Here is a 144,179-nt window from a genome sequence, read left to right on the forward strand (position 1 = left end):
TATATAATATATAAAATTAAATAATAGTGTCATAATCCCAACATCTAGCTATCACTTTTAATCTACAGTTTTTTTCTCATGTTAGACTTTTTTTTTTTCCTTTTTGTCTTTTCTAGGACCACACCCATGGCATATGGAGGTTCCCAGGCTAGGGGTCTAATCAGAGCTTTAGCCTTGGGCCTATGCCAGAGCTACAGCAACGCAGGATCCGAGCTGTGTCTGCGACCTACATACACCACAGCTTGTGGCAACACCGCATCCTTAACTCCCTGAGCAAGGCCAGGGATCAAACCCGCATCCCCATGGATGCTAGTTGGGTTCGTTAACTGCTGAGCCAGGACAGGAACTCCTCATCCTAGACTTTGAAAAATATATTCACATACACAAATACCCCGTCACACACTTTCATTTAATCAATTAATTAATTTAGTAAAAATTCAACTTTCCTAAAAGTAAGTATCTTGCCTTTTTGGACATGTCAATATATGTTGATATTGACATATGATATGCTACATACTACCCCATTGCCTACAATTTCATACTTTATTTAATAACTAATGATGAACATTTAAAGTATTTTCAAAATTGTGTCATGATAAATAGTATTAAAACTTCCATGAGTCTATTTTGATGTAAATAACTTTTGAAAAATAAATGAGTGGGAGAGAGAAGACAAATCTCTTGAAAAGTAGAATTCCAAATAATTTATAAGAGGCTCTGCCCTCTGTGAGTTGCACATAGTGACTTCCTACCAAAAAGTAGAGTATAAAAAGAGGAAAACGAGTCACTTTACAGTCAGAAATCAGACCAACACTTCTCATCCAGGTTATCGTGTTTAACATTGATAGTGATAAATTATGCTGATAGTGTGTACCCTTGTAATGACAATGGCACTTTACCTCTGTGGTCTTCCTCTCAAAAACACACAACTGTAGTCTAGTTATGAAAAAAAAATAATCAAATCTTAATTGGCGAGAATTTTACAAGAGAACCTTAACGGTATTCCTCATGACTGCAAAAGCCATCAAAAATAAGGAAATACTGAGAAACTCATAGCCAAGAGATGACTTGGAGGCGAGATGACTTGATGTAAGGTAACTAGAAGGGAATTTTGGAACAGAAAAGAGACATTATGTAAAAAGTAAGGATATCTGAATAAAGTGTGGACTTTAGTTACTCATAGAGTAACAATAATTGGTTCATTAATTGTAATAAATGTACAAGACCAAGGAAGATATTAATAACAGTTGAAATTGGAAATAGGATATATGGGAATTTTGTCTTTGTAACTTTTAAAAAAAAATTAAAATTCTTCTGTTATAAGGTTATTAATGGAGTACCCATTGTGGCTCAGTAGTAATGAACCCATTCATGAGGATGCGGATCAATCCTTGGCCTCACTCAGTGGGTTAAGGAGCTGGCATTGCTATGAGCTGTGGTGTAGCTCTCAGATATGGCTCGGATCTTGTGTTGCTGTGGCTGTGGTCTAAGCCAGCAGCTGCAGCTCTGATTCAGCCCCTAGCATGGGAAATTCCACATGCCTCATGTGCAGCACTAAAAAGCAAAATAAATAAATTGATTACAAAATAAAATAGTAATCTTTCTTATACAAATCATTCCTACTAACAGAAATATTTGACATGAATTTCTACAAATGAAAAGTTTTGGCTGAAAACACATTCACATTTGAAATGCTTTAATATACATTTTCAAATTGTTCCTTATTGGTTTGGTAAATATATATTTGCTAACACCATCCTCTATTCAGAATATCATAATCCTTTTAAATGCTTTCAATATGCTAGATTAAATCTATATCACTCTTTAAATTTGCTTATACATTTAAAAAATGAAGTTGTGTATATTCTAATTGGCCATTCACATAGTTCATTAGGAATGACATGCAAATTAAAATAATATTTTAACATTCAAAATATGTCCACAGTTCAAGATTGTTTTCATTATTGTCTGTGTACCCTTGTTTAAAACTATAACTTTCTGGTGCCTTGAATTATATTTGGGATGAGACAAATTACTGGAGTCAGTGAGAGTGTTCACATACTATTTTTTTTTTTTTTTTTTTTGCTATTTCTTTGGGCCGCTCCCATGGCGTATGGAGGTTCCCAGGCTAGGGGTCTAATCGGAGCTGTAGTCACCGGCCTATGCCAGAGCCACAGCAACGCGGGATCCGAGCCGCATCTGCAACCTACACCACAGCTCATGGCAATGCCGGATCGTTAACCCACTGAGCAAGGGCAGGGACCGAACCCGCAACCTCATGGTTCCTAGTCGGATTCGTTAACCACTGCGCCACGACAGGAACTCCACTATTTTATTTTTCATATAATCTCTAACTCTGAGAAAGACACTTGAAGCTGCCTTCAAGCTCTAATTCTGCTATAAAAAAATAAAGGAAGTTTGTATAATCAGCTAATGACTGCCGTTGATTCATGTTCCATTAATTTTTTTGTTAGTTTGTTTCAAATCTTATTCTAATTCTTTATTATTTTTTATCATTTATTTATATATATATATATTTTTTTTTTCTACTGTACAGCATGGTGACCCAGTTACACATACATGTATACATTCTTTTTTCTCACATTACGTGTTCCATCATAAGTGACTAGACAGAGTTCCCAGTGCTACAGTGGGATTAGCAGGATCCCATTGCTAATCCATCCTGAAGGCAACATTATGCATCTATTTACCCCAAGCTCCCAGTTCCTCCCACTCCCTCCCCTTCCCCCTTGGCAACCACAAGTCTATTCTCCAAGTACATGATTTTCTTTTCTGTGGGACGTTTCCTTTGTACCATATATTAGATTCCAGATATAAGTAATATGGTATTTGTCTTTCTCTTTCTGACTTACTTCACTCAGGATGAGAGTCTCTAGTTCCATCATTTTGCTATGAAATTTAAAACAAATGTTAAATATTTTCCTTTTTATCTGTGTTTTTGGTTTGCAGTGGATAATGCTATGCAAGAGCAAACTAACTGTGGTAACCAATTCAAAATATACCAAAGAATCAAGATACTTGTGAACAGCAAATACTTTTCATAATTAACAGATTTTAAAAATGCAAAATATTTATCATATTACAATTCAGCTGTTACATAAATTGCTTCTTATTATGGTTATCTCTAGACTTTATAGAGTTTTATCAATTGCTGTTATATAAATTGCTTCTTATTCTGGTTATCTCTAGACTTTGTAATAATTTTTCCAGAAACATATTGACTTGAAGTAGAAAATTCTACAACTGTAATAATCCTCATCAAAATGAATATCCTCCTGAAAAATAAAGTCCAGAATAAGTGTGTTATTTATAGAAATCAATTAATCAGTTTTTACTGTAAGATGATACCCCAGGCAGGGCCAGAACTAAAAACATCTGCATAGACCTTAAGCATCTATGCCAAAGAGGAATTGCTGACCAGTATTTTACCATTTTTCTCTTCAGAAGCATCTGAAGATCTGGGAAGCATCTTTTTCCCATATTCCCCTTAGAGTTCATGAAAACCACATCATTACAGAAAAAAATAATTTTATAAATCAGTGTTTTGGACAGATTCCAAATTTCTACTATAGAACTCTCTGCACTGACTGATCCTTCAAAAAAAAGCATCTATACCTAGTATCACTGTGCATATTCCCACAAATTTTTCAATATGCTAAAAAATATGATTAAGAACATTTGCTAATATTTATTGAGTGTGTATTGAGGGCTTTAAATAGTTTTATTTAATCCTCACATAATCTCATAAATCAATATTATTAATCCTCATTTTTATAGATGAGAGAACTAAAACATGGAGCAATTAAGTATCTTACCAAATATCTCAGAGCTAGGAAAGTAGACAAGTCATCTGAAACATGCAGATCTCTTTATAAACCATATCCTTAAGCTTGTTTTGTGTTTCTTAATAGATCATAAATGATATTGAGGCAACATTGGAACAAAAATGCTATTAAAATTAAGTGGAAAAGTGGGAGAATATAGGTAACAAATATATATATAGGTAAGCAAATACAGTGATCTAATTCGGATTGATGATACACAAAATAAACCAAGTCTTGCCTTTAAACATTTATAAACATCTAATATGTATCTTTGAGGTGTTAGATTATCTTTTATGTTAACACAAATAAATAATTACTGTATGGAGCTCACCATCTAATTGAGGACACATTAAAATTATAGTAGTTATAATAAAAAGGAGACAGTTTGAAATTATGGAGGTAATGTTATAATTTGTCTGTTTCTATCCTGTGTGAGTTAAAAGGCTAACCTCAAGGCGGTAACTTGCTTAAGGTGGTATTGTTGCAAGATGGAGCTGGTGCAGTGGCTTCAATAGGAAGATCAAAGTGGAATTTTTAGATTTAAAGAAGCCAATTCAGATGAAATACAGAATGAGAGGTGAAGAATGGTATCAAATTACCTACAGAGAGAGGCATGAGTTGAATCTTGAATACATATTTATATCAAGAACAATGGGCTGTTTTGGAAAATTTTTAGCTCAGGAATAACACAAATATATTTATATTTAAAATATATCACTCTGATGCCCAGATTCAAAATTGTAAGGTGGGAAGAAGGGGAAGATGAAATGGAATCTGTTCTACAAGTCCAGGTGAGATAGATTTCAACCACAATGGTGATATTAGGGATGGAGAGGTTTTTTTTTTAATTTAAAAAAATTTTTTTGCTTTTTAGGGCTGCACCCATGGTATATGGAGGTTCCCAGGCTAGGGGTCTAATCAGAGCTGCAGCTGCCAGCCTACACCACAGCCACACCAACGCCAGATCTGAGCCACATCTGAGACCTACACTACAGCTCACAGCAATGCCAGATTGTTAACCCACTGAGCAAGGCCAGGGATTGAACGCACAACCTCATGGTTCCTAGTCGGATTTGATCCACTATGCCACGACGGGGACTCCATGATATTTGGAAAATATTAATGAAGAACATAGAAATTTATTTGGTATTTATTTGGATGGAGAATAAGGAAGAATTGAAACCTGTGAATTTATAATTTGCTTAACTTAATGGATGTTGGCCCCATTCATTAAAACAGAATGTGAGGAGAGGACATGATATTTAAGGACAAAACTGAGTCTCATTTTGGATATGATGAGATACAGTTGTCTTTGTGACATCCAAATGCAGTTGTCACATAGGAAGAGAATGATAAGAGTCTAGAACTCAGAAGTGAGCTCTGGGATAAAGAGATTAAAATAAGTGAAGCTATAAATGTTAATGTGATTGCCAAGGAAGGAATTATCTAGTGAAAAGATGAGAAATAGGATTGAATCTTGGGGAGTTCCAATATCTAAAATCTAAACAGAGTAGTAGAAACTTGTAAAGACAATTGACGAGACTCAGGTCCCAAAGTCAGTGGTGCTGCAGATTTAAGAAAGAAGAGACAAAGAAATAGAGTGGGGATCAGGAGACTACTGACTTCGGGAGGCAATAGCAGCCCTCCGAGCCAAGTCATGATTTTTATTTGTTATTTTCTACTTCCTTGTACGTACAGAATCACGTGTCATTTACAACGTTACTGATAACAGCTACAGATATACAAGGCACAGACCCTTTGTATTCATAGATGCTGTAAATGATTAACCCTCCAGAGAAAGATTATATTGTTTATTCTTAAGGCTATTATGCCCTTTCCACCAACTCCCTTAGGGTTCTGGTCATGAGAACAAGAATGTCAATGGCTTTCCATCTAGGACATCTGGAATATTTGGCAACTTGCTTTCAGGCAGCCACTTGTATGATGTACATTTCCCATCTCCCTTTCCCCCAGGGGTCTAGGAAAGTCTTATATATTTTTCAAGCCTAGATTAGTGTCATTCTTCAAGTGCCATCTAGTTTCTTTGATTCACTATGGACTGTATACATGCATGGCAAGCCTCCAACATCGACAATAACATAAATTTGCCAGTTATGGGTGTTGTGGTACATCAGAAGAGTATATTGTTTATTTTTATTTTATTATTTTATTTTATTAACTTTTGGTCTTGTTAGGGCCGCAGCCACGGCATATGGAGGTTCCCAGGCTAGGGGTCCAATCAGAGATGTAGCCACCAGCCTATGCCACAGACACAGCAACGCCAGATCCGAGCTGTGTCTGTGACCTACACCACAGCTCATGGCAATGCTGGCTCCTTTACCCACTGAGTGAGGCCAGGGATTGAACCTGCAACCTCATGTTCCTAGTCAGATTTGTTTCTTCTGCATCACCACGGGAACTCCAAGTTTATGAAAGCCAAGGGAAAGAGAAGTTCCAAAGGAAGAGAATGACTAATAATATCTAATCTACTGTGAGTTCAAATAAATAAAAACTTAAAGATATCAATTGAAAATATCAACCTAGAGATAACAAGTAATCTTTTTTTGGATAAGCTGCTGGAATAACTTCATTGGTTTTTTTTAATCCCTTCACTATTTCTTCCTCTTTTTTCCATAAGTTATGTGTTCTCTTTGTTAAGGAAGGTAAAGTGGAGGTAGTGTAGAGAAAGTTATAATCAAGGGTCAAGACTATTTCTAATTGCACAAGGTAGTATCTGTCAGTTTTGTGAGTTGTCTGTATACTCAACATTTATTTGAGTCTTCAGGCCTAGAGAAATATGCTTATTCTCAAATAATCTATGAATGACCTAAAGACAAGACATTTAAAATGTGGTTTTCTCAGTCTGCAAATTTAACCACACTTACTCTTGCAAAGAAAAGCATGCTGCCCATTAGGTTGATGATTGAGTGGCCATCATACTTCTGTACCATCTAGAATGCTGCTCATGGTCAAAAGTTCAGTAGGGATTTAACATGAGAATTTGGGGAACTACTGGGCCCAGAAGGGAAGCTTATTTAGGCAAGAGAATACACTGAGATAAACTGCAGCAACTAAAAATAGAATTGTTATGAAGGGTAGTCTGACTTTTTGTGATGATTTGTAGAAACAGAGGTGTTTGTCTTTAAACCTTACTCTGATTTAGTCTAAAGGACTGGGTTTCCTTTCACTTCCTTATCGCCTCAAATCCTGGTCATGTATATTCTTCTTATTAGACATGATCCTTACTACATGTTACTAGGCATTCTAATTTACTGGGTCTTGGCAGAAAATTTAATAATTATGTCACATAAGTCACAGGCCTCAACGAAAAAGGCTAATGTTAAGGAATGAAATATTCTCATAAACAAAATAAATAGGGAATTTGGGATTAGAATTCAGGGCACTGGCTCAACGATTCTTTTCTCATCACTTTAGCTATAAACTAATGTTACAGCTGTTCATGGCCTTATAAAATAGCAGAGAACATATTGCCAAAGAAGGGTGTTGGGTGTCAGGCACTGTTTCCTGACCAAATTTCAAGCTGGATAATTTATCAACTTCCTAAGCTTTCTTTTCTTTTGCTAGGCCCAATATCCATTCCTTCCTTCCTTATTAATCATACGTTTCAAAGCTGATTCACTGATATTCTAAAATCAAAGAGGAATAACAGTCTCATTTACCCTTCTGAAAAGGAATAAAGCAATCCAACATACATAAATTGAGTAACTTCTTTGAGTAAACACTTTGAATCAATTAGAACATGTGCAAGTTTATTTCAAACAGAGTTTCATATTTAGCCAATGGAGTTTTTAACAGTGCTTTAACTTCAGACCAAATGTTGACACCTATTACTATCATACTGGTTGAGGTATCTGTTATGAAAGGCACTAAAAATATTTAAAGTCATATTTCCAACTTAAACCTTTCTACTTTTTTGCTTTGCTTTTTCGTCTCCCTCCTTCTATATACTTTTAACAGAAGTTAAAGCACTCAAAGCACTTGGATGGAAAAGCTATCTTGACTTCATATAAAGACCAACATCTTAAGTGGTTTCCAAGTTGTTTTGATGGATATTGTTTATCAAGCCATTTCAGTCTCTCTGTTTAAAATACACAAAACCAAATGTACTCCGACAGACAGTAAAGTAAATCAAATAATATATATTCAGTTCTTTCCCAAATGCCTGAAAGAAACAAGTGCAGCACTTACAAAAAATGACAAGTGCTTTGCTGGCTTTATCTTTTTCTTTCTTTATCAGGCTTGAAATCATTTCTGAAAGGAAAAAAGAATCTACTGTGGACATTTCTATTTCAACAAGATAGCTAGCTATTCTGCACTAAGTAGCATCAGCAAGGTAAATACAGAAAATAACTTTAAATGGACACATTAAACTGTAAGAACTTGAATGCAACTGATACACTTCTAAGAGGAAGATTCTGAAGCAGAAAAAAATTATAATTACTCCACTTTTCCCTGGAGTAAAAGGAATGTAAGTGAAAAGAAAGTATTAACTTTTTATATTAAAAAGGATTTAAAATATTTTATTGATTAATTGACAAGATACTCATTTCAAGAATTATTTACTAATTTTAATCTTCTAGTTTGGTAATTATGCAAAAATAATATATATTTAGTTATTAGAATAAAAGCAGCAAAATGCACTACAAAACCAAGATGTTACCTAAACATCTCCACTTGACTAGGATGTCAATGCTGTGCTGGTTTGCTTTCATTTTAAAATATCTAAGTGTGGAATTTCTGATTCAAGTCAGTAGAAATTGATGCAAATATTCAAATAGTCCAAATATGCTCATTTGTAAACCACTGACCACCTGCAAACATCTGGCTCCTTTATTATTCTATGGTCTTCAGCCGGCTTTCCCTTGCTTACCTCCAACATTTATTAAGTTCATCCTCTCTGCTTAAAATGGAACTTTACATGCACTCTTCTTTCTCCTCTTCCTCCACCTCCTACTCTTCTTTCCCCCATTCCAACCTACATATGCTAATAATACCCTCTTTACTTCAACCAGTAAAGTATTTTCAATTCCTCTTTGGAAACTGAAATCTTTCTCTTACTTGGAAAATAAAGCAGGGATGTACATTAAATCCTCTCTAACTGCAATTATAATCACTTAAAATATTTTTGATTGTGTAATGGTTTGGTTGTCTATATCATACCTGGGCCCATCAGTTAATGTGTGCCGATTATACCTTAGATTATAAGATTATAAATCATCCCTGTGCATTAGTGATATTTCCTCACATAATTATTTAAGAAAAATTCTTTCTTGTTCTTAATCCATATTAAATCATAAATACCTGATCTGGCAGATTTTGAAAGTTAAAACTTTTAGCAGTTAAGACGCCTCTTAGATTTGCTATCTTCAATGATAATGAGTAAATAAGGGAGAATAAAATCAGGGTATAGAAAAAGATACCACATCATAGGAGTTAAGAAATACTTTTGTGTGCCTGCTTAGCCCCTTGTTTGGAAAGGATCATTGTTACATGAAATAGAGATTCTGCAGAATTGAGTGAGAAGTTCTATTATTATTTTTTCTAGTCATACATCTAATAGGAACTGACAGAGGAAAAATATACTCAAATGTTAGATTTTTTTTTTTTAAATGACAGCAGCAACTGGGGCACTAGTGTTTTCACAAACCTGGATCTACTTGCCAAGAGAAACATTTGAACAGTTCCCATTCTTTGTGAATAGCTATTGCTGATAAGTCTATAGAAGCAAGGCAAGCAGCTGACATGGTAGCTCGGTATTGATGCTGAGTGGCCTAATTAGAACCTATCTTATATCAATCTGTTTAATAACTAAGGGCTCATAATTCTATTGTGTCCCAGTTTAAGTATCACTGAGTAGTAGATTTGATTTGATACTAAGTAAATAAATTGATGAGATTTTTATTTATTTGTCCATGTGAATTTGTGTACCTATATGTAAACTCAAAGACATATATCCATAACTCTTATTACAGCTAAATATTTAAGCTTTGTGGAGTCATAATCTTATCTGATGGAATACCTTTTCTTTGGCTTAACTCATTTGACACAATCCTAGCACTGTTCAGTCTTTTTCCTGGTCCTGGACATTATAATCTTGCTTTTACTATGTGGCATTTTATTCTGCATCATCTTATTTCCCAGTTAAACATTCACACAGATCTCTGTTAAAAAAAAAAAAAAAAAAAAAAAAAAAAAAAAAAAAAAAAAAAAACCTGCAATGGGTTCTCCTCAAGTTTTAGTTAACATTCCGAATTAAACCTTGTACCATAGAGTAACTGTGCCCAGCTGCTAGTAAGAGAAGTAGAAAATCATAGTAATTCAAACAAAATTGAAATTTACACCACCCTCTTACAAAAGAAGTACAGAATTAAGCACTCCAGAACTGATAACAAAGCTATATTGCCAGCAAAGGTGCAAACACCTTTAATGTTTGACTCCAGCATTCTTAGCTTCCATCTTCTAGTCAAGATCCAAAATAACTATGGCTCTTCATTGCTTCTAAGATCTAGGCAGGAAGAAAGAAATGGAAGAAACTGGTGGCAAAAAAGGCCTATATTAACCCTCTGTCCCACTCTAAAGGAGTTTTCTTACAAGTGCTGTCCATCAGCTTCCACTTATGTCTAAATGACCACCTTTGCCTCCAGGAATCCTGAGAAATAGTGTTGCTTAGTTGGGTACCTAGCCATATGCAACAAAATAGTAGTCCATTCCCAAAGAAAAACAATATACTTGAAGCAAGAAACTAGTATTCTCTTATTAAAGTTTTTTCTTCTCTTGGAAAAAAACTATATATAGTATTGTAATGAAAACTTTAGCTTCCTCTGAATTTTTACATTATCTCTTTATAATTTTAATTAACCAAAACATCACAGTATTAAAATATTTCTACTCTGACTCTTTTAACTTTTACAACATAGGAGGTGTAATTTGAATAGCTCAGGTTTTTAAGAAAGAAATATAATAGCTTTCTTCCTTCTAGAAAATGTGTCCACAAGTTTGGCTGCAGAGACCAGCTCAGAGGTTAGGGCTGATGAAAAGTTAACATAAAACAAGACACAGCGATTTATCTTAATTAAAGGTGGGAACAAGGGTGGGGGGGCCTCAAGGTCTCAGGGACCAAGAACACCACCTCAAGAAACCACACTGCTTTTATTGTGCTCTTTAGTGATGAGAGGGCTATAGGTGCAGGATATAGTTTTTTTATTATTATTTTAAAAGTTCTTTTCTTATTTTAAAAGTCACATAGCTGGTAGATGGTTAAGCTTTTACTCTGACCTTTGGGCACTTAACAATCATTAGCATTTGAGGAAGCTTGGTGTCAGCTATCTATGCATAGCATCTAGAGAATCACCATTGTGCTTTGGCAAATGGCATGCCTACCTGCAGCAATTCAGCCTGCCTAGGTTTGCACCTTGGTTCTCTTTGCTAATGCATATCCTGCTAAGGACCCCTCATAAACCACTTGGGGCCTGAGGTTCCTCTTTCTCTTATTCTTAAGAGGACATACCATGCTGTGCAAACAGCAGCATGCCAATCTGCACAGGTCTGGCCTGCCTCGACCAACACATTATGTCCTCATTCAACTGACCATATGAATAACTTATGCCTTTAGGTCTTTGTTCTTAAGTCATTTGCCAGCACTGTGACTGTTTTTCAAGCAGGAATATGGGGTGAGGTAAAGCAGGACAAGATGGAGTTTTCACCAAAAAGGTTAAGAAAATATTGTAGAAACATGTCTCGTGACATATGGCAGATTGCATTATGATTTCAAATCATTTGCTCTTCTCTTTTGGAAAGTAGAAGAAGTTTACATACCTTGGCTTATTGCTATGTGACTTGCATTAACTCCCCATAGGTAAAATATACTTTCTCCATTGCCAAGTGTGTTACTCCATTTACTTCAACCAATGATATGAACCAGAAGTGGTACAAGCCTATCTTAGAGGAAGCTGTTGTCTGTTCCCATCAACTATCCTGCTATTTTCCCTTTGCCCTAAGAACAGCATGTCCCAAATGGGGCTTTTCCTTTAGCCTGTATTCTGGAAGGTGATGGCATATAGATTAGAGGCAAAGCATGTGACAGCCACAGACATGTAACACAAGCAAGAACTAAACTAATGTTATTATGTGTTACTAAGATGTTAGGGTTACTTATTATCATTGCATAATTAGAGAAAGTTGATTAATAACTCAAGTACTTAAGTGACTTATTCTAATACACAAAAATACAAAAAAAAGTTCTACTTTTTTGTTTGATGATATTAAAATTTCTTTATAAATATCAAGGTCACCTGCAGCTGAAGGGCATCTTTCTTCCTTCTTGTACAGGTAAGTTTTAACCATTACCAGAAACTGTACTTGGTGAGTTTATCTTACAGGGTGCACATCATTATTCTCCCACAGGTGAAGTAACAGAAAATAAAAATAGAATTGTTCCTCTCATTTTCTCTCTTTCTTTTTGAAATGAGAATTGTCTTCCTATTAAAATAAGAACAAAACAGTGAAGGACAGTGGAAATCAAACAGTGGGCATTCAAGCGGGGCTTTCATTCTTTCAAAATAGCTGAACTAAATCCAAGTTGCCTGAGGAAGAATAAAAATGTGATTTTCTCTTATCAAAATCCACTATATTATCTGAACATGCTTCTAAATATCTAAGAAATGGTGCTTCTACTAATTTAAAAAATGAGAAAAAAGTTATTAGATTTTTTGCTTTTGGGGGGTACCAAATGAAATTTTTTTAAGAAAAATTCTGCATTGAGTTGACAGGCTACATTATATCAGAATTAAAACAGCTGCATTTAACATAAAGAAAAGACATGATTTTATGAAAAATATGTTATGCGTACTAGATTTAACTCTTTGAATTGATATATATTACACATATGTTTATATTTTTCCTTCCCCCCACCTCCCCCTTGGTTCAACTTCAGTAATTCAATTCTTGTGTAATTCAAATAGCTTTATTCCTTTTAGAAATAAGTTTAGTCACAACAAAGGTAGAAAAAGAGATCTAGGATTGGGTGATATAATAGACATTCTTTAACAATAGCAGTAATATGCTCTTGAAAATATTTTAGGAGGAATGTATAAAGGGAAGGCAGCACTAGAGCCATCCCTGGAGCCCATGATTTCCATGATGTGACACAATTTTAATTAGGACTAATGACTTGCAGAAACTAAACTTCTTTGAGTGGAACTCATTAAAGAAATTTTATACTTGGAAGTTCCTGTGCGGCATGGTGGGCTACAGATTCGGCATTGCTGCAGCTGTGGTACAGGCTACAACTGCAGTTCAGATTCAGTCCCTGGCCCAGGAACTTCTACATGCTGGGGGTGCGGCCAAAAAAAAAAAAGTGTGTATATATGTTTGTGTATGTGTGTGTATATCCATGTGAGATTTATTTACTAAATTTTACCATATAGCAAGCTGTAGTGGAAACAATGTTATATGCTTACTGTATTTGGCAGATTAATGATTCCTCAAGATATCCATGCCCTAATTCCCTAGACCCATGATTATATTTGTTACTTTACACGGCAAAATGGACCATGTAAATGTGATTAAGTTAAAGATCTTGAGATGAGAAAATTACCTTAAATTATCCAGGTGGGCAAATATAATTACATGGGTCTTACAATAGTTCCTAGCTATAATCAGAAAGGGACAAAGATGCACAGTTGCTGCCTTTGAAGATGGAGGAATGGCCTATTAGCCAAGAAATGTGGTGATTTCTAGGAGCTGGAAAAGACAAGTAAATAGATTTTCCTGTATAAAACAAAGGAACACGTCTCTGCCAACAGCTTGAGTTTAGCTCAGTGAGACCCAGTTCAGACTTCACCTTGAGAACTGTAAAGTAATTAATCTATGTTATTTAAATAACTAAGTTTGTGGTAATTAGTTAACAACAGCCTTTATTTGGTCACAGTTATCCAAACACCATTGTCTTTTCCCACCAGATATATAATTGACCATATTTCCCAATTTCCCTCTAATTTATGGGGCTATTTTCATGGACATGTGGACCCCAAAAAGGGTACAAGACATGTTTTTTTTTTTAATCCTGAGAAGCCTTATTCTTTTTTTGTAGCTATACAGAGAAATGAGAGAAAGCCACAGTGTCAATGTTGACTTATTCAAAGTCAAGCTGGTTTAACACAAAGTTTTCTGTTGCACTCTTCCTTCACTACTGACTGAATCTTAACAGTAGCCTCCAAATGATAAATAAAATTTTATCTTAACATAAATCTTCACAGAAAAACAGCTAAATGAGGAGTATCCATGACAGCTTCTTCTCCAGTGTTTTAAGTGTTTTCCTTGGTGATTATTTTCATCATTGCCTTTGTTCTAGTCTTCTAATCAGGATCACAAAGTTATGCAAAATGGCATCACTGAGAAATAAGATGTCAGGCAGGAAAAAAGCAGGTATATAATTGAAGTTTTGTAGTAGTTGTAGGGCTCAAAAGATATTTTGCTATTATTGGCATGGTTAAGATGGCTTGGATATTTTGGTTCTTGAACAAAATGAAATAAATGTACAATGTGTCAGTAGTTCCAAACAATGACTCTGCTTTTACTTTTCTGCTCCACTGAGATGAGTGACTTTACTGCCAGTGAAACTTATGACAAGGTTGGAAGGGAGATTGATTTTGGGGTAGGAAGGATGATGTTAGAAAACCAACTCACATTCCCAGAACACAAAACTGAGTATGACTACACATTCAAATTACTCTTGTGGTCATAACAAATATCAATTGATTGAGTAATCTATGCCTAGCATTGACTCATTAACAAATAATATGGAGGAGTTCCCGTTGTGGTGCAGTGGTTAACGAATCCGACTAGGAACCATGAGATTGCGGGTTCGGTCCCTGACCTTGCTCAGTGGGTTAGGGATCCGGTGTTGCCGTGAGCTGTGGTGTAGGTTGCAGACTCAGCTCAGATCCCACATTGCTGTTGTTCTGGTGTAGGCCGGCGGCTACAGCTCCAATTCGACCCCTGGCCTGGGAACCTCCATATGCCGCAGGAGCGGCCCTAGAAAAAAAAAAAAAAAAAAAAAAAAAAAATTAAAAAAAAAACAAATAATATGGATAAATCCTTCTCCATAGATAAATAAAAAATATTTCTAATAAGAATTTTAAAATAATTGGAAGAAATTGACTTTACTTATTTTTAACCATAAAAAGCTAGTAGCTAAAAATCACATGAAGCATGAGTTGTAAGATGAAAGAAATCCACGATTCAATTTTTTGTTAGCTTGGCAAATATAATTATGGTTTTAGTTTTCAATTATATTTCTAGAGGAAAAGAAAAGTATTTATTGATTTTTAAATTACTGGTAAAATGTATAACAGTTGTATTTTTATGTTGAGAAGATTTTAATGGTGACATGTTTGAAAACTGCAGACAACACAAATATATATTTCTTCTTTCTCTTGGCACATAAAAATAATAGTAAAACAAAGCAATACATAGTATAACCACAACAATAAAGAATACCAAATGGAGACCATGAAAACATGAGAAATGTTAGTAAATTTCTAGAAAACAGAAAACAATAGACACAATGTTGACTGATGACATTTGAAACCACATTCTAGTTGACAAGTAAAAAGGGTTGTAACTGATGAGTTGGCTAGACTGCCTGCCAGGCTACAGAAGGCAGTAGTGAGAAGTCTAGTTGATTGCAAGGTCACAGGAGTGATTGTCTATGCCTATCCACAAGTCTATCCTGCAGATAGGTAATCTCTTCTCCACGTATAAACGTTTAATTTTGAAAATGTTATATAAATGGAATCATACTGTATATAACTTTTGGGACTTTTTGTTGTTGTTGTTCAGCATAATTCTTTGAAGATTGTTCCAGGTTGCTGTGTGTATCAGTAGTTTATTCTTTTTTATTGCTGAGTAATAGTCTGTTACAGATGTACCACACTTTCCTTAGAAGATATCTAGGCTGGTGTCAGTTTTTTGGCTATTGAAAATAAAGCTGCCAAAAACAACTGTGTAAAAGTCTTTGTGTGAACATAATTTTTATTCTGCTAGGATAAAAGCTTAGAAGTTGAGACAGGTGGTAGCTGCTTATTTACTTTTCAGAAAAAATTGTCATCAAATTATTTTCCAGAATCCCTTGCCTTTTTACATTCCCAACTGCAATGTATGATCTAATTTCTCTATACTGTTATCAACATTTGGTGTTGTCACTTTTTTAAATTTTAGCCATTCTTATAACAATTTAGTGATAGATATTTATAGTTTTTTTGCAGATAGGATGATTGAAAATCAACTTTTATAATTTTAAATAAAATATTTTATATATGACTTGGCAGAAATAATGGACATTAGTGCCCCCATCCTCATTCTTGGGCTTAAGTGTCCTCCAGTAAAATGGCCAATGTGCCAGGAAAATTGGAAACAGAGGGGAAAAAAAAAATGGAACTGGAGTTCCCTTGTGGTACAGCATGTTAAGGGTCAATCATTGCCATTGCAGTGATTTGGATTGCTGCTGTGATGTGGGCTCGATCCCTAGGCCAGGAACTTCCTCATGCCATGGACATGGCCAAAAAATTATAAATTGTACAATGAAACACAAAACTAAAATTCTAATTTAAATCTTCAGACAAATCAAGTATACTTCAATTAAAAAAACTTCAGAGTTTAAAAATTTATAGAATCCATTAAAAAGATACAGCAAAAAATAATTGCAAAATAAGCAGTTTCCTGGAAACTAACACCAAAATTTAATAAGATTAAAAGATAAATTATAAATTTTGCAGTCAGAGTTAACATGTGGTTCTTGGCCTACATTTGTAGGCTCTGGTACTGATGTCATTTTAATTATCAAAGCCGTTGTGGTATTATTTTCATCTGTGTGGTTTAGCTGTTGCTATCATGGCTCCACCTGTCCTCTGCTGGTGCTATCTCAGGGTGCATAAGGGGTTTCCCTAGGCATGGCTGCCAGGTATTTCTCAGTGGGTAAGAGTTAATTGGATTCCCTACCAGTGCCTCTCATTCATGGTGTTTCAGGGTGGGGAGAAGAGTTTTGTGCTTATAGGGATGAAGGTGCTTCTCAGACTGAGCTTCTTATTGTAGGTGAGTCCCTCGCTCCACCTGTTCAAAACAGTGTTACTTGGCAGGGACTAAGGGTATGGATCCCACTAAGACAAAAAACCTTTCTGGACTTACTGTGATTTTGTACCTTATGTGGGTTCTGCCTGTCAACTCTGGTGACTCTGGGCAAGGTAGGAGAGACTTAATCACATAGGGACTGAGAGGCATAATGGGCCATCTGCCATATCTTGTCTCTTCTGCCAGCTCCGCCTGCCCATTTTGGAATCTCTTGAAGAATAAGGAGTATTTCAGGGCTGCAGGTGATGAGGGAGCCTCCCCTGGTTGGTTGGGGATCAAGTGGTTCAGGGTTCCCATTTGATCCCCTTTCTGGTGGTTTCAGGCTCCCTTGGTGTCATCCATCTACTTCTGTTTGCTAATTTAGGATTTGGAAATGCTTGATCTGGGTGGACTTCTTCTGTTTGGTGAGGGACACAAGGCACCGTCACAACTGTGTTTGTTCCTCCAATCCTGGTGTCCTAAACCAGCTGTCCTTCTTACAACATTTCAGAGTTCATTGGTTTTGTCTGTACCCTTTCTGGGACATATAGTTATTCTTAGGGGAGTGATGCAGGGGGAAAGGATTCTACACCTTCATGTCCAGATTAGAAGTCTCCTAACTGACTTTTTAGCATGTATTGAAATTATATAATAATTCAAAAAATGTTTAAACAAGTAGTTGAATTGAGGGAGAAGTAAAATAAAAATAAAAATCTTTGATAAGTTAATCTTACTGATTCTTAGTTTTCTTATCTACATATCAAGCTTAATAATATTTACCTCATCATGTCATTGCAATGATTAGCCAGAAAATATTTCCAAACACCTAGAATGATTCCTGACATATAAGGGAAACTCACTAATGGTACTCACTAATGATACATTGTCATTTTTATTATTGCTTTTTATATAAGTGTGATCATAATAATTATGAAGAGAAGGAGGAAGAGATGAAGGGTTCTGCTTTCCCATTGGTACCATTGCTAAGGCAAAAGAGAAAACAAAATAAAGCACCCTATTTCTGAAATCAGGTTCACTGATAATATGAATTACAGAAGCCTTTTTGTAAAAGTGACAATATTGATGTACCAGTCATGCTGATACAGATATCCTAAAAGTAGACTGTAATATGTTCTGTTCTAATATATAATGAGATATTCCTTAGGATATTTCAACATGAATACCTCAAGGAATGAAAAACACTTTGAAATTAACTTCTTCACAAAGTAAATAATTATTTCCTAAGTGATAAATTCTTAGTGATCTCTTAAATTTTTAATCTTTATATTTATTCATTAAACAAAACATGTACCTGGTATATGCATACATTTTGGATGTGGAACATATATAATGGTGTAAGGTCCTACTACATAAGAAAGCCTAACAATTAGTAAACCAGATATATCACTAACTATAATGTTTAACTATTATATCACTTCCATTCCATTTTCATAAGAGAGGAAGAAACAAATGCTGAACTTGTGCTGGGGACATAGTGATAAAAATGGCTTTCCAGTGGAGTTGATTTCCAAATATGAAAAAAAGGATAAGCAGAGGTTTGATGATGGCAGTGGTAAGAGAGATGTTTCAGATATGTGCAAAAGCACAGGGGTATAAAGTAATTGTGTAAATAACCTAAAAATTGGTCTGGGGTGGTGAGAGCTCAAATTTCATGGGAGTGGAAGATCTTTGATATCTAAAAGAATTATGAAATTCTAGGTTGGAGCCAGTATTTAAAATACTTTGATGCCACTTTTAAAAGTTGAGATTCATTTTGAGGACAAAGAGAAGCCACAAATAGTTTTTGAGAAAGAAACAGCAATTTGATTTTTAGTTTTAGCTTACAACTACATATGAATTGATAGGAGAGGATAGAAATTGAAATACAGAGTCCACTTGGAAGTCTACAGAACAATTCAGAAATAATCCAGAAATGATAAGGACCTGAATTCAAATATTTACTGCAGGAATAAAAAGGAGCGTGTGGCAAATGATACTATTCAGAAAGTAAAAATGTAACTTACAGAATGGGAGTGAGTATTTTCAGATAACATATCTGATAAAGGACTTGTATTAAGAATATATATAAAGAACATAATACAATAATACAAGTTCCCATTGTGGCTCAGTGGTAATGAACCCAAATAGGGTATGTAGGATTGTGGGTTCGATCCCTGGCCTTGTTCAATGGGTTAAGGATCTGGTATTGTCCTGAGCTGCAGTTTCGGTTCTGGATGCAGCTTAGATCCTGTGTTGCTGTGGCTGTGGCATAGGCTGTAAGGGACATGTCCAATTCGACCCCTAGTCTGAGAATTTCCATATGCCATGGTTCTGGCCTTAAAAAGCAAATATATATATTTATATATAAAACCCAATTAAAATATCAGAAAATTATATTTCAAAGGACATATATAAATAACCATTGAACACGTAAAAAGATACTCAACATGATTAGCCATTGCAGAAATGAAAATCAAGACTGCAAGGTGATATCCCTTCATACCTACTAGAATAGTTATGGTAAGACAGATAATGGCAATTATTGCAAAGATGTGAAGAAACTGAAATTATCATACATTGCTAGCAGGCATGTAAAATGTTGAAGCCACTTTGGAGAAGAGTTTGGCAGTTCTTCAAATGTTAATCATATAATTGCCATATGACTTGGCAATTCTAATCCTAGGGAAATGAAAGCATATCTTAGGTATATACTCAGGAAAAACATACATCCCTGAAAACCTTTGTACATGAATAATTCATTGCATCATTCATACTAGCCAAAAATCAAATAATCAAAATAGCCACCAAATGGGTAAACAAATGTTGTATATCTATATAAGAGAATAATATTTGGAGGAAAAAAAAAAAAGGAATGAGTGCTGCTCTGTGTCACAACATGATTAAATATTGAAGCATGTTACATAAAATATGTAAATCAAATAAAGATTTTATATTATATGATTCCACTTATATGATCTGTTCAGAAGAGGAAAATCTGTACGACAAAAAGTAGATTAATGGTTTCCCAAGAGACATATGGTTGAGAGAAGAGTGGAGAATGACTACTAATGAATACCATTTTTTGGTGGAGTGATAAAGTATTTAAAATTGTGATAATGTTTGTAAACTGTAAGAATGCTAAGAACCAATGAATCTTACACTTTAAATGAACAAATGTTGTAATACATGAGTTATATCTCAATATATTTTTTTAAAAGGAGTGGGTGGAATTCGAATTATATTTTAGAGGTAAAACTGGCAGAATTTAGTAATTCAGACTTAGAGTGTTGACAAGTAAGGCTGGCAATAAAATGTCATAATCTGGTCTTCTGCAAGACTATAAGTGTTACCCACTATCTGTAAAAAAAAAAAAAAAAAAAAAAAAAAAAGGAAAAAAGAAAATCAGATAAAATAATATATTTGAGGAGAAAAAAAATTAAATTTCACATTAGGTGTATTGGTTTGAGGTACTGATTTCTTCAGTTTTTCTTGGTCATTCATGACATTGACAATTTTATAGAGGACAAAACCAGTTACCTGTAAAATACTACTCAATTCTGCTCTGGACATTTTGCAGGAATACTACTGAACAGATATTTTGTTCTTGGCGCATTGCATTAAGATGCACATGACAGAGACGTAGGCAAGATGGTGGAAGAGTAGGGGGACACGCTTGCCCTCTCCCACAAACACAACAAAAAAAACCACACCTACTGGTTAAACACTCGCAAAGAACAGCAACCAATCGCTGGCAAAAGAACCTAAACTCCAATAACGGCAAGAATCTTGTGACATAACAGGGTAAAACAAGAGAAAAGAGGAGAGTGAGAGAAGGGGAATCCAAACTGAATGGGTGCTCCCGAAAGGGAACTGTGGAGGAGAAAGTGATCCCACACCCTGGAAAGTCACCTACTCCACGGAAAGATCAACCAAATCTGAGGAATCTCCAGATGCACAGAAGAGTGCAGCAGTAAGTCAGAGTTCTGAAAAGCTGAGCGAGAACCAAACAGATCATCTGAATTACTGGCACAGTCACCAAAAATTGAGATGCTTGGGTGGGGGCTGGGCATCGAGACCTCAGCTCCGGAGGTTAGTCCCCTGGGAACAGGCTGGGGTGGGCAGTGCAGAGACTGCTTGGGGGGGTCTAGGAACCCGTCTGTCAGGTTTGATGGGGCAAAGACTGCCTGAGAGACTAGAAAGCAGAGCGTCATGGGGGAGGGAGCAATATGCTAAGGGTTGGGAAGTGGAAAGCCACATCAGAGGGAACCTGGGAGAAGAGCTGGACAAGGCACCAGTGCTGGGGATGGGAGAGAAGAAGGGGGGTGGGCCCCCATAGAATACTCCCCATGCCGCAGCGAGCTCACTGGCTCACCAGCTATCAGAAAGATGTGCTTCTCAGTGCATCTCCCCTCCACCTACCCCTCACACACATGCTGGACCTGGGGCTGCCTGCCATCCAGGAGGGCTGGCCTCAACAATTGCCTGAAGCCTACCACCTCAGGGGCTTTCCCTGCCCTGGCCTGCTTGCCCTCTGGAGGGGCTACACCCCCGCGGAGCAGCACCAAACACCACCAGCCCCCAAGAAAAGGCATATAGCCTAGAAAAGCTAGAACAAGCTCGGCTGGGCTGTGAAAAATCTGCCTACATTCTCAGGCAGCCCTTCCAAGTCAGGCTGCCTTGAGGAAGAGCCTCTTGGGGTCTCAGTGGCCCAGCTAGCTGCTCCAGCCCTGGGGGGGTGGTGCTGTACTCCAACAGAACGGCTGCCCAGCACCACCAGTACCCTGCAAGAGCCCCACAGCCCAAAAACACCAGAGCAAGCTCTGCCCAGCTGAGCGAAATCTGCTTCCATTGCAGTGTGGACCTCCCAGTCCTGTTTGCCCTCAGGAAGTCCTTCTTTGCTTCAGAGAGACCATCTCAGCCCCCCCACCCTCTGGAAAAGCCACACTACCTCAAAGAAGACTGACCAACAACACCAGCCCTTAGGAAACATTCTACAACAGTGCCAAGGCAAACACTGCCCAGCCATGGAGAGTACAACTCCACCAGGAAAAAGAAAACAACAAGCAAGATGAAGAAGCTGAGAAACCACCCCCAGTTAAACCAACAGGAGAACTCACCTAAAGCAGTCAACAATGAAACAGATCTCTGCAGTCTGACAGACCTGGAGGCCAAAAGAGAAATAGTGAAAATACTGAAGGAATTAAGAGAAGATATGAACAGTAATGCAGACACCCTCAGAAAGGAACTAGAAAAAATAAGGAGGAGCCAAGAAAAACTAGAAAATTCATTTGCAGAGATACAAACAGAACTAAGGGCAGTAAAAACCAGAATGAATAATGCAGAAGAACAAATTGGTGATATGGAAGATAGAATAATGGAAATCACCCAGTCAGGTCAGCAGAAAACCAAATGAAAAAACATGAAAGCAATATAAGAGACCTATGGGATAATATAAAGGAGGCCAACCTACGCATAATAGGAATTCCAGAAGGAGTAGAAAAAGATAAGAGGATGGAAAATATATTTGAAGAAATTATCACTGGAAACTTCCCAAATCTAAGGGATACTGAGTTCAGGATACAGAAAGTACAGAGGGCCCCAAACAAGTTGAACCCTAATAGATCCACACCAAGACACATTATAATAAAAATGGCAAAAGTTAGTGATAAAGAGAGGATCCTAAAGGCAGCAAGAGAAAAGCAGAATGCTACCTATAACGGAACCCTCATAAGATTATCAGCTGATTTATCTACAGAAACTCTACAGGCCAGGAAGGAATGGCAAGAGATATTTAAAGTGATAAAAGGAAAAAAATATGCAACCTAGAATACTCTACCCAGCAAGAATATCATTTAAAATAGAAGGAGAAATAAAAATGTTTTCCAACAAACAAACGCTAAAAGAATACAGCAATACAAAACCCAGGCTAAAAGAAATACTGAAAGGGCTTCTCTAAACCAAAAAGAAAGGAAAAATAAAAAAAAAAAAAAGAGAGAGAGAGAGAGGAAGAACTAGGATTGAGGAAACCACAATCAGAGAGCAGTCACTCAAATAAGCCAGTATACAGATTTAATTATGAACATGTTTCAAACAAAATGAAATTAAAAGAAAAAAAAAGAGTCATCAAAATCATAAAATATGGGCAAGGGATGTTAGGAAATAAATAGACACTTTGTTTGTTTGTTTGTTTGTTTCTCTTCTTAATTTTAATATAGTAATGACGTGTTTGAACCTACAGGACCATCAGGCTAAAACACACAGTTATAGGAAGGGGTTAGCATACTTAAAAAACAGGGTAACCACAAGCCAAAACCAAACATTGCATTCGTAAAAAATGGAAAAAAATAAATAAATAAAATGCTCAAGCAGATAATAACCAGAGACCATCCAACCAAAAAGAGAAAGGAAGAATGGAGAACCATAGAATGAACTGGAACACGAGGTTCAAAATGGCAATAAACAATCATCTATCAATTATCACCTTAAATGTCAATGGACTGAATGCTCCACTCAAAAGACACAGAGTGGCTGAGTGGATGAAAATGCAAAAATCTTCAATATGCTGCCTACAAGAAACTCACCTTAGGACAAAAAACACATATAGACTGAAATTAAAGGGGTGGGAAAAAATATTTCATGCCAATAGACATGACAGGAAAGCAGGAGTTGCAATACTCGTATCAGACAAAATAGACTTTAAAACAAAAGACATAAAGAAAAAGAAGGACACTATTTAATGATTAAGGGATCCATCCAAGGAGAGGCTGTTACTATCGTCAACATATATGCCCCAAATACAGGAGCACACAGATACATACAACAAATATTAACAGAAATAAAGGGAGAAATCCATGGGAATACAATCATAATAGGAGACTTTAATACCCCACTCGCACCAATGGACAGATCCTCTAGACAGAAAACCAATAAAGCAGCAGAGATCCTAAAGGAAACAATAGAAAAGTTAGACTTAATTGATATTTTCAGGACACTACATCCAAAAAAATCATAATACACATTCTTCTCAAATGCACATCGAACATTCTCAAGAATCGACCACATATTGGGACACAAAGCTAACCTCAATAAATTTAGGAGCATAGAAATTATCTCAAGTATCTTCTCTGACCACAATGCCATGAAATTAGAAATCAACCATAGGAAAAGAAATGAGAAAAAACCTACTACATGAACACTAAACAACATGCTACTAAAAAACCAATGGGTCAATGAGGAAATCAAGAAAGAAATTAAAAAATACCTTGAAGCAAATGATAATGAAGACACAACCTCTCAAAATCTATGGATGCTGCAAAAGCAGTGCTCAGAGGGAAATTTATAGCGATACAGGCCTTTCTCAAAAAAGAAGAAAGATCCCAAATTGACAACTTAACCCTCCACCTAAATGAATTAGAAAAAAGAAGAACAAAAAAGACCTAAAGTCAGCAGAAGGAAGGAAATTTTAAAGATCAAAGAAGAAATCAATAAAATAGAGATTCAAAAACAATAGAGAAAATTAATAAAACTAAGAGCTGGTTCTTTGAAAAGGTAAACCAAATTGACAAACCCCTGGCCAGCCTCACTAAAAAGAGGAGAGAAAGAACTCAAATAACCAAAATTATAAATGAAAAAGGAGAAATCACAACGGATACTGCAGAAATACAAAAAACCATAAGAGAATACTATGAAGAACTATATGCCAACAAATTTGACAATCTGGAAGAAATGGACAATTTTCTAGAATCTTACAGCCTGCCAAAACTGAATCAAGAAGAAACAGACCAACTGAACAGACTGATCACTAGAAATGAAATTGAAGAGGTCATAAAAACACTCTCTACTAATAAAAGTCCAGGACCAGATGGCTTCACAGGCGAATTCTATCAAACATATAAAGAGGATCTGGTGCCCATCCTCCTTAAACTTTTTCAAAAGGTTGAAGAAGAAGGAATACTCCCAAAGAGATTCTATGATGCCACCATCACCCTCATTCCAAAACCAGACAAAGATACCACCAAAAAAGAAAACTATCGGCCAATATCTTTGATGAATATGGATGCAAAAATTCTCAACAAAATCTTAGCCAACCGAATCCAGCAACATATCAAAAAAATCATAAACCAAGACCAGGTAGGGTTCATCCCACCTTCACAAGATTGGTTTAACATACGCAAATCAATCAATGTCATACACCACATTAACAAAAAAAAAAAGTCAAAAATCATATGATCATCTCAATAGACACAGAAAAAGCATTTGACAAAGTCCAACATCCATTCATGATCAAGACCCTTGCCAAAGTGGGTATAGAGGGAACACTCCTGAACATAATCAAAGCCATTTATGACAAACCCACAGCAAAAATAATACTCAATGGGGAAAAACTGAAAGCCTTCTCACTCAAATCTGGAACAAGATAGGGATTCCCACCCTCACCACTGCTCTTCAACATAGTTTTGGAAGTCCTAGCCACAGCAATTAGACAAACAAAAGAAATAAAAGGCATCCATATAGGAATAGAAGAGATAAAACCATCACTGTATGCAGATGACCTGATACTATATCTAGAAAAACCTAAGGACTCAACCCCAAAACGACTTGAACTGATTAATAAATTCAGCAAAGTAGCAGGATATAAGATTAACATTCAGAAGTCAGTCGCATTTCTGTATACCAGCAATGAAATAGTAGAAAAAGAATACAAAAATACAATACCTTTTAAAATTGCACCTCACAAAATCAAATACCTCGGAATACACCTGACCAAAGAGGTAATGGACCTATATGCTGAGACCTATGAAACTTTAATCAAAGAAATCAAAGAAGATGTAAAGAAATGGAAAGATATTCCATGTTCCTGGATTGGAAAAATCAATACTGTAAAAATGGCCATACTACCCAAAGCAATCTACAGATTCAGTGCAATCCCTATCAAATTACGCAGGACATTTTTCATAGAACTACAACAAACCATCCAAACAAAAACCCCAGAATTGCCAAAGCAATCCTGAGAAACAAAAACCAAGCAGGGGGCATAACTTTCCCAGACTTCAGGCAGTATTACAAAGCCACAGTCATCAAAACAGTGTGGTACTAGTATCAAAACAGACAGACCAATGGAAAAGAATAGAGAACCCAGAAATAAACCCTGACACCTATGGTCAATTAATCTTTGACAAGGGAGGCAAGAACATCAAATGGGAAAAAGACAGTCTATTCAGCAAGCATTGCTGGGAAACCTGGACAGCTGCATGCAAATCAATGAAACAAGAACACACCCTCACACCATGCACCAAAATAAACTCAAAATGGCTTAAAGACTTAAATAGAAGACAAGACACCATCAAACTCCTGGAAGAGAACGTAGGCAAAACACTCTCTGACAGCAACATCATAAATATTTTCTCAGGTCAGTCTCCCAAAGCATCAGAAATAAGAGCAAAAATAAACCAGTGGGACCTAATCAAACTGACAAGCTTTTGCACATCAAAGAAAACCAAAAGGAAACCAAAAAGACAACCTACAGAATGGGAGAAAATAGTTTCAAATGATGCAACTGACAAGGGCTTAATCTCCAGAATATAAATGCAACTTATACAACTCAACAGCAAAAAAGCCAATCAACCAATGGAAAAATGGGCAAAAGGCCTGAATAGACTGTTCTCCAAGGAAGATATACAGATGGCCGGCAAACACATGAAAAAATACTCAACATCGCTGATTATAAGAGAAATGCAAATCAAAACAACCATGAGATACCACCTCACACCAGTCAGAATGGCCCTCATTAATAAGTCCTCAAATAACAAGTGCTAGAGGGATTGTGGAGAAAAGGGAACCCTCCTGCACTGTTGGTGGGAATGTAAACTGGTACAGCCACTATGGAGAACAGTTTGGAGATACCTTAGAAACCTATACATAGAACTTCCATATGACCCACAATCCCACTCTTGGGCATATATCCGGACAAAACTGTACTGAAAAGATACACATGCCCCTGCATGTTCATTGCAGTACTATTCACAATAGAAGGACATGAAACAACCCAAATGTCCATCAGCAGATGATTGGATTAGGAAGGTATGGTGTATATATACACAATGGAATACTACTCAGCCTTAAAAAAAGAATGAAATAATGCCATATGCAGCAACATGGATGGAACTAGAGACTCTCATACTGAGTGAAATGAGCCAGAAAGACAAAGACAAATACCATATGAGATCACTTATAACTGGAATCTAATATCCAGCACAAGTGAACATCTCCTCAGAAAAGAAAATCATGGACTTGGAAAATAGACTTGTGTCTGCCTGGAGGGAGCAGGAGGGAGTGAGAGGTATTGGGACCTTAGGGTTATTGGATACAACTTAGATTTACAAGGAGATCCTGCTGAGTAGCATTGAGAACTATGTCTAGATACTCATATTGCAACAGAACAAAGGGTGGGGAAAAAAAAATGTATACATGTAAGGATAACTTGATCCCCATGCATTACAGCGGGAAAAAAAAAAAAAAAAAAAAAAAACAGATGCACATGATGTTAATTTGTCCTATTGCTAGTGATGTTAACTTTAATCAATCATTAGGTAAAGGAAGTGTCATTCAGGTTACCCTACTGTTAAGTTTTTATTTTTCCTTAGTCATTAGTAAGTATATTAGTCAGGAGTATTTCTGTTGAAATGGTATGATTTCTAACTTAAAGGCTTGTTGAATTCATCAGTGAAGCCATTTGGCATGGAACTGGTATTATTGTTTTAGAGGAAAGAAGAGGAAAAGGTTTTTAATGATAAATACAATTTATTTAATAGATATGGATAATTAAGTTTATTTCTTCTCGTGTGATTTTGGTAGTTTATGACTTTCATCTAAGTCATCACATTTATTGACAATGTTTTTCATATTACTTTCCTATTGTCTTTTACTATTTATGTAATATGTATTGACATTCCCTGTTTTTTTCTCTGATAATATTAATAATCTATCTTTTTTCCTAATCAATCTAGCTAAAGTCTTATCAATTTTATTGATTTTTTATAGTTTTTTTCCCCCAACTTTCTCTATTGATTTCTCATTTTAAATCTCATTGCTTTTTGTCACTATATTTTTTGTTTTATTCCCTCTGCTTGCTTTGGATTTATTTTGCCCTTCTTTTCCTAATTTCCTAATATAGAAGTTTATATTACTGTTTTAAGATCTTTTTCTTTACGAATACAAGCATTTAGTGCTACAAACTTCCCTTGAAGTACTACTTCAGCTTAGTTCCTCAAATATTGATCCATGTTTTCATTTTTTTAAATTATTTTCTAATTTTGCTTGTGAATTCTTCTTTAATGTATACATTATTTAAAAGTTTTTTTCTTTATTTAAAAAAATTTAATATCAGTGGTTGATTGTCTGATTTATATCTTTTTGAAGTTCTTAATTTTTTTTTATTGCTCTAGAATTCTCCTTATCATGATGAATGTTCTGTATGCACTTGAAGAATGTGTATTCAGTCCTTGAAAGGAAGTGTTCTATAAATGTCAGTTAGATCATATTGGTTGATAATATTCTTCAAGTTGTCCATATTTTTAATTAATTTTCCATATACTTTTAAATAATCGATTACTAAGGGTGGGGTAATGATTTGGCCAATGGTAATTGTTAATTTGTCTGTTTCTTATTTTGCTCCGTCAGTTATTGCTTCCCATATTTTGAAACTCTTTTTAAGTGGATACTCGTTTAGGATCATGAATATTCTTTATAAGTCAAACACTATATTGTGATGTCCTTCTTTATGTTGGATAGTATTTCTTGTTGTAACTCTAACTTGTCCATTATTATTATAACCATGCCAATTTGTGTTTCATTAATGTTTGTGTAGAACATATTTTTCCACTCTTTTATATTTTTTCTTTCATTTTTTAAAAGTTTTTTGGAAGTATAGCTGATTTACAATGTTGTGATAATTTCTGCTGTACAACAAAGTGATTCATTTATACAAATGCACACATCCATTCTCTTTTAGATTCTTTTCCCAAATAGATTATCACAGAATATTGTTCTTTGTGCTGTGCAGCAGGTCCCCATTGGCCAATCATTCTGTATACTATTCACTCTATTATTTTTGGCCAATTTGTATTGACATTTAAATTGTGTTTCATATAGTGTACTTTGGGTCTTGCTCTTTATCCAATCTGAAAATATGTGTCTTTTAATTTAGAGTGTTTAGACATTCACATATAATGTAAATTAAATTACATCTTAATGTAATTTAATGTAATTATAGTTGGACTTAAATTTACCATTTTGTAGGGTGTTTTCTATTTGTCCTATCTGTTCTCTGTTCCTTTTGTTTTCTTTTCCTGACTTCTTTTATATTAATTGGGTATATTTAAATCCACTATTAGTTTATGTCATATTAAAGTTTTTTTTTTAAATAATAATTCTTGAATGGGGTTTGTCAGCTTTAGCACTATGGATGTTTTTGAGTCAGGCACTTCTTACTTAGTTGCAGAGTCACATTCTTTGTATTGTAAGGTATATAACACATCCCTGTACTATACTTAATTGGACTTAATAGCTCATCTCAGTTGTGATGATGAGCAAAAATGTCAATGAGCAAAATGATGAGCAAAAATGTCCTATGTGTGTGTGTATATGTGTGTGTGGGGGGGTGGAAGAGTAATCATACTCAGATGAGAAAAACTGTTCTGAGGTTATTGCCATGCAGTTCTGAATAGCATTGTACCATTCCATCTCTTGTAAGAATCTTAGAGCCACCCGTCTTGGTACTGTTGTTGCCAAGGGTTTTATTTTTACATATTTATAAATCTCATAATATATATTTATAATACTTGTGTGCTCTATCAATTATTCATAGTATAATTTTTAAAATTTATTGACTATAATTACTTTTGTATTTTGCCTTTTTCTAGCCCCATTCATTTCTTGCCTTAAATCTAATTAGCTTTCTTCATAATAATTATATCTGAGACCTCTTGATTATTTTATGTATTTTAGGTTTTTTAATCTTTATTATTTTTAAAAGAGTTATGGGTTCATGCCGAGACCAGCTCAGCAGGATGGGGCTGAAGAACGGGTGCTGTGGAACTTAAGGAAAAAAGTTAACATAAAACAAGACACAGAGACAGTAAAGGTGGGAACCAGGGGACTCAAGGTCTCAGGGACCAAAAGCACTGCCTCAAGAAACCACACTGCTTTTATTGTGCTCTTTAGATGAGATCAAGTGAGGAGTGGCTATGGGTGGATGATATAGGGTTTGTTTACTATTATGTAAGTTCTTTTACTATATTAAAAGCCACTTAGCTGGTAAAAGGTTAAGATTTACTCTGATCTTTAGGCACATTTCTTAAGTCATTTACCAGCACTGTGACTGTTTTTCCAAGCAAGAAGATTGGATAAAGTAAAGAATGGAGATGGGGTAAAGTAAAGAAGGATAAGATGGAGTTTTCAAAGAAACGTCTCCTCACATGCACAGGTTCACAGCAAAAGTAAGGAGAAGGTATAGAGATTTCTCATTCCCCCCTGCCCTCGCATATGCATGGTTTCTCCTTTATTAACACCCCCTACTTGACTGTTAAATTTGTTACAGCTGATGAACATACATTGGCACATCATCAACCAAAGTCATAAATAATAGATTATATTACTGTCCAGTCTTAGAGGTTTTGTATATAATGTGGATTCGGACATGTTTGTGACAACATGTATCCATCATTATGATATCATACAGAGTGTTTTCACTACCTTAAAAATCCTTTGTGCTCTGCCTATTCATCCCACCTCCACCCTCACTGCAACCCCTGGAAACCACTGATATTTTTACTGTCTCTCTAGTTTTGCCTTTTCCAGAATGTCATATAATTGGAATCATATAGTATAGATCCTTTTCAGATTGGCTTTTAGTAATATGCATTAAAGTTTCCTCCATGTCTTCTCACAGCTTGGTAATATATTCTTAGTGTTGCATACTAGTCTATTTTCTGGATGTACTACAATTTATTTATCCATTCCTACTGAAGGACATTTGGTTTCTTCCCAGTTGTGGCAATTATGAATAAAGCTACTATAAACATCTGTGTTTAAGAGAAGGGTTTCCTGCTTTCTTGGCCTAACTTCAGTTTTAGACATGACCTTTGGTCCTAGGTCTTGGGGGTGGTGTTGTATCTATCTGCATCCCTCACTTATTCTTAAATGGCAGCCAAACTCTGCCTTGCGTCTATTTGGATTATTGAGCAAGAGACAGTTTCTTCCTCACCTCCCAGTAATAGACCTCTAAGATTTCCTAAAGCTGAGAAGAAGCCTTATTTAGAAAGGACCTGAGTTATTAAATATATCTCAATTCTCTCTATTTACACAATGTGTACTTAGGTGTTCAATACTGGCCATGTTCTCTCACTTAAGCTGCCCCACCCTACCTAGGCATTTCATTATGGAATGCCAGATACAATTAAATACATACCACTAAGGAATTCCATTAGGTAAGAGTGGCCATATCCAATAAATTCCTATTATTAAAGATATTTATATTGAGAGAGGAAGTCTGGCATAAAAACACTATTAATTTTCCAGGATTAAAAAATAAATAAATTCTAAAGTCTAGCTATATCTAAGTCTCTAATAGTTATTAGATAAATCACTTAACTTCTTGGAACACACTTTCCTCATTTTGAATTACATTTAATTTAAAAATGAGGTACACTTTTGCAAGTATACTGTATTGATCTAAAGAAGGAGAAAATTTAATATTTACCCCAGAGGAATTTGTACTTCAGCTTACATATTATTTGATTAGTATTTAAGATCTTCTTTGCTCAAAAATTTATGACTCTAGATTGTTATTTACAAGAAAAAACTCAGATAAAAACTAAATAAATTCACTTACCACAGTAGATAATATTTGAAGTTAATAATACAATATTGCTTAATTTTGAAGACAAAATTCTATTGATTTTGGTTTATATGATGAATTTGATTTATGCTCATTTTGTATCTTTTTTTTTTTTTAATGGGCTGCACCCATGGTATATGGAAGTTCCCAGGCTAGGGTTCAGATGAGAGCTACAGCATCCGGCCTACACCACAGCCACAGCAACTCAGGATCTGAGCTGAGTCTGTGACTTATACCACAGCTCATGGCAACACTAGATTCTTAACCCACTGAGTGAGGCCAGGGATCGAACCTGCAACCTCATGGTTCCTAGTTGGATTTGTTTCCTCTGTGCCACAACGGGAACTCCTCATTTTGTATCTTCCGATTATTAGAACATCTCAGCTTATCCAAAGATTCAGTCATTCCAAAATCATCCTGAGTACTCTATTTCAAGTAAATTGGAAGTTTTTTTCCATAGAAACTTGGTTTAATAAATAAAACAATCCTTAAAAGTTAGTTTGGAACATATTACCTACAGAATTCAGATAATAATTTTGTTTTAGTGTTATTTAGTATATTCACAGAAATTATCATTATCTCAATTCTCATTTTTAAATTTTTAAAAAATATTTGGAAGTTGGGTTTTAACCCCCTCAGCCTTTCTTTTCTCTTCTTTCTTTATTCAAGTATAATTGATTTATAATATGTCAATTCCCATTTTAGTTGGAAAGGAGATATTGTCATGGGCAGTCACAGCTTACTGATTTCCGGTATCAGTTTGCGTGATTGTTTTCTTAGTATAGTTTGTCCTAAGAAGTACACTTAGAAGATACTAAAATCACTATTCATGATATCTTGAAATGTAATGGTTGACATTAGCTATATAAATTATATATATCAATATAATGACATCCTATTCCATTAAAGAAAATATTTTAATAACTACTATTGACAATAGAAATATCTGTATGCTAGTTTATTCTTAAATTTTTATTGAAGTATAGTTCATTTGTGCTGTACAGCCAGGTGATTCATCATACATACATACATTCCTTTTAAAAATATTATTTTCATTATGGTTTATCATAGGATATAGAATATAATTTCCTGTGCTATACAGTAGAACCTTGTGGTTTATCCCTACTATATTTAATAGCTTACATCTACTAACCTCAACCTCCCACTCTATCCCTCCCCCACCCACTTCCCCCTAGGCAACTACAAGTCTGTGCTCTTACTGAAACCGAAACTGTGCTGTTTCAGTTTCATAGTTAGGTTCATGTGTGTCATATTTTACATTCCACATATAATTGATATCATTTGATATTTATCTTTCTCTGACTTACTTCACTTAGTATGATAATCACTATTTGCATCCCTGTTGCTGCAAATGGCATTATTTCATTCTTTTTTTATGGCTGCATATCTTCTTTATTCATTCATCTGTCAATGGACACTTAGTTTGTCTCTATGTTTTGGCTGTTGTGAATAGTGCTGATGTGAACATAGTGGCACATATACCTTTTCTTTTCTTTCTTTCTTTCTTTCTCTCTCTCTCTTTCTTTCTTTCTTTCTTTCTTTCTTTCTTTCTTTCTTTCTTTCTTTCTTTCTTTCTTTCTTTCTCTCTCTCTCTCTGTCTCTATTTCTTTTATCTTTCTTTCCTTTTAGGGCTTTACCCATGGCATATGAAGGTTCCCAGGGTAGAGGTCAAATCAGAGCTACAGCTGCCAGTCTATACCACAGCCACAGCAGTGAGGGATTCAAGCTGCATCTGCAACCTACACTACAGCTCATAGCAGCGCTAGGTCCTTAACCCACTGAGTGAAACCAGAGATCATCCATACAAGTCAGATTCATTTCCACTGAGCCATGATGGGAACTCTAGGCATTTGTTATTTTTAGACTCTTTGATGATGGCCATTCTGACTGGGGTAAGGTGGTACCTTATTGTAGTTTTGATTTGCAGTTCTCTAGTAATTAGCAATTTTGTGCATCTTTTCATGTGCCTATTGTCCATCTGTATTTCTTCTTTGGGGAAATGTCTGTTTAGGTCTTCCACCAATTTTTTTGTTGGGTTTGTTTGTTTTATTTGTTTTGAGTTGTCCTATCACTCTCATCAATCAAGAAATTCTAAAGGTTTTAGGAGATCTATACCAGGAATCAGAAACAAAGTCCAAATATTCTTCTATGGTACCACACTCTCTATATAAAGTTACAGTGTATATATATTGTTTTTGTAAAACAGCATGAGATAATATGTACAATTTTCTATTTAGTAAAAGTAACTTTTATATAAAATATCTGTACAGTAAAGTATATAATATTTGATTCATGTGATGAATATATCAGAACTAAATTATTTATTGAGAAATGTTTAAAATGTATCAGAAAACCTTTAGAGTTAGTTGAACTAGGTTAACATGGTCACCCATATGGTACAATTTGAAGGCCATAAAACAATCACCTCCTTATTCCCACGATTAACCACCGTTCTTGCTGCAGAAGTCGAATTACCATGTAACCTGCATTTTATTTTGGTGTATTAATGGGACAGTATGCAAAATAAAATCGAGTATTGACAACAAACCCCAGAAATTATTCATTTTTTTAGTTACAAGTTTTTATCTTTTAACAAAATCACCCATTTTCCCCACCTCCTCAGCCCCTGGTAAATACTATTATACTCTGTTTCTTTGAGTTCAGTTTTTCAAATTTACTTATTTATTTATTTATTTATTTATTTATTTTTTCTTATGGCCACACCTGCAGCATATGGAAGTTCTGGGCCAGAGATCAAATCCAAACCACGGCTGCAACCTATACCACAGTTGCAGCAATGCTGGATCCTTAACCCACTGTGCCAGATCAGAAATGGAACACACACAATGCTGGATCCTTAGCCTTCTGCATTACAGCAGGAACTCCAAGTTCAGCTTTTTTGATTCCAAATATTACTGATATTATATAGAATTTGTCTTTCTTTGTAAGACTTATCTCACTTATCATAATGCCTTCCAGGTCCATCCACCTTGCCTTATAATATCTTTTGGCTGTGTTTTTAACTATAGCCACACAGATTCATTGAACATTTGAATTAGAAGTAAGCTGATAGATCATTAAGTATTTTTCAAGGAGTGTTTAATTTTCTCTAGGTTGGCAAACTGTTGTTCAGGGGTCAAATCTGCTGCGCCTACTGCTTTTATAAATAAATTTTATTGGAAGAGAAATTTTTTAAAAAGATAAAAAATTATGAAAAGCAATGAGATTTTTAACTTAAACCCTAAAAATGCCAAAGAAAGATTCCATTCTATTTTTATTATTGTTGTTGTTCTGTTTCTTTAATCTTTCACATTTAATCCCAAGTTAAAATCTCTAAACTTCAGAGTTTGATAACTTTTTTCTAGTAAGCCTCCACTCCAGCTCCCTGTAATTTACTTTTATTTGTTTGTGATAAGGTCTTGCCAGTGAAAATCTAGACAGTTCTGGTCTTTGCTGTTATGACTCTACTGAATCGAGACAACCCAATCAAGAAAATAAAATTTTGGATCTCAAGCAACAAAATATTTTTTCCTGAAGTCATAGAAAGGTATTAAAAGTGTTACAATGATTTTTTTCAATTTCTTTAAAATTATTATTTTAATACCAAAGTTCGGTTCAGAACAACACAAGTTCATGTATTCAATTCAGATTAGAATTTACACTTACCAATCAAATAATAGCTTAATTTTGGAGTTCCCGTCATGATGCAGCGAAAATGAATCCAACTAGGAACCATGAAGTTATGGGTTTGATCCTTGGCCTTGCTCAGTGGGTTAAGGATTCGGCGTTGCTGTGAGCTGTGGTGTGGGTCACAGATGTGGCTTGGATTTGATGTTGCTATGGCTGTGGTGTAGGCCAGCAGCTGTAGTTCTGATTGGACCCCTAACCTGGGAACCTCCATATGCATAGGTGTGGCCCTAAAAAGCAAAAAAAAAAAAACTTAAAGCTTAATTTTTGTGTCAGAAAAATGAATTAGACATAATTTTGCCCTCAAGTAACTCACAATTTAGTAAATGAGAAAACAGTACAAACATAATTTAATACAGAGAGAATAAATATCAGAAACTGATATCATACATCAGTTTCCTAGTTTATGAGATATATTCATGAGATTACTTGGCCTTGTACGAAATAGACCACTTATAGGATCAAGCAAAAGGTAATTTAATTTTGCACTCTGGGAGAGGTTGGGCAAGGATTCAGAGTATAAAACATTCTCTGAGAGGACAAAAAAAAAGAGAAACTGAAAACAGAAGAGGTGCTTTGAACTCTTCTGTGTGGGAACAAGCTCAGTTAATGGAAGGGGGAGAAGAAGAAATATCAGTGAGACTGGCGTAGATAAGGGCCAAAACGGAACAGACCTTGGATTCCAGGATGATGTGCCAAAGATAGAGATCAATTTATTCATGCCCTTAGCTACATCTAGGGTTACTTTGAGATAGTTGAGGACTGGAATAGAATTATTTTAAAAGACTTAGATGTCTGTTCTCACTTCATCACTGGAAATATTAGACCATTATCATCAAAATCACCTGAGTTTATATTTTGCTAACAGTTTAAATACCCATACGCTCATGAAATCATCACCTCAGTCAAGGTAATAAACATATCCATCACCTCCAACAGTTTCCTCATGCACTGTTGTTTGTATGTGTGTAGTAAGAAGACTAAATATAATTTCTACACTTAAAATTTTTATGTATGCAACTGAGTGATGTTAACTATAGGCACTATGCTGTACAACACATTCCTAGAATTTATTCATCTTAAATAGCTGAAATTTTATGCCCATTGAAAAACAAGTCCTTTTTCTTCCTCCTCTAATCCCCAGCAACAACAATTCAACTCTCTGCTTCCATGAGTTTGGTTATGTTAGATACCTCATATAATTGGAATAGTACAGCACTTATCCTTCCTGTGACCAGGGTATTTCACTTAGCATAATGTCCTACAGGTTCATTTATGTTGTATGTGGCAGGATTACCTTCTTTTTTGAAGCCAAATAATATTTATTGAATATTTCTTTTCACACTTTATTCATCTGTCAATGGTATTTTGATTGTTCCACATCTTGGCTATTGTGAATAATTGTGCAGTGAACATGGTAATGCAGATATCTCTTTTAGATCTTTATTTGAATTATTTTGCATAAATACCCAGATATAAGATCGCTGGAGTATAAAATGGTTCAGTTTTAATTTTTTACCTTCATATAGCTTTCCATAGTTGCTGCACCATCTTACTTTCTCACCAACCATGTACAAGGGCTCTAATTTCTCCATATCCTCACCAACAGTTATCTTTTGTTTTGTTTTATTTTGATAACTGCTATCCTAACAATTGTGAGGTGATATTTCAATGTGGATTTTCATTACCCTTGTGATTGGTGATGTAGAACACTTTTTCATATACTCAGAGCTCTCTTTGAGAAGTTAATAAGTTGGTTTAAATGTTTTCAACAATATTCAGAAAAGTGCCATCAAGAAACAAAACAAAACAAAAAACTAAACAAAACAAACCACTTTGCATATACAAATTTCACAAAAAGTGATGCGTTTCAACTGTGCGTTATAAGAAAGTTCACCTAAAAGCTGGGCCAAAATCACTCAGACAACTGAGAAGAAAATTTTAACTCCCAAATCTGGAATAGCCAGCACAGCTGTGAAGCCAATTTATGGGGCTTATTAGGGCAGCAGCTGGGCATGGACTAAACAAAGATAGTAAGTCTAGTGCTTTGGAAGAAAGTGTGTTCTAAAAAGCACAATTTAATCCCTTGGTGAGGCAAAAAAATCATATTTAAGAAAAATCACTAAGTGATAAGCACTTTAAATAACAGCGTCATTTTTAAAACACTATGAGAAGTTCGTTCTTCATCACCCCCATACTCATTTGTCATTCACAGATGGGCAGCCAGTCAAATCTTCTGTCCCTTTTGATTTTTAAACTATGCTTTAGAGTAACGTAAATAATGTTTCAATTTGTTGAGAAAATTGATTTCAAATGGAAAAACCAATAAGATCCAAGTCTAAATAGCATAAGCTTTAGGAAAGAAGGATTAGGGAATCTGGCATTTTTTATGTGTCCTTAACATTAGACTTTAGGACACAGTGCTGAAAACTGACTGAAAGGAGGAAGAAAGTCTGTGGTAGAGATATATTAAAGTTTACCTAGGTTGAATTATTTCTTCAGATGTTTTGCTGCTGTATATTTCAGCCTTAGACTGATTATCAGAGTAGTCTTAAAAAATCTGAAGTATGGCCATGTGATGTTAAAAATAAATCAGGTCATGAATGCATAAATCGAGGGAGTATATGGCTTCAAAGCAGTATGGTTTATTAATCCTGTATAGCAAGTAAACTTCATTATTGTCTCACTCACACCTCCCTTTTCTAAATCCTGTCTGTATTTCCCCAATAACACTCCCTCTTTACCTTCTCTCCAGTTGTGAAGACATATTCTTACTTAAAAGAGTTAATAATCAACATAAAAATCAGAACCTTATTCCTTTAAATAATTAAATTCAAAACAGATTTGTATGGGTAGAAATGGCTTTATCCACTTCATTGAGGTTTATGAAACATCATTATTTTAATGAAAATTTGATGTTTGTGTATATTTTTATGAAAATCTGGTGATCTTATATTGAATCCTACATTAAAGCTTCTGAATATTAGCTGCTAGTTGATGGAAGAAACCTACATCCTAGTACGGATAACAGAAGGGGAGATTCATCTGAGACCCAAGAGGATATCTTACTCTGAATGATTGTACATAGATGCCACTAGGTAAACTACCCTCACAAGTATTACTAAATGTAACGAAAGCATACTTGATTAATATATATTATCATTATATATCTGGTCAGTGGTTACATGCATGAAATAGAACATGTATGCAGTCTATGAAGTTGGTGCAAGTCAATAAAAAGTCCAACACTTGGAATGGGCCAAGAGATACTTTCAGGGGAGTAATAAGTTTTGTCTAGTGGATCTTTGGAGAAATATCTGATTTTATATGGGTGTGTGCATTTTTTAAAATTTTCTGTATCTAGACTATTTCACAACTCTTTAGGGCTAGAGGTTAACTTATGGCAAAACAGTAGAAATACAAATGTCCATTGCCTATAATACATATGAGCTTTAATGTAAATGTATTATTTTCTAGGGCTGTCATAGCAAAGAACCACAGACTGAGTGACTTAAACAACAGAAATTTGTTTTCTCACTGTTCTGAAAGCTAGAATTCTGAAATCAAATTGTTGTCAGCGTGGGTTTCTTCTAAGTGCTCTCGCCTTGGCTTGTAGATGTCTGTCTTCTCCCTATGTCTTCACATGGCCTTCCTTCTGAGATTCCATCCAAACCTGACTGCTATTTATCCATATACTTCATATTAACAATAGATGTTAGGTACAAACATAGGCAATGAGCAAAATATTTTTTTATAATTTCCTCTGCTTGGGAATCTGATGTGTGTTTTGATAACAGACTAGCTCTCTGTACAGTTCCATAATTGTCACTTTATGATAAAATCTAAAATCTTCATATTGTCTAAGATTGCCATTACTGAGTTCCTTTCCTCATGTTTCTCAGATTATTTTATGCCATATTCTTTTTCAATTTCCATGCCCACACCACAGAGCTCTCTTTTAATTTCTAAAACACAGAAAGCATTTTATGAACACTGACTCTGCCACCTGCTGTCCCTCTGTCTGTAAGCTACTCTTCCCGTGGCCAGCCGTTTCTTCATCAGCCCTCACATTCAGTATCATCATGTCAGAAAAGACTTCTCTGGCCATGAGACCAGTGACCTCCAATTATTATCATTTTTTTAAAAAAATTATAGCATTGCATTCATTTTTTTTTTCTGGAGGACATCTCTTACAATAGGCTAAAATACAGTTATTTCTTTGTTTAAAATACATCACTAAAGGTTTTCAACTGTAAACTCAGGGGTCACTTTTCTTTAGCAACTGTGTTCTTATCTCTTTATTTTTTAAATTTTTTTTGTATTTTTATTTTTATGTTTTATTTATTATTTTGTGTTCTTATCTCTTATCATGGAAACTGGCATGTAGTAGGCAGGTGATACATATATCTTTAAGAATGAATGAATGTCCAGTAGGAAATACAGATATCCATGGGCCCCAAAAGTTTCAGCCATTTTCCTTATTTCCATTTAATTTTTAATATTTACCTTATCAGAGATAAAGACAAATCATCCCCCTTCTTTTTTTTTTTTTTTTTTTGTCTTTTTGCCTTTTGTGGGGCCGCTTCCCCCAGCATATGGAGGTTCCCAGGCTAGGGGTCTAATCAGAGCTACAGCTGCTGGTCTATGCCACAGTCACAGCAACGTGGGATCCGAGCAGTGTCTGCAACCTACACTACAGCTCACGGCAGCACCGGATCCTTAACCCACTGAGCAAGGCCAGGGATCGAACCCACAACCTCATGGTTCTTAGTCGGATTCATTAACCACTGAGCCACGATGGGAACTCCATCCCCCTTCTTTGCTGAAAGTTTTTCCTTATTTTGCACCTGCTTCCATTTTTCAACCCTTAAAGGAGACTTACTTTCTACTAAAATTTTTTTTTCCAGACCAAATAGCATAATCGACCTGGAAACGATTCTGCTGAACACTATTTTTTCTATTTACTTATTTTTCCTTATATGTTTATATATTCTGAAAACATGTATTCAGAGATACTTGACAAATGGTTAGTAGTGGCTCCCTGTAGGACTAGTTGAGGTGGCCCACACTAGAACTTTTAAAAATTTTTCCAACAAACATGTTATCACTTTTATAAATTAAAATAAAATGTGTTTGCATGCCTCAGGATTTAATCCTAATACACATCTCCTTCTATTTGTTCTTCTGTAGTCATTATATTCACTTTAAATGTTTTAATTACTTTCTGCATAGTATGATTACAAATCCACATTTCCATTTCGTATGTTTTTCAACTATGTCCATCGCAGTAAATACCCTTTTCAAAATTTTTATTTCTGATATTTTCTCCTCTATCTCTGCCAAAGCATGAAGATGGATTTGGAGCACACATAACATGCACAATCTCCCTGAAATCTTTTTTTTTTTTCCTTTTGGAGATTTAATAACATTTGGAAGGAGGTTTAATAATAACAAAATTGGTGAAATTACTGAAATGAGAACTATAGAAGCTGAAAGTTTGGGGATATGGTGAGATTTTATGTTCAATTTAATACATCTTTTTAAGTTTTATAATTTACCCTTTTTTATTGAAGTATAGTTGATTTACACTGTTGTGTCAGTTTGTGGTATATATATTTTTTTCAGATTCTTTTCCATTATAGTTTATTATAAGATATTGAATATGGTTCCCTTTGCACACAGTAGGGCCTTGTTGTTTATTTTATATACACTATGTGTCTGCTTATCCCAAACTCCTAATTTATTCACTCCTTTCCCCATCTTGGTAACCACAAGTTTGTTTTCTGTGTCTGTGAGTCAGTTTCTGTTTTATAAATAAATTCATTTCTCTGACTTCACTTAGTATGGTAACCTCGAGGTCCATCTATGTTCCTCAAATGACATTATTTCCTTCTTCTTTAATGACTGAGTAGTATTCATTTTTAAATGTCTGATTAGCTCATACACACACACACACACACACACACACATAAAAAACACATCTTCTTTATCCATTCATCTGTCGATGGACATTTAGGTTGCTTCCATAACATGGCTGTTGTAAACGGTGCTGATGTGAATATTGGGGTGCGTACATCTTTTTGAATTAGTTTTCTCTAGATACATGCCCAGAAGGGGGAGTGCTGGATCATACGGTAACTTTATTTTTAGTTTTTTGAGGAACTGCCATACTGTTTTTCATGTAAGTGGCTACACCAATTTGCATTCCCACCAACTATGTAGGGGCTCCTTTTTCTCCAAACTCTATCTAGCATCTGTTATTTGTTTTTTTAATGATGGCTGTTCTGACTAGTGTGAGGTGATGCTTCATTGTAGTTCTGATTTGCATTTCAATGTTGAACATTTTTCATGTGCCTACTGGCCATCTGTATATCTTCTTTGGAGAAATGTGTATTTAGGTCTTTTGCCCAATTTTTTTTTATATGGATGTTTGCTTTTTTGTTGTTGAGCTGCATGAACTGTTTGTATATTTTTGAAATAAGGGCCATGTTGGTTGCCTATAATTTATATCTTTTTTGAAACATCCATTTAAGTTTGGGATGCCAATTATGTCTTAAGTGAAGATTTCCAATAGTTTTATGTAAAAATGTGAAATTGAGAATTATTGATCACAGAGGTAACTTGTAAAATCTTCAGCATATAGATAGTATGCTAATCACATGAGCCATGATAAGATGATTTATTAAATGAAGGCCCACAGAAAAGTAGAAAGGTCTGAGGCCTGAGCTCTGGGACACGCCAGAAATGAGAAATCCTTGAGCTGAAGAAAAACCTGAAAAGGGAATGAGGAGGGTCATGAGGAAAGAGGATAATCCAAAAGAAGTGGTATCTTAGAAGCAAAGTGAAGAAAACTTTTGAATAAAGAAGAGTGAATAACTATATCAGATGTTATCTATAAGTATTGTTAAATGAGGACTTCAAATCCATCACTAGATTTAGCAATAAAAATGTTATTGTCGGAGTTCCCGTCATGGCGCAGTGGATAACGAATCCGACTAGGAACCATGGGGCTGTGGGTTCGGTCCCTGCCCTTGCTCAATGGGGTTAACGATCCGGCATTGCCGTGAGCTGTGGTGTAGGTTGCAGACGCGGCTCGGATCCTGCATTGCTGTGGCTCTGGTGTAGGCCAGTGGCTACAGCTCCAATTCGACCCCTAGCCTGGGAACCTCCATGTGCCGTGGGAGCGGTCCAAAGAAATAGCAAAAAGACAAAAAAAAATAAAAAAAAAAAAAAAAAATAAAAAAAAAAAATGTTACTGTCCACTTATATGATAGTCAACTGGTGGAGCTATAGACAAAACCCCAATTAAAGAGGCTCAAAACAAATGACAGGAAAATAATTGGAGACTGCAAAATAGGCAACTACATCTTTAAAGAGAGGTGGAGAAATGGTAGGGCAGCAGCATGGGGGCCCTGAGATTATGGAAGGGATTTTTTTGTTTTTTTGACATGATAAATGTAACAGCATTTTGTATGGTTTATAGAAAAGATACATTAAGAAAATTGGCCTTCATCATAATTTTACAAATATTATGCTCAGCATTTGTGTTTTGACATTGTTAGTGGGAGCAATTACATTTAAAGGGTAGGATAGGAAGAGGATTTAAACAAACTGAGAATTCATCATCTGATATATAGAGTAAGATGGAAGAAGCTGCAAGAATCAAGCATCAGAATGGAGAATAGCTTTCAAAGTCAAAGTAGAGCCAGGGGATAGAAACTACAAGAGATTTATATGAATTCCAGAGGGATTTCATGAGATTAAATATTTGAAAGAATTCTTCTGTAAATCTTTTCTTCCAGGTTGATAGAGTCTTCATTGCAGGTGCATGTGTGAGAGAGAGAGAATAGAGAGAGGAGAGGAAGAGGGAGAAGGAGATAAATGTATATAAGCAAACTGAAAAGGAAACATTAAGAAACAAAAGAAAGAACTAATGTGGAATTTCCCTCTCAGACTGCAATAGTCTTTCACTGTTCCTAAATCAATCACATGGAAGTCAGAGCCTTTAATACGTTCCAAAGGCCCTAGGTGTTGGAAACATAATATTTAACATTCTAAGAGTGAGCTTTGATGCTCTTAGATCACCTGAGGAAGAGAAGACATCAATACGCTCATCCCTTTCAAGACAGGCATGGTGTATATTTTAAAGTTTTGACATATGAAAATAGTCTTTAATATTACTTTGTTATTGTAGAGTCAACATGTATATTTCTAAAAATAATACAAAACCTAGATTATGGAACTCATAAGCCAGAAATTTGATGAAATTTACACATAAGTTTTAATATAAAATTTAGTCATTAAATGCATACTGTATGTATCATAGCTCAGATCCTTCTTAAACTAAGTAATTGCAACTACTCTTCTATTGCCATCTGCCATGGAGACAGCATTCACTGAAAAAAAACCAGATGTGGTAAACAATTAACACATGTGCCATTGTCAAATGCTGCTGTTCTAAAGCATGTGAGTGATATGGCAATTAATGCCTGTGAACAGCTGTTTTTTAAGAGTAGAGAAAGTGATTACATCGCCCCATAAATGGACAAATCCACAGATGTTTCAGGTTGTGCTCAGTTGTTGGCATTTGTAAGATATATTTTTGAAAACACTATGAATGAAAGCTTGCTGTTTTGTAAAACTTTTCTGGGTGGCATAATAGAAGAATGAAACTTTCTGAAATATTTCAACTGACAACACAGATTTTAGGGTGAATGAGAACTGCAGTATGCATTCCTAATATGGGTTGAAGCAGATTAAAAATTAGGGGAGGGAGAGCCTCCTATTATCTAATGCTTTCTGGATATATTGTGCTATCCACCACAGTCACCTCAATGATCATGTTTTGGAAAAATGTAAAAAAAAATTGCATCACTTGTCAAAACTCTTATTTTTGCAGATCTTCAATGGCAGTGAGGGAAGAATTTAAAATGGGGTAATTAAAATGTGCTCAAGTGTTACCTTTCTTTCTTGATCAAAAATTAAACTTGGCAGACTAATTAATAACCCACTAAGGTTTACATGGTCAGCTTCCTTGGGAAATATCTTTTTCTCACCTTTTGGTGATAGAAACATTTTGAGACAAAGAGAAATGAGTCCTTATCATTCCTGACAAAATTGAAGCTGCAATAGGAGTTAGTCAAGGAAGTTATATGGCAACATCAGGGTTATTTTTGACTGAAAAAAAATATATAACCACCTACCTATTTTATCATTCAATAATCATTTATAAAACAAACTGGAAATATTGTATAATAAAAACAGAGTTGACGTTCTCAAAATAATATAATTTTTGTTCCAATTACTTATAGATATGACAGTTATTTTTCCATATTTGTCTTTAAATGTTTTTTATTGTTTGTCAAAAAAGAATTTAAGCCTTACTATTACCCAGTGTCACAGAGATCCATTTGATTATTGACTCTTTTCCAAATGCATCAGAAAATATATTCAGATTACAAACACTTCTGATTTTAGAAAAAACAATTTCAATCAGCTGCTTCGCATGTCAAGGAATTATTATAATTCTGGTAGTTTAGTAGCATAAATTAACACCTTAATTGAGAATTAGAGATAAGTTTATGGCATTAAAATCAAAGATAAATGTGTGTTGTTTTTTTTTTTTCATTTTTTTTATTACTCAAATGAATTTATCACATCTGTAGTTGTATAATGATCATAACAATCTGATTTCACAGGATTTCCATCCCACAGCCCAAGAACATCCCCCCACCCCCCAAACTGTCTCCTCTGGAGACCATAAGTTTTTCAATGTCTGCGAGTCAGCATCTGTTCTGCAAAGAAGTTCCATCTGTCCTTTTTTCAGATTCCACATGTCAGTGAAAGCATTTGATGTTGGTGTCTCATTGTATGGCTGACTTCACTTAGCATGATAGTTTCTAGGTTCATCCATGTTGCTACAAATGCTGGTATTTCGTTCTTTTTGATGGCTGAGTAATATTCCATTGTGTATATGTAACACATCTTCTGGACCCACTCCTCTGTCGATGGACATTTAGATTGTTTCCATGTCTTGGCTATTGTAAATAGTGCTGCAATGAACATTGGAGTACATGTGTCTTTGCAAGTCATGGTTTTCTCTGGATAGATGCCCAGGAGTGGGATTGCTGGGTCAAATGGTAGTTCTATGTTTAGTTTTCTGAGGCATCTCCATACCGCTTTCCACAGTGGTTGCACCAATTTACGATCCCACCAACAGTGTACTACGGTTCCTTTTTCTCCACACCCTCTCTAGCACTTACTGTTTGTAGACTTTTGGGTGATGGCCATTCTGGCTGGTGTAAGGTGGTCCCTCATTGTGGTTTTGATTTGCATCTCTCTAATAATGAGTGACGCTAAACATCCTTTCATGTGTTTCTCGGCCATTTGTATGTCTTCTTTGGAGAACTGTCTGTTTAGATCTTCTGCCCATTTTTTGGATGGGGTTGTTTGTTTTTTTGGTATGGAGCTGCAAAAGTTGTTTATAAATTTTGGAGATTAATCCCTTGTCCGTCGATTCATTTGCAAAGATTTTCTCCCATTCTGTGGGTTGTCTTTTTGTGTTGTTTAGGGTTTCCTTTGCTGTGCAGAAACTTTGAAGTTTGAGTAGGTCCCATTTGTTCATTTTTCTTTTTATTGTCAATACTCTGATAGGTGGATCTGAGAAGATGTTGCTGTCGTTTATGTCAGAGAGTGTTTGGCCTATGTTTTCCTCTAAGAGTTTGATAGTGTCTGGTCTTATACCTAGGTCTTTAATCCATTTGGAGTTGATTTTTGTGTATGGTGTTAGGGAGTGTTCTAATTTCATTCTTTTCCATGTGGCTGTCCAGTGTTCCCAGCACCATTTATTGAACAAGCTGTCCTTTCTCCATTGTATAGTCTTGCCTCCTTTGTCATAGATGAGTTGGCTGTAGGTGCGTGGGTGTAATTCTGGGCTTTCTATCCTGTTCCACTGATCTATATGTCTGTCTTTGTGCCAGTACCATGCAGTTTTGATGACTGTTGGTTTGTAGTGTAGTCTGAAGTCCTGGAGCCTGATTCCTCCAGCTCCGTTTTTCTTTTTGAGGATGTTTATGGCTATTCTGGGTCTTTTGTACTTCCAAACAAACTTTAAAATATTTTGTTCAAGTTCTGTGAAAAATGTCCTTGGTAATTTGATAGGGATTGCATTGAATCTGTAGATTGCCTTGGGTAGTAGAGTCATTTTGATAATATTAACTCTTCCAATCCACGAGCATGGTATGTCTTTCCATCTATTTGTGTCATCTTTGATTTCTTTCATCAGTGGCTTGTAGTTTTCAGCATACAGGTCTTTTGTTTCTTTAGGTAGGTTTACTCCTAGGTATTTTACTCTTTTTGTTGTGATGGTAAGCGGGATTGCTTCCCTAATTTCCTTTTCTGCTTTTTCATTGTTAGTATATAGAAATGCTATTGATTTTCGTGTATTGATTTTGTATCCTGCGACTTTGCCAAATTCGTGGATAAGCTCTAACAGTTTTCTGGTAGGGTCTTTAGGATTCTCTATGTATGGTATCATGTCATCTGCAAAAGTGATAGTTTTACTTCTTCCTTTCCAATTTGAATTCCTTTTATTTCTTTTACTTCTCTGATTGCCGTGGATAGGACTTCCAGAACTATGTTGAAGAGTAGTGGCAAGAGCGGATATCCTTGTCTTGTTCCTGATCTCAGCGGGAATTCTTTCAGCTTTTCACCATTGAGAATGATGTTCACTGTGGGTTTGTCATATATGGCCTTTATCATGTTGAGGTAGGTTCCCGTTATGCCCACTTTCGAAGGGTTTTTATCAGAAATGGGTGTTGGATTTTGTCAAAGGCTTTTTCCGTGTCTATTGAGAGAATCATATGGTTTTTATTCTTCAGTTTGTTAATGTGGTGTATCACACTGATGGATTTGCAGATATTGAAGAACCCTTGCATCCCTGGGATAAATCCCAATTGATCATGATGTACAATCCTTTTAATGTATTGCTGCATGCAGTCTGCTAGTATTTTGTTGAGGATTTTTGCATCGATGTTCATCAGTGATATTGGCCTGTAGTTTTCTTTTTTTGTGGAATCTTTGTCTAGTTTTGGTACCAGGGTGATGGTGGCCTCATAGAATGAATGCAACTTTTTGAAATAGTTTCAGAAGGAGAGATGTTAGCTCTTCTCTAAATGTTTGATAGAATTCGCCTGTGAAGCCATCTGGTCCTGGACTTTTGTTTGTTCGAAGTTTTTTAACCACAGTTTCAATTTCAGTTCTTGTGATGGGTCCATTCATCTTTTCTATTTCATCTTGATTTAGTCTTGGAAGATTGTACTTTTCCTTTAATATTTGTTGAAAGGCTGGTTTAGTATTGCTGAATTCTCTCAGCTTTTGCTTATCTGGAAGGTTTGATTTCTCCTTCAAATCTGAAGGAGAGTCTTGCTGGGTAGAGTAATCTTGGTTGGAGGTTTTTTCCTTTCATCATGTTGAGTATATCATGCCACTCTCTTCTGGCCTGCAGAGTTTCTGTTGAAAAATCTGCCAATAGCCTTATCGGCGTTCTCTTGTATGTTATTTGTTTCTTTTCCCTAGCTGCTTTCAGGATTTTCTCTTTGTCTTTAATTTTGGTCAGTTTGATTAGTATGTGTCTCTGCGTGTGCCTCCTTGGGTTTATTTTTTATGGTACTTGTGCTTCTTGAATTTGAGTGAGTGATTCCTTCCCCATGTTAGGGAAGTTTTCGGCTATTATCTCTTGGAATATTTTTTCTGTCTCCTTCTCTCTCTCTTCTCCTTCTGGCACCCCTGTGATATGGATGTTGGTGCATTTCATGTTGTCCCAGAGTTCTCTGAGACTCTCTTTATTTGTTTTCAATCTTTTTTCTCTTTTCTGTTCTGCATCCGTAATTTCCATTAATCTGTCCTCCAATCGCTTATTCGTTCTTCTGCATCCTGTATTCTGCTGTTAGCTGCTTCTAGTGAATTTTTTATTTGAGTTATTGTATTTTGCATCTCTTCTTGCTTATGTTTTATATCTTGTATCTCTTTGCTGAGTGTTTCTTGTAAGTTATCCATCTTTGCCTCCAGTTTATTTCCAATGTCTTGTATCTTCTTCAGCATCAACAGTCTAAAGTCTTTTTCCTGGAGGCTGAGAATCTCCTCATGGCTTAGCTGTTTTTCTGGGTTTTTTCTTTCTCCCTCATCTGAGTTATAGCCTTCTGCCTTTTCATTTTTATAGGTTTTTGGTGTGGTGACCTTCTTACAGATAATAGAGTCGTTGCCTCTCTTACTTCCAATGTCTGCCCCCCTGTGGCTGAAGTCAGTATGGGGGCTTGCTGTAGGGTTCCTGATGGGAGGGGCTGATGCCTGCCCACTGGTAGGAGGAGCCGATTCTAATCCCTCTGGTGGGTGGGATTAGAGACAGCTAAGTGCCTGAGGGGTTTTTAGGTAGCCTGTTTACTGAAGGGTGGGACTGTGATCCCACCTGGGTTGTTGTTTGCCCTGGGGCTTCTCAGCAGGCTGGCTGACGGGTGGGGCCAGATTTTCCCAAAATGGCCACCTCCAGAGAAAGGCAGCTGCTGAATATTCCTGAGAGCTTTGCTTTCAATGTCCTTCCCTCACAACAAGCCACATTCAGCCGTGTTTTCCCAGGATGTCCTCCAAGACTGCGGTCAGGTTTGACCCAGATTCCCTTGGAGACTTTGCTTTGCCCTGGGACCAGTGCAAGTGAAAGTCTGTGTGCGCCTTTTAAGAATGGGGTCTCCGTTTCCCCCAGTCCCGTGGAACTCTTGCGCACAAGCCCCACTGGCCTTCAATGCCGGATGCTCCAGGGGCTCTTTCTCCCTGTGCCAGATCCTCACACGTGAGAGTTTGATGTGTGGCTCAGAGCTCTCACTCCTGTAGGTGAGTCTCTGTGAACCAGTTAGTTTCCAGTCTGTGGAGCTTCCCACCCAGGAGGTATGGGGTTGTTTATATCATGAAATAGCCCCTCCTACCTCTTGATGTGGCCTCCTCTTTTTCTTCTGGTGTAGGGTATCTTTTTTAAGGTTTCTGGTCCATTTTAGTGAAGTGTGCTCAGTCTTTAGTTGTGAATTCCATTGTTTTTAGGAGAGAAGTTGAGCTCCAGTCCTTCTATTCCACCATCTTAATCCCAGCCTCTCTGTGTGTTGTTTTTTCAATTCACCAAAAACAATGAGTTCATAGAAATAAAATAACTTACTTTCAACCAAAGATTCTCAAGTAATACATATGGTGATGGTAAAACATGAAGAAGCAGATTTAAAACCACCTAAAACAAATAAGGGTCCTAGTTTTCTACTCGCCTCCCCAATTGACAATGCTTGCACATGCCTATATACTCTGCAAATACAACAGCTTTCTCTTATGATTCTAGTTGAAAAAAAAATGATGGAACCCTTTGTCTTTTGTGTACATGAAGTAAGAGATAAATATTAATTAATTGAAAGAAAATATGGAGTTCCCGTCGTGGCGCAGTGGTTAACGAATCCAACTAGGAACCTTGAGGTTGCGGGTTCAGTCCCTGCCCTTGCTAAGTGGGTTAAGAATCCGGCGTTTCCGTGAGCTGTGGTGTAGGTTGCAGACGCGGCTCGGATCCCGTGTTGCTGTGGCTCTGGCGTAGGCTGGTGGCTACAGCTCCGATTCAACCCCTACCCTGGGAACCTCCATATGCCGCGGGAGCGGCCCAAGAAATAGCAACAACAACAACAACAACAAAGACAAAAGACAAAAAAAAAAAAGAAAGAAAGAAAATATAATTGATTAATAATCAAACAAGTGAATTCTTTATTTGTATTAGTATAAAGAAAAGAAGTAAAGTTTCTATTTATATATCTAATACCCATATGAACATAATGGAGACCAAATTTACTCTTCTACATTAAACAATGAAGGAACAGAATACATCGAATAATGTACAGCGTACCACAGACTTTGCAAGATGATAATCTTTGAGAGAAGAAAAATGGAATGAAGTGAGCTCTTTGATGGCTCCTATATACTGGATAGAAAACATTTCTAGAGATGTTCTTGAGTGACTCAGTTCAGTCTCTGAGGTGGCTAAGGAGGGTAGAATTTGCAAGGTAAGTGTCAAGAGTGAGCTGAAGGGTTGGGAATGGGTAGAAAGAGAGGGACAGAGACAGTGATGGAGAAAGAGAGATAGAGATATGGAGATATGCAAAGATTTCCCCTTGTGAAACCTGAGTTTGATGAGTTAATAAACATGCCTGAGTATGATCAGCACATGAACAAGCTGGGGAAAGAACCATTGGAATGGAACTTAAGGAACAATGCTCAGAATTCACACAGGGATTGGAATAGTTTGTTCTCACTAGACAAAATAGAAAAGCCTTCAAATACATGTGATACTTAGTAATTTCAGAAAGATAGTTCCTTAATTATGAGGACATATTAAAACTATCCTGTTCTGGATCCACCTACCATAGGAAACTTCAAAAGAATCATATTGTTTCCAACTAATTTAGCTGCAGGTGGAATAATATTTTAAAATGTATAAAGGCATACAGAAACTTTAGTACTTAATAGCAACATTCACAATGCCTTCCATTAAAAAAAAATCATGTCTGACATTAAAGAAATTGGGCAAATAAAACTATAATAAGGAAAATTAACCAATAGAAACAGAACAACCACAACAAAAAATATGTGGATAATAGAATACTAGACAAAGAAATAAATACCAGTATTATAAATATATTCTGTATTTGCAAGAAGATAGAAGGAAACATGACTATTAAAAGCAGAGATTGTGATATAATAATAGATAGTCAACTCCTAGATATTAAAATATAAATATCTGAAGTGAAAAATACATTGGATGGGATTAATAGTAGATTATATATGCAAAGAAAATATTAGTGAAATTGAAGATGTTTCAAATAAAACTGTGTCAAATGAAACACAGACAGAAAATATAATTTAAGATGTTCCAAGATGTCAGTAACAGGGAAATCTGGATGCAAGATATATGAGAACTCGCTATACAATCTTTGTGACTTTTCTATAAATTTAATTCTATTCTCAGTTGTAAAGTTTATTTTAAAAAATTGAATGGAGGATTAGCTGAGCAAAAACATCAAACAGCCTATAATTATGGAAATAGAGTCTCAAGAGAGGGGAGAGAAGTGGCAGAGGCAGGAAAAAATATTTGAAGAAATAATGGTCAAAATCTTTCCAAATCTGATCACACTATAAGCCTTCAGATTAAAATAGCTCATCAGAGCCCAAGGAAGAAACACAATGCCCAAGGTGCATCATAATCAAATTATCCATGTGATAAGACTTTTCTCATTTTCTGCACATCCATTCATAAACTGACCTCTGCCTTCCTCTTTAGACTCATATTTTGTCCCAACACCACATTCTGCTCTCTGGCTATTCTGTATGTAGAATTTTCTAGAAAATTTTTTGGTCCCAGGTGCCTAATTCTGCTGCATTAAATGACCTGCTCTTATGAAGTCTAGGACTATCTATTAGTTTCTGAACATGCTGTTCAAATGTCACTTCTTAAAAGTCTTCCCTGAGTTCCTCTGTGTGCTCTGTAGGTGCTCAGAAAATGTTTTTTGAATGAATGAAAAGATGAATGGGCAAGTGTCATTCTTTAAGCTTTAAACCAAAGAAAAAGGAAATGGTAACTGAGAAAAAATGAGATTACAACTCTAAGCCAGTCTGGTGGTACAAACTCCTTCTCCTTGCATTTTCCTTGAGGAATGGGAACATTTGGACTGGGAGTAGCTACTATCTATTCTACTTTATGTTTTAGTAGGGAGAGATGAGTTCTTTATGGGGGATGTTTTCTCAAGGCTTCTTCCATTTAGTTTCATCTTTCTGGTGGATGATAGGGTAATATTTGAAATATTTTCTTATAATGTCATAAGTTTCTGAAGGGGAATCTACACACAAACACATATTTGCATGAACATATTTTAGCATCCATGAGGACCAGGGTAACAGAGTAGACAGGTCTCACTGATAGAGCCTTGACAACATAGACCTCATATAATAAAAATGGTAACAAACTATGTTTTATGTTTATTTTTGAGTTAATGATAATTTATATCATTACATGTTTCATGTGTACAACCTTATATTTCTACTTCTCTATATTCTACATTGTATTCCCCACTGAAATTTTATTTTCCATCTGTCAACATACAGTCAATCCCTTTTACCATTTTATTCTCTGCATGCCCTTCTCTTTGGTAACCACTACTCTGTTATCTGTATGAATGTGTTGGTTTTTGTTTGTTTTGTTCATTTATTTTGTTTTTGTTTGTTTTTTAGGTTTTTATATTCCACATTTGAGTGAAATCATGGAGTATTTGTCTTCATCTAACTGATTTTGCTTAGCATAATACCCTCAAGGTCCATGCATGTTGTACCAAATTGCAAAGTTCCATTTTCTTTTTATGGCTGCATAGTATTCCATTGTATATATATATCTACTTTATCCACACATCTGTTGCTGGGTACTCTATGTCATTTTAACATCTTGGCTATTTTAAATAATGCTAAGATGAACTATGAATTTAGGGGTGCATATATCTATCTTTTTGGATTAGAAACATTGTTTATTTTATAACCAACCTTATTCTCTGGCCTAGGTTAGTAATAGGGTGAAGCAAATGAAGCTACTTGTCTTAGAGCACAAAGTTTAAGGAGGAACTCAAAATCTTAGTAATCAAAATAAATATATTTTAATGAATTATTTAAAAAATAGAAACTAATGCAAATGTTGATATGCCAATATCAAAATTTTCAATAAAAGCAGAATCAGTACTATTGAATTTTTTCTTTTTACTTCAGTCCCCAATATGTCTCAGAGTAATACTTTTATATGTTCTAATTAAGAGTTATGGTTTAACAATGAACAAACAGTGTCAACAAACATCTGATTAAAGCATATTTAAAATGCATACTTATTTTTTTTTGAGGGGAATTACCATACCCTCTGACAGACCCTCCTTGTAGCATTAAGATAGAGACAAATTCCATATGAGTCAGTGTTCACAGAAAGATCATAATTGTATAATATAGTCTGTACAAATATCAGAGGATGTTTTCTTAAGGAAACCAATCCTCTCACTGGATCTTAATTTTCTAATATTTCAAATGCTTAAAAATAGTACTTTGCAAAAACAACAACAAAAGCCACACACACCACACACACAGACTCCTCTGGATTTACTACAGACGATTACTACAAAATAAAGAGAAAAAAATTTGTTGATTGACTTTTATTAACATAAAATATAAGTCCTCTTAATTTCAAAGTTAGCTAGATTTGCCAGAAGAAAAGTTCTGACATTAGCCAGCTCACTGATAGGGAAGCAAATACTTACAGAGATATAGATGTGCTTGGCTGAATGTGTAGGAAAATGTCCTGACAATTGGAGTTAGAGAACATCAGTGCAATGTGCTGATAATAGTTAGAATATTGTAAACTCTTATACACCACTTTGAGCAATATGGCACAGCTGTGGAGTATGATGTAGGTCAGACAAATAGTAAGATCAGTTGAATCAAAATTGAATTGGTTTTGAACAAACACACCAGGAATTTTGCAATAAACTCAAATAGCACAGGTTGAGCCCAGCTTAATCTTATTACTAGCTAATAACTGACTTTTCTTATTGTCCACAAAATGTTTTCACAAACAACCCCTTTGAGCCTTTTAGCTCAAATGTAAGAGCTGATGTTAAAAATGTAAGCATTTGTGTTACATGCTATGTGAAGAACACTGAGGCCTGAAGTAGACTTACTTAATTTCACATAGTAAGTTAAACTTAGAAGAAGTTCTTGAAGGTATCTGGCCCCAAATTTGTAGTTTCATTATTGTATAGCCTTCATTACACTATTATATGCAGATTAGATAGAACATTCAATTATTCTTTAAATATTCTTTAAATAAAACTGTAAGCCACAGTTTATAGTGATATACAAACATTCAAGAAGTGTTCTTAATGGCAAATAAATTCAATTTGGAGTCCTGTGGTACATTGAATCTTTTTGTCCTCTTCATTATGAAACCATTTTTAAGTCTTTCCTTGGCTTTTGTAACATTGCATCTTCAAAGACACGGGCCAGATTCTTCATAGAAGTTCCCTCAATTTGAGTTTCTCTGATGTTCACTCACAATTAGATTCTGTACATTTTAGGAATATTGCAGAAGTAATATTTTTTTCTTCTTATTGCATCTGATAACCCAAAATTTCAGTTTGTCCTGTGTTATATCATTTGATGAAAGTTTTGTTCTTAACCATCCAGATATTCAGTTCATTCATTTACATTTGTATATCACTATAAACTATGGCTTATAATTTTATTTGCTAGGTTGCCATCCATTAACATCCTTATTTATTTCAAAGCTCAGTTGTCTCAGATTTGTCCAGTGGAAACCTCCAAGCTATGTTCTATATTCTTTTGGCATGCCCCTTCATCATTTGAACCTTTTATTATTTTCTGGTACAAGATGATGTTTGAAGCTTATGTCCCTAAATACTCTACCTCTAGATGAGACTTTTTTCCGAAGGAATTCTAGCTCTTCTAGGGGATATTAGAATTAAGAAACCAAGGTTCAGGTTTAAGGTATGCTTATTACTATTGAGATGTCCTCGGTTCCAGGTTTTCTCAGCAGAAAAAAACCAGAGAACGCATATTAAATCCATATTTAACCTATATTTTTTTAATATTTCTTTCATATTATATTGAAAATAATGAGTTCACACAAACATCTTTAGTTTCAATATAATTCCATAGAGTTCACACTAACTTTCTCCCTTTCTATATTTTTCATTTTCTTTTCTAATGATAGGAAACCCAGCTCCCATTAATTCTACCTAACTTATTTATTTATGTGATCAGTGTCCCTCAGTGTGACTGAATTCCTGACTCTGCTATCATACTCTTCATGCACAGATGACTTTCTTGTCTCATCTGGGCTCCACCACCTTACCACACTGCTCCCCATTACATATGAATGTCCTCCTCTACCCATCTTTGCTCCGGCTCCCATTGTGGGATTGTCCTCCCACCCCACCTAGGGTCTACCACCTGCGGACAAATGGGCTTCAAGGTGATGTTACTCTCATTTGGTTAGAGTCATAACACCCATGCTGGACAGTCATGCCATGTAGATACTCTCCTCAACCCACTTGGGCTTGTACACCCTGGGTGGCCAAAAAAGAAAAACAAAACAAAACAAATCCCTTCAGAACACATCTTCACACTGTTCATGGTCTGATTCTCTATGCTAAATTCCTTCTCCACACACAGTGGAATCCCCCCCTTAGAACACTCAAATACTAATACTGCACTGAGTTAACCACCTCCTTACCCTTCTTAGGCTTCACCACCCCATTGTAGATAAGCTTGCAACTCTTGCCTGCCTTTTATACAGGCCTTCTTCATTTTGCTTGAGCTCTGTGATACTATCACTATTTACACATTCCCTTCCTTCCTTTTTGAGTGCAAGTTATTCCAGTTGGAAAGAAGAATAGAGAGGGAAAATGAGAGTGTTCCTTACTTGACTGGGAGAGGTGGCTACCTGGTTGGGTTGATTATTGTTTCCCTGGATAACTGAAACTGGGTGATCTTACTATGTAGCAGTTACCTAGATGTTGACTTTCTTGGGAAGCATACATTTGGGTATTAAGAATCCCTTCCAAAGTGGTGTTCAAAGGCCCAATATCCTACTGTCAGAGATAAGGTTTTGGTTAGATCTAACTCCAAGTTCACTCATTCCCCACTAGGAGAAGTCTATCCCAGGGCCTCCTCCAAGGGAAGAGACAGTCCCCTCTGTCTCTTCAGTATACACTGCCAAATAGTGAGGGACAAGTAGCCCTGTTGAACTCCCTGTTTCTTAGCATTGCCATTTCTTCTTAATTTGTCTGGCTATGTAGACAGGAGCACAAAGTCAAGTGTGGGGTATCAAGCAGCCAGCCAATGGAGAAGAAAATTCTCTCTCTTTCTTTTGGGCACCCATTCTTAAGAAACCATTCTTTTGGCTTTGGAAAGGAAAATACTCTTCTCCAATATCATTCAAATATTTTTAAAATTGTTTTTCATTTTTTTGATAGAGCTAGAAGTCAATTGGTTCTGTTCATTTATAAAGACAATTTTGTCCAATTAATACAAAAACTATTCAAATTAATTACTGTCAATGGAAAATTATCTATCAAATGGATTAACATCATGGAAAATGGTTTCCAATTATGTGGTGTCATGAAAAGTATTCTTTCAAAGGCATCTTTTAAGATATATTTCTCTCATGTGCATATATTACTGATGTGTTATGGAATACGGTTTATGCACTTAGTTTATTTATATCACTTCCTAGAAGTCACTAGTCAACAACCTGAGACTATCATGTCTGATCAGGTTGAAAGAACACACAAATCAGTTTGATGAATAAAAATGCATATTGGAAAATAAATTGAGTAATGATGAGGGAAAGTAATCCCATCTATGTTTAAATGCAATCCTTTACTTTTCTTTCCCTTCCATTTCTTGTTCCCTTCATGAAGAAATAATCCACTGGCATGAGATGGGGCTGAGGACAATAGGTATCCACTCCAAAGGCGGAGGCAGAGTGCTCAGAATGGGACATTGGAATCAGTAAGGGTTTGAGAATATTCCAAAGGAAGGTTGTCCAGTGAAGGGGATTGGAACCAAGCATGGTAAGGATGGTATCCACATGGGAGTACAGCTAGTTACAGGGTTTCTTATATAATGAGAGTGAGAAGGGTTTTCCTGTGGCACAAATAAAGTGAACTGTGTGAGATGTTGGCTCCCAAGAGGGAAGAAGAGAGTATCAACTGGGATGGTGAGAGAATAAAGCTTTGAAACTAGTTTATGTAAATTTTTTTTCAAAATAATGGGAAAGGGAGTTCCTGTCATGGCTCAGCAGTAATGAACCCAGCTAGGATCCATGAGGATGTGGGTTTGATCCCTGGCCTCACTCAGTGGGTTAAGGATCCACCGTTGCTGTGAGCTGTGGTGTAGGTCTATGATTAGGATGCAGATGCAGCTTGTATCCTGCCATTGGCCATGACTGTGGCATAGCTGGTGGCTGCAGCTCTGATTTGACCACTAACCTTGTAAATTCCATATGCTGCACGTGTGTCCCTAAAAAAATTAAAAAAAAAACTAATGGGACTGCATATGAAATATGGAAATGAAACTTGTCTAATTACTGAGAAATTACTATAAATTTATTGACAATTTCAGCACATTGAGACTCACTACATAGCAGTATTTGCACAAATGAAATTGTTACACGTTGATATCATAGAAAGTTGATAATTCTTCATAAGCTGTCTGTACTACTTAAATGACCCTGGTCATTCACTTATACTTTTTGAATTTCAGAATTGAAAGCATGACTTTAAATTTAGACAGCTAAAGTTATAAGCAATGGAAATCTATGAAGGATAGCAAAGAGCTGACAGGGTGGAAAATGTTTTCCTTCTTCTTTCAATCAGTAGAGAAGAAAAGGGCTACACTGCACAGATTTGAAGGTCAATGTTGTATGGTAAAAAGCCTTAGCTGAACTTAAGACAGGAGGAAAACTCTGAAGGAAGACCTGTCTCAGGCTGTAGGAGGTAGGAAATGACATAAAATAGCCAGAGTTGTATAAGACAGGACTCAAACAGGGAAGAGGAGGATATGACAAGACTAAAGCCAAATGTCAAAGCAGAACAAGTTTTAGAATTAAGAAAATCAGAGATACAAGGCTTTGGAGACCCATAAGACAATTATATTGAAATAGTGCTGAACCATGTGTTAACTTCACTGAACAAGTATCAGTAAGTGTCAAGCCCACTAATTAATTTGACTGCAAAAGTGAACAAGATACAGTAAAATCCTGTCCCCACATTGCTCATAACCTAGAGAAAGAAATATTCTGATGTTTCCTCTCTCTAAATTCCTGAAAATAAAAATACTTTATAAACTTTTGTATTTCTAAAATATTTCTGATTTCTGAATGTACTTTATTTTAAACAATTTCATTCCAAATTGCTTTTTAAATGCTTTTCACAGTTAACTCTATCAAAATCCTTGTCATTGCAGCAATGGATTTTGCAAGTAGCCAATCTAGACAGAATCAAGGCTAAGACTTACTTAGACAACTATAGCTGTATGTGAAAGCTATCTGATCTTGTCTGTTCTGGACTACAGAAAGCTGACTCCCACAGTTGGGCAGAGTTGGTCTAGCCAAGACTGAGAAATATAAGTATTCCTCAGACATTTATTAATTTGAGAAGTAGTCAATATGGATTATAAATTGATTATTACATCTGTCCAGACACTAGGAGTAGGAGAATGCCAGCTATTTCCCTTGGGATACAATCTTCAGTGATGCTCTGATTTCTGTTCCACAAAGTATGTAATGAGAGCTCTAATTGGGAAGTATAATGGTTGCATTTCTTTTTTTTTATTTTTCAGGACTTATTTATTTATTTTATTACTCAGTGAATTTATTACATTTGTAGTTGTACAATGATCATCACAATCTAATTTTATAGGATTTCCATCCCACAACCCCAGCACATCCCCCCAGCCCCCAAACTGTCTCCTTTGGAGACCATAAGTTTTTCAAAGTCTGTGAGTCAGTATCTGTTCTGCAAAGAAGTTCAGTCTGTCCTTTTTTCAGATTCCACATGTCAGTGAAACTTTATTTAAAGCTTTGGTTAGGCTATCTTTTGCTCTGAAATGCCCAGTTGTATTAATTTTCTTCTGATTTTTATACTATTCTATGCTGGCATATAGGAGCCTTATTACTACTTGAAGACAGCTTTTGATTCTTACATTTGCATTTGTTCACAATAACAACCTTTAAGTACAGAATTTTTGCATTGTCCCACAAAAAATTGGGGCATTGTCCCACTGTCCTTCAAAACCCTTGTAGATTGCTTTCCTTTTACAGGGCTGTAGATACTGTCCTGCCACAATCATCATAAGATGGCTTTCACGCAAAGACTCTTTGACACAGAGTCATTTTCAACTTACAGTTCCTTTTTGAAAACAGATTCCCCAATGAATATGTATATTACCATTAGCCAACTTTCTTTATGTATACCGCTGAGATCTCATATCTCTCCTTCAGAACAAACATTCATTCCTCCCGTATTCATGAATATTGGTTGCAGATGGTTCATTATTGGTTCACTTTGGAAATTACCCTCAGCCTAAGGAAGCTGCCTCTTCCAAGGTCACGCACATTGGTGAAGTCAGTTTGCATTCAATGATTGGTACATGCAGTCTGGAAGGCCTGGAATTATTACTTTAATTCTGAAAGACCAACCCATTTCATAGAGGCCTTCTGGGGCTGGCTGAGACCTCTTTTGCATCTGTATCACATTCAACTTCTCCTTCTCTCTGGGAGTGCTCCCTTCACTTCCTTACAGGTGTTGTCCCAATATATCCTCCCTAGTACAGCTTCTGCATGCAAAGACCTATCTTAGATACTGTTTCTGAGGATGCTGACCTAAGTCAATGGAAGTCCAGGGTGATCCTATAAAGCAAACTGTAAGATGAGTTATTAGGTCTGGGCCATCTCCTGGTTGGCTAGGATTGTGAATCCTATTATTGGTAGTAGGGGAAGATAGGCCCTGATATGCTATAGCATGTAATGGTTGAACTTTGTACCAGTTGTAAACCAGTGGAAAGTACATATTTTCTTTCCACAGACAATACAATACCTCAGGAAATTTAAAAGTAAGCCAGAAGTAATCATCATACTGTATTGGAATTAAAGGATTCTTTCTATGTAGAACCAATACATTGGAAAAAGACAAACATAGCTGTGTTGATCATTGTTTGAGATATATTAAAATTGCACTGCCTCCTTTAAAGGCTCGTTTTCTAATACAAGAGAGCAGAAAATGGTGAAGAACAGGCTCATGATTGGATTAGAAAGGTAGAGGAACCCCAACAAGTCACCTATAACATGATCTGAGCTTTGATGGGGAAAGAGTAGAACTCTGAGATTGAGGATATTGATGTTTGGGCCAGTGATTTCTAAAACCTTGATACTGGAATTATGTTAAACTCTCTGGGCATTCAGAAGTGCTCCACTCCTCCTTGTTCAGATAGTAACATTTTATCCATGTTTAATGATGTTGCAGACCACCTCTTTTTGAAAGGAAACATATGCCTCAGACTACACTCTCACTTCTGCTCCTTGCCAGAATACTCTCAACTGGGGTCATTAGAGGATAAATTGGCTGGGAAGTTCCTTATAAAGAAAAAAAGAAGAGATTAAGTGCCAAAGGAATTGTAGAATCTAGCCAAGATTACATGGAAAGTATATATGAAATTGGGTCTGAGGATACTGAACCCAGTAAGGTAGACTATAAAGTTATTTAAGGGAGAATTTCTACATATGGGAACACTCCCCTGTAACGTATAATTTATAACACTTTGACAAGGACACTGAGAGATTGTGCTAATATACTACAGGGTGGCTTGTGAAAGACTGGAAAAAGTGATTGCCCTCACTAAATAAAGAGAAATGCAGAGATACCCTGGCCAATATTAGGGGAAGGTAAAATGTTCACAAACATAGTCAGTTAGAGTGCACATAGTACATAAATCTGCAAAACCTTATGGGAACCCTGTGTACAATTCATTTAGCAAAGTGGTAATGAATATGTGAGTGAGGAGTGCACCAGCATTGTAAATATCTGTGATGGCTACCCTCTGTAGGCTTGGAATGATTTTAAAATATGAAGTTATCTGATTGAAAGGAAGGCGATGGAATGCCAAATGAATAGAGTCCAGGTGGCAGGGTTTAATTGTGAGAAGAAAGATGAGTGAAATTATCGAAATGTGTGTCAAAGTCAAAATAGAAGCCAGTGACCTGACCAACCATCTCTGTAGTGCTTGTTAATAGAACAATCACAATGCTTCTGGAAATAAGCTATACGGGCAGTCAGCAGTGACATTTCTTAATGTTTAAAACAAAACAAAATAAACAAAACAGTATCCATGGAGATTCATCAGGAAGTCAGGAGAAGCACCCCTAAAAGTCGTGATACCTTGCCCATTTTCCATACCTCAATTGGTTTACAGACCCAAATCCCACAAACTGAATGGGAGACTGGGTCTGCAACACTCTGTTACATTATAAGAAATATATAGTGATTCCCCCATTTCTGCCCCCCAAAAATCTAGAAATGTTTATTTAGTAATCATGCCTTGGGAGTATATGGTGGTGAATACTAAATGTAGATAATAAATCAATAATAAATAAATGCAGTTTATTTTACTCTGGTTCCACTTGTTCCACAGATCACCTGTTAATAATTTCCCAAGAGCCCTAAAATATAGCTGAAATACACATACTGCTTGTTAGTTAGCATGTTATTGTTGCATGTAACAGATTTATTTCAAAGCTTGGTGAGTAAAATAAACATTTTTTTTTTCATGTTTTGTGGGTCAGGAATTCGGGAAGAGCTCAACTGAGCAGTTTTTACTTAGGACTTTTCATGCTGGTGTAGTCAGATGTTGGCTGAGGCTGCAGTTGTCTGAAGACTCAACTGGATTAGATACTCAAGTTGGCTCACTTGCCAGAATACCATATGGCCAAGAGCTCAACTGAGGCTCTCATCTACAGTGGTGAAGTCTGACTCTCTAGTTTGGTATTCTCAAGGTAGTTAAACTTCTTATATGGTAGATGTTTTCTTCCAGTGCAAGCATCCCACGGGGAGCAGGTAGACAATTCTTGCTTTTTCTGACCTAGGCCTGAGAGGCATATAGTATCACTTCCACTATTTCTTATTGGTCAAATCAGTCACAAACTACTGAGATTCAAAGGAGAGAGAATGGGAAGAGTGTGAAAGAATTTTGAAGCTATGTGTTAAAATTGACATACTCTCTCATAGATTCCTGTGAGGTAAGAGTAATGATGGGAAAAGCCAAAGGAAGTTCCTAGAACTGTTCCCTCAACAGCTTGGTCACAGTAGTAAATCAAAACCTAGAGTTAGCGGCCTGAGGAGAATAGCAGAAATCACTATTGAAGTCTTAAAGAGTGCAGCAGTTATAGTCTCTATCTTGTTCTCATTTAACTTACTGGTGTCACCTTTATAAAAACCCACTGGATCCTGAAGTTTGACAGTGAGCTCTGAAATTTAACTGAGGAGTAACTCCAATTGCCTTTTTTTTGTGTGTGATAGAAGTGGTTAGAGCACATTAACATAACTTTAGGTATATGATATATAGTCATTATCTGAAGAAAACTTTCTTTCCTACCAAGAAGGTGAATCAGATGCACCTGACTTTCACATGAGATGAACAGAATATATATTTATGATCTTGCCTGGGGTATGTTACCTCTTTTTTTTTTATTACACTTTAGTGCAAAGGTACGAAGATTCAATAGATATTCTGTAAAATATTACTACATGGTTGGTATTGTGTTAGTTGGACATGATAGGTGAGAAGCAATACATTGGCAACTTTGGTAAACATCGTGTAATCAAGAAGGTAGGATTTAAAAGCCTATGAAGATTTCTGAGCTACCCATATTAGTTAAGTGGACTGGAATATGCAAAAAATAACCGCGCATTATCAAGTTATTGCAACTAGTACCTCCTATCACTAAGGAAAAACTATAGCCCTTATTTGGCTTCTGAAGTTAAGGAGACGGCATATTTCACACTGGGAACACTGCTCATAGTCATTAGTTTGAGCTTTGGAAAAGGGGCTGTGCAAGAAAGGAGTTTGTAGGTCCTCACTCCATAATATAAACAACAGTGAAAGCAAACTTGCTGCTCAGGCCATATAACTCAGCAGACTCAAACTGTGGCCCTCAGGCCAATCTTGCCAGCTCTTTTTTTTTGAAAATAAAGTTTTGCTGGAACATCCCAGTGCCTATTTGTTTACATATTGTTTATAGCTGCTTTCACATTGCCTTGGCAGGGTTGAATACAGGCAGTCTTGCTTTGCATGGTTCTGGTGTGCACAGATTTTAACTAAACCAGTTTAATTAGATAACACCTGTCTCCCAAGAACATGGTTCAAGTTTTAGTTACCATGGTACATTAACTATAATAACATAAAGCTCAAATTTTGCTACTAGCTTTTTGGCACCTAGAATAAATATACAAATAACAAATGCATATCATAATCAGTAACCAGTCACCATTAACTATTCAGTATACACACAGAGACAAAAAGTATGTTGTATTGCCTCCCTGTTTCCTAGTGGTAAATTCATGTTATAGTTTTTAAAAAATGGATAATTGAATGAGAGAATTGACCAAAATAATATGAAGGTGCATATAAAAAATAACGCTTAAAGCGAAATTTGAGTATAACATAAAGAGTTAGAGAAGAAAGAGCTACCCATGACAATGTTAACACTGTTGCAATTGGAGAGACTCCTAGACCTCCAGCCAGAGGTATGTGATGAAGGAAAACTTACTGACATAGAAAGTAAAGTGGTTTTGATGAAAAAGATGAAGATGTCTCAGAGGAAGTGATGCTGGCAAAATCTTTACAATAAACAAACTATTGGAGGTATTTTATATTTCATGACTTTGAAAGAGTAAAGGATGAAATGTTAGGAACTGATACAAACTTAGAAAGAAGCATGGCAATTCACCAAAGTACAGAAAAGATGCCCACTCTGTTTAATTAGTTGACAACAGCAAGAAGAAGCAAGCATTGTTCCAACTACTCCCAAGTTTTTAAATCAATCTTTGTTTAATTTTCGGATAACTAAATTCAGATGCAGTGCTAAGAAACAATGCTGAGAGATCCCAAGTGCCCTTTACTTAATGGTAACATCTTCCCAAACCACAGTACACTATCACAATGAGGATAAGTTTTTAAAGAAGAAATAGAAAATTTTAATTCTCAATGACTTCATTGTTTGAATCACAGTATAGGAAATATTAATTTTACTTTTTTTTCATTTTCCTATACACTTACAATTGACTAATATTTCAATAAAACTATAAAGGCTACAAAACAATCACAATTTAAGTCATTAATTTTTAAGAGTTCTTTCAACTTGCATGGTCACTTTTCTGGTCTTTTTCTACCTATTGTGCCAAACAAAGGTTTCTTGAGGTTGTGACAGAGACTGTATGACCCACAAAGTTTCAAATATTTATTGTCAGGCTCTTTACAGGAAAAGTTTGTTAATGGTGGTCTACAGTATTAGTAGGCCTTTTATATATTCAGAAATGGTCATATTTAGCAGGTATATCATGTGACAGAATCCTAAACTTTTTTATGGAAAAACTTTCGGAACTGTTGAGAAAGTCGCATCTTTTTTTTGGCTGCCCATTGGCATGTGGAGTTCCCAGGCCAGGGATCAGATCTAAGTCACAGTTCCACTGCAGGTGTGGCAACTCTGCATCCTTTTAACTCACTGAGCCAGCTAGTGATCAAACCTGAGTCCTGGCACTACAGAGATGTTGCCAATCCTGCTGTGCCACAGTGGGAACTCCAAGAAAGTCACATCTTGATTGTAAATAAACAACTACTTGAAGTAAATATATTTGAAGCTATAAAATTTCTAACCTCAGAGAACAGCATGGCATTAATTAAGATAGGGTGGATTCTTTTGAGTGAATTAAATGAATTTCTTCTCCACCCAATCCACGCACCTCAATCAGCATATGTCTAAAATTATTTTGTTTTTGCCCTCCCCTTCATGTCTTTACAAAAAAGAAATAAGATGATAAAAAGAACTGTAGAGTTCAGATATTTCAAGACAGATCTTTTAAACTTACTTTTTTATGATTCTGTCTAGTTTAATATAGGCAATTACATTTTACTTGTATAAATGTTCTGAGATTGAAAGCTGTTTGTTTCCTCTATTTTGCTTATACATCTTTAACAGAGGGGTTCATTTTATACACTAATATTAACACATTGTGAGCAATTTTATTTTATTTTTTATTTATTTTTATTTATTTATTTTTTGTCTTTTGTCTTTTTAGGGATGCACCCACAACATATGGAGGTTCCCAGGCTAGGGGTTGAATAGAGGCTGTAGCTGCTGGCCTATTCCACATCCATAGCAATGTGGGATCCAAACCGTGTCTGCGACTTATGCCATGACTCACAGCAACACAGGATTCTTAACCCACTGAGCAAGGCCAGGGATCATTCCTGCATCCTCATGGATACTAGTCGGGTTCGTTAACCTCTGAGCTACAATGGGAACTCCCATTGTGAGTAATTTTAAAAGTAGAAGAAAATCCACTTCACGGAGCAAAAACTTGGTTGGTTACTGTTTTTAAATATTTAGGGACAATTAATTACATATGGATTTACATTATTATTTTGGAATTTTAAAGAAGATCACAAGTGAAAATATTAAATAGTTTAACTAATTTTAAAAATGAAAATTAGAGGTGTAGAAAGACAGGGAGAGTTGTATTCTGTCTTGATCACCATCTGTGTGTTCCTCTCTGTCCATGATAATTCATTGTCACTAACAGAATATTGGGGCTAAAAAAGCATAGGATAAAAATCAATCACCATAAGAAAGTGTTTCTCAGGCAACGATTTTTGAAAAATATGAATATTGAGTTGGGTCTGAAAGAAAATTATGAAGACAAAGGGGAGAGATTCTACCAATATACTTTTCATACACCTAAAAGCCCTGCTGGGATCTTCACTTTCATTTATTTTCACCTTGCTCTGTGACTTTGGGCAATGTACTTAACACCTCGAATCAGCAGTTTCTCATCTGTAAAATGGAAGTAATAATAGTATTTACCTCAAATGTTATATTGAGAATTAAAAGAAATATCGCTTGTGAATTGCTTGATATAAGGCTTGGCAAAAAAAAAAAAAAAAAATGCTCTGATAGGTATTATAGCCTATGAATGAGCTCTGAGGTAAGCCAGCAGTCACTTACAGAAAAAAAAGCCAAATATAATATGGCGTGATAAATACTACAGAAACCATTTGATGTACTAAGCAGTAAGAAGCCACTTCACCTATTGGCCATGATCTGCTTTCTGAGGCAGCCAGGCGAATAATCTCTCATCTTGTGCTTTTTGTCCAAGTGGTGCCCACATATCCTAATAATTGAAAAAATATCAGGGGCAGAATAATAGAGGAAAGTTGCAGATTGGGAAGTCAATAAGAAAAAGGTGCAAATAAAGATATAAGCCCAGAACTATATAGCAAATTTTCAAGTACAGAGTCTAGCAAAGGAAGACCTGAAAGAAAAAAAAATTCTCCTTTCCATGATCATCAGTGCTTGGAAATAGGAGCTTTTTCCTCATTCTAGCAGAATTGTTAGACCAGAGAAATGCAATCTTCAGTTTCTTTCCTCAGTGTGCCCTTCAGCTTAAATTCTAAAATGTAGGAGATTGAAAAAAAATACAAATAAAAATTAGCCACCCAGGCTATGAGAATCATTAGAAAGCCTAAAGCGAGGGAAAAAGTAGATGGTATTAAAAATGATTCTGCTGGAGTTCCTATTGTGGTGAGTGGGTTAAGAATACAACTTTAATGGCTCGGGTCACTGTAGAGACATGGATTTAATACCCAGCTCAACACAGTGAGTTAAAAGGATCCAGTGTTGCTGCAGGTGTGGCATAGGTCATGGCTGGTCTGGGATTCAGTCCCTGGCCCATGAACTTCCACATGTCATTAAAAAAAGTTCTACTAAATTAAGTTGTTTTTGCCTCAAGATTAAAAAGAAAAACATCATTTTGAACAATATTTTGTTATACAAACATGAACAATTGATAATCACCTGTTTTCCTTTTCAACATATTGGGTTAGTTATCAGTATGAGATAAAAGGTGAGATGACCACATTATTGACAGTAGAGTGAAATCTGAGGAAAAGTGAGCTCAGTGAAATAGTTATTTAAAGAAAAAAAAAGAAAAAATAATATATGCATTATAAATAATATGGTAGAAATCAAAACTCTAATCAGACAACTAATGTGAAGAACATATCTGACATGCTCCTCCATAAAGATAAATAATAGGATAAAGACATTTCAGTGATCAGAGAGAGAATGGAGGACTTCTACAAATCAATAATAAAAATACAGGCATACCAATAGTTAAATAGGAAAAATGACTGAACAGGTACAAATTAAGGAAAGATACACAAATAATCAATGTGCATATGGAAAGATGCTCAATATTATAATTTTTTTAATGTGGCTGCTACAAACTTTAAAATCCTATAAGTGGCTTTTATTCTAGTTTAAAGGTAGCATTATAAAAACATTTAATGGAATTACAGAAATGGTTTTAGTCCACGACTATTTTCCTCCTCCTATTGTCTACATTGTTGATGTCTATTTTACTTCTACATATAAACACTACAATACGTTGTTATTGTTTTTCTAGAATTTCTTTTTTTTTTCAATCATTCATTTCTCTTAACAGGTTTGATTTTTCCCTTCTTTCCCAAACACAAAGGACATATTTTTTTTCTGATACCTGTTTTAACAAAAAAAATTTAATTCGTGCTTACAATTTAAAAGTTACTTCACCTTTGAAATGTTGAGATCAGCTTGCACTCATTGAACATCTTAGCTATGGGCCACATTTTCCTGCCTCTCATCATACCTGGAAATTTGGATGCTGAATAGTGCTACTGCATTCATTTAAATTGTGTTGAATGGTTTTTTTGCAATGTAGTTAAGTAATTTGCACTTTGTTTAGTACATTTGAGGTTTTCTTTTAAGCTTTGTTAGGTCAGTGCAAAGCAGTCCTTCATCTAGGACTAATTGAGCTCTATTACTACGGCGATATTTTCAGAGAATGCTATCAGATACCTTATTTTTTTGAGATTTTTTCTTTTTTTTTCATTTTGGCTGGTGGCAGTGTGAACTATTCCCAGTCATATGTGAACTTTGACAATTGTTCTGTCTTCTCTTGTCTGGTAGAGTCCCCCCAGCCATGTGTGGATTTCTTTAACACATGCTTTGATTAGTACTCTGTGGGAGAATTAAGGGGGTCCTCTTCAGATTTTGTTTCCCTTCCCTTTGTGCAACAACCTCCCTCCATTATTGTGCCACAGATTATAGCCACCATGGCCACTGTAAATGTTGATTTGTCTCCTTATGATTAGTGACCACCATGTTCTTTATGGGTTTTCTCTCCCTGTACTACAGTCCTGAAACTGCCTCTGGGCAGGAAGCGGAGGAAATTAGAAGGATCACATCATCTATTTCTCTTTACTCAGGCATTGCCATCCTGTGCTGCTTGTTGCCTGATATGTGAAATGCTGTTTCTAATATTTAATCCAGTTTTTTTCTGTGGTTTAAAAAGGGGTATAAATCCTTTTATTTCATTCAGACATGAAATGAAGAGTAATAATTATCTTTTGATAAATTTGTTTCTATATTCAGCAGACTCTAGATTCAGTCTCGAATGTTTTGAAGAGGCTCATAAATTCTTATTAATTGATGTAGAGTATGCAGAAAAAAATATGCCTCAGAAAATTTTGTAAGCATTGAGCAGAGAACCACAAAAAGAAATAAAAATTTGAAAAATAATCTGGTAAATATTTAAATATTTGCATGGACAATTTATCTGCTGTCACTTGACAAAATTTTGGATTCAATATTAAGTGCTTCTTGAGAGGAGAGATTCTTTTTTTTTTTTTTTTTTTTTGTCTTTTTGCTATTTCTTTGGGCCACTCCTGGGGCATATGGAGATTCCCAGGCTAGGGATCCAATCGGAGCTGTAGCCACCGGCCTACGCCAGAGCCACAGCAATGCAGGATCTGAGCCGCGTCTGCAACCTACACCACAGCTCACGGCAACGCCGGATCGTTAACCCACTGAGCAAGGGCAGGGACCGAACCCGCAACCTCATCGTTCCTAGTCGGATTCGTTAACCCCTGCACCACGACAGGAACTCTTCTTGAGAGGAGAGATTCTTAAGACATAATGTAAGTTACTAATTACTAAATCATTCTAATGTTTTCCCCTGGAAATCATTAAATTAAAGGAGAAAACTTTTCTTCCATAAATGCTTTATATAAAGTACTCTGGAATAACAGCTGAATAGGATAACTGTAGTTCTGTATTTTTGTAATGTGTTTCTCTCTGACTCATCAAAGAATGTTTAATTGAATGGTTTGTTTTCACTGATGAGCCCTCACTGTGCTCACTAAATAATCCAGTCACCATCTACACTTTAATAATGATGAATCATGACATGTATTCTATCCACCCCTCTTCTCTAGGATTCATCATGGTCTTCTTACTGAAAAAGATAACCCTTTATCATTATATAACACGGTGTAAGACTTCAGTGAAAATGAATATTTTACATGATTGAAATTTGCCTTTCTGTCTCAGTAATGACAAGAAGTTGTGTTTTGTAGCTTTGTCACTTAAACTCTTTCTTTACTATTTGGTATTGTGGTAACAGAGTTATCATTTTTTAATATCAAAAGCTCTATAACCTCACAAGCAGTATGTGAGATTTTTGATTACTTTCCAGATGGCTAAGATGGCAGAAATTTGAGTTCTGGATGAATGCCAAATTATTGTGTAGGTGACTGCCTATGAAACCATATGCAATGTTTTTAATCGGGGCAACTAAAGATGATGTTAAAAGTCATATTTACTAATTCATGTGTTCAGTAAATATTTATTGCGTCCTTATTGTGCTTCAGAGACTGTATATCTGAGTACATCATGATAAATATAAATGCGAATTATAAATATTTAGGCTTGGTTAACACTAACACCCTTTTTTTCTTGCATTTAATCTTCTATAATGAGTCAATTATATTACATTTAATAGGTAGTAGTCAAATTGAATTTTCAGTCAGGAAATCTTCTTGGTTTTTTTTTTTTTGGTCACATGGCCCTTGAAGTTCCCAGGCCAGGGATTGAACCTGCGCCACAGCAGCAACCCAAGCCACTGTTGTGACAACGCTAGATTCTTAATCCCTTTAGCCACAGGAGAACTCCTAGTTAGGAACTCTTTATCATTCTGATTTGCCCTATTTACTCTCCTATTTCAAGTATAAATCATCAAAGTGCTTAAAGTGTGGTTTTGGATAATATTGAAAAATAAGTTTAAATAGTTTTAGAATATAGCTTTTTCAGTGTTGTTTTAGAAATTAGCAAGATTTGGAGTTCTCATCGTGGCTCAGTGGTTAACGAATGCGATTAGGAACATGAGGTTGCAGTTCGATCCCTGGCCTCGCTCAGTGGGTTAAGGATCTGGCATTGCTGTGAGCTGTGGTGTAGGTTGCAGATGCGGCTCAGATCCTGCATTGCTGTGGTTCTGGCATAGGCTGGCAGCTACAGCTCCGACTGGACCCCTAGTCTGGGAACCTCCATATGCCGCAGGAGCGGCCCAAGAAATGGCAAAAAGATAAAAAAATAAAAATAAAAATAAAAAAAAATTAGCAAGATTAATCTGACTGCAGCAGAAATGAAGCACCACTCTCATTTTCATAAAGCCCTAACTTTGCACTGGCTCTTTGGATAGTGTGTTTGAGTCCTAACGTCCCTAGTAGAATAATATTGAGTGATTGTGGTTTTTACACCCAGTACTAACAGGGGAGAATCAGGGTAAAGCTTCCTTCAGCAAACCCCTGCCACAGATGTGATCTGGTTTATGGTGGCAAGTTGGCACTGAACATTTTTTTTCATCAGGTCCCAAAAAACATCTTGATAGAGCCTTTCTGCAAGTAGTTTCAGAGGATTATTTATGGCTCTGCAAGGATGCCAGATTGCCTCATTTTGAGACAATTAAAACAGGAATTTAGACAGCCGTTATTTGCATCTTTAGGAGGAAACCCATTAGCAAAAGGCCAGAGGATCATTGGGGCCCAGAGAAGCTACCTTGAATAATAATCTTGGACCCCTGTAAACCTTAGCAAGCAGAGCCAGTGATGCCTGTTAGAGCAGTCTGAATGTAGATGGGCACAGAAACAGAAGCGGAGAGTCTTTTCAGATGATAACTAATATATTTTTTATGAGGCAGACTGAAATGAGACTCTAGAGAGAGCAACAGGAAAGGCTGATCAGAGAGTAAAATTGGTGACAGAAAGATTGGAAAGTAGAATTCATTGCAGAACATATAAATGATGTGAAAGCTTGCACATGGAAGCAGACTAAACTCCAGAAATCCACATTTTGCTAGAGGTCAGCTTAATGAATTATCAGTGTGAATACTTAAATTCTTTTTTTTTTTTTTTTTTTTTTGTCTTTTTCGGGCCGCACCCTCAGCATATGGAGATTCCCAGGCTAGGGGTCTAATCTGAGCTGTAGCTGCTGGCCTATGCCAGGGCCACAGTAATGCAGGATCTGAGCCAAGTCTGCGACCTACACCACAGCTCACGGCGATGCCGGATCCTTAACCCAATGAGTGAGGCCAGAGATCGAACCCGCAACCTCATGGTTCCTAGTCGGATTTGTTAACCACTGAGCCACGATGGGAACTCCTTTGAATTCTTCAATATTTTACCACCATGTGGGAGAAGGCCAGTTGTTGACTAAAAAAAGAATGTCCTCTCTGTCAGGAGGTAGAGCATTATAGTAAGAAATATCTGCACACAGATTTGGAATAAAACAGGAAGAATTTTTTCAATAACACAGCTTTTGAAAATTACCAATTCTTAGCTTCTGTGCTGGCAATTAACATACACTGTGACCCACATCCATGGTTGATATTGACACTGATATTCCTGTTTGGTTTTTGTTTGTTTTTGGCTATGTCCACAGCATGCAGAAGTTCTTGGGTCAGAGATCGAACCTGTACCACAGCAGTGACCTAAGCCACAGAAGATACAATGTCAGATCCTTAACTCCCTGAGCCATCAGGAAACTCCTTCCTGATTGTTGATATATTTAACTAATGTTAGATGAAATAGATCCAATGTATTTTAAGAGTCAAGGGCTAGGTGTTCAAGTAGGGATAAATGTGATGAGGAGGAAAGGTGAAATAAAGAGACTATTTTTCTTCTTTTTGAAAAATTTCATGTTTTTGGCCTAGCCTTCATATATCAAGTTCCACAAATAAACTATTCCAAAATCCATTATGTTCAGATACTGTGCCTACTAGAAATACAAAGATATTAAAAAAGTTTATTTTGGGAGTTCCTACCATGGTGCAGTGGGTCAGGAATCCCACAGCAGCTCAGGTCACTGTGGAGGTGTGGGTTCTATCCCCTGCCTGGTGGAGTGGGTTAAAGGAGCTGGCATTGCTGCATCTGTTGCATAGATCAAAGCCGTCCCTTGGATTCAATCCCTGGCCCAGGAGCCTCCATATGTTATATATGTCTGTTTTATGGCCCAGGTGCAACTATGGATTTATTTATTTATTTTTTAAAAATAGTTGATTTTTCCTCAAATATCTCATAAATGAGGGAAAAAAACAGTGGGAACTGTGTTTGATAAGCTCAATGTATGTCTCAGGTTTCTCTACTAACATCAAAGAGGTGAAATATTAGGTAATAATATCTCATTTCCTTCTCCGTAAGTTAGAATACTTGCCTGAATAATTAGAATAGAAAATTGCGTCTATTCAAGCCCCCTAACCTGAATACAAGTGCAGTAAAATGAAGCCTAAAAGACCAGTGCTGTTTATCTCCAAGAACATTGGGAGAAAATGTGACAACTTACTAAGCTACTAATTTGAATGAATAGAAATATTTTAAATTAGGAATACTTACCTAAATCTCACCCACTATAACTGGTTAACTGCATGTTGTTCAATTTTTTTTTTTTTTTTAATGGTGAAACCAGTCACCCAACAACAAAACACTTGTTTGAAGTTGTAACAGTGACTCAAGACTCTATAAACAGTTTTTATGGTGTTTTCATAGGCTTTAAGATTCTAACAACAAGAATATCAGTAGTAAAAGAATATATATACATATAATTTTTTGTATTTTGAAACTGTAATATAAGGTATGTTTATATATAAACATATATCGTGTACATGCACAATATATATTCATACATAACTATGTGTGTGTGTGTGTGTATATATATATATATATGTGATTTTTTTTCTTTCTCTTCTCATTCATCAAAATGTAGAGGAGGAAGAAGGCTCGGAAGGAACAAAAATGGAAGGATCAGGGATAACTGAATTATTATGTGGAAACCTACCATTAAATATAAATTAGATTGTGACTTGGGTGAAAAGTAAATATTTACTGCATTACATCCTGACAAATACAATCTTCTCATATCTTGATCAATATAAATGATTTTCTATTCTAATGTTTTGAATAAATAATTATATTAAGGTTTATATTAAGATTCACATAATAGCCCATCATTAATTTTTTCTAATATTTATATATTTTAATATCTTTATAGATAGTAGTCCTATAATTTTTTTTTTTTTTGTCTTTTTCCAGGGCTGCGCCTTGGCATATGGAGGTTCCCAGGCTAGGGGTCCAATCAGAGCTGTAGCCACTGGCCTATGCCAGAGCCACAGCAATGAAGGATCCAAGCCACATCTGCGACCTACACCACAGCTCACAGCAACGCCGGATCCTTAACCCACTGAGCGAGGCCAGGGATCAAACCCACAACCTCATGATTCCTAGTCGGATTTATTAACCACTGAACTGTGACAGGAACTCTAATATAATTTCTAAATTCTCCTTGTAATCAGAATTTTTTGAATCTATGAAGTTCTATCTTTTCAATATGAATTTAGGCCTACTTTTACTAGTAAAATATTTGCAAATTTTTCTGCCATGTATATTGTTTTTAAATTTTTCATGCTTTCTTATCATTATCTATTTTTCCGCCTTTGTTTGAATTTTTCGAATTTCTTTGTTCCATTCTTAGTTTTATAATTGTTTCTAAGATATAGATATATATCTCTTTTTTTGATTTTTTTTTTCAATTTTTAGGACCACATATGTGGCATATGGAAGTTCCCAGGCTAAGGGTCAAATTGGAGCTGTAGCTGCCGGCCTACACCATAGCCACAGCAATGCAGGATCCAAGCCACGTCTATGACCTACACCACAGCTCATGGCAATGCCAGATCTTTAACCCACTGAGTGAGGCCAGGGCTCAAACCTACGTCCTCATGGATACTAGTTGGATTTGTTACCGCTAAACCACAGTAGGAACTCCTAGATATTATTATTAATAATAATAATAGTAATTATTGTGATTATTTTAATAATTATTTTAATTATTACCTTTAGGTTTCTTAATCTACACAATAAAGCCAAACTAAACAAAATAAAACAATCTTGTTTCTCTGCTGCCCCCTCTCATCCCTCAAACTAGTATCTTCTTTCTAATAAATTAGTCTGGGACTTTGGTTATAAGCTTGTACATATTAAATAGACCAAACTTATTCATATTTAATCTATTTTATTTCTTTGTGCTGTATTGCTTTTTTTCTTTTTCTCTTATAATTCTTACAGATTGGGTACTATTTTTAAAAAAATAAAATATGAGTTTGTGCATGTCCTCTCCCTTAAATGATAATTTGATTTGTTTAAGATTTTGTGTTCAAGATCAGTTGCTTCTCAGAATTCTGGAGAAATATGTTTACAATCTTGCAGGAAATACTGCCAAAAAGAAAGGTCTGTTTTCAGTGTCATTTAATTCTTGCACTGTGTCTATGTTTTAAAGTGATTTCTTTTTATAATTTTGGAAATCCAGAAATATTACCACAATGATTTGTCTAGTGATATATATGTAATTATATGTTTAAAATTCCTGTCACTCAATACATGGGAAGCCTTTTCATTTTAGCAATATTTTTATTTTCCAATGTGAGGTAATTTTTTCCCATTTTTAAAGAACATTTGGTTCTTCCTTTTATCTCTTTAAATCTTCTGTAACATAGTTTTAAAATATATCTTAGGACTGCTGAGTTTCTAGTTGATGTTTTCTTTCTTTTTGTATTAACATATAGGTATCTTACTCTTTTCAATAATTTAGCTCACTATGGTCAATTACGATGTGAAGAATAGATTGTCAGAGTTTTGTTTTTTCATGATAGAAGTTTAAATTTGTACAGTTGCTGCTGCTATAGATCTGGAAATAATCATAATCTACAGTATTACTCGGTCCTGTTAAGTCTAATTCCTCAGATGTTAGTTTTTCTATTATTTTTCTATTCTTCTGTGCTGCTTTTATATTATTGATTTTCCTCAAGGACTCTAGCATTCTTAGTTGTGTGATTGGGTTTTATTTGTTTGTTTTTTCCCTTCTTAGGGCTGCATCCATAGCATATGGAACTTCATGGAGCTAGGGCTCAACTGGAGCTGAAGCTGCTGGCACATGCCACAGCTACAACACCAGATCTGAGCTAAATCTATGATCTATGCTGCAGCTTGCAGCAATGCCAGATCTTTAACCCACTGAGCAAGGCCAGGGATTGAACCCACATCCTCATGGACACTAGTTGGGTTCCTAACCTCCTGAGGCACAGTAGGAACTCCCAGATTTGGCTATCTTTTTAGACCACTTTGAAAAGCTTTGGGCTTCCATAAAGTGGTGGTAACAAAATGAAACTTCTCCCTCTCACAGAATTATTATATGAAAGAAAAGAGAGTACACATTTGAATGCTTAGTACAGTTAAAATAAACATGAGGCATAATGGTTAGGAAAAAAAACACTATTATATTTTAGTTTTTGTATTGTTTTATGCTAACAGTTGCACATTAAATTACCTTCCTGTGTTGTTTTGAATTCCACTTCTCACATTACAGATAATTTCTTGAATATACAATTAAAAAAAAAAAAACTGTGTTCCTGAAAAGGATCTTGACCTACACATATAAAATCTATGTAGTCTAAAACAAGAAATCCAGCTATTTTACTCTTTTTTTTTTTTTTTTTTTTTGTCTTTTTGCTATTTCTTTGGGCCGCTCCCACGGCATATGGAGGTTCCCAGGCTAGGGGTCGAATCGGAGCTGTAGCTGCCAGCCTATGCCAGAGCCACAGCAACGCTGGATCCGAGCCACGTCTGCAACCTACACCACAGTTCATGGCAACGCCGGATCCTTAACCCACTGAGCAAGGGCAGGGACCGAACCCGCAACCTCATGGTTCCTAGTCGGATTCGTTAACCACTGCGCCACGACGGGAACTCCGGGAACTCCTATTTTACTCTTTTTTCCCTCTGATGTTTTTGTCATTCAATCCATTTCCTTTAAGAATGATTTTCACCATCTATGCTCAGAAAAATATCACATGTTTCTAATACTTTTATTGGAATCAATATAAAATTTTAAATATGAAGAGAAAAACCACCATTATAATCTTTAGTCACTGTTCAATAACTATTTTAAATAAAGAACAGGCATACATTTACTTGAAGATTATCTATTATCTTAGTTTTCTTAAGATAATCTATTTAGTGTTGCCTTGACCAATAGCTCTGAGAATGCCAGACTTCACTAAGTCTCAGTTTGCATAAGGCACCACAATAAGCCCATGAATATCATATATATTTATGAGCGGATAGTTACAAAACAAAGTTTAGAGTATATTATACAACCTAAAATGGAAATTGCATGCAACCAGATTGGCTGTTCATGAGTCCTTAATATGTTGACTATATAATAAATCCTGTGATTTATGATCACAAAAGGAAACGTGAGAAAATAGTAATCAAAACTGGGGGGATCACATAAAGCTTTTGGGGGAAAGGAAACTTAAATTCATTCTTAAGATATGAGTTCAAGATCTATAGAAAATGAGATGGGATAGGATAAGCTGATTTTTTAAAAAATCCCTAATAGGACATTTAATCCATATTCCACAATTCTCCATGTGTTCCTACTCACTGTTTAATTTCTAAATTCATTTCTTTTAAAAACATCCTTCTGTCTTCTTCTTGTCCACAACTAAACCAAACAACCTGTTGAATACTCTGTCTTCTAAGATGGAGTATATTTTAATATTTGAGAGTTTACTGTTTTGAGTTTAAATGTTTTGCTTCCAACCCAAGGCTGAGGTTTTATCAAGGGGACCAATGAAGTATTGATCTCTGTCTGGCACTAACCAGGATATGGGGATATCAATAGCAACGGGGAAGGAACAACAATAGGAGCACTAAGAGCTGGGGACCCAGATCCCAGGGTGGGTTACAGGCTCAAGCAAGCAAGAGCCAGAACAAAGGGCAGGGGGAGGGGAAATAAAGGAGGAAACATCAATCAGCTATCACCATGGAGAAAAAGAGCTTTTCTTCCAGATTTGTTTTATGGTCAGGCTATATCTGAGTGCTGAGGATTGTGTGTCTCTGGCTCAAGAGAATTCTAACAGGGGTTCTTCTGTAGGTACCATATATGTAACATAAAATAGAATAGATTAAAATCAGGGTTCTAATAGCATTTTTGCAACTTACTAACAGTGTAAATGTGGAAAACCATTTATCAAACCTGCTTATCTTTTCTAACTGTAATCTCAATCAGTTTGTTAACAACAATCAAGTGGAATACTGAAATTAAAATATATAATCTTTCCTTCTCCTCTATCAAATAATATGTAGAATGACAGCTGGGGATTTCAGAAGTCTCCTATAGCTACTAACTGCTGACTTAGCAATGTCCTTAGCAAAATGCCAAATGTGTTAGAGAAGTAGAGAATACAATAGGTACATAGAATCTGGTTACAAAGAAATAGTATCTGGGCTGGAAGGCTACATCATCCCATAAGGTAATTACTTCTAACTGATTCCCAGCTTTTGTGGATTTCACACTTCTGACTGAGGAATACAGAGGGCTACTCAGCAAAAATAAAGAATACCTGCCTCACCCCCTTATCCCTACTGAACCAAACCCTGTGCCCCAATTTGTTTGCACAATTCGTGATATCTCTGATTTGTTTTGTTTCTGCCCCAAGTGTGGCAGAAGTTCCTGGGCTAGAGGTCAAATCAGAGCTGTAGCTGCAGGCCTGGGTCATAGCCACTCTGTATCTGAAACCCATCTGTGACGTATGCTGCAATTTGTGTCAATGACGGATCCTTGATCCACTCACTGAATGAGGCAGGGATTGAACCCACATCCTCAAGAAACTACTTTGAGTTCATAACCCACTGAGCCACAGTGGGAACCCCACCTCTGTGGGTTTTGATCCTCTCTATTTAAAATCTTAGCACCTACCTCATCCTCCCTGTTGCAGGCAAAAAAAAAAAAAAAAAGATAAATTTTTCTTTAAATATCATCTTAAGTGAATTAGTGTGTATAGGCATGATTTGTATAATTACAGCAGTTAGTAATTAGTGTAAATAAAGATCATGCCACAACTAGCAAACATAATTAAAGCATGTAACAGGTCTAGAAAAACCAATATTTTTTTGTAGGAAAAATATTCATGAGATGAATTCCAAAATCATATTTTGGAACAAACTTGACATCAAACATATTGTCCTTCATATTTAGATTAAAAAAAATGTTATTGCACAAATGTGTTTCTTAGGAATTGTGTGTGTGTATTTTAAATTTATTTTAATCAGGAAAATAAAATGTCAAAAACATAAAAGTTTCACTTCCTTTCTTCCTATTTTCCTGTGTGGGAACTGTGTATCACATTGTCTCTTTTGAGGAAATTTTATCTATAGTTTTGCTTTTTTTTTGGTCGTTTTAGGGCTATACCCGTGGCATATGGAAATTCCCAGGCTAGGGGTTGACTCAGAGCTGTGACTTCTGGCCTGCACCACAGCCACAGCAACGCTGGATCCGAGTCTGTGACCTACACCACAGCTCACAGCACTGCTGGATCCTTAACCCACTGAGCGAGGTGATGAATGGAACCTGCATCATCGTGGATACTAGTCAGATACTTTTCTGCTGAGCCACAATGGTAACTCCAGAATTTGCTTTTTTGTGTGTTTGTCATATACTGTTTTATGTTGTTATTAAAAAATATGAATGCCAAATTTTTCCACCTAGTACAATATCTTTTAAGTATAGGAGCCTTATACTTTTTACATTGCTCAGGCTCACAGCCCTAAATAGGATAACTTCCAGATGTCTAGTAGTTGCTGAATCAATTTTTAAAAAGTGAGTACTTTTTTATACTAGTAATGATTGTTTAAGTAATTTCAGTTTATCTCAGTAGATAAAATTGATATAATCAAAGGATAATAATGATCAGTTCAAAGTTTTAGAGCTTAGAAAAAAATACCCTCTTTCACACTAACTCTTTGGGTCTTATATCAGCTGGATGAGCAATTATTTATAGTTGAGGCAAAAAAGTAAATAAGTTAGGGACAATGTAAAGTTTTATAGCTGTCATTTGGAATGCAACTGATAGATGTACAAATCAAATCTAGGAACTTTAGATGTTAAGTACCTCAAAACCTGAATCCATTTAATTGCAAATTAGCTGTGTTTTTTCAAAATATATAAAATAGCATTTACAAAAAAGTAAGTCTAGTGTTATGAATAATAGATACATCTTTAAATTATTCTTATTCAAAACAAACATATACATTTGATTCTCATTATTCACTATTATTATGTTCTATAAATTTGCTGCAAACACTGAATTAACTAATACTGAATCATTGCTCCTAGAAGAAATACAGTGTTAGATTCCTGCAAGTCTTGGCCACAGCATTTTTGCAAACATCTTTGTAGAATGTGTTTTGTTTAAGGATACCTTATTTTACACATATTGTTGAATCATTAAAATTGAACTTACAGCACTGTAACTCATACCTGGACAAGGTTTGTCTAAAACATGTATTCTCTCGGTAAGACACATCACAGGCTTTCGTTATTCAGAACATAGGTAGCACTTCAAAGACTGCTTTGGGGGCATTTTAAACAGCAACATCAACAACAAAACGCCAAAAAAAAAAAAAAAAAAGAAAGAAAAAGAAAAACATGGCATTAAATAGCCCTTAAAATGTATGTTTGTTCATGGTATAAAAGCTGTAACAAAAGGACACACTTTTTCCTTGTTCTGTGTAAGCTGGGAAAGTATGTGCTAAATAACTTATTATATTTCTTACCTGTCTGTACACATGCATATCCTCAGATTATTGTGGAAATATCATAACTATTGATTTTAGGGTTGCAAATACATTTTCGTCAGTAGGCAAACTTGCAAATCCCAAATCCAAAATCCAGTTAAATTACCAAACAAGAAATATTGTGCTACATACATTAAAGATATGAAGATGAATAACAATTATTGCTGATTTTGAAAGTTTCAGAGTTTTTCTGGGAAGATTATCAACAGATAATGATAGCTCAGTGTAATTGTATTCTTATTTCTAGAGAATCACAAAGGAGGAAACAGCTAGATCTTTAGTTTGCATGTGACTATGTCTTTCAAGTATTATACATTTGGAACAGTATGGTCATTTCCTACAACAATTTTTACCACTTTCGATTTATGAACCAACTTCTCCTTATTGATATGAAAGAAATATCAAAAAGCCTGCCTCAGCATTCAGCTTTTTAGGCAAATTAAGGCTTCATGGAAATTTGAATTTTGAAAAGTGAAATATTTCTTACATCCCTATCATTTCTTACATCCCTGTGTTACTTACTACCACAGTTGCGTTTTCCCACTAAAATAAGTCTATAAACTCTATTAGGAAAGAAAAAAAAAAGGTCACCAATAACTTCTTTATCCATGGAAGGCAATCAGATATTACGAAAATATTATTTATATTCCTTCTTGGTGTTTCATCCCAATATGATCTATCCATTTCCTAAAATTCTTCATCTAACTCAGCTTCTAACTTGATTATATTTCTTTGGGTAACATAGTACTTTAAAAAATGTAGTTGTCAAGTACCAATATATTTTATACTGATATATTAAAAATCTATAATCCTAATTTGGTTTTCCAATTCTCTAGCCTGAGGTTGCACCCTGAAAAATAAGGGCAATTATTTTGCAATGCTACTTTTTTTTTTTTTTTAATTTAATATGACACACCTATTTTCCTCCTGGATCTGTTTGGGGATTGTTTTGTAAATTTTTTTATTTTTTTTGTTTCTTTCTCTGAGAGTTGTTTTCCCTCCAATTCATCCTTCCTATTCTCTACAACATCTTCAGCAAAATAACACCAACAGCCCTCATAACAATTTGACTCTATTTATGTAAATAAGACTCTTTCCTGATTATCTTTAGCAGAACTCATTCTTCTGTTAGAAACTTCTTATTCTTTTAACCTTGCCATTTATACCAGTCCTTTTGATGCTAAAGCATTGTTTAAACTCATTTTAATGTCATGGGAGGTTAACTTTTAAGTTACTACATGTATTTTTTTTTGTTTTGTTTTAAAGTGCCAATTCTTCCTGTTAATCAAGTTAAAATTTCCTACCATTGATCCCTTTTTGTCTGTCCCAATCTTAAATTGACTTTCATATTATTATTGTGTAGATTCTTTTTCTTACAAATATGTACACATTTTTCTATATTAGCATTGAAATTAGTTCTTTATTTCCACTGCTCTAATATAAAGCCTCTCTGAGTTTGCATTCTGAATTTGAAATTGACCTTCAGCAGCTACTCAAAAAAGTATTTACTTAGGTGAACTTAAAATATACATTTATTTTCCATTCCTGAACACTGAATTACCCTCCAAGACTACATGTGACTAAAGAACTTTTATGTTACCCTCCTCAGCTACCTAACAGCATTTGATCGCATTTACTTGTTGAAATGGGATTCATTCTTCCACAGGCTTCAAGTCCTCTTCGAGGAAATTGAACCCAGAAGCTTCTGGCCAAGACAAGAATTACCAGACCCTTATCATCACTGCACCTGTCTCATTGTAATGCCCTTCCCCCACCTTGAGCAGCCTGGCCTGCTCCTTCTCCTCCCCACTGGGAAGATATGTGGTCCTCACCCCACATCTGTATCCCCTTGCGGATGAGACATCCTGCCTGAAAACAATCAGAGGATCAAAATACGCTCCCATACAGAGATCAATCAATGCTCAGCCCTTATGCACAGTGCAGGGGGCTGGGGCAGGAGAAATTACGGGGCCTGGGGTGAGAGAAATCAGGTCCCCAATTAAGTTCACAGCATGGGGATATAAAGGAAAACCCAACAGCAATGTGGGCCAGTTCCTACTTTCAGGGCGGCCGGCTCTACTGAGGGTATACATAAATTTGCTCTACCCTTTATTCTGGTGAACTTGATTCAACTGGTTTTGCTTCCAACAGAGGCAGACTGGGTGGACAGCCCCATAAAGCACCCTAAAGAGAGCTGTAACTTTTGACCCGAGAAGCTGTCGCTTTAAGAGTGTCCCTCTGGGCTCCCAACGGAAATGCTCCCACCGAGCCAGCCAAGCCAGCCAGCCTGCCTGCATCCCTAATGCTGCTTTGGTTCCATTGTGGCCCAACCACTGCCTCTATCCCTATGGCACTTCCTAGCTGAAACAGTCCCGCCAAAGGGCCAGCCACTTCAAATTCTTGCTGTGTGTGGGCAATAACCAAAAGGAATAACAAAGACCTGCCACAATTCTGGTCAGAACAGCAGGCTTTTTAATTGAAATTTACATAATTTCAATTCACTTTGATCTCTTAGATCACCTCTATGGCATAGAAAGAGATTATGCACTTTGGTGGAGTTTGTTCTGTAAAACCTCACGGGTTATTTACTAGTCCTCTCTCATTTAGAAAATTGCAAATTGTTCTAAGATGTGTAGGCAGCAAAAATATATTAACATTTTATAATTTTGTTCCATTAGAGCAAATAGAGGCTTTTGAAATATCATCTTATTAATCAGTTGATCTTTTCCTCTCAATAATTAGGACTTTCAATTTACTTCTAAAATTACTGAAAATGGCATTTTCAGGTAATATAAAGTAAAATTCACTTAATAAAAAATGACATTTGAAAATAATAGATTTTTTTCTTATATTGAATTCAGTTCTTTCACCACTCTTGGTGACTAATTCATTTCTAATATCATTTAAAACTTTGATCTTCTAATTTTTAATGGTTTAGACTTGAGATAATTGGAAAGTACATGATAATGACTAATTAGAATATGAACAGCACTATGCCTGAAGCACAAATAATGAGTAGGAAATGTGTTGAATTTTTTTTTTTTAATGTTTGGAATTATATTGTTATTTGAGAAAGGCAATTATCATTTTCAACAGCAATTTTATTCATACAAAGAAGTTTTAAAACAGGATTATAGCATGAAATCTCCAACTTTGTTCAAATATGTTAAAATCTCATTTATGTCCTTTTAATTTTGTTATATATAAACTGTGAATTTGAAGCTGAGATTTTTGCCTATTTATAAAAAAGAACATGTGGGGTTACATTAAAATATGTATTTCATCTCATTTTTGAAATATATTAGGCAGGAAGCTAATTTATAGCAGGCCAGTTGGTTGGCATTGGTAGGGCTACTCAGCGAATAATCTGAAGATATTCAATTAAATTCTGATTCTTTACTTATCTTCTTACCAAATGACTTTGGGCTAAGCATAGCAGCCATAGTATATATTTATATAGGTTTTTTTTTTTTTTTTTTTTTTTAGTACAAATTGTAATACTTAAGAATATATGGAAAGATTTTTGGATGAATTGTTGGTTATTAATGAGGATGATTTGGGTGTTGCAGATGGATTGTGATCATTGTTTTGCCACTAATTCCATCTTAAATTTTTAATTAGGAAGATTTCTATTAGTTCTTGTGGGCAAGGGCAACTAATTGGAAGAGCTAACTCTAAGTTGTTCAGGTACTTCAGTTATTTCTAATTTAGGGTTGCTCAACGTTCTAATATTCTCATAGAATTTCTTTAGCTTTCTAATTGCAATCACAGTCATAAAATGCAACTTGAATTATCTGTTGTAGGGAAAAAAGGGGATCAGACTTCAAACTCCAGTTAATTTGATGTACGTAGAAATACATATATATTAATAGCATATTACAGTAATCCATGAGAATATTTACTAAAATCTGTTTTAAAATGTGTATAAAGACAATTTGCAAATAAACTTTAATTATACAGAAATGTAGTAGCTTTCATTGGTCCAAATATGAATCTCAAAATTAAGAGAGTATTTTCCGAATTGGACAGATAACATTGGATTTTATATCCCATTTCATTTGGAAAAATTGGCCACATTCCCTAATTTATATGAACATGAAGAATTTTCATCAACCTAAAAACAATGAAACACAGAAATATACTATAGAGAAAACTGAGGAAGAAATGATGGCATCAACAACATCTTCAGTTCCTTGTTACATGCTAGCTGAAATTTTTGAGTTTGGCCTATGCACACTGTGGTATATGGAATGTTGGGCCAATGGGGACCTGCTGTATAGCACAGAGAGCTCTACCAAATATTCTGTGATTATCTATATGGGAAAAGAATCTGAAAGAGAATGGGATGTGTGTAAATGTATAACTGAATTACTTTGTTGTACAGCAGAAATTATCACAAGCATGTAAGGAGAAAAGGGAATCCTCCTGCACTGTTCGTGGGAATGTAAGCTGGTACAACCACTATGGAGAACAGTATGGAGGTACCTTAGAAATCTATATATAAAACTACCATATGACCCAGCAATCCCACTCTTGGGTATACATCCTGACAAAACTTTCCTTAAGAAAGACGCATGCACCCACATGTTCACTGCAACACTATTCGCAACAGCCAAGACATGGAAACAACCCAAATGCCCATCGACAGACTAATGGATTAGGAAGACATGGTATATATACACAAATGGAATACTACTCAGCCATAAAAAAGAATGAAATAATGCCATTTTCAGCAACATGGATGGAACTAGAGACTCTCATACTGAGTGAAATGAGCCAGAAAGACAAAGACAAATACCATCTGATATCACTTATATCTGGAATCTAATATATGGCACAAATGAACCTTTCCACAGAAAAGAAAATCATGGACTTGGAGAATAGACTTGTGGTTGCTCATAGGGAGGGGGAGGGAGTGGGGTTGCTCATAGGGAGGGGGAGGGAGTGGGGTGGATGGGGAGCTTGGGGTTAATGGATGCAAACTATTGCCTTTGGAATGGATTAGCAATGAAATCTTGCTGTGTAGCATTGGGAACTATGTTTGATCACTTATGATGGAGCAGGATAATGTGAGAAAATAGAATGTGTACATGTATGTGTAACTGGTTCACCATGCTGTACAGTAGAAAAAAAATTTGTATTGGGAAAATAATTTTAAAAAAAGAAAAGAAAATTAACCACATGAATAAAATAAAATAGATTCCTAAAAAAACCTATACTTTAATAAAAATATAGAAAATTAAAAAAAAATAGAAAGATGCCAAATAAAAGAGATTTTCTATGCTAAGATGCCAAATCAAAGAGTTTGTCTATGATATAACCATGGTCAAGAACTGTAACAGCATTTTTTTTAGATTTCTGAGTTATCAGAAATTTAAGGTATGCATACTTAGTATGAAATTTTGAAGATATGGCATATCAGAGAGAACTTCTATTTTAAAAGCTGTCTAGGAGTTCCTGGTGTGGTGCAGCAGAAACAAATCCAACTAGTATTGATGAGGATGTGGGTTCGATCCCTGGCCTCACTCAGTGGGTTGGGGATCTGGCATTGCTGTGAGCTGTGGTGTAAGCCGGCAGCTGTAGCCTGCTTCAACTCCTAGCCTTCCATATGCTACAGGTGCAGCTGTAAAGAAAAAAAAAAAAAAAAAAAGACTGTATATCTAGCCTCATTGTTATAATGAACACAGGAAATGAGGTTGATAACTCTAGCAGAAGATATCTCAAATTCCATCACCAAGCCCTGGAAATCATAGATCTAAAAGAAGTAGCATACATCAGAGCAGCATTGGGAAACAAGGAGGAATCCACAGAGGAAATATAAATATCAACAGGACACCTGAAGATAATCAATGCTAATTAGTGGTAAAAACAAAACTATCCAAATTGATAAGAATCAAGAAAAAATCTGGGTACATTATAATCATAGGAAAACAAATGAAACTGTAGTTCAAGTTTTGTACCACAATATATTTTAGTCCCCAAAGGTTGTGTGGGTGAGTTTTCCAAAATTTTGAAGGAATAGAAAATTCTTATGTTACATAATCTCTTCCAGAATCATAAGGGAAGCTGTTTTATTGTAGGGCATGAGAAACTTCAGCTTTATGAGTCAAAACCCAATCATTATCTCTCAGTATATACTTTCATCATCAATAAGAATTCTCATTTTGTACTTACCCACCAACACATGGTGTCATCATATTTATTTTTAGAAAGGATTAAAATACCCTATTATTTCAATTTTTATTTCCCTAATTAGCAAATGGAGTATCTGTTTATTAGCAGATACTTTCACAAACATGGATAAATCTTGAATAGAACAGTATATACGATATAGTTAATGGATATATACATTGTTATTTGTTAAATAGGTACAGATACATATATAGCAATGATATTCACCAAATTCTGCAACATGACTGTTTTCTGGTAGGGCTCAAGCTAGAGTGATCTTTAATTAGAATTGCAGATTAGATTTCTGTTAACAAATACTTAATCTTCTCCCCTGACATCCATGAAAAGAGTAAATTTAGCCATCCTATTAACGTTGGGCTGGCCTTGCAATTTGTTTTTGGCAGTAGAATATGGAAGGATTTAAAGTATATCAATTCTTAAGAAAAATTCCATATTTCCACTCACCTCTCTGGTGAAAGCTTCCATTTCCTCCATGAAAAGTAAATGCTGCAAGTAACTATTGTTATTCAACCAAAGCCCAAAACTGGTACAAGTGGAATAGAACACAGCAGCAGCCTTTAGCAGAGCTGATGAAGCCATCCCTTAGACACAAAAGAAAGAAATCCATTTTATGTGAAATAGTTCTACAAATCAATAAGGAAAAAATGACAAAGGATATGAATAAATACATCACAGAAGACAATAATGAATAAGCACTGTAAGAATGATGCTCAGCTTTATTAGGAAGATGCAGGAAAAAAATCAGGGAAATTATAATTAAATTGTCAACTAAAACCGGTATTTTTCTCTTATTGGTTTTGTAAAATTGACAGCCTGATCATATATAGTGTTAGTGAGTATATGGGAAATCAAGTATCATATCACTTTGCTAGAAATGCTAATTGTTACAGGCTTTTGGAAAGACAACTTGACAGTGTCTGTTAACTTTAAAAAAATATGCAAACCTAGAGCCTCAGAATTTCCACTTCTAGGCATCTATCTTCGAAAAATACTGTGCACATACATAGAGAGTTATGTAAAGCTATATTTATTGTAGCAATATTGGTGAGAACATAAACATACCTTCCTGTCCCTCCACCCCCCGTTTTGGCTTTTTAGGGCCCCACCTGTGGCATATGGAAGTGCCCAGGCTAAGGGTCGAATCAGAGCTGCAGTTGCCAGCCATAGCCACAGCCATGGCAATGCCATATCCCAGCTGCATCTGTGACCTACATTGCAGCTCATGGCAATGCCAGATCCTTTAACCCAATGAGAGAGGCCAGGGATCTAACCCAGATCCTCATGGATCCTAGTCATGTTTGTTTCTACTGAGCCACAATGGGAACTCCCCCGTTTTTAAACAATATTAAGAAAAGGCAAAATAACTTAGGTACTCACTCTAGGAAGATAAGACTAAGAGCCAGCTATAAAGCTTACTTATCAGTAATAATGGAGTTTGTATCAAAACTTGCTTCCAGAGCTTCATCTCTGTGTCCAATAATCCAAAGGTGTTATATTACAAATTCTGCTGAGTCCCCCCCAGTCCCTCACCATATAAGACTATGTTAAAAAAAAAAAAAAAAAAGCAATAAAGAACATAGTTCTGTAGTCAGATTTACTAGGTTGTATCTTAAAATATATTTTCCTAGCAGTGTGGCCTTGGGGAAATTATTTAATTTTCTGGTCCTTGCCTATAAAGTAGGGACAATAATAGAATTTATATATTCTTGTGAAAAGAAATAAGTTAATATATTTAGGCCAATTAGGATGAGAGCACAGAGAAAGTCTTCCAAAAGTGTTAGATTTAACCAATAATAAGTAAGTAAATGACCTAAATCTCCACCAACAGAGAAATAACTAAAGAACCTACAATTTATTCATATTATGTAAGTTAAAAAGATCGATAATAGAAGAAAACAAAATTATGACCTCATGTGAGTATTTAAGTAAAAATATATAGTTGATATATCTTATGTTCAGTCAGTATATTAAAATATTCTTCAGTATCTCATCAAACAAAAACAGTACTCATTTCTATGGGAAACAAGTGGGATTGAAGATTATTAAAGAGATTATATTTTTTTAAAGAACATATTTATATATTAATTGAGTGATTTTTTTCTTACAGAGGATATGTTTTCTTTGAATTTTTTTTAACATTGTGGGAGTGAGAAATAGTACATATACATATGTAATTTTTAAATGTTCATTAAAATGTCTACCTTTTTCATCTTAAACTGCGAAATAATTTACAAATGAACACACGAAATACTCACAAATGATGCTTTCTTTATAATTTTAAAATAGTTACTTCAGGAAGAAGACTCAGCAACTATTTTTACTGAAGCACTAAGAAATTTAAGTCATGAAGTGAGGAGTAATTCTTAACCAATGAAAATGTCAGGAAGCTTTTAGGTAGGCAAAATATCATTCTGCCCAGATGGTTAGATTGCATGTTGCTTCATTTAATTTTTGGCAAATTGATCCATTTTGCTTTAGTGAATACATTTCTGGAAATTATAGGATATTTTACATTAGTTCAGAAGAAATATTTTCCTCAATAAAACCAAGTGGCATATATTATCTGGTCTTTATTCAGAAAAAGGAAAGAAATTTCAGTCATTAAGCTTTGAGGAATAAAACGGAACTCTCTAATATACAACTTTTTATAAGTGTCAGTCAAACAGTACAACATGATATTATGGACAACAGCTATCCTCAAATGCAGTTAATGGATTTCTGTGCAATTTTGTTTTAAAAAATGATAATTTATTGCTTTAGAGTTTACAAATCTCATTTAGAACTTTTTTTTTTTAATATAAGTTATATCTTTGAAACATATTTACAAAGGCAAATGGTTGTAAGGAAAAAATACTGATCAGGAGACTTGAAGTACTGTATTTAATTCTCATTACTAGCTCTAATATGTGATTAATGATGTTTTCCACTTTTATGGAGATATAATTGACACAGATTATAGTAGTTTAAGATGTACTGCTGTATAGCAGTTTAAGGTCACTACTAGTGATTTGATGTATGTGTATGTATACTGTGAAATATTTAATACAGCAAGTGTAGTTAATCTTACTAGTTTACTTTTTTTTTTTTGGTAATGAAAGATTTTAAGATACGCTCTCAGCAAAATTCTAAAATGCAATATATTATTCTTAACTCTAGTCATCATGCTGTACATTGTATCTCCAAAACTTATCCTATAACTGACAATTTATACTTTTTGACTACCTTCACCCATTTCCTTCACCCACCCACCCCCAAACTCTAACAATAAGCAATCTGTTTTGTTACTCTGAGTTCAGATTCTACATGCAAATATGATCATAACAGTATTTGTATTTCTCTGTATGACTTAATCACTTAACATAATGTCATGCATATTCGTTTATGTTAATTGCAAATGGCAGGATTTCCCTCTTTTATGGACAGATAAAAATCTCTTATCTATCTGATATATATAGATATAGATATATCACAGTTTTAATCTGTTCATCCATTGATGGTCACTCAGGTGGTTTCCATGTCTTGGCTATGGTAAATAATGCTGCAGTGAACATGAGGGTGCACATATCTCTTCAAGATGATAATTTTGTTTCCTTTAGATATATATCCAGAAGTGGGGTTGATGGATCATAGGGTAGTTTTAAATTTTTGAGGAACCTCCATACTTTATTCTCCTAGTGGCTGCACCAATTTGGATTTCCACCAACAATGCACAAGGTTTTCCTTTTTTTTTTTCACACACTCATCAATATTTACTATCTCTTGTCTTTTTGGTAATTACATTGTAAGATGTGTGAGGTGGTATCTCATTATGGTTAATTTGCATTTCCCAGATGATTAGTACTGCTGGACACTGTTTCTGCACTTGGTGCCAACTTGTTTTTTGTCTTTGGGAAAATGTCTATGTATTTTTTTGTGGCTGTGATTGTGGCATGTGGAAGTTCCTAGGACAGGGATTTAATGTGCTCCACAGCCACTGCAGTGTCAAAGCTGGATCTTCAACTCACTGCACCATGAGGGAACTCCTATATATGCATTTTTTTAGATCAATATTTTTGTTGTTGTTGTTATTTGAGTTGTGTGAGCTTTTTATATATTTTGGTTGTAAACCTCTTATAAGATATATGATTTCAATTATTTTCTCATTCTTTAGACTGTTTTATCATTCTGTTGATGGTTTCCTTTGCCATACAGTTTTTGTTTGATGTAGTCCCATTTGTTTATTTTTGCTTTTGTTGCATTTTTTGGTGTCAAATCCGTCCCCAAAATATCACTGGAAAACTGATGTCAAGGTGCTTACCCCTGTTTTTGTTTTTTCTTCTAGGAGTTTCATGGTTTAGGGCTGATTTTCAAGTCTTTAATTGATTTTGAGTTGGTTTTCATATATGGTATAAGATAGTGATCTAGTTTCATTTGTTTGCATGCAGCTGTCCAATTTTCTCAATAGCATTTTTTTAAGAGACTACCTTTCCTCATTAGATATTCTTAGCTTCTTTGTCATAAATTAGTTTGCTATACATGTATGAGTTTATTTCTAGGCCCTCTATTCTATTCCATTGGTCTGTATGTCTGTGCTTATGCCAGTGTCATATTGTTTTGATTACTATAACTTTTTAATGTAGTTTGAAATCAGGAAGATACCTTCAGCTTTATTTTTCTTCCTCAAGATTGCCTTGGCTATTGTCTTTTATGGTTGTATACAAATTATAAAATTGTTTGTTTTATTTCTGTGAAAAATACCATTGGCAAGTTCCCAGTGTGGCTCAGCAGTTAACAAACCCAACTAGTATCCATGAGGACATGGATTCGATCCCTGGTGTTGCTCAGTGGGTTAAGAATATGGCATTGCCATGGGCTGTGGTGTAGGCTGCAGACACTTCTTGGATCCTGCATTGCTGTGGCTGTGACATAGGCCTGCAGCTATAGCTCTAATTTGACACCTAGCCTGGGATTTCCATATGCTGCAGTTGTGGCCCTAAAAAGCAAAACAAACAAAAAACACAACAGATTTTCTTTAAAATATTGATTTTATATCCTGCGATGTTATTGTATTTGTTTATTCTAATAGTTTGGGGTGGAATTTTTATGGTTTTCTATATATAATATCACATTATCTCCAAATAGAGTTAATTTCATTTTTTCCTTTCTGATTTGGATGTATTTATTCATTTTTCTTACTTAATTATACTGAATAGGACTTCTGGTAGTAAGTTGATAAAAATGGCAAGATTGAGCATCCTTGTATTGTTTCTTATCCTAGGAAAGTTTTCAGCTTGTCACCATTGAGTATGAAGTTAGCTGTGGGCTTGTCATACATAGCCTTTATCATGTTGAGGCGAGTTCCCTCTATAGCCAGTTTGTTGATTTCTTTTGTTGTTTGTTTTGTTTTCTTTTATCACAAGTAGATGTTGAATTTTTCAGGAGCTTTTCCTGCATTCTTTGAGATGATCATATGATTTTTATCCTTTATTTTTCTAATGTAGTGTATTACATTGATTTGTGAGTGTTTAACCTTCTTTACACCCATGCAGTAAATCTCACTTGATGTGGTATATGACCCTTTAATCTATTGTTCTATTCAGTTTGCTCATATTTGTTTAGGATTTTTACATGTATGTTCATCAGGGATATTTGGTTTATTTTTCCTTTAGTATCCTTGTCTGATTTTGGTATCAGGAAAATGTGGCCTTTTAAAATGAACTTAATAATACTATCTCTTCTTCTATTTTTTGGAAGAGTTTGAGAAGGATTTATATTAATAATTTTTAAATGTTTGTTAGAATTCATAAGTGAAGCCATCTGATCCTGGTCTTATTGGAAAGTATTTTATTACTGATCCAAACTTTTTATTAGTAAATTGTGCATTCAGAATTTCTATTGCTTCATGATTTAGACTTGATATATTATGTGTTTCTGGGAATTTGTCTTTCTTCTCAGTTGTCCAATTTGTTGGCATATAATTGTTCACAGTAGTTTCTTATGATCCTTTTATATCCATGAAAGCAATTGTCATGTCTCCCTTTTCATTTCTAGTTTTATTTATTGAGTCCTCTTTCTTTTTGTATTGGTAAATCATATATTAATCTTGTTTATGTTATCAAAAACAGCTCTTAGAATTTCCCATTGTGGCTTAGCAGTAATAAACCCACCTGGATCCATAAGGACATGGGTTCAATCTCTGGCCTTGTTCAGTGGGCTAAGTATCCAGCATTGCCCTGACCTGTGTTATAGATCCCAGATGTGGCCCAGATCCTGCATTGCTGTAGCTGTGGCTGTGGCTTTGGCCAGCAGTTGTAGCTCCCTAGCCTTGAAACTTTTGTATGCCATGGTTGAGGCCCTAAAAAGACAAAAAGGGAAAAAAAGAAAAAAGAAAAAAAGAAACAGCTGTTAGTTTCATCGATGTTTTCTTTTCTTTTTACTCTCTATTTAATTTTTTTTTTTACTCTCTATTTTTTTTTTTTTTACTCTCTATTTTTTTTTTTACTCTCTATTCCTCTCTATTTAATTTGTTTCCTTTCTGGATCTTTATTTCCTTTTTTTGACTAAATTTGGTCTTTATTTGTTTTTCCTTTTCTAGTTCCCTAGGGTATAAAATCAAATTATTCAAGTTCTTTCATTTTTATTAATGTAGGTATTTCTCAAACAAACTTTTCTCTTAAAACTGCTTTTTCTGCATCACATAAGTTTTCATATGTCTTAACATACTCTTTTCTTTTGAATTTTTTCTTTGACTCATTGGTTTTTTCAGTAGTATATTGTTTAATCTTTGGAATTTTGTGAATTTTCCAATTTCCCTTATATAATTGATTTCTGATTTCATCACATTGAGGTTGGGAAAGATGCTTGATATGATTTCAGTCTTAAACATATTAGCACTTATTTTGTGGTCCAACACATATCTTTCCCAAGTAATGTCCTATGAGTAGGTGTTTTGCTGCTGTTGAATGGAATATTATATAAATATTTATTAAATATTTATTAAATCCATCTGGTCTACCGTGTAGTTTAAGCCCAGAGTCTCTTCATTGATTTTCTGCCTGGATGATCTAGCCATTGTTGAAAGTGGGATATTAGAATCCCATGTTATTATTGTATTGCTATCTGTTTCTCCTTTCAGACCTGCTATATTTGCTTAATGTATTAGTTGATCCTATATTGAGTTCATAAATATTTATAATTGTTATATATTCTTCTACTTGACTCTTTTATCATTATGTAACAACTTTCTTTGACTCATTACTCTTTGTCTTAAATCTGCTTTGACTGATAAAGTATTGCTACCCCTGTTTTATTTTGAGATTCCTTTGCAGTCTATAAATCTTTTTCCATCTCTTTACTTTCAGTCTGTGTGTATACTTAAAGCTGATGTGAGTGTCTTATAGACAACAAATAGGTAGGTCTTTTTTTTTTTTAAATACTTTCAGCACTCTCTTCCTTTTGATTGCAGAATTTAGTCCATTTACATTTAAAGTAACTGTTGATAGGTATGAATTTAATGTTATCATTTTGTTGATTGCTTTCTGCCTGTATTATAATTCCTTTGTTCTTTTATTTTTCTCTTACATTTCTTCCTTTGTGATTAGATGATTTTCTGTAGTGGTATGCTTGTATTCTTTTCTCTTTTTCTCAGGTGTATTTTTGATTACCATGAAGCTTACATAAAATATCATAATAATCTATTTTAAGTTGATAACTTCAAATGTATATTAAGCTTCTATAATTTTATTCCCTACATCACACTTTTTATTGTTTTTGTTATCACAAGTTACATTGTTTTACATTGTGTATCCATTAACAAATTCTTACAGTTATAGTTTTTTTAATAATTTTGTAGCTAGTACCTAACTCAGGTTCTGCTGCTTGTCACTCAAAAATCAATGTGTGAGAGACAGGAGTTGGTGGGAAAAAAAGTTTTATTCAGGAAGCCAGCAACCTGGGAAGATGGTGAACTAACATTGTCTTCCAAACCTTCTCCTTGTTGCCAGTTAGAGGGAAAATTGTTTTATAGGGGAAAACTGGGAAATTTCAGAGGCGTGCAAGCAGGGGCTAAGTGCAAAACATCATGGTCAGCTCTGACAACCATCTTGAAACTGGTCATGGGATGGTCTGGTCAGTATCATCTTGATAGTTTTAAACAGAGTTAATCTTCAACTCCAGGGTCACTTTGTTCCCATTTCTGTGAGATCAATTCCTGCAAGATGGAGCAACTTACATTATGGCTCCAGTTTTGTCATCATCCAGAGGGATGGTGGCTGTTTTAGTATCTGCAAAATAGTTCAGGAATATCCCCAAAATACTATTATCTATGTCCTTCAGGAAGGAACTAAAGATTCTGTTACATTATATGGCTATTTTACTGTTTAGATTGTTACCAGTTGTTCAGGTCTAACAACCACTTTTGCCACTACATGTTCACATCCTTTCAATTACACACTTTTGTGACTCAGGGGAGGCCTGGAATACTACATCTTTTCTACAAACAAGAGGCAGGCAGAGGACATGGGCAGTGGGTGGGATCTGTCCTGGGAAAGCTCCATAGGTTCCTGCTTGGTTGTACTTATTATTTTAACCTTTATACTAGAATTTGAGTGATTTACCCAGCATTATTACAGTGTTAGGGTATTCTAAATTTAAATGTATATTTACTTTACCATTGAGATTTATAATTTCATAGGTTTTTCTATTACTAATTAGACCCTCATCCCTTTTTCATTCAGTTTGAAGAAGTCTCTTTAGCATATCTTTTAAGGCCAGTCCTGATCATAATGAACTAATTCAGCTATTGCTTGGCTAGAGTACTCTTTCTCTGTCCTTCAATTCTCTTTGCTAGGAAGAAAAGGCAGTTATCCTTAAAATGTTTTGAATACATCACACCCTTCTTTTCAGTCCTGTAAAGTTTCTGTTGAAAAATCTCCTGATAGGTATAAGGGATCGTTTTTATGTAGCAAGTTTATTTTTCTCTTAAATCAATTATAATGTTATGGTGTGGGTCTCTTTGAGTTCCTATTTTTAATTCTCTTGGCTTCCTGGATCTGGAGGTCTGTTTCTTTTTCCATGTTAGGGAATTGCTCAGCCATTATTTATTCAAATAAGTTTTCCATTCCTTACCCTCTCTTTCTCTTCCTTCTGGGAATACTAATGCAAATTTTGTTTTTTTAACTGTATCCCATAAGTCCATACACTGTTTGCACTCTTCTTATTTTTTATTTATTTTTTTTACTTTTTGGCTCCTCTTACTGGATGAATTTCACTGCCATATCTTCAATTTGCAGATTATTTCTTCTGCTTATCTAGTTACTGTTGAAGCCCTCTGTTGTATATTTCAGTAAAGTTTTTGAATTCTTCAACTTTACAATTTTTGTGTGGTACTTTCATATATCGTCTCTGTTGACATTCTCATTTTGTTGATGCAGTGTTATCCTGACCTTGGTGAATGAATAAGTTTGTAAACATTTTGAATTCTTGATTCAACTCATCTCTGTTTCATTACTGTCTGGGTCTGTTGTTTTATCTTATTATTTTTTTGTTTGGAACATATTCCTCTGTTTCTTCATTTTCCTTGAGTCTATATTGGTTTCTGTACATTAGATAAAACAGCCACCTTGCCCATTCTTGATAGCATAATCTTGTGTATAAGATGAAACTTATCATTCAGCTCTGCGTTACTTTTTATCGTATCTCAAATCTTTGTAGTTTTTCAAGTCACTTTCTTCATTTTTATTAACTTCCAGTAGTTAACGATTAGCCAAGATCTGTTTTGATGCAAATTTTTTCTCATTTGCCTGACTCATGGTATTTGCTCGCATGGGGAACTCCCCCATGTGTAGCTATAGAATCAGCATGTCTGTGGGAGGAGGTGAGTTCAGGAATCTCCTATGTCATTGTCTTAGATTAGAACTCTTTGCAATTAATAATACTGTTTCTGTTCATTCTAGTTTCCTTATTTTTATATGAAGTTCATTATTCCTTCCCCTTTTCCCTTCCACAGATATATAATAAATTTTATTTATTTGTTTATTTATTTATTTATTTATTTATTGTCTTTTTGCTATTTCTTTGGGCCTCTCCCATGGCATATGGAGGTTCCCAGGCTAGGGGTCCAATCAGAGCTGTAGCTGCTGGCCTATGCCGCAGCTATAGTAACACTGGATCCTTAACCCACTGAGCAAGGCCAGGGCCCTCAGGTTCCTAGTTGGATTCGTTTCTGCTGCACCACAACGGGAACTCCAATAAATTTTATGGTATACTTGATTCTGGCATTAAGGTTCTAGGAACTCAAAAATGGAAGTGTAGTTCTCTACTCTCTGGTTCTTATCTCTGTGACAGCTGTATTTCAAAGTGATATAATTAAAACACTGTGCATGACTAGAGAAGGGAAATATCCGGCTTAGTCAGGGGAGTGTTCAACAGGAATGTACAATTTACTTGGATATGAAGGATAGGTAGTGTGCCAGGCAAGAAAAAATATCTATGAAAGAAAATGATGCTCCAGGATAGTAAATCATGTGCAGGAAAGCATGAGTTTGAGATACGTGGAGAAGGGGGTTGCAGACACCAAAACATAGACTGAATGAGGATCAAAACAGTGTCTGAAGAGATAGTCTAGAGCTAGATGTATTAGAGTATGAAGGATGTTATTCACCATGAACTTAGTTTGAACGTAACTTTGAGTCACCAGAAAACCTATGGGAGAATCGTATGATGATTTTTTTCCCTCTTAAGGACTATCCAGCCAATAGTATGGATGAATGCAAATGCAGATAGATTACAAGGAAATCTTGGAAGTGGGCCCCTGGAATACAGAGTTAATTGTATGTTTGAAATCTGAATATAAAAGTAACATTATGTGTGGATTTCAGACATTTTGAAAAAACAAAGCAAAACAAAAAACACAAGAAAGAAAATAATTCTGTCCTTAACTTCGTAGCAGAGACATTGGTGATTAACATTTCAATATATTTATTTCTAGATTGTTTTCAATATTACAGATGCATTTTAAAACAAAAATCGTGACATTAATGTGGACTACTCTATAAATGAACCTTTTTCTAAGCCATCAAACATTAGATGGACATATTTTATGTGATGTACCATCAGTTACTCTCATTATTAGAAATATAGGGATTTTTACGATTTAAAAACGTTATGATGAATGTACTTGTGCATATATATTTGTGCCCACATATTTATGCCCTTGTCTGATTACTTAGAGAAAGGTACTAGATATAGAATTTCTGGACAATAGAGAACACACATGTAGAGGATTTTTAAAATGTCTTTTTTAAAAATATCAAAATTTCCTTTCAGAAAGCAATTTATATTCCTACCAGCAGCGTCTTTTCCCTGTAGCTTTTTAAAACAATGAATATTTTTTATTTTTTCTTGACAAAAGGCAAATATGATGTCTCACTGTTTTAATTTGCATTCCTTTGATTACTTATGAGGTTATGTCCTTTCACGTTTATTGTAACTTGCCTGTTCTGTCAATTTTTCTATTGGAGTGTTTGTAGTTTTACATTTGATTTTAAAAGCCTCCAGGACCTTTCTGTTTAGGCAAATGCAAGGTAGCAATTATAATTATTCAGCCATAGAGAAGCTGTAGAGACTTCAAAATATGTGAAAAACAAGAATATCAAAAGGCTTCATGTAACAAGAAATATGTGCAAATATTTGATGGAAAAGTCAGAGCTATGTAAACTTACCACGGGGATGAAATAATGAAATTTAGGTATAAGCACCTGGCTGTTTTCCAGGTTCTGGGTAAAGAAAGCAATGGAATTGATACCCTTTGTCTATGGGCATGTGAAGAAATCCCCTTGAGTTTGAGAGAAGAAGGCTATACTCTGGAGTAGATGGAAGCTAGTTAGCAATGTCATTTTCTCTGGAAGTGTATGAGAGAGCAAAAGAAGAATGCCGAATTGCAATAACCTTGAAAACTTGCAATAGATATCAGGCATCCTATTAAACTTCAAAAGAGATAAAATAACGCCGGTCAAGAAAAAATTGTACAAGATTAACTCATCTTAACCCTAAGTATCAGTCCCTTAAAATGCAGACACCTTTGCCCTACAGAAAGTGAGCAACCTGTATGAACAAATTTTTTGATATTGTCTGGGAAATATAACAAAAGGTGCTCATTTCAGTAACCACCACCACCATCAAGATTTAGAAAAAATTCATTACACTTAAGCTCCCTCATTCCTCTTCGTTTTCTCTCACCTTAAGTTATAGTTTTCTAAAAATTTATATAAATGGAATCATAAACAATGTATTCTTTTATATCCAGCTACTTTTATTCAGTGTAATGCTTTTGAACTTCACCCATATTACTGTATATATACATAAGTAGTATGCCACAGTAGTTTTCCATGTGGAATGTTATTCCATGTGAGTATACTATAAATGATTTATTTATTAATCTGTTAATGGACATCTGGGTTGTTTGTAATATGAAGCTATTATGAATTAAGTTGCTATGTACAAGTTGCTATCTATAAATTTATGTGGACAAATATTTTTATTTTTCTTGGTGGTTTACCTAGGAGTAGAAAGGCTAGTTTCTATGTTACATATAGGTTTCAAGTTTCAAATAAAATTAAGGGATACAAACTACTATGTATAAAATAAATAAATTACAAGGACACAGGGAATATAGCCAATATTTTATAATTATAAAATGAATGTAACCCTTAAAATTGTCATTTTTAAATTCAAAACATATAATATTGTACATCACCTCCACTGCAGATTTTTAAAAATTATATTTTTAAAATGTTAGTTTACAAAATGGCTATAATATAGAGTTGCTCCAGATCTTGGCAATACTCTGTGTGGCTAGTTTTGTTTTTGTTTGTTTGTTTTTTTAAGTATAGTTGATTTATAGTGTTGTGCCATTTTCTCCTGTACAGAAAAGTGACTCAGTCAGGTATATATAAATTTTCTTTTTTTTTTTTTATCTTTTTGTCTTTTGAGGGCCTCACCTGCAGCATATGGAGGTTCCCAGGCTAGGGGTCTAATTGGAGCCTTAGCCTCCAGCCTCCACCAGAGCCACACATGTGAGGTGGAGCCTTATTATAGGTTTGATTTGTATTTCTCTAATAGTGATGTTGGGCATCTTTTCATGTGCCCACTGGGCTTCTGTTGTCTTCTTTGGAGAAATGTCTATTTAGGTCTTCTGTCCAATTTTCCATTGAGTTATTTGTATTTTTGTTGTTGAATTATAGGAGTTATTTGTATATTTTGGAGATTAAGCCCTTGTTGGTTGCATATTTGTAAATATTTTCTCCATTCTGTAGGATTTTTGTTTGGTTTCCTTTGCTGTGCAAAAGCTTGTAAATGAGTAGATCTAATTTGTTTGTTTTTGTTTCTTTTGCCCTGGGATACTGACCTAAGAAAACATTTGGTGGTTTATGTCAGAGAATGTTTTGTCTGTATTCTCTTCTAGAAATTTTATGGTGTCCTGTCTTGTGTTCAAATCTTTAAGCCATTTTTAATTAATATATTTTTTGTATGATGTTAGGGTATCTTCATTGATTTACATGTAGCTGTTGAATATCCCAGCACTACTGCTGAGGATACTGTATTTACAATTGATTGTAGGTGTCTAGGTTTATTTCTGGGCTCTCTATTCTATTCATTGATCCATATGTCTGCTTTTTTGTACCAGTACCACACTGATTTGATTACTGTAGCTTTGTAGCATTGTCTGAAATCTGAGAATAATGCTTCCTGCTTTTTGTCCCCACCCCCCCAGGACTGCTTTGGCAGTTCTGGGACTTTTATGGTTCCATATAAATTTTGGGATTATTTGTTCTAGTTCTGTGGAAAATGTCCTGGGTAATTTGATAGCAAGTGCATTAAATCTGTAGATTGCTTTGGGCAGTATGGCCATTTTAATGATATTAATTCTTCTAATCCTGGAGCATGGGATATCTTTCCATTTCTTTGACTCCTCTTTAATTTAAATGACTAATATTTTATAGTTCTCAGCATATAATTCTTTTACCTCTTTGGCCAGATTTATTCCTAGATATATATTTTTTTGGAGTGTGATTTTAAAAGGTACTGCTTTTTTTAAATATCCTTTTTTTTTTTTCTTTTTTCTTTTTAAGGCCAACCCGTGTGGCATGTGGAAGTTGCCTAGGGTCTAATCTAACCACTAGCCACAGTCAAAGCCATAGCAACACCAGATCCAAGCCATGTCTGCAACCTGCACCACAGCTCCTGGCAGCCAGATCCTTAACCCACTTAGCAAAACCAGGAATTGAACTCACATCCTCATGGATACTAGTCAGGTCCATGATGGGAACTCCTAATAACCATTTTTTAATACTTCACTGTTAGTATACACAAACACAACTGATTTATGAATGTTAATCTTGTATCCTGTTACTTTGCTGAATCCATGTATCAGTTCAAGTAGTTTTTGTATGGAATCCTTAGGGTTTTCTATATAGTATCATGTCATCTGCATATAAGGACAATTTTACCTCTTCTGATACAATTTGGTAACTTTTATTTATTTTTCTTGGACAATTGCTATGGCCAGGACTTCTAATACTATATTGAATAAAAGTGATGAGAGTGGATAACCTTGTCTTGTTCTAGATTTCAGCAGGAAGGCTTTCAGCTTTTCTCCGTTGAGTATTATATTGACTGGGGGTTTGTCATAAATGTTTTTATGTTTTATTATGTTTAGAAACCCTCTATACCCACTTTGGGAAGAGTATTTTTTTTTTAATCATGAATGGATGTTGGGTTTTGGCAAATGTTTTTTTGCATCTATTGAGATGATCACATGGTTTTTGGCTTTTCTTTGGTGGTGTGGTGTATTACATGGATTGATTCATGTATGTTGCACCATCCTTGTGAACTTGGGCTGAATACCACTTGGCTGAGGTGTGATCTTTTTTATATGTTTTTGGATTTTATTTGCTGATTTTTTTAGAATTTTTGCATCTTTGTTCATCAAAGATATTGACCTTGGCTATCTTTTTAATTCCAGCCATTCTAATGGATGTATAGTAGTATCTCAGAGTGGTTTAACTTATATTTTCCTGATGATTAATTGTGTCAAAAATCTCTGCATGTGTGAAATGACCTTTCTTTTATCTTTGTTAAATATTTTCTAAACCATTTGCACACTTTAAAAAAAATTAACTTATTTTTGCTTTTTTAGAGCCCCACCTGCAGTATATGGAAGTTCCAGGCTAGGGGTAGAATCAGAGCTGCAGCTGCTGGCCTATGCCACAGCCACAGCCACAGCAGCACCAGATCCAGCCTACACCATAGTTCATGGCAAGGCTGAATCCTTAACTCACTCAGTGAGGATAGGGATCTAACTCACATCCTCATGGATATTAGTCAGATACTTAACCCACTAAGCCACAATGGGAACTCCCTGTCCACTTTTTCTTTATGTATTTTTTAAATTATTCTGCTATAAGAGTTATTTATAAGATCTGAAACATGGTGTATTTATTTGTTGTTGTTGAATATATACATAATAAATATTTTCTCCCAGTTTGTGGCTTTCCTTTCTCATTTTTGCAATGGTATCTCTCAAATAGAAGAATTTATTTTTTGATAACATCATTTTTATCAGTCTTCTGCTACATCTTACTTTTTTCCCAATCTAAGAAATCTTTGCCTACCGCAAGGTCAAAAAATATGTACTTCAGCATAGAAGCTAAAAGGATGGGAGTAGAAGGGAAAATACATTAAAGTATATGGCTCTGCTGGAATTTTCCATATTTAGTTATTAAAAAACAAAAACAAATATATTAGGGGCCAATAAATATATATAGCCATATAGGGACCGCTAGTATTGCATAACAAATATAGAGGAAAAAAATACTACTAAGTATAATTGAGTATAATTTTTCTTTGAATGAGTACAAAAGGAAAGCACTTCAATTTTTAAAATAAAATTCAAGTAAACTTGTACTGTAAAACAAAGAGAAATAACAAAACTAGAGGAGATTTTTAATAAATGGATGATGAGATACAGAAAATAAAACATAAATTTAAAGAAATAACAATCCCTTCAAGAAGTAAAATTAATAATATAGGATAAAAATTTGTGTAATTTGCCTAACATTCAGAAGAAGGTGGCTATAATATTAAGACAAAAAAGGTGAACATTTTGGAAAAAGAATACATATATTATTTAGAAGTAGTGTACCTAAAACTTTATACGTGTGTGTGTGTGTATAAAACATGTATGACAACAGAAATATATTTTACAATAGAGTTAAGATTAATATTTAAGATCTGTAATACCACAGTTTATCTCAGCTGAAGATTAATTTGAGTCTACAGGTTTCTTATTTAAGATATAGAAATACCTAGAGAGCCTGGTGAAATTTTCGATGTGCACAGATTAAGACAATTAAGGAAATTCAGGTAGGAAAAGATAAAGTTCACATATAGAGAATATTATCGGAGTTCCCGTCATGGCTCAGTGGTTAACGAATCTGACTAGGAACCATGAGGTCGGGGGTTCGATCCCTGGCCTTGCTCAGTGGGTTAAGGATCTGACATTGCTGTGAGCTGTGGTATAGGTTGCAGGCCAGCAGTGCCAATTAGACCCCTAGCCTGGGAACTTCCATATCTGTGTGAGCGGCCCTGGAAGTGGCAAAAAGACAAAAAAAAAAAAAAAAAAAAAAAAAAGAATATTATCAAGTTTACTTTCAATTTTTTCTGTATCACTAACTTCAGAAGACATTGAAATATCAAAAGAGTTTTGAGGGGAAATATTTCCATGAAGAACTCTGTAACTCTGTTATGCTTGGAGGAAAAAGAAGAAAATTCCCAAACACACATGGCTCAGCAGGCTAACATTCATGCTCTTATAAGAGGAAGAAAAAAAACTCAACGGTTTTTTTGTTTGAAATACACAACTGTTTGAAACTTGCATCTAAGTAAATAAGTTAATATGGTAATCATGATAAGAAAAGTCTTCTGGTCAGTATGAAGTGAGTTAAACATCAAGTTAAGATAATCAGTGGTTAAACATACTGCACACAAATATCACATTACTTTTTTGGACAAAGAGATACATAATGTAAAGATAAATAAATCTGAATTAAAAATGTGGAATAATAGTAAAAATGGAAGATAATTATGAGTAAAATATAAATAATTCTGTGTTAAAATCTTTGAACCTGCATTTCTCTTATCACATCAGTTTAAGTGTGATAAGAGAAATGTAGGCTAAGTTTGTGATTTGAAAATGCTGAGGTGATCTCTAATAGATTTACATTTTTTTAAATAGCTATAAAGTAAAGAAAGAAATAAAGCAAAAGAAATTATACCCTACATATCAAAAGAGAAAAAATAATAAAAATACTTAAAATCTCAAAATATTAAGATTATATGCATAAATTTGATAGTAAAATATACTGTTTCCTTAATGAAGAAAAATATTATCTTTTTTGTCATCAAATAAAATTTAAATACATTCTGATGCATGTTCCTGGGATTTTGGGTTATTTGCATTTACTAAACTTTAGGATTTTTTGGCTATATATAAAGCAGAGGATTTGACAAGAAGCTCACAACTCACTGTTCAAGTGTCTTTTGAGACCTACTCGATATTTACTGTAGGCAGGTTAAAATACTTCTCTGTGTCATACTTTATCTGTCAAGTAAATGTAATGATAGAATCTACCTTACAAAGATATTCTAAGTACTCAGAACTTTGTCTGTTTTTAGGAAGTGCTACATTAATATTGCTATGTAAAGAAATTCAGGAGGAGAAAAACTTGAAAGTGGAAAGCACTCTCAGATGTGAAAAATATCAGAACTCTGCTTGAGCTGGAGCTGCTGTGTGTGCAGATTTAATGTCAAGCGAAGACACTTGCTACTAGATGTTGGGGCTCTAGATGCCCACTTGTGAGGTATCAAAGTCTCTGGTAAGATTTTCTCAAGCCTATTGGATGGGTATACACCTGAAATAGTGCCAGAATTCCAGGGCCCAGAAAGGGAAGATTTGGAATTGGAAGACTTCATTTAGCATCATTAAATCTTGATTATAACCCCATACTGTTAGTCTGTTCCATGGAGGGACTTTTATTTAGAGTAGAAGCACTTTTCAATGATGAAAACATGGATGCTCAATTGACTGATGAGAAATCTCAGTTTTTCCCAAAGGAGAACACAGAATGACTATTTATTATGTTTGGAGAAGTAAATAATTATATTCTCTTTAAGAAAATGCAAAGACATGCTGCGTGATGCCTTGAATGCTAAAATACTCTACCTGCTAGTGTTAACATGCATCTTCCATCTGAAGGGGTGGGTGGGGAGAGAAATTAAATTGACGAGAGGAGTGAGGTCAAGCAGCTCATTTTGCTTCTACTCATTATGGATTGAACACATCCTCTCAGGGAAATGTATTCCACATTTGAAAGTAGTATTGTGCAAAGATGAAAAAGAGAAAGTAATATTCAGGATATGTTTATGATATAGGACTTTGGGCTGACATTTCTCTGACTAATGAGAAAAAGAAATGGGAGCATATTATGTGTGTGTGTGTGTGTTATGTATACACACACAACATACATATAAACAAGAAAATTTTGTGAGTTAACAGAAGAATTTTCTTGAACAGAATTTTGGTGAATTTTTTGAACAAAAAAATTTGAGTATGAGTCAACTGAAGAAAATGCAAAGTAAGAAATTTCATACCCCAAAGTCATATGATTTATTGAAATTGAAAATAGAGCAGTAAACATACTCCTCATATATGCTGATAGGAAAGAGAAACCAGATAAATTTGGAAAAAGCATGCTGAGCTTTTTAAAGTAGTATATTACCTCTGGTTCAGACACAAGTATCCATTGCCTTGAATGTTGTGGGTGGTGAGTATCAGCCCCATGCAGAGTCTTGCAAATTCTTCTTTCTGGAACAGCAAGATAAATTCAAGCAAACCTTAGCTAATGTTCCTGACACTAGATACAGGATTATGTGCCTGCTACTGCGGGTATAGGGTTATATCCATGCACCACAGGTAAAAGGCTATGTGCCTGATACTAAAGTACAGGATTAGGCAGAGTTAATACAGACTTCTGTTTCAGTTGATTAACTTTGCTTTTTTCACATGTAAAAGGAAATGACAGTGGCTAAAGTGTAAATTCCTAATTCTTCCTGCTCATGTTAAGGCTTTGGTGAAGGGAGGATTCTACCAAAGAGAAGGTTTAGAATTCAAAGAAGCACGGGGTATGAAAAAGGTCTTGAGAAAGTAGAAGATAAAAGGAAGAGGAATAAAGTGGACAAAATTTGTATATTAGTAGTGTTAGAAAAGAATGTTGTGAGGAGTGGAACTTTAAAACCAAGAAAAAGGAAAAAAATCTAACTAAGACCAGAAGATGGTATATGGCTTCTTTTAAAGCCTTCCTAAAGTTTGGATTTAAGGAAAATGAATGTTTATTGGCCATCCAGATGTCTTTGGAGAATCATCTGTTTAGATCTTCTGCACTTGTTTTTTTTTTTTTTGTCTTTTTGCCTTTTCTAGGGCCACTCCTGCAGCATATGGAGGTTCCCAGGCTAGGGGTCTAATTGGAGCTGTAGCTGCCAACCTACACCACAGCCACAGGAACAAGGGATCCAAGCGGCATCTGCAACCTACACCACAGCTCACAGCAATGCTGGATCCTTAAGCCACTGAGCAAGGCCAGGGATCGAACCCCCAACTTCATGGTTCCTAGTTGGAGTTGTTAACCACTGAGCCACGACGGGAACTCCCTTCTGCCCATTTTTTGATGGGATTTTCTTTTTTTGTTGTTGAACAATAGGAGGTGTTTATAAATTTTGGAGATTAATCCCTTGTCAGTTGATTCACTTGCAAAATTTTCTTCCATTCTATGGGTTGTCTTTTCATTTTGTTTAGGGTTTCCTTTACTGTGCAGAAACTTTAAAGTTTAATTAAGTACCACTCGTGGAAACAGTATGGAGATTCCTTAGGAAACCAAAAATAGAACTACCATTTGATCCAGCAATCCCATTCCTGGGCATTTATCCAGAGAAAACCATGACTCAAAAAGACAACATGTACTACAATGTTCATTGCAGCACTATTTTCAGTAGCCAAGACATGGAAACAACCTAAATGTCCATCGACAGAGGAGTGGGTCCAGAAGAAGTGGTTCATATACACAATGGAATATTACTCAGCATTTAAAGGAACGAAATACCAGCATTTTTAGCAACATGGATTAGAAATTAGACCTAGAAATTATCATGCTAAGTGAAATCAGTCAGACAATGAGACACCAACATCAAATGATTTCGCTGACATGTGGAATCTGAAAAAAGGACACAATGAACTTCTTTGCAGAACAGATACTGACTCACAGACTTTGAAAAACTTAAGGTTTCCAAAGGAGACCATTCGGGGGTGGGAGGATGTGCTGGGTTATGGAATGGAAATCCTATAAAATTGGATCATGCTGATCATTGTACAACTATAAATGCAAGAAATTCATTGAGTAATAAAAAAATGAGAAACCAAAAATAAATAAATAAATAAATAAATTAATTAATTAAATAAAATGAATGTGCTTGAGAGAAAGATGGCAGGGACTGAAAGGGAGAGTGGATAAAGCAATTCAATCTCTGAAGATGGTAGAGCATACAACTTTAGGCTTATTTACTTCAACAGAAAAGAACCATAAACAAACTACATTAAAGAAAAAACATTTAAGGAGTAAAAGAAGGATATGCTAAGTATGATTTGAAAATAAACACCCTAAGTAGCATGTACATGCAATAAAATGCCTAGAGACACATGTTCCCAAAATAAATAAATCAATTAACTAATGAAACATAATGGAAGAATAAAGAAGGTAAGGAGAAACAAACTTTTGTCATCTAGTGTTCAGGTTTAAGTAATTGATATTCCATTTCTATCAAACTTTGTTGGACTGGCTCATGGGAGTTGGATTTTAAATATGTATAATATGTAAATAACTTTTAATATACTCAAAGGATTTAAAAGAGGCATAATAGATATGAATATCATTATAGACACTGGGAATGTTGAAAGGAATACCCAAAGAACATTTTCAATTCTTGTCTCATTTCTGCTTATATGTATTTAATTTCCTGTGTAGGGTCACTTATAAAATAGAGCCCTTCCTTATTGAATTTATTTTCTTTTAACTTATTTTCTTTCAAGGCATTGCCTCTAAGGATTTCTCTACAGTGGAGATTCATTAGGCTGCTTTTTTGTGTTTATGTTTATTGTTTTTGTCATCCATTTTAGGCCTAAAGATTCTAAAAGGCAGGAAACACAGCTGTCTACATTGCCTAGTCTGGAAACATAAATATATATGATAATAATGGTAAGAAATTCACTAAGGCAATTTTAAAACAATTTCATTTTGGAAAATAAATTCAATTTCAGTTCTTATATACAGCTTATATCATATAATACAATTTATGGTAAAACGAGGTAAGTCTTTGATATATAGTTGACTCCCAGTTACTAGGCAAATCTTGTTTATAATGTATGTTTTTCCAAAAACATCACTGTCTTTGTATTTCAGGAACTTTCAGTGGTTCACAGTCACATACTAAATATGAATTTGGTCTATTTTATAGCTTTAAAAAAATCTAGGTGTTTCTATAGTGTAGTGGTTATCATGTTCACCTCACAGCTTTAAAAATTCCCACTCAATATCACTTTAGTAAAACAAACATTCTTTTGGTTTTCCTTTCATTAAATTTTGCCAGAATACTCATCACAGATTTTCCTCAGTTAGTCTCATATTCTTCATTTTTGCATGCTAATGTTTAATATCATAACTTTACATATGAAGAACACAATTCCTGGAGTAGCTCCTGAGTGCAATGTTTCTTTGCATAAGTAATAATCTAAATTAAAAAAAGCACCAATTTAAAATATTTACATTTTGAATTAATTTATGTAATAGTAATAATAATAATCAAGGTGATTTTAAATGTATGTGGGTAACCAAAGTGCAAAGGAGGAATGAAAGAACATGGAATATTCTGAAATGGAACCTAAGAATAATAAGCCAATCAACAACGTTCATCCATTGTGCTTCCTAAAACTCTTCTCTCCTTATTTTTTCTGGAAATCCACTTTTCCAGTGTCTCAGTTCAGAACATCATCATATCTTGCCTGGATTTATAAGGCAAAGATTAATACAAAGTCCTTACTATCTAATTTACCAATTTTGTTTTATTTTCTGTAATGTGTTTTTCTATGTTTGTTAAGCAAAACAATGTTTCTAAAATGTAATCTGTGTTACCCCCCTACTTTAAAAACTCTTTAGGGACTCCAAACTATCTCAAATAAGTCCTAATATCTCAGTAGTGCAGGCAAAAATCTGTCACTATCTGGTTTCCTTTCCTTCCCAGCCTCCCCACTCCCAGGTACTGCTCTATTTACTCTGTGAACTCCATGACCTAATCACTTGAAGCTATTGACAAGGGCCCAGTAAACCAGGTTTTTCCATCATCTGTTTTATTTGGGAGAGGTGTTAGGAAAAAATGTAGCTATAAAAAGCTTTTTTTTTTTTTTTAAGTTTTGTGACTTCAAAGTGACTTTGAGAAGGCATGGTAGTAAATGTCATGGAATTAATTAATTAATGTGACCTTAATCTAGTTGTATAGGCAGAATTTTTATTTTGAATGTGAGCACTTCCTCGTGTTTTTAGGTTTACTCCTCGTGTTCTTATTTTTAGAAGTTGTGGTAAGAACACAACATGAAATTTAGCTCTTAACAATGTTTTTATATATTTTTCTTTTTTTTTTTTTAGTTTCATTGAGATGTAATTGACATATATCACTGAATGAGTTTCAGGTGTACACCATAAAGATTGAATGACATTGTGAAATGATTACCACAATAATTTTAGTTAATATCCATCATCTTATATAGATATGGTAAATAGAAGTGAGGGAAAAAAGAAAAAAAATACTTCTTATAACAAAAACTCTTGAGCTTTATTCTTTTAATAAATTTTATATACATCATACAACAATAGTAATTATGGTCATGCTGTACATTACAACCTAGTATTTACCTAACAACTTTGTAATTGTACAATACAGTATTATTAACTATAGGTACAATGTCATACAGGAAATTTCTGGAACTTATTCATGGTGCATATTGGAAATTTTATACTTGTTGCATAGCATCTTCCCATTTTCCTTCTAGCCTCTGGCAGTCACCTTTCCACTCTCTATGAGTTTGATTATTTAAAGTACCTTGTATAAATAGAATCATATAGTATTTGATCTTCTGTGACTGGCTTATTTGACTTAGAATAATGTCTTCAAGGTTCATTCATGGTGTCAGATATGTATTTCCTTTTTTTTTTAAGACTGAATAATATTCAGTCATATGTATAGACATTTTCCTTATCTAGTCATCTGTTGATGGTCATTTAGATTGTTTTCACATCTTGGCTATCATGAAGAATGTTGCAGTGAACAAGGGGTAGCAGATAGATCTTTGACATTCTGTTTAAATTTCTTTTGTGTATATATCCAGAAGAGGGGTTAGAGGTTCAAATGGTAGTTATATTTTTAACTTTTGAGGAACCTTCACATTGTTTTCTATAGCAGCTACAAAATTTTACATTTCAACCAACCGTGTACAAAGTTCCAATTTTTCCACATCTTCACCAGTACTTTTTTTTGTTTTGATTTTTTGGATAATAGCTATACTAACAGATGTGAGGCGATATCTCACTATGATTTTAAGTGAATTTCCCTAATGGTTAATGACATTGAGCATCTTTTCATATGCCTATTGGCTATTTGTATGTCTTCGTTGAATAAATTGCTATCCAAGCCTTTTGCTCATTTTTTAATGGTTATTTGTTGTTTTCATTTATTTGGTTTGTTTTGGGGCTTCTTATTTCTTTTTTTGTTGTTATTATTTTGCTTGTGATTTAGGATTTCTTTATACATACTGGATATTAAAACATTATCAGATATATGGATGGCAGATATTTTCTCCCATTCTCTAAGCTGCCTTTTCACACTGTGGATTGTTTCTTTTGCTGTGCAGACCTTTTTAGTTTGCTGTAGTTCCACTTGTTTATTTTTGCTTTTGTTCCCTGTACTTTTTGTGTCATATCCAAGAAATCACTACCCAGACTTATGTTATGAAGATTTCCACTTGTTTTCTTCTAGGGGTTTTATAATTTCAGTTATGTTTATGTTTTTAAATCATTTCTAGTTGATTTTTGTACAATGTGGAATATGGATTCAATTTCATGCTTTTGCATGTGGATATCCAGTTTTCTCAAGACTATTTGTTGAAGAGACAATCTTTACCCCGTTGTATATTCTTGGCTCCTCTGTCAAAGATCAGTAGTATGTATAGATTTATTTCTAGGCTCTTTATTCTGTTCCATTAGCCTATATGTCTGTATTTATGCCTGTACCAAACTTAGGCAGATTCTGTTTTTAAGAAAATTTTCTTCTTATAGCACAAGACCTGCATGAGAATAATTTATGCCTGTACCAAACTTAGGCAGATTCTGTTTTTAAGAAATTTTTCTTCTTGTAGCACAAGACCTGTACGAGAATAATTTCTTAAAATCTAATCAGTATTTTGCTTTATCCGTAATATGCAACAAGTTAGCCCTTTTAAGTAATGTAATCACAGAGTAGGGGAGTTACATGGTACTTGACCAGTGCAACTCAGCTAATTGATAATAAAGCAAGACTACGAACCCTGGTCATATGAGATCTTGCCCAGTGTTCCTATGCCATATGACCAACCATTCTTTCATCTTATGATGAAAAACTTACTGTAGTTTTAGCATATTGAATTTTTTTTCTCTTTCCTAGAGCTAATTTCATAATTAGTGAGTAAAAATAAAAACAGCAGATGGGCAAGAGAACAGAGACAGCCTACTTCAGGAGCATTCCTTGGACAGCTGGACATGCAGATTGTGGGAACTGGAAAACAGTGATCAAATTGCCAATGATAAAGTCACCAATCAGTCATAATCAAATGGCTGTCAAACCTAAACCTTGTTTAGATTTCTGATGGACCTTGGTCCCTTTCTTATTTTTGCAAAAGAAATACACAAAAGGCAAATTTTTGAATAAAAAAGACTGCAAGACAAAGATTTAGAAATTTTCTTTGTCTCAGTATTTCCCTGTGACTTCAGTCTCTTGTTCATACAATTCATATCATCTTTCCCTAATATGAAAATAAGTCAAACATTTATAATTTGAAAAAAGCTGAGCTTTTTATTATTTACTACATGGTAATAGTTTATGTATACAGATAAAATTCTAAGTATTGTATTTTAGTGTAATTTGTGATTCACACATTACTATGATAAAGGAGAAAATTATTTTAGCTAAAGAGGGCTACTACAAGTTTGTAGAATGTATAAAGGAATAAAAGATAACAAGGCACAGCTGATTGAAATAAGGCTTATTTCTTATTCTTTTAAACTATACTTAATAACTATGTTCAATCATTTATTTAGCAAATATTTAACATATTTATTTTACAGACATAAAATGCTTCCTGGCCACACTAGGCATGATACTCTTCTAGATTCACAAGTCCAAACCCAAAAAAGAAAAAAGCTGGATGATCCAAAGTAATTTGCAGTAGTTTATGATGAATTGCTAAACCTAATTCATCTTCCTGTTATTAAACTAAGTGGCCATTGACATGGAAAAACATGGCATCTCTCTGAGGAAAGTTTTTGATGAAAATGACAGAAATGGCCCATCCGAGAAGACATGTGCTAGCCTGAGAAGTGTGGGAGCAAGGGAGATAATGCAATAGATGTGCATATAGTTTGTTAAAGAAAGCTTATTGACAATATAGGCATCATAAAAAGACCAGGAGACAGTGGAATAAGTGTCCTCCCTACACTGGGTATTAATAATAATAACAATAGTAATAATTAAAACATCAGCTTCTATATATTATTTATTTATTTTATTTAAACTTTACAATAACTTCATGAGTTGGTATTATGTTTCAGTTTTTTAGATGAAGACATTTACATTTTTGTGGTCAAGCCACACCTCTAATATTGTAGTGTTCATAAATCAAAGAAATCAGACCTATCTCTAAGTCTTCTAATTTAATGTATAATACTTCTTCCTCATAGATATGTGGTCATACTTTTGACATTGCTGCAGAACCAGGTTAAGTTTGTGGTGGATAAATAGTTTAGAACAGATAGATACTGGATCAGGTTGATAAATATTAGAATGAGAGATAGGTGGAGGATGGGAATCAGAAAGTAAGACTTAAGCAGTCTTATTTGTGAATTTTAATTTTTTTTTTTTTAATTGGACAGAAGGTTTGTTATCTTCTTTTAAAAAAGCAAGGAATGAAGGGAGAGGACAGAGGGAGGAAGGATGAAAAGCAACCCTTGCTTTCTTGTCTGGTAAGATTAGTTTTAATGCTTTTCCCTAATGCTACTGGGTTTATTTTTCAATGGCCTAGCATCCCTTAACTGCTCTTTCCCTTCTTCTTTTGGCATTGTCTTAATTAGCTTTCTCTATAATGTAATTTACATGAAGTGTTCCATGGTTAAACACAAGCAACTCTATTCTTACTCAGTACTAAAACTTACCTAGAATTCTCTTTGCTCATAGAGAATGATCTAGATAATACACAACAAAATAAAAGCTTTCCATTGGATAATTAAATGTTTTTATTCAATTATCTGCTTTAGCATTTAACCACTTTGTGAAGAGATTATCCCACAACTTTGCACTTGGAATAGATGTCCCAAAAGTGGTTAATGAATAAATCAGTAGTTGAATAAATGTATTTTAAAAAGGAAACACTTACTTTCTTACACTCTCAGAGCACACTCAAGATAATGCATGCTTTCCTTGATTAATAAAAGTCTCTATATTTCAAAATAATTATTGTTCGTTTTAAAACCTATGTCTTATTTTACTGTAAGATAAGTATGAGCCAATAAGAATTACGGTTGCCAAAAAAAGGCTATTTCAATCTTATGGTGAATTAATAGAAGCATAATGTAACCTAGCAGAGGAGGAGATAATTCCTTTTTGTTTCCTGTACCAATTGGATAATATGTAAAGAGGTATACAATATGTGAGCTAAAACTTATCCTCAAAAAAATTTTCTAACTACTGTTAAAAATACAAAAGATATAGGCAGAGAAAATGGGAAAAGGGAAAAATTTCTATTGAAACAACATTACAAAATATATCAGGTATTTGCAACAGATATTTTAGGAAAAATCTACCCTTTCTGAATCTTACTCCAGGAGAGAAATAAGGATTAAGGATTAAGGAAGTAAGTCTTAGGCTAGCTGAAGCACATTTTATAAATAGTAAAAAAATAAGATACTATCTATATATTTTCAAGTAGAAGTCAAAGCATCAATGCTTTGCATTTAGAATACGATATTCGTATACACCTGTTTCATTTTAACAAGAGACTTAAGGGAGTTCCCGTCATGGCTCAGTGGTAATGAATCCGACTAGTATCCATGAGCACACAGGTTTGATCCCTAGCCTTGCTTAGTGGGTTAAGGATCTGGTGTTGCTGTAGTCTGTGGTGTAGGTTACAGACACAGCTTGGATCCCATTTTGCTGTGGCTGTGGTGTAGGACGGCAGCTACAGCTCCAGTTCTACTCCTAGCGTGGAAACTTCCAAATGCTGTGGATGTAGCCTCAAAAAGATTAAAAAGAAAGAAGAAGAAGGAGTTTAAAAAATTTGAGGACTTGAAAATTAAAATAATTATGACAATGTGGGTCTTCAGTATATTTTCATGCAAAGGTAAGTTTGAAGAATTATTGGACCTATCATGAAGAAGGAAGAGAAAAGGTAGATCCACTCTAGTTTCAGTTTAATTATGAAATGAAAAGATACTAATAGTCTAAACTATCAATTTCTATAAAGTATAAATTGTTATTGATTTTAAAATTACTATCCCTCACCAAATTTTTTTTAAATATTAGCAGCTCAATAATCACTGGTCAGATGGATTGAAGTGTTTAAAGCAAATGGATTTCAAGCAAAAACTTGGTGTCTGAAGAACCATTCTGTACTTATGAAGGGTAGAAACTTTAATTTGTGAACAAATTCGAGCTGAACTGGGAAACTTTTTAAGGTGGTTTCTTAGCTATATTTGATGGGTAAACAATTGTGGTCATTTAATTCTAGAGAGAATTGTAAGTGTGGCTAAAATAATTTGCAGAGTAGCAGAGTTGTTTAGTTTTGTTTCAGGAGAGAAAGAATATGTTGCTGAAATTAACTTAGAAAATTAAAGTTATAAAGTTTTATGTAATCTGATTCAGCTTAATAATATGTGAAAAATATGTCACTGGAGTTTGAGTCTTAATTTATTTACTCAGTCAACATTTTTTAAAAATAAATTTACCATATGCTGGGCTCTATTCATATAAAATACAATAAAAAGAACTGTTATGCCCTCCGGGTACTAACATCAGTTTAAAGCTGTCGTGTTAATTAAATAGTTATAGAATTGATGCTTGGTAGTATAAAAATTTAGGATGGAGGCAGTATAACCTATGGCGGATATACCACAGTTCTCTGGGACAGGTGAGCAAAGGTTCCTCAGAGGAGACAACATTTAAACTAAGTCCTTGACCACAAAGAAATGGTGTTTACCAAATGGACAACTGGAGAACAAGAAATCCAGCCGGAAGCTGGAGGGTTTTCTTTGTAGTGGAAATGGCATGATGCCTGGCAGTGGATAAAAACTTTGGCTTTTTCTGGAACACAAACAAATGGAGGAGAGGAAAACAAGGGTGCGCAAATGTACTAGGAGCTAAACTAACAGATTGTGAAAAGCTTTGGATGTCTTGCTCAGGAGTTTTACTTTGTGCTGTTATAATAAAAGGGCAGTGACTGGTTCTATTCATTAGAGTAACATGGCCACATTTCTGTTTCGGAAAGACTGTACAGCATAAGAAGGGTGTCTGGATCATAGAAAGGTAGAAAATCTTGTTAGCAAGTTCTTAGAACAGTCCAGATGAGGGATGGTGAGGGCTAAATCAAAGCAGGATACACATATTAATTTCAGTTACTATTGCTATTCCCAATAGAAAGAGAAGTTACAAAACTTTTGTACTGTGTCCCTTCTATGCAGAGAAACTATGGCATTCACACTGAAGAACAATTAATATACAGTCTTTCATTTTAATTGTGATCATGTGGAAGCCAAATTCTTCTAGTATGTCTAGTAGCTAAACATGTGATATTGGGTTCCAGCTATATCTTTATTTTACAAAAGAATGAGCAGCATCAGGAGTTTAACTTTTCTATAGGTTATGTGCCCCATGATCTTATTATGGAGGAGGGGGAAACTAATTACAGTAATCAAAACATACAGTTTCTCTCCTCAGTCAGTACATCTTGACAAGGTAATAACATCTCTCTTTTTTTTTTTTTTTTTTTTTTTTTTTTTTTTAAATCTCCTTCTTCTCATTAGGTTGGGTTCTTTTGTTTCTGCCAGTTCCAGGTGTTCATTCCATGTAGCTTATGATGGCTTTGACTTCTTAAAGTGTATTCAAAATTTCTGAACATTTTTCTTTAAAATTTTAGTCACTTGTAATCTTCCTCATCCACCTAACAAATCTTATAGTTTTCATAATTTTCAGTAAATCAGACTGTTTTTCCTTTGCACAGATCTGATTTTACAAAGCACAATTAGAGTTTTATCTAACAATGTATTTCCTGTCAACTAGTATTTGTGTGGCCTCTATTCCTGGTAAAATACCATTTTTGATGTTTGGCATTTATAAGTCCATAAAAATTATCAGGAAGAGAAGAGTCGCTGAGTTTATCACCTGTTCTTACTTTAAGATAACCATCAATTAAATTTAGTCCTAACCACTAGATACAGTGCTACCTTATCCCTGACCCACTAAGCAAGACCAGGATTGAACCTGCATCCTCATGGATACTAGTTGGATTCATTTCTGCAGTGCCGCAATGGGAACTCCCTGGTCTACAATTTTTGTTACATATAATTTTGCAATTTCAAAACTATTAACATGAAAAATATTGTGCTACAAGTTTAAACATATTTTCCTATAAAAGTGATTTTTAAGTTGTTCTTAAAACATTTTATTTCCTATAGTAACAGTGTTGGGATGAGTTTACTTCAAGAGTATATGCAAGAGTGACTATTAGTGCACTATTCAAATCTAATTGCCTAAATCACCCTATAAATGATTTCAACACACAGGCATATTTTTAAATATTTCAATCATTTTCAATAGTAATTCTAGTATCTATTTATTTTATGAGAAAAACATTTTGTATTCTGAATCAATGAATGTGTTAGAATGTCTCTGAAGTGGTAACTCCCCAAACTTGAAATCTTAATTAGTTTGCGCAACTTCTAAACCAGGATGGGAACTACATTTTTTCAACATTTTGGTACTTTTCAATATGTAGCATAGCACATATTTTTACAGAATTCTTGAAGTTTCCTGAATCCATCTTAGACATGTTTCCTAGCAACAGACTCAATTCTCTGAAAGAACACTTTTGAGGGTAGATGGGAAGAGAGTTGTTTTGGATAGCAATGAAATTCAGGGTGGGTTTTTTGCTGAAATTTCTTTAAAGTGTTGATATTTACTTATTTAAGAAAGAAAAAAAAAAAAAAAAACTCAAGCCAAAGCCTATGATGTACTTGCTCATTTATTTTTCAAGAAAGATTTAGGGGTTTTTCAAAGTGAAGCATGATTCACCACAAAACGGTATCAAAACATTACCTATATTTCCATTTAAAATAAGTAATCAGTAAATTAGTTTTTGTATTTAGAAGTTTGTTAGAAACATTCACCATTATCACACAGAGATTTTAAACATGAGCACTTTTATCTTATACATACAAAAGTTGTTGTAGTTAATAACAAGCTGATTAATTCAAACAACTGGGATAAGCTTAGCATAGTTACGACCACACATTTTATAGTCAAACACACCAGGCTTTAAGTTGTAATTCTTCCATTTACATGCCTGTAACTTTAACCATTTAACTAATTTCTGTAATTCTTAATTGCATTACCTTTAAAATGTGGATAACAACAGCATCTACTGAATATAAGTATTGGATTAATAAATGAAAATTTAGATGAAGCACTTTGACAAATGTCTGATACTATGTAAAAGCTCAAAAATAGTAGTTATAAACAATTGTGGGAATTCCTATTGTGGCTCAGTGGAAAATGAATCCAACTAGTATCCATGAGGATGTGATTTGATCCCTGGCCTCGATCAGTGGGTCAAAGATCAGGCATTGCTGTGAGCTGTGGGTTGGTTGCAGACACACTTCTGATCCCACGTTGCTATGCATTGCTATGGCTGTGGCATAGCTGGCAGCTGTAGATCCAGTTTGACCCATAGCCTGGGAACTTCCATATGCTGCATGTGCAGCCCTAAAAAGCAAAAAAAAAAAAAAAAAAAAAAAAAAAAAAATAATAATAATAATAAAATTGTATTTTTAACACAGAAAACATAAATTTGACTATTAAGTGTTCTTTTTGAAAACTTAAGGTCAAGATAAAGTAGAAAATGACCACGGAATGCTTCTTCATTCACCAAAACTAATGTTTTTTAATAATAAAAGCAAAAACAACCCAAAACATCACAACGAAGTAAAATACCCATTTGCAACTTAGCTTTCAATAAGCACTTTAAAGGAATACAGTACTTGTCCATCTGATTAAAAGAAAAGCTATTTTATTCTTTATGCTTTAACTTATTTTCTTAGAGTTGTTCTTGTGCTTTAAAAGTTAAGGACAGAAGCACAAATATTTAAGACAAAGAAAAATTTTTCAGATAACAGCAGACTCTATTAAAGCCTTAATTAAAGTGTACTAGGAAAGTGAATTAGCACATCTGAGATTTTAATCAAACTGCTATTTCAACTAATTTATTAATTGACTCCAAGATTAGGCTGTAATGTGCAGTTAAAATGTATGTTCATGATCTGAAAACCCCACACTATATCTTACTATTCTTATCTCAAGAACAACGAAATTGAAATGTGCATTTAAGAATGGTCTTCTAGGTTTACAAGGATAATTGTAGATCTTGTAGTGAGCATTGATCATTTTATGCCTACAATTGCTACACCTAAAAAATATATATAATTTGAAATTCTGTAGACACTTGTTGATTGGTTGAAAGCTTATAGATATTTTGATTCATCTAAAGACAGAAGCCATGTTCTTGATATGAAATATAGTTTGGACAAGAGTTACAGCAGATGGTCTACTGGAGAACACAGTGCCTATAATTAACAATATAGTATTGTGCACTACAAAACATAAAAGGGAAGATTTCATGTTAAGTTTACTTACCAGGAAAAAAAAGAAAGGGCACAAGTTGATTTCTGAAAGTGATGGATTGTGGTTTTGGTATCATAGGTATATTCGTATGTCCAAACTCATCAAATTGTATACAGTTTTATGTATTAGTAATGTTCTCCGGTGGCTGCGGGGTGAGAGTGCTGAGCCCTAACCACTAGACCACAAGGGCCAATAGGCTTGATACAGATCCCCTGTACTTGTCTCTTTGGGAAAAAAATTCAGCAAATAAATGGAAATAGTAAGGCAAATACAGTGCTTATTAAAAGAGAAGATATGTTCAGAGAAAACAGAAGTGGGTGTCAAGGGGGGGAGAGGAGACAGACAGAAAGAGAAAAAGACAGAGAAAGAGAAGAGAGAAAGAGCAACACACACTTTGGAGGTGGTTTAAATCACTTGTAAGAAGGCAGTCCTTCCAGGATTCCTCTAACCAACCATCTTGCTTTGTTCAGCCTTGAGTCCACATTTGGCCTGACTCAGGGCCCTGATGCATTTGGGCATGCATCTCAGCTCTGAGATGGATTGTGGTGCAGGTGTTTCTGGGAAGTTGACAGGATATGCTATGGTCTGGAGCCCCTCCCTTCTCTGACCCCTAGGGAATCTTTCTGGGCATGTGTAGTTTAGGAGGTCACCTTTCTCCACAGAAATGAGAAATATGTGTTCTCTTTATCTTTTATCCAAGTAGGATGGAGCTCCTCCTTGTTCCTGCCATAACCTTTATCTTGAAGTATTTGTCCACAGATCCATTTGCTCAGCCTGGGACCCATCTATCTCCTGCCTCAATAATACGTCAATAAAGCTTAAAAGTTGAGAGAAATGAAACTGTATTCTTGGCAGAAATACAGAAAAGAAAATTATTGATAGTTATAAATAAAATTCACCTTCAAAAATCTTATACATAATTGTAGCAAAACACAAACACATTTTCAAAATTTGTAACAATCCTATAAATTCCAATCTGAACTTTGTTATAGAAACTTGCCTTATTCTGCATGGGCTTTTGGGGCCTCTCTTATGAAGGTATTGATCCTATTCATGAGGAGTCTGCCCTTATGACCCAATCACCTTCCAAAAGCACTGTCTCCAAGAACAGCAGAGATTAGGTTTCAACATGTGGATGTCTGGGATGGTGTACAAATATTCCACCCACAGATGGCCTATTTTATCCTGAAGTTGTCAATCAATAGATTACCCTTCTGTATTTTTGGACATACACCATCAAAGGTGGAAAAAGGCAACCTTACATAGTCTTCTAAATAGAAATGTTAGGGAGTTCCCATTGTGGCTCAGTGGAAACGAATCAGACTAGTATCCATGAGGATGTGGGCTCAATCCCTGGCCTTGATCAATTTGTTGGGGATCTGGCACTGCTGTGAGCTGTGGTGCAGGCCACAGATGCGGCTCGGATCCCATGTTGTTGCTGCTGTGGGCTGTGGCATAGGCCAGCAGCTGTAGCTCTAATTTGACCCCTAGCCTGGGAACTTCATATGCCATAAATGCAGGCCCCCAAACACCCCCCCAAAAAAAGAAATGTTATAATATTGCTTCAGAGTGAAATGGCTTTCACTCTGATGTAAATAGTTTATGTGTTACTTTGAAGGCAAAATGGGCAAAATAAATTTTCTTCTGAATTTCCTTTCTCCCAGATGTTTTTATACACCAGCTTATATTCTTACCCCACTACGTAATCAGAAAAAGACATACTTCTTTATCTTAAATGTTTTTTTAAAAATTCATAATATATTTTAGTCTTTTGAAAACACAAGCAAAAGACAATTATTGCTGAGACCAGCTCAGCAGGATGGGGCTGAAGAACGGGTGCTATGGAACTTAAGGAAAAAAAGTTAACATAAAACAAGACACAGAGACATTTATCTTAAGTAAAGGTGGGAACCAGGGGACTCAAGGTCTCAGGGACCAAGAGCCCCGCCTCAAGAAACCACACTGCTTTTATTGTGCTCTCCAGGATTACCTCAAGTGAAAAGGGGGTTGTAGGTGCAGGGTATAGGGTTTTTTTTATTATTATTTTAAAAGTCACTTAGCTGGTAAATGGTTAAACTTTTTACTCTAAACTTTAGGCATTTAAGAATCATTAGCATTTGAGTTAGCTGTCTATGCATAGCATTTCAGAGAATCCTCACTTGTGGCAATCGTGTGTGCCTAGGTTTGCACCTTGGTTCTCTTTCCCAATGCATATTCTGTTAATGACCACTCATAAACCACTTGGCCATGAGGTTCCTCTTTCTCTTATTCTTTAGAGAAATATCATGCTTGTGCAAATGGCATGCCATTCTGCACAGGTCCTTGTGCCTAGACCATTGTATTACATCCACATTCAGCTGACCCCGTGAATAACCCATGCCTTTAGGTCTTTGTTCTTAAGCTTAAGTCATTTACCATCACCGTGACTGTTTCTCAAGCAGGAAGACAGGACAAAGTAAGGAAGGACAAGATGGAGTTTTCAGCAAAGAGGCTAAGAAAATATTATAAAAACATGTCTCATAACAAATTATGAATTTTCTAGCATCTAATTTTTTCTCAACTTTAGCAACAAGAATAGCACCACCCCAGGAGTCTCAGATTATTAATGAGATTAACCAGTTGGGGCATGTTATAAGTAAAAACAGAATTTTTGTTTTCTTTTTACAGCCACAGCTGCAGCATGTGGAAGTTCCCAGTCTAGGGTCGAACCAGAGCTGCAGCAGCCAGCCTAAACCACAACCACGGCAATACCACATCTTGAGGCAATGCTGGATCCTTATCCCACTGAACGAGGCCAAGGATTAAACCTGCAACCTCACAGAGGCCATGACAGGTCCTTAACCCACTGAGCCACAGTGGGAACTCCAAGAACAGATTTAATTTTCTTGGTTTTTTCCTTCTGGGCTGAATAAACATTGAGGCTTTGGCATTGATGAAGGTATCTACAACTTTGACATCTGGGGCTTTACTGAGCCTATAGAGACCGCTTCTCTCAGGTTTAGCCAATTCCTAATGACAGTAAAGAACTTTCCTTCAAGCAAACCTCCCTTATACAAACCTATCAACCCACAGCTCATACTCCAACCACTTACTGTATCAGCTTCTCACAGGGCTCTTACAATCTAATAATGCAGGCCATTATACCCCTGCCTCTAATCACCCAGGGCCAGGTATAAGACAACTAGAGAGAGCTACTACACCCCAGAACCCACTAAAATTATGTAAACTAACAAATCTAAACTTGCCTACCCTGTTTTGCCCATTCCTTCCCTGGGGAACCACTTTGAAAGTTCTTGCTCATGATTTCCTCCTGCCCCCTGTTCCCTCTGCCTCCTTACTGAACTTTCTGCTTCCCCAGGTGGTCTCTGCATGGTGCGGCATGCCTTCCTCTCTTGGAAAATGTGAGCAAATGACTATCTTTTCAGTGGTAATCATCTCCTGAGATGAGGTAACCTCACCATAAATAATAAAATCTAAAATTTATTTTATTTTTATTTTTTGTTTTTTAGGCTGCACCTTTGGCATATGGAGGTTTCCAGGCTAGGGGTCTAATCGGAGCTACAGCCATCGGCCTATGCCACAGCCACAGAAACACCAGATCCAAGCTGTGTCTGTGAACTACACCATAGCTCACAGCAACGCCGGATCCTTAACCCACTGAGTGAGGCCAGGGATCAAACCTGCAACCTCACCGTTACTGGTCAGACTCATTTCCGTTGCACCACAATGGGAACTCCTAAATTTTAAAACAATGAATACAAGATACTTGTACAATTAAGAAAACAAATTATAGCTTTCCCACTTCTAGGTTTGATCTGACATTCTAGCCATACCTTACAGAAAGTTAAAAGTGTTGCTTTAAGTAAATGTTTTTAATAGTTTCATGCTGTGTACAAATCCATCAAACAGCTAGACTCCTGCTGCTAATAGAGTTTGTTCATGTATGCATCAACAGCTCATGTTATACTTGGCTAGAAGCAATATGATGATAATTGTACCTGAAGATTCCATGAAAAGCAACCCTTTTCAGAGTATTACCTTCAGAATTAAAGGTTCTTTTACTTTAGCCCATAAGAAATGATTGAGATGCACAGGACCAGTGAGCAATGGTTTATATATAGGGATGCTTTAATTCAGCATTGTTACTGTAAAAATTAATATATGCGAAAACAGCTCATAGACTTTCTATCTGTCATAATTCTTTGACATTAAAGTATACCTTGTTTCAATTTCACTTTATCATTCTAAAAATCACCCTCTTTTCCTATCTAAGTTCACAACTTTTCCATTTTAAAGTTGTATTTAATCCAACCATATTCAAGAGCAGATTTTAAAAATAATGTAGGAAGAAAAAATGAATTTGGCACCTCTCAATGTGCCTACACATAAACCAGCATGACAAAATATATAATAAAACTTAATAGTTGACACCATGGGTTAGACTATTTTATTTATTATCTTTTCAGTAAGGTTTAAGTTCATGACCTAAATGACACTGGACAGTTGCTGGCATTGAAGGATATAAAAACTACCTACGGATCATTTTAAGTACTTTTATGCCACCACTTCTCTTTATCATTATTAACGAATCTCTGCATTGCTATCAGTTTCTACATAATCAATTAAATAAAGAAAGCCTTATGTGGTTGAGTAGATCAATGTTATTGACTTATCAAATAAGATTAACATATCTATAATGAGTTCAGAAATGTTTTATGACTAATATCTTATGAAAATAATCATCCATCATCAGTACTTTGGCTAAATAGCTCCATAGTCAACCAACCACCCATTGATAGGGATCTGAAAAAATGCTGCTTCACTTTGACCAACTTCATCTGAATATTTAATCGATTTTAACTGTCTTAATTCAGCTTCCACAGTTTCTCTTGTTCTGATTCTCTCCTTTCTACAAAACAATCAAGCTGTCTTCATGTTCCTCTGAACTGCTACAAAGCTTTCTAGCTAGTCACTCTGTATTCTAATTCCATGATAAATTCATTCTTCAGAGTGCTTCCAGAGAAATAGGGCTAATATAGAGTGAGGAGCAGGTTTTCCTTTGCTCAATCCTCTTTAGGCATTGCTGTTACTTAAAGGGCATTGTAACAACTTCCTAACATGGCATAAATGGCCCTTTGAATGTACTGCATATAGATATTTTATACAATATGTGACTGCTGCAGATTAACAAATATGGTATGCTCACTTACATCTCTTGCACACATCGTTTTCTCTTCTTCTCATGCCTTTTTACTAACTTACTATTGACTCAAAAACCATCCCATGACATTTTTCATGACTTCTCTAGAAAATTTGGTATATTTAAATGATAAGTTAAAATATTATCACAAAAATTTGATACATCCTCCCATTAGGAGATGTAATCTGGTTCTCCACATTTGAGTGTAGGTTGTAACTTCTACACAATAGAAGAGGGTAAAAATGATAGCCTGTAACTCCTAAGGCTAAGTTCTAAAAAATCATGCAGCCTCTTCCTTGGTCTCTTAGACTGTCATTCTCTAGACACTCACTCTCAGATCCCAGCCACTATGTTATGAGAACCCAAGTTCATGTGGAGAAGAGAGTACAACTTCCAGTCAGAAGTTGTAGCTGACTACTGGCCTTGAGTTATGCCAGGTACCAGTCATGGGAGCAAAAACACCTCCCAAATGATTCCAGCCTCCAGACTTTCCAGCTACCTTCAAGTATTAGGACTTCCTTGCTGGTATCCCAGACAGCCTTGAGCACAGACAAGTCTGCTTGCTGTGTGCTATCTGAGTTCCTGACTCATGAAGTCCAAGATCAAAATAATATGGTTTTTGTTTAGATAACTAATTTGAATGGTGGTGTCGTTTAATAAGTAGCAGCAGATAGCTACAAGAAAAAACTTTTTAAATTAACAATGAAAATTGAGCTTTTTTGTAAGCCAAGGAGAAAAAAAAATAGCTGTAAGAAATAAATTAATAACAGACCAGAAGAGTTCCTGTTGTGGCTCAGTGGTAACAAATCTGACTAGTATCCATAAGGACATTGGTTAGATCCCTGGCCTTGCTCAGTGGGTTGAGGATCCAGCATGCTGTGAGCTATGGTGTAGGTCACAGACGTGGCTTGGATTTGGCATTGCTGTAGCTGTGGTATAGGCCAGCAGCTGCAGCTCCGATTTGACCCCTAGCCTGGGAATATCCATATGCCACATTTGCATCCCTAAAAGTAAAAATAAAATAAAATAATAGATGAGGAAGGGAAAAGAGCATGGTTCTAGAGTCTACCAGAATGGTAGGAAAAACACAAAAGAAGAAAAATTAGTTGATAGTCAGGTGTCTTAGGCTCTATACCTGTCAGAAGAAATTCAGGACAAATCTGTGACCAGCAAGAGTAGAAAAAATATGCAACAGCAAGTACTTATTAAGTGCACTTATTAATTATACACACCCCCACATACATACACATATATATAACCATTTTTGTCATCCACCTTAATATTCTTTATTGTCATGTTCAAATACTTCCTTGACAATCCTTTGAACATTTGGAAAATCTTTCAAAAGAAAGCTTTTCTAATATCTTATTATTGCTATTCTAGACATTGTTGCATTTGATTTTTCTTAAATTACAGTTAATGATGCCTGATTCATCATCCACTCACTGCTCCGTCCTTATAGACAGAATTAAATGTGACTGCTGGTGGTTTACAAAGAATATTTGAAAAATGTGGCAAAATCTTGCAGTCAACCATCTGTTCAAGGAGCTGTTTCTTTTCAAAGAAAACATACAGCTTATCAACAATTGAGACTCTTGATTTCTTACCAGCAGAGACTGAGAAGTGTCCAGCAAGATACAGCCATTTGCTCTTCTAATGCATTCTCAGAGTCTGAATAAAGAATGGTTGAAAGAATGCTTTAAAATATATTCTAAACATTAAATTAAATTCATTTTCCACTTGCTATTATACATGTTTTAATATAACCATGACTATGGACTTGTCTACTCCATTAATACAAATGAAGAATTAAATCTTCCAATTCTTTGTTTCCATGGGTATCTTCTTATAATGGATGGTAACTTTACAATTGCAATAAATATCTTCAGGTGTTGGGATGAAAAAGCAGATGTATTGAACCAACTATTCAATCTAAGTATGTTGAGCAGCCAAACAGATTTTTGAAAACATGATCTGAAGAAGTATAGAGCTCATGTAAAGACAAATGCAGGTAATTTATGCCCTTCCAGTTTCACCTTGTCTTCTCAGTCTACTGGCCTGTCTACTATATGTAATCTTTAAATTCCTCCCATTAGTGGACACTGTCTATCCTAGTCTCTTTACCTTCCATCTCTTTGAGTAAGGCCCCCATATTTTTCTAATTTCCAGCGTCCTCACTGTATAGAAAGACTACTTTCTTTCACTTGATCTTTTAAGTATAAAAATTATTTGAGGATTTTTCTTTGACTTCTTTTCTCTCTTTACGATTATTATTCTTTGGTAAATATCTCTCTTTTCCCATAATTTTGATTGTCATTATCTTTCTACTAATGCTGAAAGTTTAATATGGTGGTCCTAAACTTATATCCAGCAGTCTGTATACTGACATGGCTTAGAGACATGTTTTGTTTATTTCCCATAGTTACTTAATTTTATTGAGTTAATTTCCTGATCAAAAATGAAAAAAAGGGAAGCCATCTAAATTTCTGGCTTATCTTAGCAGAGCAGTTTCTGCAGTTGAAAGAGCACCAGTCTGTTGAAGCTGAGTGAAAGCTACCTCCTTCAGAAAGACTATTTTTTCAGGCTGCTACATTCTTCATGACTTTATTGTTTTGAACATAATTGTTACTTTGGTAGTTCCCATAAGGAACTGAGTTTGCAAACCCTCTTCTTGTCCATATCTTGAGAGCAAAAGATCTAACTTTCATTTCCAGTTGCCATTTGAACAGCTTTATTCCAAGGTCTTGCATTGATCCTCACACAAAAAAATTTCCTCTCTTGGTCTGGTAAAAATTCTTTTAGATACCAAAGCTGGAAGCTATGTACATTTTTTTTTTCCATTTTCCTTTCCTATTGGTACTGATTAATAGTGAGGACAGGTTTTGTGGATTTAGCTTCTATAATATATTCCCTCTGCTAGCACCTTATTACCTCATATCTAGGAACATTAGAGACTCTAATTGGTCCTCCTTTTATAGGCTTCAAGTCCCCTTCAAGATTAAAATCCAAAAGCCTCTGGCCATGTCTCTTTGTAATACCCCTTCCCCCACCTTGAGCAAACTGGGCTGCTCACTCCCTTCTAGGGAAGGAATAGAGCCCATTCCTCACCCTGCCTCTATATAACCTGTTCCCCATGTAGATAAAGTATCCTGCCCAAGACCAGTCAGATCAAATATGCCACATACAAGATCAAATGACACTCAGCCCTAAAACATCGTATAGGGGGCTGGGGCAGAATTAGTGGGCCTGGGGTGGGAGAAATCCAGTCCTCACTCAGATCTGCAGCATGGGGATATAAAAACAATTGTAAAGTGAGGCAGGCTTTATACCCGCATGTGCGTGCACGCTCTCTCTCTGAAAATGTACTTTCACTTTAATAAATTTGTAAAATACCTGCCATTTCAATGCTTTGCCATGGTGGGGTGGGGACCAAGGAAACTGCAATTCTGTCATTCTGGAACAAATTCTATCACTTCCACAAAAATTAATCCTATGTGTTCTCATTAGGTTAATCCTCCAAATATATAACCTTTGTCATATTACTACCTTGCTCATCAAACTTTCAGAAAATTTCATTTGTCTACAAATTAAAAACAAATTTATCAACTTAGTATTCTAGGCCATTCAAGACAGGAACCAATATGTTCTTAGATCAGGGCAATTTAGAATAGACATAGCCTTAATGATTATCTAGCTTGATTTTTTTCTATGCATCTCTGAGAACACTTGGTCTAGAAGGGCTAAGTGACTCATCCATAATTCAATAGGTAGTTGGTGGAATAAAGATCAAAATTTAGCTCCCCAGAATATGTTCCTAGGGCTACTTCCACACTCTTCAACCAAAGTATTGTTCTAGCCGAAAGACTGGTTCCTGGCCTTTATCCGATTCATCTCTACCAATGTCTGAAACAGTGCTGTTGAGACTATCTCAGAGGTAACTACCTCCTTAAAGGTTTTCCTCATCTCTTCCCCTTCTTCATAAAGTGAGATATATCTCCATATTTTTAAAGTACATTATAAATTATAACTTTATTAGGGCATTTACCATACTTTCTGTTGCATTTCAGCAGCCTACTCATACTCCATCTATCTCACAAGCACATTGAAGAAGGGACAGTACTCTTGTAGCAACTGATGCACTATCTTGGACCTAACAATTTGAATTACCACTGATTCCCCAGCCCAGCTTCCTTTCTCTTTCTCAACCTTACCTTTCACTAAGAAGGTCTGTTATGATCTGTTACTTAGGAATTCCTCCCTCTGACCAAAAATGCCTCTCTTCCAAATATTTCCTATGTATTTATTTGTTTCTTTCACATTTGCAAATGCTGAAAGTTATACTTTTCATTTTGTCTTTCCTTAGTACTTAACTGATTTCAATATAGCTTTCCTCCCTTTGGCCTTTAAAAAATGTAGATCAGGAACATTAACTACTTGTGTTTTCCATATCATTCGTGATTTGCAGTGGTATATAAAATATCATCACATATTTGAAGGGGTAGAGCTAATATAGATTATAATCAAGAATTCTTCAGCATTCAGAGTTCCCCAGTGGCCTAGTGGTTAAGGATCCAGCATTGTCACTGCTGTGGCATGGGTGTGATCCCTGGCCCAGAAACTTTTGCATGTTGTGGTGTGGCTAAAAAACAAAAAACAAACAAAAAAAGAAGTGTTCGGTGTTGGAATTCCCATTGTGGCCCAGTTGATTATGAACCCAACATAGTGTCTGTGAGGATGTGGGTTTGATCCCTGGCCTTGCTCAGTGGGTTAAGGATATGGCATTGCCAAGCTGTGGTATGCTATCCATTGCAGTTATGGCTTGGATCTGGCATTGCTGTGGCCTGTGGTATAGGCTGGCAGCTGTAACTACGATTTGACCCCTAGCCCGGAAACTTCCGTATGCTACAGTTGCGGCCTTTAAAAAAAAAGAATTGCTCAGCAGCACAGCCCAAAGTCTCTGAACACCTACCAAGGTTGTATTTGTGGAAAATTTATACTATTCCTCTGGCACCTGCTATTACACCCTAAGAAATAAGCAATTTAATAGTTACTTAGCTTAATATCTATTACTAAGTAATTTTAATTTCATCAAACTGTTCATTCCCGTTATAGTTCCATGCTGTGTTGTGAAATTTAATCAAATATTAATTTGATTTCAGGTCATAACACTTCTAGTTATCTCCTCATAATTAAACTCTCACTTCAAAAAGAATTTTAAAAAAGAATACACTAATGTCTAGAATTGCCTGTCTGCTTACTTCTTTGTTTTACTGAAAAATAATTAATGACAAATATAATAATGAGCTTCAAATTTTTAGATATACAGTTAAGGGTATTTTATATTTTTATTTGAGATGATTGAGGTTGATACAAATTAATCTTTTTTTAACTTTAACCTATGCTTTCTTCATGATTTATGCATATACAAAGCCTATTTGATCATTATATTTGAGATTAAAATTGTCACAATTACCCATTCACTTAACATTTAAAATATTTCATAAATGAGATTAAACATTATAAAATATTTAAATGATTGCTTATTTTCTTCATGGCTTCTGTGCCAATTTTTGCCAATGTCAGGCCTTTTAAATATATTTTCTTATATATAAGAAGCTTGATTTCAGCCCCTATGAGATCTCTTATAACACATTAAAGGCAGAGAATAAGTTCTGCTAGAAATTGGAACAATACCTTGAACCTAAGCAGTGCTCAAGGAATATTTAAGTTTTCACTGAACCACAAACCCTACCCTTCCTTTGTTTCAATTTTATCTTTGTCTGCAGTTTTCTATTTCTGCCATTACTTAGAAATAAGCTCCTTCCATATGGAATTCCCTTGTTGCCTAGTGGTTAATGATTTGGCATTGTCACTGCTGTGGTGCAGGTTTGATCCCTGGCAGTGGGTGTAGCTAAAAACAAAACAAAACAAATATGCTCCTTCTCAGATAAACATATGCAATTGATGTTTTAAATCAAGAATAATAGGATATTGTGGCTCACTGGGTGAAGAACATGACTAGTACCCACGAGGATGCAGTTTTGATCCCTGGCTTTGTTCAGTAGGTTAAGGATCTGGCACTGCCGCAAGTTGCAGCATAGGTCGCAGATGCAGTTTAGATCTAGCATTGCTGTGGCTGTGGCATAGGTTGGCAGATGCAGCTTCGATTCGACCGCTAGCCTGGGAACTTCCACATCCTGTGGGTGCAGTTCTAAAATGAAAAAATAAAAGCATGAATAAATGTATAATTTTAGTTCTCAAGAATATTGTGATTGATAATACTTAGGCTAAATTAATCAAAATGTAGCAGATCACAGACTTTCAGTATTCTACATGGTGTTAACTCAATAGAGGAATATAAATGTGTTTCTGTCATGGTGATAATTATAGGCCTAAGGGATCCAAAGATGGGTAAAACATGGTCCTGATTTGAAGAACTTATGATACACTAGACAAAACAAGCATGTATGTGTTATAAGAGTGATGTGTACAATACGTCATGGCAACCCAGTGGTAGGGCTTGACTGAATAAACCTAGGGAGGTAAGGGAACATCAGAGTGGGAAATAACATTTGAGATAGGTTCAGAGAGCATGAGTACCATTCACTTAAAGGGGAAAAATGTTGATGAAACATTTTTTGGCAGAGGAATTATTAGAAAAAACAACAAAAAACTATAAGAGAGCAAAAGAATGACATGGTGTGACATGGTGTGCAATAATCACAATAGAAGGTTAAGTGGAATTAAAGATTAGGGGCATGACAAATCATGAGAGTATAAAGTACTTTGAAGTAACACATTTTGATATCATATTGGCAATGAAGATCTATTGAACATTTTGAACATGGAGAATCATAAGATACAATCTGTGTTCCAGAGTCAACATAAGACTTACATTATAGTGGAAGACAGATATTAATTAGAAGAATGTTAAAATAGTTCATATAGAAGATGAGAACTTGAACCAAGGAATATTTGTAATGTTTGATTTATTTCTTTTAGATTAGGAACAACAAAAATAAACATATATGAAAACATTAAAAAAGCACTCAATTCTTTTTACATCCAGAGATATCTCTGTTCACCCATGTGTAAAAGCTTTTCCCATATAATCACTAATATTTTCAATAGGTAGTGCATATCAATAGCCATATGCTGGTAAGCGAATAAAGAGTCTGAGTGATAAGTAAATGAGTTAAGTGTTACTATAAGGAATGCATTTACACCTACCTCCATATGGAGTACATTGTTTTGGTAATACTTCCCAATTAATGCTAATGAGCACACTGGAGTACAGTCCATCTAATCCTTCTAGTTTCTAAATAGTCAGGTTGTAATGTCTAACATCCCCCTTTCTCTTTGCTACTGTAATAATATGGCTTCTTAATTCTATAATTCTTAATCTCTCTGATGATCTGCTGCTCATATTCTTCTGTCTAATGTGACTAAGCTAGAGAAGTTTGAGTCCACTTTTGGTATGAAGCTATTATATTGCCCACTTAATGTGAGCACCTAGAATAGCTTATTCTCTGTGTCTGTAGGGAACTTCTATTTAATACCATGCTTAGCCAATAGTAACTCTAGAGAGCAAATAAAACCATCATTGGCATTTCCTTCTGTGGTGCAGTAGGTTAATGATTCAGCTTGTCTCTGTGGAGGTTCTGGTTTTATCCCCAGCCCAGCAGGATGGGTTAAGGATTCGGCATTGCTGCAGCTGTGGCTTAGGTCATAGCACCAGCTCAGATTCCATCCCTGACCCAGGAATTTTCATATGTTATGGGTGAGGCTGAAAAACAAAACAAAGCAACATAACCCATCACTGATTTGCCAGACAGTATGACTTCAAATAACAAATATGAGAATATTCATATTTTAACCATGTGCATGAGGGTTTTAATAGCTTTAAAAAATCAATAATTTTTGAATGCCTATTGTGTCATTAAAAATGAAGATATCAAGCTTGCTTGCTTGCTTGCTTGCTTTCTTTCTTTCTTTCTTTCTTTCTTTCTTTCTTTCTTTCTCCTTCTTTCTCTTGCTTTTTAGGGCCACACCTTTTTAGGGCATATGGAGATTCCCAGGCTAGGGGTCAAATCATAGCTGTAGCCGCCAGCCTACACCACTGTCACAGCAATGCAGGATCTGAGATGCATCTGTGACCTACACCACAGCTCAGTGCAATGCCAGATCCTTAACCCACCGAGTGAGGCCAGGGATCTAACCTGCATCCTCATGGATGCTAGTCAGATTCATTAACTGCTGAGCCATGGTGAGAACTCGAATTTTCAATGTTTAGATAGCCAGTCAACAATAATAGTTCTTGTTAAGATAGTGGTAAGTAATAGAAGGCATTTCCTTCCTTGAAGTTAAAATGTAGTTTATATATATGAATATCAATTGCAAATGAAGTATGTAAAATTGTATTGTTAAAAATAACTATTCGATATTAAATATGAATAATATATTTTGAAAAAAAAATTTATATACAGAATTGTTTTTTTAGAGCTCTCTGGGAATTTCCCTTGACTAGAGACAGATGCCTTGACCGAGGGACTCTTCTCAGGGGCAGACTAAATCTAATGACTGCTTAATATGGGCATCAACACCATCTATGACACATGATAAACTGATTCAAGACTTCCCAAATTTCAGGGCTCCCTTGGCTAATATCTATGTTGAGACTGTGTTGCCACACACTCTTTCCCTTATCCAGTACTGCTTCCATTCTTTCCCTCATAGAAGCGTTGATCCACATAGTTTGTATTTGATAAATTTTCCTGATGAAATGCAGATGATTCACTTCAGTTCATGAAAAAACATAAAGTTGGGGATTGGCTGAATCTAGTGTGATGAACAAACCATAGTGCTGGGGGAACCTTGGTTTTGCATCTATTATTTTAAATAACTGAAATCGATTTTAGAGTTAACCACACGTATATTTAAAATATGATGGTATGAGGATATAGATAGAATACTTTATTTATTCATTACTTATTTGATGTATATCATGTTCCAGCATATCTGTTAGGTGATTAGATGAAAAGAATAAATAACAAATGGCCCCTTTCTTGAAAGGAAATGCCATATATAAGAGCCAGCTGATTTAGAGGAAACTTAAATAATAAGCTTAATATCATGTAATTTAGGACAGTTATTCTCCAGGTGTGGAGACACCAATGGTCAATTAATCTTTGACAAAAGGAGGCAAGAACATCAAATGGGAAAAAGACAGTCTTTTCAGCATTCAGCATTTTCTTTCAAGCATTGCTGGGAAACCTGGACACCTGCATGCAAATCAATGAAACTAGAACATACCCTCATACCATGCAGAAAAATAAACTCAAAATGGCTTAAAGACTTAAATATAAGACAAGATACCATCCAACTCCTGGAAGAGAACATAGGCAAAACATTCTCTGACATCAACCTTATTTTCTTAGGTCAGTCTTCCAAAGCAACAGAAATAAATGCAAAATAAACCAATGGGACCTAATCATACTGACAAGCTTTTGCACATCAAAGAAAACCAAAAAGAAACCAAAAAGACAACTTACAGGATGGGAGAAAATAGTTTCAAATGATGCAATTGACACGGGCTTAATCTCTAAAATATATAAGCAACTTATACAACTCAACAGCAAAAAAAGCCAATCAACCAATGGAAAATGGGCAAAGGACCTGAATAACCATTTTTCCAAGGAAGATGTACAGATGGCCAACAAGCACATGAAAAAACGCTCAGCGTCACTGATTATTAGAGAAATGCAAATCGAAACTCCTGCAAGATACCACCTCACACCAGTCAGAATGGCCATCATTAATAAGTCCACAAATAAAAAATGCTAGAGGGGATGTGGAGAAAAGGGAAGCCTCCTGCACCATTGGTGGGAGTGTAAGCTGGTACAACCACTATGGAGAACAGTAATGGAGGTACCTGAGAAAACTATACATAGAACTACCATATGAACCAGCAGTCCCACTCTTGGGCATATATCCAGACAAAACTTTCCTTCAAAAAGATATATGCACCTGCATGTTCATTGCAGGTCTATTCACAATAGCCAAGACATGGAAACAACCTAAATGTCCATTGACAGATGATTGGATTAGGAAGACATGGTATATATACACCATGGAATGCTACTCAGCCATAAAAAAGAATGAAATAATGCCATTTTCAGCAACAAGGATCGAACTAGAGACTCTCATACTGAGTGAAGTAAGTGAGAAAAAGAAAGACAAATACCATATGATATCAGTTATATCTGGAGTCTAATATATGGCACAAATGAACCTTTCCACAGAAAAGAAAATCATGGACTTGGAAAATAGACTTGAGGTTGCCAAGGGGTAGGGGGAAGGAAGGGGATGGATGGGGAGGTTGGGGTTAATAGATTCAGACTATTGGCTTTGGAATGGATTAGCAATGAGATCCTACTGTGTTATACTAGGAACTATGTCTGGTCACTTATGATGGAGCATGATAATGTGAGAAAAAAGAGTGTATATATGTATGTGTAACTGGGTCACCATGCTGTATAGTGGAAAATTGACAGAACCCTGTAAACCAGCTATAATGGAAAAAAAGAAAAATCATTTTATAAACAAAGAAATTAATTTTACAAAATTATAAATACAAAAAACAAAGAAAATCAAACCAAAAGAACAACAAAAATGTCTTTTCCCTTTGTTGACATCATCTTGAGATTTTTTTTGTTATAAGACTCTTTCCATTTAATACTCCATGCCTGATACCCTTGGAAGGATTCTTTTAAATCTTATCACTATTGATTTAACTAGTATAGTTAGACTGACTTTATAAGGCATAAGTTACTTCAATTACAGTGTCTAGAATCCACCTTGGTCCAACTCTATCATTTTTAGGAAACAATAGCTTTTGTTGTAAGGATGACCAAAGATTAAGTGGAAACAACAGTCTTCTAATGTATTTTGTGGGGAATGTCTTGATTGATATTATTGAGGGAAATCTACAATCTTATTACATTAATGATTTATTGGAGATGATTTATTTATATTAAATATAGTGAGAAAAAAAATAAAGGGAGTTCCCATTGTGGCTCAGTAGTTAACAAATCCAACTAGGAACCATGAGGCTGCGGGTTCGATCCCTGACCTTGCTCAGTGGGTTAATGATCCACCGTTGCCCTGAGCTGTGGTGTAGGTCACAGATGCAGCTCAGATCCCACGTTGCTGTGGCTCTGGTGTAGGCCGGTGGCTACAGCTCTGATTAAACCCCTAGCCTGGGAACCTCCATATGCTGCAGATGCCGCCCCAGAAAAGACTAAAAAAAAAATGTATATATATATATATATATATATTGAGGTATTTGCAGTTATAAGGACCCCAGTATGACACAGGTTATCAGTGCCCCAAATGGTCTGCGTGCTTCCATATTTTTTTCTAGCTCCTATTACAGTTAAAGTGGGGCTATGATTTATTTTCATGTTGACAATAGCCTGTGAGAAGATTGTGAAGTGTATCCCTTCCAGTCTCAAGTACCTGAGAATGCTAAGTCTTCCACATTCTCTGTTCCTTTGACACAGCAACTCTTTAACGCCTTATAATGTCAGCATCAAAATGCAGAAGGTGCCTGAATTCTTGAGTAACCAGATGGATATTTAATCTAGATTGTTACCTAATACACAAAAGAGTTTGAGAGAGAAACACAGCCTTGCTATGTTAAGCCACTGAGATTTAGAATCTCCTAATATCCCAAGTATCCTTATTATTTTTGGTAGCCATTTTTTTTTTTTTGGGTAATAATTAGTAGGAAATGGAGCTTGTTTTTCTTTCAACCCTTCTATGGAGGTGTGTTGCTGTTTTTTAACTTTTTAAATAGGTAACACATTCATATGGTTCAAAAACTAAAAATAGATTTTCCTTAAAAGTCTGATAGTTTGGGCTGTGTTAACCTTGAATGTGTTCCTGCTATGCATATGATGGAGTTTATTGTAAGGGAACTCTATTGGACCTTGTGCTGTGAAAAGCCATTCTTGACAGAAATTTGAGTTTGGCCCAAATATTACAGAGAAGATTTTTTCAGTCTCCTATAGGCATATTGGGAGTTTACTAGAGCATAGGGAGAAAAACATTAATTTAACTCCTTTCTTTTCAACATGGAATTATGACCTAGGTTGTGTTCTCCTAAAATTCATATGTTGAAGTCCCAATCCTCCATGTGACTGGTTTGGAGATCATGCCTATATAGAGCTAAAAAATGTTAAGTCCTGAGGGCGAGGCCCTAATCCCATAAGACTAGTGTCTTATAGGAAGAGAATGAGACACCAGAGATTTCTTTCTCTTTGATTTTTAACAGAGGAATTTTGATAGCCATTTTCTTACTAAGATTTTCTTTAGGTTATTGTTGTATCTATATCTATTTTTCAATATGTTAGCTTGAAGGTGATGAAATATAACAGCTCGCCTATAGTTCTTTTTTCACACATTACTTTAATCCCTTTGAGGCAATTTTAGGACCATTGTTTTAAATAGATACTAATTTAGAATCTTTGTTTTTGAAGTACCTGATGCAGGGCTCTGAGTGCACAGTAGATTTCTGATGTACTTTGAGAATATATAGAACACTGAGACATTCTGAGGTCCCAACACAATTAGTGAATTTTTCTTCTGCCTGAAATGATCCATTCTGGAAAAAAAAATTTGGAGTCACATCTTTTCATACATAAAGAAGTTCTGTGTTTGGTTTTCTTTCATTGAAATAAATATTGGATGTTATACATGTAGTATGATCAAGATATCATGATTTCTATTCATTAATTTAAAAATATGTATTGAATATTTATAATATGTCCTGGAAATACAGCAGTAAAAGAAACAGACAAAAACTCTGAATCTTGGACCTCACATTTTAGTTCAGAGGGATCAACAGGAAAAAAATACATATGCACACATCAAGTGGTAGAAAGTTTGATAAATAAAATGACATATCATCCTTCCCATAAGAATAGAGTGCTACTTTCTATTTTTAGAGGAAGACAAAATATCAAAATATGATAAATCATTAATATTTACAGGATAAATATAACGACCAATTTTAATTCTATATCACCAATACTCCTTTAAGACAATTTTCGATGTGGGTTCACTTTTAAGTACATTACCCAGTATACTATTCTCTACTGAGTTTATGAGGTCTTATCTCCTCTGAGGCTCATGAAGCATTCTTCCTTAACTCAGGATCATGAGGACCTTCCATCCCGGCAAATCATAAATCAATTCTTGGAAGCTTCCTTTAATTGCCTTCCTCATGGAGAAAGAAAAAAAATTTCCCACCTCCCTCTGAGTGTTCCTCTCTTTGCTCCTTCAATGCAATTTTTATAAAAGGTAAAACTTTGCTTATATATTTGAAATCTGTACCTGTGTTGTGGGCGGTTGGTGGGGAGTAGGGGATCTAACACAAGTGAGATTGACATACAGAGTAATTCCTCCATATAATGATTTTTTTTTTCTCACCAGATAATTCACCTGACTAATTATATTTTCCTCAAGTGGTGTCTTTTTTGGCCACTCCCCCCCCCTTATCTGTGTAAAGGTCCCCATCATTAAACTGTTCCACACATTTAAATACAAGATTTAATCAACATGGGAGGTAAGTCAGGAAAGTCTCTGGCCATCAACACTTGCAGCACAAGGCCAAATATAAGGTGTAAAGGACAAAACAAATACCATAGAGCATTGCCATTTTCCTGCTTGCCTTCTAGCTTTTTCTCTTCCTCACTCTGACTCCCATAAACTCACTTTCTTTTCCTTTCTGCTTATATCTCTGCCCCATCTCAGGAACCATGGGTTGCTTATAAACCACAAGACTTGTAAAAATCATTCTGGAAAAAAACTGTTATTGTAACCCTAAGCAAAAGACATGACCCACAACCATAAGTTTTGCTTAAAGTCAAAAATCACTGCTTAAATCAAAACCATGAAGTCAGCTACTCAACTCTCCCAGTCTTGTCAGAACCTCTGACTGCTTCAGTTAGGAAACTACTTCATCTTCAGATGCTCTGTTTCACAAAATCTGAATAAATCCTTTAACCTCTATTTGAGTCACTTAAATTTCTTTTGAAAATTCAAGATCAGATAGTTTAGGGCATAGGCACTAAAATTTTCACTGAGGCTTGAGGGCAACCGATAGGTGAAACATAAGACTTTAGCACTGAGTTATATTATGCAATAATATAACATGTATTCTTATTATTTAAAAATTTACCTAAATTAGCTTGAGATCAAAACAAGCTGTAAAGGCATAGTTCTAAAATGCACATAGAAGTATTTGTGGAGTTGTCATCTCTGATTGGAACAGGAATACTCTATTGTTTTATGCATGTCCTTTTAGTAAGTATTATGATAATTGATTCCTCAAAGACATGACATGACCTGCTGATAAACACAGCTCCAACAATCTAAGAAAATGTATCAGAGTTATGAAATACAAGTATATCTTCATTGTATAAAAATGACATAACCACTGAAATGATAAACCCGGGAGAATTTTTTAGTGTTCTAAATCCTGTGCTGTAGAACATCTTTTCCAGTAGATAATATAATAAATCAACTATAGTTTCCATTTGTGGAATGAAAATTTGACAGACAATGGATGTTTCCAAAAGATTTTCTAAGTTAACTTTATTCTTAAAGTGAATGTATCAGAAATTGTAAATATCCGTTTTGGTTACAATTCTCTTAGGAACATTGTTGGAATGTCCATTTTAACATCTCTGTGTGCATATGTGTATGTGTGTATTCATACATTTATCCTATGTATTAAATTTACTATTTAAGTTTATCTCTAGCTCAGTTTATACTGTTTTGAATTTGTGAACAGTCCATCAAAATAGAATAAAGAGTGACATTCAATCTAATTCTAAGACATGCCATTGAGAACTATAGTTGTGCTTTTTTATAGTTTCTTTTTTATAAAGAAATACATGGGAAGAGGAAAGGGCAGGAAGGAGAAGGAAAGAAGGAGTGAAAGAAGGAAAGGAGAAGAAATAGAAAGGGAAAACTGCAGAAGAGAGAGAACATCTAAACAAATAAAGATCTCCTGATCCAATTATATATTTCAGTTGGGCTATATCTTCCATGACTTTTAAATTCCTGATGGTAACAGGACACTCTGCAAAAGCTACAAACTGTAGACTACTCGAGTTTTAAACTATTGCAGTTTGTTTTATTTGACCATTTCGTGATAGGACCACACTCACAGCATATGGAAATTCCCAGGCTAGGGGTCAAATCAGGAGCTGTAGCTGCCACCTACACCACAGCAACAAGGCCAGCTCTGAGCCACATCTGTAACCTAAACCATTGCTCCCCGAAACACTAGATCCTTAACCCATGGAGTGGGACCAGGGATCAAACTTGTGTCCTCATGGATACTAGTTGAGTTCCTTATGGCTGAACCACACTGGGAGCTCCTGCACAGAGTTTTAAAATCAGTAGGATTAGGGTTACTCTGCTTATCAGGATGCAAGCACTCTTAAGATTTAGTACTTAAGTAGGGTCCATAACCAGGGGCTATCAGATATACATTAGTTTTAAAATTAAAGCAATTTGAAATTCCTAGAATTCAACTAGTTTCTTTTTAAAGAATTACACAATAAGTAAGAAAAAGACTGGCCAGGGACTAAATTGATCCAACCTGAAGATAATAATTCAGCAGAAATGGGGTCTGTGCTCAAACTCAAGCTATGCTAATATAAGAGAATAGGGCTGAAAGAAAAGAGGGAGGTTGTAAAACAGTTTTGAAATGAAAACAATTACAAAATCATTTATCATAAAAGTGAAATGACTGCAAAAGCATTTCCACATTGCTTTAAGATTAATAAAAAAAATAGTTGAACTCATGCAAAATGAATGAGATGAAGCTGTTTTAGCTTGACTCAGAGTTAGACTCTCAGTGTGAAGAACTGTAAAAGAAAGCTAAATATATTCTGGTTAGAGAAAAAAAATCAGCAGCTAGTATTATTTCTTTTGGGGAAGTGGGTGATGGAGATAGAATGGCCATCTGGGAGCCAAATCTCTGTAAAAGGACATTTATCAGTGGAACAGAAGGACTTTAGCTCTGCAATCTCGTTGCTATGTTTAAAAAGCACCATTTAAAATCTTAGCTTTAGCTTTTATATTTCATGGGTCTTTTTTTTTTTAACATAAGAAAAATTCTCTGGTTAAAAAGTTACTCTAAAAATTAGTTGCATCCTATGTGTCTTACATTCATCTACACTATGGATTTTCTTGGTTAGATGTCAATAGATTAACCTTGGAAGAAAGATGATGTCAGGAAAGTAAAATATTTAACTGCAGTACTATTCCTCTTCTTGTCCATATTGCACATGCTAAATTACTCCTACCTCCTTTTCTCAGAATGCCCCCTGATGGCTCCTTTCCTTCTCTTCCCCTCCCCCTACCATATGGTCCTATCAGGCTTGCAAATGTTTTCAATATGTTCCCACTCATTTTCTGAAGTGAAGGATGGTTCCTCTTGGTTCAGCTTTGCTTGATACATCCTGGGAACACAGGCTAACCTTAATAACCAATTTCCACATAAGGAAACCAGACAGGGAACAATTATATACACAGACATTGTGTGGTAGAACTTCAATAAGTTAAATTTACAGGGTTTTAATCTGTGGAAAAGTTAGTATTAAAACGTGTGTTTTTTTGCTATTCATCTGCAGTAATCAAGACGGTGTTATATTGATGAGGTATAGACACATGCATCAAGGTAACGGAAACCAGGAACAGACTCACATAGGAATAATCACCTTTTTTTTTTTTTTTTTTTTTTTTTTTTTTTAGCAAAAGTCAAAGACAATTCAATGGAGAATGACTAGTCTTTTCAGTGAACTGTGCTGGAATAATGAGATGTTTATGTGTAAAATAAAGAATACTTTATTTTGATTTCTTACATCATCTACATTATTTCCTTTCTTTATCAGTTTTTGCATATGTTCTAATAACACATGAACCTGTACAGATCAGGGAACCTGTGGTTATGTATTTCTAGATCTCTTCTACATTGGTCTATAAATTTATTTTATCTAGACTTTTAAATCTTTAACAATGGTTTTTAGCTCAAATTGAGATCAAGGCTTAAAATCAATGGGATTTCTCTGTTCTGAGCTGACAGACATTAACTTAAAGAGACAATTTATCTTTGTGAGCTCCCAGAACTAGAACTAAAGGGAAGTGAGTTAGAAAGAGGAGTATAGCAAGAGAATATGTGGAGACATATAATAGAGGAAGAACAAGAGTGGGATAAAAGTTGTCTGTTGTAAGTAACAGTGTGGAAGATGAGAAAGAATGAGTTTTACATTTACACAGATTTTACTTGTTTCATTTAAGGGAAATGTTAATGACACACTGTTCTTTTGTAAAATTATTTAGAAGCTTCCTCATAGCCATCAAAAAACAGAGAGCACCAGCCTTTTGAAATTCTGTTTCCTTTTTTGTTTTACACACCTCTCAAATGAAGTTTTATTTATATTGAAACTTTCCTAAATCCTACTATAATTTAAAATTATCTCTGATATAATTTTGCCACTTAGAAATATAAAACTTAGAGTTAAAATGTGAAATAGGAGTTCCCGTCGTGGCACAGTGGTTAACGAATCCGACTAGGAACCATGAGGTTGCGGGTTCGGTCCCTGCCCTTGCTCAGTGGGTTAATGATCAGGCGTTGCCGGGAGCTGTGGTGTAGGTTGCAGACGCGGCTCGGATCCCGCATTGCTGTGGCTCTGGCGTAGGCCAGTGGCTACAGCTCCGATTAGACCCCTAGCCTGGGAACCTCCATATGCCACGGGAGTGGCCCAAAGAAATGGCAAAAAGACCAAAATAAATAAATAAATATATCAAAAAAAATGTGAAATACATGTTTTAAAAAAGCTAGAATCTGTCCTTGAGGAGACATAAACTTAAAACGAGAAATTATGAAAGAATGGCAATGGTTGATAATGCATATTGCTGGCACACCTCATAGCTTGTGTTTTCCTTATCATAGTTGACTCTGAATTTTAAGACACAGCAAATCCAAAGGATGGAAATTTTGGTGATAGGATGCATCCCTCAATCACACCCTTTGAGACCAAGCAAAAGAACAAGAGGAAAATTCTCAAACATTTTAAGTAGAAGACCTAAACAAAAGTTTTTGTTTTGTTTTATAAAGACTCTCTACTCTAGCAAGAGAGAACATTACCTTGAAAGAGTATTAGAAGTTTTTCAAGATGAACCAGTCAGTGGATAATATTTATAGGATTTTGGGGTATGCTTTAGAATGAATAACCAGGATGGGAAAAATCTGAGCTGTGTTTTATGTTGGAATACACTGCATCAAGAAACTTATAGTAAGCCCTTATAGTGAGTAACTGGTGTTTAAAAAGTAAGTCGTTTGACCAAGTGAGCAATATAATGTTCTGCTAGGAGAGCTTTTTGTCAAAGAAGTAAGGTGTTTGTCCAGATAAATTGATTTACAGTAATTTCCTGAAGCAAACAATTAAGCCATGTCAATACAGATGGTCTCAAGTCTGGGTTCTAATATTTGTGTGAACAAAGGGATTCTAATACTTAAGGGGACAAAAGCCAAAAACAAAGGAAAACCACATGTTTTGAAGCCCCAATTCAGTCTAATTTTTCTGCTTTCTATCTAACCATTTCAGGTTTTTTAATATTCTAAGGCCATACATATCATGTTCACTATATCTTGCACTTTTTTTAAAGTCAGTGTTGATTTAATCATGCATGTAAAGAATCTAAACCAGTACCTGTCATATAGAATTGCACCCTAAAAGCTGTTCATTCATCCTTGATAGGATTAAAATAAGATCAATAGAGAAAATAATATTTAAATCCCTTGAATGTAGAGGATAACATAATACATTTCCTTTTATGTTCTTAAGGCAGACTTCTTTACATGTACATTTGTGGTACTCATTAAATTACATTGATTGATGTTATCATATGAGAAAGATTATTAGTTACAAAAATTTAGAATATTTGAAGAATATATTTATGACAGTTTTATCAAGTTAAATTTCATTTTTATTGAGTTACATATTGTAAAACTTATGTTATAAATTTATAGTTTGATAAGTCAAAATTGTTATTCCTGTATAAATATCATGTTTTTCTCTCTGCTTTCAAGATTTTTCATATTGATTTCATCTTAATAGTTTAAATATGTCTTGTTTCCATTATTTTTATGTTTACCCTTTTGGAGTTTATTAAGGTTTTTGAATCTATAATTTTTTAAACCAAATTTGTGAAGGTTTTAGGCATTAATTCTTCAGAAAAAATGTAGCCTTTTATCTATTGCTTTCTTTTTGGGACCTCAAATTATACATATGTTAGAATGCTTGATATAGTCTAAATAATCTGTGAATCCTTATTTATTTATTTTTCAATCATCTTTCTCTCTTTCTCCAGTTTGGATATTTTGTTTTGGTTTATTTTCATGTTCATTGATACATTTTGTATGATTTTGTTTTAGCCGCGCTTATTAGATTTCCCATTTATATGAGCTACCTAGGGCTGCTATAATAAGTTGCCAAAAACTGGGTGGCTTGAAGCAACAGAATTTATTCTTTTACAGATGTCTGAGTGAAAGTGTTGATAGATTTGTGCCTACCTCAGAAGACCTAGAAGAGATTCCATTTTTTTGGTTTTTTCCAGTTGTTCTTGACATTCCCTGGCTTGCGGTAGCATTGTTCCTATCTGCCCCCATTTCCACATATCTTTTAGTGTGCTTCAAAATTCTCTGTTCCTCAAGTATAAGGATGCATGTGATAGTATTTAGAGGCCACCCAAATAGTCCACAGTAGTATCCTTCTCTCAGGAACCTTAACTTTATCACATCTTTTGCTATGTAAGACAATATTCAGTGATTAGGAGATCATGT

This window comes from Sus scrofa, chromosome 15 (genome assembly GCF_000003025.6).
Source record: "Sus scrofa isolate TJ Tabasco breed Duroc chromosome 15, Sscrofa11.1, whole genome shotgun sequence".
Taxonomy (NCBI): domain Eukaryota; kingdom Metazoa; phylum Chordata; class Mammalia; order Artiodactyla; family Suidae; genus Sus; species Sus scrofa.